The sequence below is a fragment of the Oryctolagus cuniculus genome, chromosome 1 (assembly GCF_051225735.1).
Source record: "Oryctolagus cuniculus isolate XC-2025 breed Fujian yellow rabbit chromosome 1, ASM5122573v1, whole genome shotgun sequence".
NCBI classification, from domain to species: Eukaryota; Metazoa; Chordata; class Mammalia; order Lagomorpha; family Leporidae; genus Oryctolagus; species Oryctolagus cuniculus.
The window spans coordinates 66,524,148-66,658,816 of NC_142867.1; the positions used below are offsets into that span (position 1 = coordinate 66,524,148).

General features: G+C 58.3%; 3 protein-coding genes and 2 non-coding genes across 17 annotated transcripts; 3 read left to right on the top strand and 2 right to left on the bottom strand.

Annotated features, from left to right (window-relative positions):
- The first annotated feature begins 15,029 nt into the window (after nucleotides 1-15,029).
- On the top strand, nucleotides 15,030-20,258 carry RPS3 (ribosomal protein S3). Its single transcript, XM_002708689.6, has 7 exons — nucleotides 15,030-15,089; nucleotides 16,049-16,179; nucleotides 16,456-16,549; nucleotides 17,199-17,293; nucleotides 18,980-19,167; nucleotides 19,555-19,751; nucleotides 20,188-20,258. Exons 1-6 carry the CDS (start codon nucleotides 15,060-15,062, stop codon nucleotides 19,746-19,748), a joined length of 732 nt encoding a protein of 243 aa, XP_002708735.1. The 5' UTR covers nucleotides 15,030-15,059; the 3' UTR covers nucleotides 19,749-19,751; nucleotides 20,188-20,258.
- On the top strand, nucleotides 15,773-15,919 carry LOC127485129 (small nucleolar RNA SNORD15). The gene has a single exon (XR_007912310.1). It is a non-coding gene; the product is annotated as a small nucleolar RNA SNORD15 (small nucleolar RNA).
- Nucleotides 19,323-19,468, top strand: LOC127485127 (small nucleolar RNA SNORD15). Its single transcript, XR_007912309.1, has one exon. It is a non-coding gene; the product is annotated as a small nucleolar RNA SNORD15 (small nucleolar RNA).
- A 9,974-nt stretch (nucleotides 20,259-30,232) lies between the features above and the next one.
- KLHL35 (kelch like family member 35) lies at nucleotides 30,233-42,870 on the bottom strand. 9 transcript variants are annotated; one of them, XM_089331050.1, is made up of 9 exons: nucleotides 40,751-42,080; nucleotides 39,684-40,553; nucleotides 38,651-38,835; nucleotides 37,243-37,361; nucleotides 36,490-36,678; nucleotides 35,106-35,294; nucleotides 34,025-34,209; nucleotides 33,705-33,880; nucleotides 30,233-33,217 (listed from the first exon to the last, which is right to left on the bottom strand). In XM_089331050.1, exons 2-8 carry the CDS (start codon nucleotides 40,547-40,549, stop codon nucleotides 33,754-33,756), a joined length of 1,860 nt encoding a protein of 619 aa, XP_089187176.1. In that variant the 5' UTR covers nucleotides 40,550-40,553; nucleotides 40,751-42,080; the 3' UTR covers nucleotides 30,233-33,217; nucleotides 33,705-33,753. The 9 variants fall into 9 exon arrangements, 7 of the variants coding, with proteins under 7 accessions (XP_089187176.1, XP_017200146.3, XP_069931569.2 ...); XM_017344657.4 differs by lacking the exon at nucleotides 30,233-33,217 and adding an exon at nucleotides 42,729-42,870 and having other exon boundaries at nucleotides 33,446-33,880; nucleotides 40,751-40,815; XM_070075468.2 differs by lacking the exons at nucleotides 30,233-33,217; nucleotides 40,751-42,080 and adding an exon at nucleotides 42,729-42,858 and having other exon boundaries at nucleotides 33,446-33,880.
- Nucleotides 42,871-46,248: 3,378 nt separating this feature from the next.
- GDPD5 (glycerophosphodiester phosphodiesterase domain containing 5) lies at nucleotides 46,249-120,071 on the bottom strand. Of its 5 annotated transcripts, XM_051850915.3 has the most exons (19): nucleotides 119,387-120,022; nucleotides 97,254-97,320; nucleotides 95,724-95,806; nucleotides 82,094-82,269; nucleotides 69,200-69,303; nucleotides 67,121-67,214; nucleotides 66,585-66,644; nucleotides 58,723-58,821; nucleotides 58,506-58,599; nucleotides 58,070-58,215; nucleotides 54,300-54,382; nucleotides 53,635-53,785; nucleotides 53,031-53,249; nucleotides 52,248-52,405; nucleotides 51,850-51,997; nucleotides 50,869-50,951; nucleotides 50,524-50,538; nucleotides 48,525-48,637; nucleotides 46,249-47,037 (listed from the first exon to the last, which is right to left on the bottom strand). In XM_051850915.3, exons 4-19 carry the CDS (start codon nucleotides 82,208-82,210, stop codon nucleotides 46,886-46,888), a joined length of 1,836 nt encoding a protein of 611 aa, XP_051706875.1. In that variant the 5' UTR covers nucleotides 82,211-82,269; nucleotides 95,724-95,806; nucleotides 97,254-97,320; nucleotides 119,387-120,022; the 3' UTR covers nucleotides 46,249-46,885. The 5 variants fall into 5 exon arrangements, with proteins under 5 accessions (XP_051706875.1, XP_051706879.1, XP_051706868.1 ...); XM_051850919.3 differs by lacking the exon at nucleotides 97,254-97,320 and having other exon boundaries at nucleotides 46,249-47,034; nucleotides 119,387-120,035; XM_051850908.3 differs by lacking the exon at nucleotides 97,254-97,320 and having other exon boundaries at nucleotides 119,387-120,035.
- Between the last annotated feature and the right edge of the window lie 14,598 nt (nucleotides 120,072-134,669).

Consider the following 134,669-nt stretch of genomic DNA (forward strand, 5'->3'; position numbering starts at 1 on the left):
GACCCAAGTGCTTGGGCCCCTGCACCCGCATGGGAGACCTGGATGGGATTCCCAGCTGTTGTGGCCATTAGGGAATTAAACCAGCAGATAGAAGATCTCTCTCTCTCTCTCTCTCTCTCTCTCTCTCTCTCTCTCTCTCTAACTGCCTTTCAAGTAAATAAATAAGTCTAAAACAATAAGAAGAAGACCCTGGACGGTGGCCCACCCCTCCTGTCTTCCTGGTTCATAGCGTCTCAGCTGCAGACATTGCAATTCATTTCAGCAGTTCCTAGTCTTGGACATTTTGGAGGCTTTCAATATTTTGCTACAATGACATTCTTGTGCATATGCAATTTCTATGCATGGGAATTTTTTTAAATATTTATTTACTTATTTGAAAGGCAGATTTACTGAGAGGGAGAGGCAGAGACAGAGAGAGATAAGTCTTCCACCTGCTGGTTCACTCCCTAAATGACTGTAATGGCCAGGGCTGAGCCAGACCAAAGCCAGGAACCAAGAACTCCATTAGGATCTCCCACGTGGGTGCAGGGACCCAAGCACCTGGGCCCATCCTCTGCTGCTCTCCCAGGTGCATTAACAGGGAGCTGCATCAGAAGTGGAGCAGTTAGACACCAATCAGCACCGTAGGGATGCCGGTGCTGCAGAAGGCGGCTTTACCCGCTACACCGCAGCACTGGCCCCACGGGAATGTATTTGTAACATGAGTTCCCAGAAGTGGAATTTCTGGCTCAAAGGGTAAGTGTGTTGAAAGCGGGCAAGGTTATTATCCAATTGCCTTTCCCGGCAATTTACTGATTATCTTATTTTATGATCACAAGGAAATTATGTATTTTTTTAAAATTCAGAGAAAAATACAAGGCAGTCATTGTGCTGGGTAATAAGAAGCCACCACGGATGAACTTGGAGTGTGTGGCAGGAACTCGACACACACTGCCAGCCGCACTCACACAGTCTTGGAGGACGCATGGTGAATTAAGCCTTTTGTTGAAGGCACTCACGAAGCAGGCGACAGTACCAGAATGAAGTCCCGGTTTACCAGGCTCCCGGACTTGGGCCTGGGCCTGCGCCTTGTCACCAGGCAGGGAGCCGACACCTGGTATGAGGAACTGGATTCCAGCACAGCCCATCATGTCACGTGGCCCGGCCGGGGACACAAGGCAGGGCAGGGTGGGGTGCAGACAGGCGGGAGCCTTTCCCGGGAGGCCTGAGTGCTCAAGGAAGAGATTTTGCTGGTCAGCAGGAGAGGGTACTCAGAGGCCAGTGATGACATCACCACGAGCACAGAGGCCCACGCGCCAGCTGGGACAGGGCAAGAGGTGAGCACAGAGTGGGGGTGGGGGGTCCTGCGTGTGCAGATGGGGGCGGAGGGCAGTGTAGGAGAGCGAGGTCTCAGATGGGCAGTGACTGACCTGGCAGGCTGGGCAAGGGAGTGGCCCAGGGGGGACTCAGAGCCCAGAGCCAGACCCTCGGGGTTTCAGGCTGACCCTGGTCCCTTCCCAGCTGCCCAACCTGGCTGCACAACACCGAAGCCCATCTCAGAGGTGCTTTAAGGCATCCCCGAGAAAAACCCCGACACTTTGCCAGGAGCCTTTTACTAGCAGAGAACCAAGTTGTTTTTAAAAGGGTTCTTCCAGCTGAGCAGCTTTCTCTTAATGTTAAAAAGTTGTAGATGGCAAGGGTGGCACGGGGACATAATAGGCTGGACCTCCACCTGCCGTGCCAGCATCCTATATGGGCGCTGGTTCGAGTCCTGGCTGCTCCTTTTCTGATCCAGCTCTCTGCTATGGCCTGGGAGGGCAGTGGAAAATGGGCCAAGTGCTTGGGTCCCTGCTAAATAAGCACCGACATCCAAAAATCTGCACTTTCATAGCTGCATTGCAACGCTGTTGAGGTGCCCTTGTTTGACAGCATTCATGAATCGCCTGGGCTGCGTGTTGTGACATCAGCTCCTGTCGCCATCGGCTATCCTCTAACATCTACAATTCATTTTAAAAAAATTTTTTTTAAATTTTTTATTTATTTGAGAGGTAGAATTACAACCGAGAGAAGGAGAGAGAGAGAGAGAGAGAGAGAGAGAGAAAGAGAGAGAGAGTTCTTCCATCCACTGGTTCACTCCCCAGTTGGCAACAACGGCTGGAGCTGCGCCCATCCAAAGCCAGGAATCAGGAGCTTCTTCCAGGTCTCCCATGCAGGTGCAGGGGCCCAAGGACTTGGGCCATCTTCCATTGCTTTCCCAGGTCACAGCAGAGAGCTGGAGTGGAAGTGAAGCTGCCGGGATTTATACCAGTGCCCATATAGGATGCCGTACTGTAGGGAGCAGGTAGCTTTACTTGCTACACCACAGTGCCAGCCCCCATAATAGGCATTTTTAAAGGATTTATTTATTTATTTATTTATTTGAAAGTCAGAGTTACAGAGAGAAAAGAAAACACATACACACACACACACAGAATCTTCCATCTGCTGGTTCACTCCTCAAATGGCCACATCAGCCAGGGCTGGGTCAGGCTGAAGCCAGGAGCCAGGAGCTTCATCCAGGTCTCCCTCATGAGTGGCAGGGACCCAGGGACTTGGGCCATCTTCTGCTGCTTTCCCAGGTGCATTAGCAGGGAGCTGGATTGAAAGTGGAGCAGCTGGGACTTGAACCAGCACCCATATGGGGCATTGTAGATGGCGGCTTAACCTGCTACACCACAATGCTAGTCCCATAATATGCATTTTTTCCTAAAGTTTTTGATGGTCATTTGTACACATGGATTATAAAATAGTTTGTGCAACAAAACAAATATCTTTTAACTCTCATTTTGCATAAAATGTTCTCATATCTCAATTCTCACAACAACCTGTTGGACAAGTATTATTCTTGTCCCTACTTTACAGACGAGGAAACTGAGGCTTTCAGCCGTCTCCCCAAGGTCTCGCAACCGGGGTCCACGCCAGGCGTCGCGGGTCCAGACCCTGCTGTCAACCTCTCTTTGGGTAGGACACCAGATCAAGAATCCAAGCATTGAGGGGTTTTGATTTAATTTAAGTCATGGAGTCTCGAACGTCCTGAATCCTGGTAGCTTTGGCCTCAGACCAGAGGGAAGAAGAATGGGAAACCTGTCTCCTAATCTGGGTCCCCACGGGTCGAGATGCACTTCAGAGAGCAGCCCTCAGATGGGTGGGGCAGGTGCGGGGTGGCCGGTGCTGTTGGTGGAGGGGCAGGTGGGGCCAGAAGTCCTTGTCCTAGTGAGACTCTTGACCTGCAGCAGGTGCTGCCTGGGCAGAGCTGGCTGGGGACAGCCACAGCCGTCCGAGCTGAGAAGAAAAGAGGTATCAGAGACAGAACACGTGCTGGCTGAAGAACGTTGATATCAGTTATTGTAGAACTGATAGCATTTTGGATTTATGGGCTTAAATTCAGTAAAATTCACATCGCTTGCTCTTTTTTCCTTATTTTAAAAAAAATTTTATGTATTTCTTTGAAAGGTAGAGTGACCGAGGGAGAGGTATCTTCCATCCACTGCTCGGCTTTTATGGTGTCCTGGGCAGTGTTTCAACACGCACAGCACAAATGGATCAGATCAGGGAGTTAGCAAGTCCACTTCCTCGGCTTTCATGTCTGGAGACGACTCTCTTTTTATTTGCTTTATTAAGTGGAAACTTAATAGGAAACTTGCAATTACACACCGGGCTCACGTTACATGTCCATTGGGCAACGCTGACACCCCCCCACCCCCACCCCTCCGTCCAGGCCACCGCCTCCGATCCCCAGCTCCGCGCGCACGCCTTGGCGGGCCGGGGTCGCTCCTGCTGCGGGCTCTGTCGCCCCCCAGCGGCGCCTCTTTTCGCCTTCCTCCCTCCATCCAGCGACACGCCTGTTTCTGTCTAGGGAGCCGGGTGTCCTAACGGCCCCTAACCACTAATTTTATTTATTTATTTGAGAGGTAGAGTTACAGACAGAGAGGGAGAGGCAGAGAGAGAGAGAGGTCTTCCATCTGCTAGTTCACTCCCTAAATGGCCGCAATGACCAGGGCTGAGCGGATCCGAAGCCAGGAGCCAGGAGCCAGGAGCTTCTTCCTAAGCCACAGCGCCCGCCCCTGTATTTGCTATCCTGACACTCCACCTTCTCAGCAGGTCTCTGTGGTTCCGATGTATTAGGTATCTTAACCTCTCCAGCCGTTCTGCTGAACCCTGTAATTCCCGGATGTTTATTTGCAAATTGGTTTAGGGAGATGTTTGGTCTTGGAATGCAGGTGGCAAAATGAATGGTTTAGTAGCAGGTTAAGCTGTCTGGTGAGCTCTGTTAAGGTACTGGGGATTTCTGTGTTAATGGAGTAAGGTCGCAAGCCTTAGAAGCAAACTGGCATGTACATATGCAAAGCTCAAAGGCCTGCTCCGCTGGGGCCCAGCTCTGTCCCTGGGGGCGGCCTAGGGAGTCTCATCTGCTACCCCCAGGAGGCCCTCCCCGCGGCAGGGGGTAGGCCAGAGGACAAAGGGAGGGCCCATACCCAGACACATGAAACCTCCGGTCTGAATGGGGACTGGGCTCTCTGACTCTGCTGAGCCGCCCACCGCCACCCAGCCTGCCAGGTGCACCTTCTTCACTAAGCTTTGGTACTGTGCTCACCACCGCCCCTCTCTGGCTCACGGCTGAACCCCGAGCCACTGGCCCCAGTACCATATGCGGCGCCCAAGGTGGGGCACGGGCGGGGCCCAGGGACAAGTTCTGAGGACTGCTGCATCTGGCCTTGTCTCATGGCAGCCAAAGTCCCTTCACCAATGCTTCGTGGAGGCAGACGCTCACCTGCTCTCCTGTAGCCCAGCTGCCTTGGCCACAGCCTGCTCTGCTTCTGCCAGCCACGACCTCCCTGGCCATACTCTCGGCCTGGGCACTTGCGGCCCTCCCTGGCTGGCCTGGGCCGTGCAGGGTCTGTTCCCTGCCCCTCCCCTAGTCTCACAAGGTGGGCCCCGGGCCTTGTTTCTCCGACAACATGGGTCATTGTCCACTGCTGTTGGTGACCACCGCAGAGCCCTGCAGGGTGTGCATGCCGAACCCCTCCTAAGTTTTTCCAGACCGGTAAGAGCGCCGGCCTCCTGGCCTTTCTCACCCAAAGGCTTCCCGTGCTCCTGCTTGCTGCATACGGGAGTTTCTCGGCCCACTGGTGTAAGATCCTGGTGCTCTACCGTTGGCGCCAGTGTGTGCCTCCTGAAACCTGTTAACCTCGGAGCTCTCCTGTCACCACCGCCCTCCACGGAAGGTCCTGGGGCTGTGGAGATCAAAGTCTGACCCTCGCAGGGCTTTCTAGAACGCCACAAACTGCTGAGTTACCGCGAGCATCTGTTTGAAGGGTTTTGGCCTTCAGTTGTACTTCTCTGGAAATGTTTGCAATCCCACTCAGGTAGCCGTGTCTTTTAACGAAACGTGGCTCGCTCAGCACTTACGTGCTTTGTCTTCTAGGCTTCAAGGTGCTGCTGTCACGTGCTAATCCTTTTCATCACAGCTTTTCTGTGCTGTGCCAACTCACCCAAATAATGAGGATTTTATGCGTCTCAGGGAAGGTTTTGCATTGAGTCTTCATTATCCGGGAGAACTGGGTCTTAAAGGAATTAACATTACCTGCCTTGGGCCAGCGCTGTGGCTTAGCAGGTGGAGCCTCTGCCTGCCCACATGGGATATGGGCACCAGTTCGAGTCCCGGCTGCTCCATTTCTGATCCAACTCCCTGCTGATGGACCTGAGAAAGCAGTGGATGGGTGGCCCCTGCATCCACGCGAAAGACCTGGGAGGAGCTCCTGGCTCCTGGCTTTTTCCTGGCCCAGCCTCAGGTGTTGCAGCCATTTGAGGAGTGAACCAGTGGATGGAAGATCTCTGTCTCTCTCTCTCTGTAACTCTACCTTTCAAATAAGTAAAAAGTAAATCTTTAAAAAAATTATCAGCCTATTTTTGTCGATTGCTTACCTAGACCTGGCTCACGGCTTCAGTTAAAGTGCTCAGGTGATGTGTACATCATCCGCCTATTTTTATTTTGACCAAATGCTTTGAACCTCTGAAAATGCTTTAGATTTAGAAATATTAACCAAGTCTTCTGACTTTGTGGTTTCTGATCAGATCCCTGGAACTCGCCACGAATGAAACACTCAACTTGGTGAGGTGCTGGTTACTTAAGTTACAAAAAATGCAATGTAAGGATATAAAATGACAGCAAACTTACATTGTGCTTGTATAAAATCCAAGGTTTTATGCGCTGGGGTTAGTCACTGTTAGTAGGATGCAGCTGGGGGCCAGTGCTGTAACGTAGCCGGTAAAGCCGGCATCTGCAATGCTGGTATTCCACAGGGGGTGCTGGTTCGAGTCCTGGCTGCTCCACTTCCAATCCAGCTCCCTGCTAATGTGCCTGGGAAAGCAGCAGAGGATGGCCCAAGTGCTTGGACCCCTGCACCCACGTGGGAGACCTGCAAGAAGGGTCTGGCCCAGCGCAGGTCATGGTGGCCATTTGGGGAGTGAACCAGAAGATGGAAGACCTCTCTCTCTGTGTCTCTAACTCTGCCTTTAGAATAAATCAATAAATCTTAAACAAAAAATAGATTGCAGTCTCAGCTGATCCCATCACCCCTGCCCCCCCCCCCCCGACGCAGCTGTCCTGTTAGGTGCATGAGTGGTGTCATCCCTGCCCTGGGCCACAGGCGGCTGAAACCAGGAACACAGAAGGAAAAGGGGACGTTTGTGCTACCCAAGCCCACGGGCTTGCAGGCCACATTCTGTATCTTCAAGGGGGACTGGCAGGCTCAGCGGAGCTAGCATAGAATAGCCAGGCATTGCCAGGCCACAATATGGCTGACAGGGAGGCCCAGCCACCTGGCAAAAGGAAATCACAGAAACAGCCGGGGGCTGGGGTGAGGACTCCCAGCTCTGGGCCCCTCTGCCGTGCGGGGAGCTTTTGTCGCTTATTGCAAATAAGCTCGCTTTGGCTTTTGCACCCCGTCTCCGACTTTTCATTTCTACCCTGAGCAGCAGCTCCCAGCCTGGGAGAGGCGGCATGAAGGGGCCAGTGTTACATGAATCAGGTAGCCCAGTGCCGGCTACACTGTACAGCCTTTCTCAATGGAGCTCTGAATGTGTGAAGTCGTTGTGTAGGCGAGCGGCAGTGTTTTGAGGGTGTTATTTGCATCCCAGGACCCTGGTGCAGAGCCAACAAAGGGAATGGAAAGAAACTAGATTTTAATGGGTCACAGGACTTGGAAAATACCCAGCTGGTCGGGTCAGGATCTGCCTGGAAAAGTCCCCAGTGAAGCCAGAGCGGGGTCAGCTCAGCCAACCAGGGCGAGGGGAGTAGATGTGGCAGAGGTCACGGCTCAACTCCACTGGGAACGCCAGATTTTCCAGGCTGCATGGAGACGTTCCCAGGGTTGTGGGAGCTGGAAATATAAGCTCAAGGAGAAAATGAGACAATGCAAAAAGCGGAACCGATGAAGAAAGACTTATCTGTGTGTGCTCAAGTGGTTAATTGGAGGTATCAAATCACTGTGGCATTTATATAAAGTGTTGACATTACGATAATGCTGGAAATTATGGTCTTTGTAAGTTCGTTTGAACCTAGGGTAAGAAGTTTTGCCTAGGTTAGAGTTCTATATAACTTAAAAGGCACAAAAGAACAGCACATTCCAGGCTGGCATGGTGGTGCAGCAAGGTAAGTCTGGCTTGTGACACCAAAATCTCACACCAGAGTGCCAGTTCGAGTCCCAGCTGCTCCACTTCTAATCCAGCATCCTGCTAACGTGCTAGCAGAGGATGGCTGGAATGCTTGGGTCCCTGCACCCACGTGGGTAGTGAACTAGCAGATGGAAGATCAGTTTCTCTGTCACTCTACCTCTCAAATAAATACAAATCTCTTTTTTAAAAGAGAAGCAACCGCATCCTTCAAATCCTGGCAGGGTGGCCGTGTGGAGGTCCGTGGCCCACTGAGCAGACATAGCCAGCGGCTCCCAGGGAAGCCTAGCACAGGGCAGCGGGCCCCAGGTCTCCCAGCCTGGGGAACCAGACCCCGCAGGACGCCAGCATGGTTCTCGGCTGCAATAGCGCCCTCTGCTGCCCGCACCCCTGTCCTACTCCAGGAACGCAGCAGCCCCGGTTGCTACGGCCTTGCTCTGAGCAGGGAGCTAGCTGGGCGGTTCGCAGCCCTGGCTTGGCACCCTCTCGCCCCCGTCCACTCACTCAGCGGAGTCACGGAGCAAACGCTGTTCCTTACGTGTGGATTCTGATTGCCAAAGGTGGGCATCCGGCCGGCCGGCGGCCCGCGTAACAATGAGGACTGCAAGGTGCGGGGAAAACGTCAATACAGGTTCTGTAGTTGTCCGGCATTGCCACCGGGGGGCGCAGCACGCACGCTCCAGGAGAGCCGGCTCGGGGACCGCGGCGTGGGTGCCTTGCACGTGCACCTGCCCAAGCCCTGTCTCTGTCTTCCCTCCCCGTGCTGGCCCTCCCGGGTCCAGGGCAGGCCCTCGCGCCAGCCCCTGGGGGCAGCTTGAGCGGTTGGGATCCCTGGGGCCCGCTTATTCCCACAGCTTCCCGCTGCAGGCGGTGTGTGTGCGGAGCCACGCCTCCCGGCCCCAAACACCTCCCCTCGCTCCTCGCTACCGCGGCCCACGTGTGTCGTGGGGTTCCCGCTTATGGAAACTTGTCTTCGCGCAAGAGAAGATACAGACGAGAGCGAATAGCAAAGTTTAATGAAATAGGGAAGAGAGGACAAGCAGGAGGCTGTCTCGGCAAAGAACTGAGTCTGCGTTCACTTTATTCCTTCTTTATCATTTTCAGTATTTGTGAATTTATTTCATCGTTTGAATCAGAAAGCTTTTTATAATTTGGGATGGGGGCCCCTTCCTTTGCTCCCAAGGGGCTCAGCCCAGGAACATTACTGAGTGCTAAGCACTTGGCCTCAGTTAATCTCACAAGTACCCGTTAGGATGGATTACTACTATTTCCATCCCATTTTACAGATGGGGAAACTGAGGCGCAGATAACTGCCCTGAGGTCGCATAACTACTGAAACCTAGACCAGGGATGTGAGCCCAGCTCTGTGACCTTGAACACCGTGCTATGTGGAGCAGGGGCTTGGTAACGTCTTGTTGGATGAGAATCCTAGGGCCGGGCATTTGGCCTAGTGTTGAGGGGCCTGTGTCCCAGATGGGAGTGCCAGGGTTGATACCCAGTCCCAGCTTCCTGCTAACGCAGACCATGGGGGCAAGCAGGGCTGGCTGGAGGGACTGAGTTCCGGCCACCCATGGGGGACCTGGACTGAGTTCCCTGCTCGGGCCCAGCCCTGGTGGTTGTAGGCACTTGGAAAGCAAATCAGCGGATAGCAGTTCTTTCTGTTTCTCTACTCTCAAATAAGCACTTAAAAAAAATGGTTTCCTAAGGTTTCATTCAACAAGAAAGATGTTTTGCATGGCGGCAAAGGCCATATCTCAGCCCACTCTGCAGATGAAGTGTCCACACAGCCGGCTTGTTCAGGAGAAGCTGGGTTCACCTCTCTTGGGCCTCAGTTTGTGGATGAAAAGGAGCGTGTGTGTGGACAAGGGGGGCTGTGGTGGCCTTGCTGCCCTGCTCTCACACCAACCACTGTGGTGGTCTCACTCCAGGGCTCTGGAAACAAACCTGCCTTCCCTGGGCCTGCCTCCACCAGCCTTCTCAGGCTGATGCTCTGGGCCAGGGTGGGTCCCAGGAACTCAGCTCTGAGTTTCCCAGCGCCCCAGGCAAACAGGGAAAGAAGACTAGTATTTTTGTTGTTGTTAAATATTTGTTTATTAATTTAAAAGTCAGAGTTACACAGAGAGAGAAGGAGAGGCAGAGAGAGAGAAAGGTCTTCCATCCGCTGGTGCACTCCCCAATTGGCTGCAATGGCCAGAGCTGCGCTGATCCGAAGCCAGGAGCCAGGAGCCAGGAGCTTCTTCTGGATCTCCCGCGTGGGTGCAGGGGCCCAAGGACTTGGGCCATCTTCTACTGCTTTCCCATGCCATAGCAGAGAGCTGGATCAGAAGTGGAGTAGCTGGGTCTTGAACCGGCGCACACATGGGATGCTGGTGCTTCAGGCCAGGGCGTTAACCCACTGCGCCACAGCGCCGGCCCCCATGTGGCCTTTTCTGTCTCTGTGTATTTTCATGATGGGAAACTGAGCAGCACAGTCCGTTGCTCCTTGATCCCCTTTTGCAAATGCTGCTCTAATCCCAGGCTTGGCCTAAGACACCTCCCAGCTGGGTCTGGATCTTTCTGTGCATTTACATGCATAGATGGTCTTCATTCAACTTTACTTAAATGGCTTTCTGGAGTGGTGGGAAATGCATGCATTTGCTGGGTCCTGGGGACTCTGCATTTTAGGGGCTCTGTCGAGCTGGCTAAGAAAAAGCCACCTGGGGGCAGCGCAGCAGGTTAAACTGCCGCCTGTGACATCCCATCCCATATGGGCCCTGGTTCAAGTCCCGGCTGCTCTGCTTCCAATCCAGCACCCTGCTAATGCACCTGGGAAAGCAGCAGAGGATGGCCCAAGTCCTTGGGCCCCTGCACCTATGTGGGAGACCTGGAGGAAGCTCCTGGCCTATGCAGCCATCTGGGGAGTGAATTAGTGGATGGAAGGTCTTTCTTGTGTGTGTATGTCTCTGCTTTTTTCTGCAACTCTGCCTTTCAAACAAATAAATAAACCTTAAAAAAAAAAAAGAGCTCCGAACTTAGACTCCACCCACGCGGTGTGGGCGATTGGCTTTCTCAGTGCCTTCCATATACTGGGTCTTCTTCCTGTTGCATTTAGGACGACTCAAAAGTGAGCCATCCAGCAAGGATAAAAAAGCAATAAAAATGCTGTCCAAATTTACTCTCCAGTATTCTTCCACTCGTGGAGACTGAGTCAAGGCCCGGAGTGAGTGGCAGGTCAGTTTTCATCAGATCAAGGAGAATGTGAGGATGCAGCATGGCTCACCGGGTGATAACATCCCTCCCTGCCAGCCTGGCCCTCCCTCGGGCTTGGCACAGCCCTTGTTCTTTGGCCAGACATGAGATAAAATTATTAGGTTGTTTTGGGGTCTTGCAGAAAAAAATCCCTGTCTTTGCCCTCTCAGCTCAGCCAATGCTCACCCCAGGAGGAGCACGGGGGGAAGTGGGGCTGTGGCCTGGGAGAGCAGAGGACACGGCTCTGCCCTGGCCTGCCCTGAGCCTGCAGCAGCGGGGCAGCTATGCCTGACCCGGCCCATCCGCTGCCCAGCTGAAAATCTCCATGCTTTGTGCTAAGCTCCTCCAGCTGCATTCAAGGAGTTGAAATTCCTTCTACTTCACCAGTTTGGAAATGGCTAAATTGTTCTCAGAAACTGTGGATGGAATCCATTCAACCAGGGTTTATCTCACTTTGATTTTTGTGAAAGATTGATTTTAGATATTTTATATATTTTGGGAAAGATTTATTTTATAGAGCCTCTCTCTCTCTGTCTCCCTCTCTGTCTCCCTCTCTGTCTCTGTCTGTCTGTCTCTCCCTCCCTCTCCCACTCCCTCTCCGTCTCTGTCTCTCTCTCTCTGTCTCTCTCTCTCTCTCTCTCTCTCTCTCTCTCTCTCTCTCTCACACACACACACACACACACATCTACCTCCATCCACTGGTTCACTCCCCAAATGGCTGCAACAGCCAGGTCTAGCCAGGCCAAAGCCAGGAGCCAGGAGCTTCTTCTGGGTCTCCCACATGGGTGACAGGATCCCAAGGACTTGGGCCATCGTCCACTGCTTTCCTAGGTGCATTACTAGGGAGCTGGAGTGGAAGTGGAGCAGCGAGAGCTTGAGCAGGCACTCCGACATGGGATGCTGACATCACAAGTGGCGATTAACCCACTGGGCCATGATGCTGGCTCCTGATCTGTGATTTTTTTAAAAGATTTATTTATTTATTTGCAAGTCGGAGTTACACAGAGGGAGGAGAGGCAGGGAGAGAGAGAGAGGTCTTCCATCCACTGGTTCATTCCCCAATTGGCTGCAATGGCTGGAGCTGCACGGATCTGAAGCCAGGAGCCAGAAACTTCCTGCTCTCCCACATGGGCGCAGGGGCCCAAGGACTTGGGCCATCTTCTACTGCTTTCCCAGACCGTAGCAGAGAGCTGGATCAGAAGTGGAGTAGCTGGGTCTTGAACCGGCGCACACATGGGATGCCAGTGCTTCAGGCCAGGGCTTTAGCCCACTGTGCCACAGTGCCAGCCCGACTTTTGATTTTTTTAAAGCACTTTGGGAAAGGACCTTTGTGGTGCTCAGGGGGCCCAGATGTGGCCTGAGTGTGGCCACGAAGCTGTGTGTGTCCTCGGGCAGCAAGTCTTCACACTTCTGGGACCCCGTACACTGGACCGACGGACCCTGGTTCACATTTTGGAGAGCAGGGAGATATCAAGGCTCTCCCACAGCCCCTGCTCTTCCATCAGAACTCGGGTAGTGACGATTATCTTCCGGTGTTAGCCGGGCGAGCAGATGGCTTCCCCTTCATGATAGTTTTAGATAAGACAAAGGGCATTATGACAAAGAGGAAGGCGTCCTCCATGGATTTTCTGCTGGGCCAGGGCACAATGCCCAGGCAGGCTCCAGGGCAGCAGGTGAGACACTGCAGAGCCTCAGGAGGTGGTATTTACCTCATAGAACTAGCCATGCTCTGAGCCTTAGCGCTGAGTCTCTAGGATTAGGTTTTGGGAAGATCCCGGGGAAGACACGGCATGGACTTCCCAAGTTGCATCCCACATTGGAGTGCCTGCATCCCCTCTGTGGCAAGCCCCGAATCTCCTTCCAATTCCAGCTCCCTGCTAATGTGCGCTCTGTGTGGCAGCAGACCATGGTTCGAGTACATGGGAGACCTGGCTGGCATTCCAGCTCCTAGGTTCAGTCTGGCTCAGCCCTGGCTGTTGTAGGCATTTAGAGAGTGAACCAGTGCACAGGGGATTTCTGTCTCTCAAATAAAATTATTTATTAATTTAAAATTGCAAGCAAGTTTGTGTGAAATATGCCACCAGAAGCCTAACTGAAACACAGAGTGTGTGTATGGCCATCAGACGTCCACTGAAGCTGGGAGCCTGGGCTCAGGTGGGTCCTAGGCTCTGGGTATAATGAACAAACCAGCCTTGGTTCAAGGTCTTATTATAGAGCCTGGGCCCGTCAAGAGAAACACATAAATAGATCATCCCAACCCGGTGAGACAGACACAGGACTACACTTGAGCCAGACAGAACACCAAGGGGAGGCTGACCTTGGGCAGAAACGGGCTCTTCAATTTTTTTTTTTTAAAGATTTATTTATTTTGAAACTCAGAATTACAGGGGGTGGGGGAGGAAGGGAGAAAAAGAGAGAGAGAGAGAGAGAGAGAGAGAGAGAGAGAGAGAGGAGTTTCCATCCACTGGTTTACTCCCCAGATGGCCACAATGGCCCAGGCTGGGCCAGGCTGAAGCCAGGAGCTTTATCCAGATCTCCCAGGTGGGTGCAGGGGCTCAAACACCCAGGCCATCTTCTGCTGCTTCTTCCCGGCAATCAGCAGGGAGCTGGATTGGAAGTGCAGCAGCCAGAACGCCAACTGGCACCCGTGTGGCGGCTTTACCCGCTATGCCACAATGCCAGCCGCTTCCTACGCGGGGAAGGAGGTGGGGAAGGATGGCCAGGAACATGCGGGACACAGGGAGGAGTGGGAGGGAGCAGCTCTTGCCGGTATCATTTGTATGGTCAAGGGGTGAGGCGGGGCGGGGGGACTCCTGCGAGTGGGGTTCAAGCTCTGACGCAGATCAGAGTGGACACTGGGAGGAGGAGAGGCCCACGGGGATGAGGGCGCAAAGCAGGTCATCTAGAAGGACAGGAGCCTGACTGCAGTGGGCCCCGGGGACTTTCCTCTGACCCTGCACTCACGGGCGGGTGCCCTGCTGCTTGCCCACGTCCCTAGAGAAGTCAGGCGGGGGGACTGACCAGGGCCGCGTTCAGCAGACCGTGGAGCCGATGAGGAAGAACCCTGCTCTCCAGCTCCTTGTCTCCGTGAGGGCTGTCACGATGCGGCCACCGTGGAAGCCAGAAACCAGGCGTCACCTCAATTTCCCCCCTCAACCTCAATCCGTCATCAAGACATGTCGGGGTCCCAGCTGTGTCTTTGGTTCATCCTCTTTTTCTTTATGAGTCTGTTTGTCTTTCAGAGAGAGAGAGAGAGAGACAGAGACAGAGACAGAGACAGAGAGACAGACAGACACTGAGAGGGCTCCTATCCACCAGTTCATTCTCCAAATGCCTGGGCCTGCCAAAGCCAGGAGCTGGGGACTCAATCCAGCTCTCCCAGGTGGGTGGACGGAACCAGTCATTGGAACCATGGCTGCTGCCTCCCAGAGTCTTCATCAGCAGGAACCTGGAGCCAGGTATCAAATCGAGCCACTCCCATGTGGGATGTGTACGACTTAGGGTCTAGGCTAAAATGCCTGCCCCCATCCACTTCTTTTCCCTTCCCTGGCCCTCTGCTTAGCTCCCACGGAACTCCACTTTATTATAATCTCATGATGAAAGGACCAGTCATTTGCATCAGAGTTATTTTAGTGCCGAAGTTAAATGTAGAATTGTGCGCACGTGAGCCAGAACCCTGAGTCTGCTATAGGTTGTAACAGCTTTTATGCGAGTGGTGCATAAAGAGCACAGAATAGTTCCTAGGACGTGAACACGTAGTAGGTATTATCATTGGGAAGGGAGGAAATGGACAGAGACTGGGGAGAATGGGAGCTCTCGTAGATACTCGTTAGTATCGACCTGAAAGTGTGGGAACCAGGGTTCCACGCTGCCTAAACTCTTGCTGAAACTCTGAGCCTCTCCGTCCTTTTCAAAACTAGAGAAAGGGACTCTAAGTCCCCTTGCAGTTCCTGTTTCTTACTACAGGTAACTCCTTCGCTCTTCTCGCTCCTTTGCGGCCTTTTTGCATTAAAACTACATTTCCCATGAGCGCCCGCAGGCGTCGACGTCGCGCCGCTTTTCGACGTCGCGCCGAGCCGTTTATACCCATTTCCGTCCGCGAGCCACTTCCTTTCCTTTCGGCTGCGCGCGGCGGCAAGATGGCGGTGCAGATTTCTAAGAAGAGGAAGGTGAGCATCTGGAGCCGGGATCTAGGGAACTGCGGTGCTTCGCGGGTCGGGGACTTCTCGGGTCGCCTCCGCGAGACGCCGAGCTCCATTCCCGTCCTTGGGCAGTGGCATAGAGTGCGTGGTGTGGCCGCGGGCCGCGGATGGCGGCGGATTGAATGCGAGGCCCGAGGCGGGCGGGCGCTGGGTGGCCGGCTGGAAAGAGTGCAGCGGTGAGCCTGGGACGCCCCACCTGTCCCGGGGAGCCTGTCTTGGTCAACAAATCTTGTGACTGTGTAGTAGTTTGAGGGGCGTGAGCCGTTTCTCTCGCTTCTTGACCCATGGCTTTGGGAAGGGCAGAGAGCAGCGTCGTCTTGCCCGCCGTACGGGTGCCTGGGTGCCGCCTTCCGACAGTACAGGTCTCACTTGTCCCGTTGGGGAAGGAAGCTCCCTCGGTTTAACTTCGAAGTCATGTCGTGTCAAAATCGCTAGCTTTAGGCATCCATAGTTTGCCATTCTGCGTGTGTACATCGTTGTTAAAATTCCGCAGCAGCTAGGGTCGGCAGCTCCGCTGTCTGTAAGCCCACAGGTACACAAGGTAAGGCAGGGTGCCTGGCTGGGTGCAGGTGAGACCGCTCTGACCCACGCCTGCTCCTATGACAAGGTAGAACAGTGTGCCTGCTGCGCAAAGTGGAGGATCTGAGGCCCTTCGGTGAAGAGGTGATGACGAGTCTGACCGGGGGTGCTGGCTCTCCCCGGGGGTCTTCCGCCGTGCTGCGTTCTGTGGCACCCTGGAAAGGGCCCTGGTGGAAGCAACAGCCCCAAGATGACCAAGAGGCATTTGTCTGAGAAGGGTTGCAGCATCCCTGTTGGCACAGGTACTGAGTTCTGATGAAGGATGTCTTGGCGTCTGATAGACTAGACTGGTCCAGAGGGAAGTGAGCCAGCCCCTCCTTTAATTCTGAACTTGCTTTTTTGGTTAGTTTGTTGCTGACGGCATCTTCAAAGCTGAGCTGAACGAGTTTCTCACCCGGGAGCTGGCTGAAGATGGCTACTCTGGAGTTGAGGTCCGAGTTACACCAACCAGGACAGAAATCATTATTTTAGCCACCAGGTAAAGTATCACTTGACTGGAGGGTAGTGATCTCTAGTTGTATACACTAAGGAAATCACTCTGTATAAATTTTAAGGGTACGGCCAAGTGAATCTGGCGTTAGTGAATGTGATTGTTTAAAGCAGCATTTTAAAAATTGAACAATAATTTCTGTCATGTAGAATTTGTATTTGTGTTGTGGCAGATAAGTGGGGCTTTAGTACCATGCATAATAGGCACGCTTCAAAGTTCGTATAGGATCTTGGGCGCGTCATCAGTGGTCTCTTTCTTGCCCAGGACACAGAATGTGCTCGGTGAGAAAGGCCGGCGAATTCGGGAACTGACTGCTGTCGTTCAGAAGAGGTTTGGCTTCCCAGAGGGCAGCGTAGAGGTGAGTGGTCTGGTTCATGCCAGAGGTTAAGTGGACGTCGAAATGGCTCTTTAGAATGGTGCTTCTGAAATCCCTTATTCACCATGGAGACCTGCTCAGGCTCAGTGAGTGTTATGGTGGGATTGGCATTGGTTGAGGTTCTCAGTGGGCGGTGGGTTTGGTTTTACAGCCCTGTGTGCTCATTTCTGGTGGATGATGACGTTACACACCACCTGAATGTGCAGGTGACACAAAGTGGATGCACTGTGCCATTGGTCTCCCTGGTGTAGCTGTAGGAGGAGCCAGAGGTGGGGCAGTGAGGCTTGGTCTGCTTGTGTCTGTCCTGGGTGTGGGCAGGAGTGCTTTTGGACTTGAGGGATACTATTGTGATAAAATGTAAAAGGTTCATGGAAGAATGGAATTAAGAGATACTTATTTTAATGCCCCTCCAAAATTTGAAATCTGGCTTTTTTTCATGATTCTTGTTCCTGAGCTCTTTGAAGACTTGGTCATACGTACATTGCACTGAAATAAACTTAGCTTTGAGTTCAGTTTTCCACAAACCCTTTGAGGTACCCTCTTGTGATGGTGTGGGGAAAGAAATGAGTGTGCTGACTTTGAATTGAAAACAAGGGTGAAGGTAACAGGGTGTGCTTTGCTTCCTTTAAAGCTTTACGCTGAAAAGGTGGCCACGAGGGGCCTATGTGCCATTGCCCAGGCAGAGTCTCTGCGTTACAAACTCCTAGGAGGGCTTGCTGTACGCAGGTAAGTGTCGTGCCGCCTGGTGGTCATGCCCTTCTGTGTGCATCAGAATGTAGTGTGTGCTCTTTGCTGGTTTCACAAATGAACTTGTGTTGAGTGACAGCTTCTGCTAGCCTCTGAGGGTTCCAGCAACACAGTACTGTTAATCCATGCCTTTGCTGGCTGCAGGCTAAGAAGACTGAAGAAGAAAAATGAGAAAAGGTGGACAGGTGTTCTAGGTGCTTGGGAAGAGAGCAGAAACAGGTGCTCAGGGAGGGGACCAATTCTCCTTGGTCTCTGGATGAGATTTAAGTGTCTTCTGGGAGGTGGGCAAGTCAGCCTGTTACTGGTAATTTGTGGGGTGCCCCGAAAGTCAGAACAAGATAGAAGACACTTGATCGGTTGAGATTTTCACTCTTATTGGCACTATAAACGCGAAAGCAGTCCTGATGAGAGAGCTTAAAATCCAGATACTTAATGTGGTGGGCTATGCGTAGATAGTAAGGTGACAGGTGGCACGGGGTATGAGAGGCGTGAAGTTAGGTTGCCGCCAAAGCTGGGCTTGCTGGTGAGGTTTCCGTGTAGATAAGTTTGTGAAGTGGTTGGAAAGCCTTGCCTGGCTGTTTGGAATTTAGTCAGTACTTAGCACAGAGCCCTGGGGTCAGGGTGGGGGCTGTTTGGCAGGGGAATGGAAGTTCTTAAACTAAGCAAGGTACTGAACTTCTCTGAACATTTGAAAGACATAATAACGGGGAGAGACAGATCTTCCCTCCCTTGGTTCACTTCCCAGATGGCTTCAACAGCTGGTGCTAGGCGAGAAGCCTGGAGCTCAGTCTGGGTCTCCCACGTTGGGTGATGGGCCCAAGCACTTGGGCCATCTTCTGCTCCTTTCCCAGGCACATTATTAGCAGGGAGCTGGAAAGAAGGGGAGCAGATAATATTTCACAGGCCATACATAATTACCAGCTTAAAAATCAGCCTGCTCTAGATTGACTGCAGCTGCCTTAGCAGGGCCAGATCCCATCATTGTGGGCGTCTTGGGCACCCTGGGTTACATATTAGAATAATCTGCCTGGGGCTCACCACTTGAGATTGCTGCTGTAATTGGCCTGGAGGAGGGCTATCAAGAGGTTTTTAGTTTGTTAAAAGATATATTAGGCAGAGTTACAGAGAGAGAGAGGTCTTCTATCCTCTGGTTCACTCCCCTCAGGGCTGGGCCAGACCAAAATCAGGAGCTAGGATTTTCCTCCCAGTCTGCCACGTGGGTACAGGGGCCCAAGCACTTGGGCTGTCATCCGCTACTTTCCCAGGTGCATTAGCAGGGAGCTGGATCATTAGTGGAGCAGCCGAGACTGGTGCCCACATGTGATGTGGGTGTTAAAGGCTTTACCCGCTGTGCCACAGCACTGGCCCCTGTGGGTTAAGTTTTCTGAGTTAACTGATTTGTAGTCATGGTTGGAAAGCACTCGGAATAGGAGCTTGCCTTTAATTTCCCAAGGATAAAATGTGATAGAAAGAGGCGAGAAGTGCTGTTTGAAGAGCAGATGGGACTAGAACTGGCACCCATACGGGATGCTGGTGCTTCAGGCCAGCGCTTTAACCCACTGCGCCACAACGCTGCCCTAAATCTTTGGTTTTTAACTTGGTGCAGTGGGTTGATAGGTTCCGGCTTCAGTAGTAACCCAAATATGTCTCCCTGTTCTTCCAAAGGGCCTGCTATGGTGTGCTGCGGTTCATCATGGAGAGCGGAGCTAAGGGCTGCGAGGTTGTGGTGTCTGGGAAGCTGCGAGGACAGAGGGCTAAGTCCATGAAGTTTGTGGACGGCCTGATGATCCACAGTGGGGACCCTGTTAACTACTATGTTGACACCGCTGTGCGCCATGTGCTGCTCAGACAGGGTGAGCCACTGGGAATGCGTGTAGGTGGGCGTTGGTGGGTAGGTGTCATTCCATGGGTGCCCCAGGGTTTGAGGAAATTCATTTTGGAAGTAGCTGGGATTTATTGATTTCCTGCATAGGCATTGACAGCTGATCAGGCAGATCAGTTGTGTACCCTTCGGTGATGACACGATGACGAGTCAGAAAGGTCACGTCCTGCCCTCGGGCTGTGCCAGTACCACGTTCTGTGGTGCTGTGCGTGGGTTCCTTGGGCAGAAGTGTCCTGTTCATTGATTGATTTAGAGGCATTTGTCTGAGAAGGGACCAGATCAGAGGTTCTTGGGTAACTCTTGCTGTTGTGGTAGGGGCTGGTGAACCCTACTAGGTTCTAACTCTGGGGTTTCCTAGGTGTGCTGGGCATCAAGGTGAAGATCATGCTGCCCTGGGACCCAAGTGGTAAGATTGGCCCCAAGAAGCCCCTGCCCGACCACGTGAGCATTGTGGAACCCAAAGATGAGATCCTGCCCACCACCCCCATCTCGGAGCAGAAGGGTGGGAAGCCAGAGCCGCCTGCCATGCCCCAGCCAGTCCCCACAGCGTAACAGGTATGTCTGCAGGGATCACCCAGGGCAGGAGGGGGTCCTGTTTCCTTTTTCTTCTCCCTTACTGGATGAATAATGGTTGGATTATATTTGCTTCATCTGGGAGAATATCGGTTGAAAAGCTGGGCCCATTTAGCTCGTGATTCTGTTGGGTTGTGTGTTTGCCTCTCAGAAATTTCTGTTTTGACTACTGGGTTGCTCAAGGTTTTGAAGGCATTCTTGGTATTAATTAGGTTTTCTGTCCTTTTGTAGTCCCTCTGAGTGGTAGCTCTGAGCCTCCCACGCCCAGCACATTTGGGGCTTTTGTTTGTTTTCAGTTGGTCTCTATTTTGTGACTAACCTTCGCGCAGTCCCTGGAGGGGGTGTGTGCCGACTTGGTAAATGAAAGAACCTAATACTCAGATGTAAGTTTCTCTTACTGTTCTTTATTTGGTTACAGGGTCTCCCTGGCAGCTGTATGGAGTCTGGATGTTACTTTATAAAGATCTTTAATAAAATCTTGTACAAAGATGCAAAGCCTGACTGACTGTCCATCTTCTGCCTGAGGGGTGAGGGTCTCGTTGGCCTGTGGGGGCATGCCTTACTCTGTTAGCTTTACCATTGTTTTTGCAAGAGCCAGAATGGAAGGACCCGAGCCGAGCTCGGCAGAGATAATCCTGTGGGGTGGAAAATCCCACGACAGTGAAGGCTGCTTAGCCAGCAGCATTGTGGATGTCATGTGGGTCAGGAGGATGGGTTTAGAAGAGGACTGCTTCAAGTAACTACAGTGGTATGTGTGTGTCATGTGCTCCGAGGGTCCTTTACAGATTCATGTAGTCCAGTATCTAACCATAAGGGGATTTGCTTTTGGCACTGAGCTTCAAGCTCTGCAGTAAATCTGGCCATGTGGTATAAAGCCGTTTTCAGGATCCACATTCCTAAGTCCTGCTGTTTGCCATTGTTCTGTGGAGAACAGTTTACCTGTCATGGCATTTTGAAGTTTTTGTTTTTTTTTTCTTTCATACCAGTGTCTATTTTACAAAAGATTGAGTGGTTTATTCAGGCAGAACTTCAAAGGGAACAGGTTGGTTTGAAACTCCTGTAACACTAATGATTAGCCAGATTCTGACCCCTCGCGGGGAGGGGGCTTCCCACCATTAGGATGTTGGGCGCGCTGGGTTACCTGTGCTTACACCCTGTTAACTACTGTAAGCATAAAATTCACCATCCTAGTGAGCCGCCGCCTGCAATGCTGGCATCCCATGTGGGCACCAGTTCATGTCCTGGCTGCTCCACTTCTGGTCCAGCTTTCTGCTATGGCCTGGGAAAGCAGTAGAAGATGGCCCAAGTGCTTGGGACCTTGTACCTGCATGGGAGACCAGAAGGAGGCTCCTGGGTCCAGGTGGGCATGGCTCCAGCCATTGCAGCCATCTGGGGAATGGACCCTCTGTCTCTCTCACTCTGCCTTTCAGTTAAATAATAATTCACCATCTTTGGGCCGGTGCTGTGGCGCAGTGGGTTAATTCCCTAGCTTGAAGCACCGGCATCCCATATGGGTGCCGGTTCGAACACGGCTGCTCCACTTGCAATCTGGCTCTCTGCTGTGGCCTGGGGAAACAGTAGAGGATGGCCCAGATCCTTGGGCCCCTGCACCCCGTTGGGGACCGGGAGGAGGCTCCTGGCTCCTGGCTTTGGATTGGCACAGCTCTGGCCGTTGTGGCCCAGTGGGGAGTGAACCGTCGGAAGACCTTACCGCCACTGCCCCCCTCCACTCTGTGTGACTCTGACTTGCAAATCTTTAAAAAAAGAAAATTCATCGTCCTAAGCATTTTAAATGTGCACTTTGCATAGTGTTAATAAATATGTCCACGGGCCGGCGCCGCGGCTCACTAGGCTAATCTTCCGCCTAGCGGCGCCGGCACACCGGGTTCTAGTCCCGGTCGGGGCGCAGGATTCTGTCCCGGTTGCCCCTCTTCCAGGCCAGCTCTCTGCTGTGGCCAGGGAGTGCAGTGGAGGATGGCCCAAGTGCTTGGGCCCTGCACCCCATGGGAGACCAGGAAAAGCACCTGGCTCCTGGCTCCTGCCATCGGATCAGCGCGGTGCGCCGGCCGCAGCGCGCCGGCCACGGCAGCCATTGGAGGGTGAACCAACGGCAAAGGAAGACCTTTCTCTCTGTCTCTCTCTCTCACTGTCCACTCTGCCTGTCAAAAAAATAAAAAAATAAATAAATAAATAAATAAATATGTTCACGTTATATGCGGTAGGTCTCCAGAACTTAGCGTCTTGCAGGTGGTGGTCTCCCTTCCTGAAAGGGTGCTGCTTGCCTATGATCACAACACATCCTCCATCTGCTTTATTTTTTTAGAATTTATTTAGGGGCTAGTGCTGTGGCATAGCGGGTAAAGCCGCTGCCTGCATTGCCGACATCCCATATGGGCGCTGGTTTTAGTCCAGGCTGCTCCTCTTGCAATCCGGCTCTACTATGGGAGAACCGGAAGAAGCTCTTGGCTCCTGGTTTCGAATCTGCTCAGCTCTGGTCATTGCAGCCATCTGGGGAGTGAACCAGCAGATGGAAGACCTCTTTTCTTTCTCTCTGCCTCACCTCTCTTTGTGTAACTCTGACTTTCAAGAAAATAAATAAATCTTTAAAAAATTTTATTTATTTGAAAGAGTTACACAGGGAAAGAAGGAGAGGCAGAGAAAGGTCTTCCATCCACTGGTTCACTCCCCACTTGGCCATGACAGCAGGAGCCAAGAGCTTCTTCTGGGTCTCCCACGCAGGTGCAGGGGCCCAAGGACTTGGGTCATATTCTGTTGCCTTCCCATGCCATAACAGCTGGATTGGAAGAGAAGCATATGGGTTGCTGGGGCTTTAACCCGATGTGCCACACCACCGGTCCTCTCTGCTTTAAGTAATCTTTAAGTTTACCATGCCTAATGCATGTACTAGTCATGTGACATGATTTTTTTTTTCCCCAAATATATTCAGTCAGGTTGGTGAATATGTACATACTGAGCCTATGGTTATTTGGGGCTGAGGACTACACGGACTTCTGTCTTAATCATATATATATATTTAAAAATATATATATATATGTATTTAAAGATTTATTTATTTGAAAGGCAGAGTTAGAGGGAGAGATGGAACTTCGATCTGCTGGTTCACTCCCCAAATGGCCAGTCTGAAGCCAGGAGCAGCTTCTGTGTCTCCTACACAGGTGCAAACTTCAGTATACTTGAAATTGAAAGTTGTCTATGGGACGAAGTAGTGTTATTAATATTCCACCAGGTGGTGCTGTAGCAAAGGAAATGTGCCTCACAGTAGCAGTTTGGGGAGGAAGAAACTGGTGGTGCAAAAAACTTATGTAGGTGATTGTGGTATAACTTGATGAATTATCAAAGTGAGTACTTCTGTGACCACTAAAAGCAAAGCTTTCAGATCTGAAGAAATCGGGGAGTTTGCTCTTCTAAATCCTTTCAGAAAACTGCACAGGACACATGTAGAGCTCAGGTGAGAGAGCAGCTCATTAAGAAATGCAAGCTCCCTTCAAAGCCTCTCGTGTCTGCTCCCGCAAGTGATTTTTTTTTTCTTTAAAGTATATCTTAAAGTATTTGTTGCCTGACCAAATGGTTTTACTCTTGGAGCTGGAGCTGTCACGCAGAAGCTGAGTGCTTCACCAATGGAGCTGTTGTCAGGAAGGTGGGTGGATGCATGGACATTCCTTCCTCATGGGGCCTGGCTCTAGGTGGAGCACTCAGATATTGTCAGTGAACTGCAGGCGATAAGCCTCATGTGATCCTAGACAACCCGCAGCCCATGTGCATAAGTAGCTAGAGCTGCTGGCTATAAAAGCTTCCCGTTACACGCCTGGGTAAAGCCCATCTGCAGCAGCCTTGAAAGAAGATTGTCCACTGAGGACTAGCGGCTCCCAGCCCTCACCACTCCCCCGTGTGCCTCTGCCTGCTCGCTGGTGACTGAACCTGAAGTTTGCCTTTGTGAAGCCTTCCCTGACCATGAGGAACTGAGTTCTGAGTCCCAAAATTTCTATGCTGAAGAAGGGCCTTTCAGGAGGAAATTAAGGGTGGATAAGGTTTTGAAGTTGGGGCTTTGATCAGAAAGGACGTGCGTCCTTAAGAGAAGGAGATCACACAGAAAAGACCACGGAGGGTAGCTGTTGTCAGACCAGAAGAGAGACCTCACTAGAAACCAGCGTTAGAGTTTAGAGCTTCCTGAACTGAGAGAACAGTCTGGTGTGGTGTTATGGCAGCTCACAGGCTAATACACCCACCTCCCTGGCCAACCCCTAGCAGTACACAGCCTGCCAGTGTTGCAATTCCCCCTTTAGCTTGATCTTGGGCCTTAACTGCACGGTCACTGTCAGAGAGGTGTGTTGCATGAATAAAAGTAGGTGTACAGGGGAGCAAGCTGTACCTCCTGATCCCCGAGCCACTGCTAAGCAGTTTTGTCTATTCTTGGGAGACCCAGAACTGTCTTCTGGGAGCCCACTGGCATTCTACCCTTGGCTGAGCCAGGGCCCAGCTTAAGGTGGTCAGTAAGCAGCCAGTTTTGAGTCCAGACTTGCTTGCCATCTTATAAATTGTCAGGTGTGTGGGGCATTTTGGTACCTTTAGTATGAGAGTTACCTCACTACATGCCCACCAGCTGAGTTTGGGTAAAAAGACTTCAGGGACTGCACTGCAACGTGAGGGGTTGCCAAGCTGAGGCACCTTGCCACAGGGAAGTCCAGCAGACTGGATGACTGCAGATTTGAGAAGTCTTCCCTGTGTTAGGGTTCTGTCTGTCCCTGGCTGGCATAGAACTTCACCTACATGTATTTCAGCTTTCATCGTGTGTTAGTTAAATGGGAATGTAGGTGTGCAGTGAGAATTGAAGGTGCAGGGACTAACGTGGGAAGTGTTTGAATGGTACTAGACTCGCTTGGCTCTTGGGGTCTCCCGCTTTGCCTGGAAGCACCTCTGTCTTCCGCAGCTGGCTCTTCTGCTTCCAGTGCTGGGCTTTGGAGAGGGAGAGATTTGCTCAGCTGTAGGCCTCTTGCCTGAATATTCTGTGTCTATCCCTTTCTAATTCTTTTTATCTGTGTATATACTTATGCATTTATAAGTCACAGTTACAGAGAGGGAGAGACATCTTGAATCCCCTGGTTCACTCCCCAAACTGCCACAACAGCTGGGGCTGGGCCAGGCTGAAGCCAGGAGCTTCATCCATGTCTCCCACATGGGGGGGCAGGGGCCCAAACACTTGGGCCATCTGCTGCTGCATTCCCAAGCACATTAACAGGGAGCTGGATTGAAAGTGGACCAGTCAGTACAGAAACGTGCCCATAAAGGATGCCTGTGCTATAGATGGCGGCTTAACCTCCTGCACTACAGCACATTCTAAGAAGGGTTTGTAAAACAGGGCAAGAAGATTGAGTGCAGATGAGGTACATTCTGTCTGAGGACTCCTGTGGCCTCTCCCTGCACCCTGTGCTCAGCCTGCTCCACCCTGAACCTAAAGTAATCAGATGCTCCTCTGCACAAGGGCCGGGAGTTCTGGCTAGAGGAGGAACAAAGCTGAGCTCAGGCTTACGGGAAAGCTTCAGGCCGTTGTTTTCTCTCTTGGGGTTCACATTTTAAAAGGTCTAATAACCAAACAAAAACAACATGTGTTTTTGTACTTTTATTTTGGCTTCTGAAGATCACCCTGGGCCTGTGCTGTGGTGTATCAGGTAAAGCCACTGCCTGCAGTGCCAGCATCCCATATGGGTGCCGGTTTTCATCTTGGTTGCTCTACTTCCCTTTCCAGCTCTCTGCTATAGTCTGGGAAAGCAGTAGAAGATGGCCCCTGCACCCACATGGGAGACCTGGAAGAAGCTCCAGGCTCCTGGCTTTGGATTGGCCCAGCTCCTGCTGTTGTGGCCATTTGGGGAGTGAAGACACCTCTCTGCCTCTCAAATAAATAATACATATTCACATACATGGTAAAAACTGCAGAGTACATAAAGTGTCAGCCCCCTTCCCACTGTTTGCGCCCTTCCTTTCCACCTGCAGGCGGCACTCTGGTTGTGTGACTGGTGTATTCCAGAGTAAGTGTGTACTGTGACCTTCCAGTGCTACTTGAGTCCAGTTCTGCGATACTTGGCAGCAGTCTGAATGTAGTTTGTTCAGAAGTCATTTTTAAAAGTTCAGGCCTGCTCTTGGTAACCTAACCACAACGGGATTTCAGAAGACTAGCAATGGGCCACTAGAGACCTGAGCTGGGTTTTGACAGCAAATTAGGTATTCTATCTGTGAGCAAAGGGAAAAACGGGCTGCCACGAAGTAGCATAGAGCTTTGTTTTAAGGATCCCAGGTAACTCAGAATCCACTGAGAAATCAGGAAAACTCAGTTCCGAAATGGAGTCCAGGGAAGCTGGCACCAGAAAGCACAGTCAAGGTCATGGCTGAAAACCACTGTGGCTTAGGATGACATCACCGGGCTTCAGGGATGCATTTTTTGTCCTGGTTGTGTGTATGTGTGTGTCACTGTAAGATTCCAAGTTGCAGGTGTGAACATCTGATTGACGGTGCTTGTGGTCTGGCCCAGCTGCTGAGGCTGGGGAGCATGTGGGCCTCCCTTTCAGCTTCCACAGTGGAGGTGTGACACAGTCAAGTGTCCTGGCTCAAACAGTCCCTCTGCCCCCAGCAGGCAACATGTTGGTGCTGCTGGGCAGTCCTGCTGCAGCCTTTTATGGACATGTCACCAAGAGGTTACCGACAGGCTCCGAAGGTTAGGTTCTGATTGCTAGGAGTCTTGGTAGCTGGTGACAAGGTGGCAACCACTTCTCATCAGGCTAGGAGAGAGCATCCCTTAGACATGTGAGGCGTAGGATACACGCAGAGGGCAGGTGAGAGGTTAGGGCCTGAAAGAGACAGCAGCCTCTGCTTGGAGAGCCAGGAGGTGCACAGAAACAGGTGAGGGCAGCCAAGCCTCTGCTTTGTGAAGCTGAGGACCCCAAGGTGACGTGTAATAGCCTGTGAGCCTGCTCCCCCGGCTCTGACGTGCACCCGTGAGGGTAGGTCTGAGTGATTCCAGCCACAGCCCCAGCTTGCCCCCTCCATCAGTCCTGCACGCTGTGCTGGAAATTAGGTGCAGACTATGAGGATGTGAGAGCTGCCATGGTGGCGGGAGCCTTTCTCCGCAGAGCCCTCTGCTGAGGAGACAAAGACGTCTTGGGGAGATGCTGGGCTTCACAGTCAGAGCCCTCGTCACATCACCTGTACTTCCATTTGGTCATCGGCACAGGGAGTCCTTTGCATAGCACCTGACCTGTGGCAGGTGCTCAGTGTGCTAGCTGTTGGTACTGCTACTTGGATATCATTAGTAGCTGACTTCATGATGCTGGATTCTCTCCATCCTAAATGGAAGGGCCTGACCATGGGGGCTGTGGTTTCTTCTGGGAGATGGGAGTGGCTGGGCAGGGGTCAGGAGCTCCAGACTGGTGCTGATGAATTTAGTCTTTTACTGCGCCCTATCCTGTTTCCCATCCAGTAATTGTCTCTGAGTGCTGCTGCTATTGTGTGTAAGGGTGCTGTTGTGTTTCCAAGGGGGCCTGCTAGCATCAGAGCAGGAGAGCATTCAGCTATGGAGAGTGAACGTTTTCAGCCTCAGGAATGGCTTTCCTCTGTCGTCTTACCCAGGGGCATTTTTTAAATATATTTATTTTATTTAATGAACATAAATTTCCAAAGTACAGCTTATGGATTACAATAGCTCCGCCTCCCCCCCATAACTTCCCTCCCACCCAACCAGGGGCATTTTGATATTGTTTTGTCTCCCAGACCATTCTCATTAATCAAAGCTACAATTATAAGCAGCACAGCCATGGCAAGATGATCATTGGTACGTGCCTGAGCCTGCTGTAAACATCTCATTTAATCTTCTCAATGTCCCTGTGACTGACAGGATCTATTACCCACCTTGTTTTACATGAGTTTAACCCATGCAGTACATCTTGGGGAGTGGTGTGGTTTCTCTTAGGCTTTGGGAAATGCCACACTCTCAATTCCCACTCTATTTAAGAACAAGTAGCCTGAGACCCTAGGTTGGAAGTGATGGACCAAAGTCCATCATTTTTACCAATAAGAAGATGTCACCCCAGTACCTCGGAAATTCAGAAGAAACCGGCCTCTGTTGCCCAGTTCTGTTAGATAGCTCTGCCAGGCCAGGTGCGGCTGGATTCATCCTCCCCGGACGACCAGACCACAGCCTGTGCCCCGCAGCCCTTTGTGTGGAGCCAGAAGAGCTGCACCTTTGGACTGATAGCCTAGAGGGCAGAGCACCCCCGGCCTGTAGTCAGGGTTGCTTCTTCCTTTGTGAGGGAGGGGAGGGAGAGTGTGGGGCAGCCGTAGGACCACCTTCCGTCCAGAGGGGACTGTGGGATTGGTATCTTATTTTTTAAGATTTACTTATTTGACAGAGTTACACAGAGAGAGGAGAGGCAGAGAGAGAGAGAGAGAGAGAGATCGTCTTCCATTCAAGGGTTCACTCCCCAACTGGCCGCAACTGCCAGAGCTGCGGTGATCTGAAGCCAGGAGATTCCTCCAGGTCTCCCACATGGGTGCAGGGGCCCAAACACTTGGGCCATCTTCTGCTTTCCCAGGTCATAGCAGAGAGCTGGATAAGAAGTGGAGCAGTGTCGGGGTCTCAAGTCCTAGGCTGGCCCCTGACCAGCAGGGGCTACTACAGACACTCCCCAACAAGGCGAACGGGAAGGGTAATGTCGACGGGTGATGAACACACCACAAGCACCTGTGAGTCCTGTCGAAGCAGGAACAGCTTTATTGAGGAAGTGTACAGGCTTATAAAGCTTACGAAGGACATGCACAGTAGGGGAGCCAATCCGAGAAAAGGTCATGCAGGCACGGGTGAACCACACACAGGGGCACCTTAAGTAAAGTATAGGGATCACGCACTGACAACGTGTCCTGAACTAAAGCAGACCTATCCCTGCTGGTGGTCTGATCTTACATAGCTTAACTGCGGCAGCCACAGCCACGCCCCTCAAACATCCACCAGGCGCCATATTGTAATGGAGATTTTAGGCAATGCCCAACAGAGCAACTGTGACTCTAACCGGTGACCATAGGGGATATTGGTGCTTCAGGCCAGGGCGTTAACCTGCTGAGCCACAGAATGGAGCCTGGAATTGATATCTTTTGCTTACTGGTTTCTACCTTCAACAAGCCGAGAAAGTGAATCCTCACCAAAGATTTATTTTATTTATTTGAAAGACAGAATTACAGAGAGAGGTGGAGATAGAGAGGTCTTCCATTGGTTGGTTCACTCCCCAGATGGCCGCAACGGCTGGAGCTGCTACAAACTGGAGCCAGGAGCTAGGAGCTTCTTCCAGGTCTCCCATGGGTGCAGGAGCCCAAGGACTTGGGCCATCTTCTACTGCTATCCCAGGCCATAGCAGAGAGCTGGATGGGAAGAAGAGCAGCCGGGACTAGAACCGGTGCCCATGTGTCTCTCTCTCTCTCTCTCTCTCCCTCTCCATGTAACTCTTTCAAATAAATAAATAGATCTTTAATTAAAAAAAAAAAAAAAAAAAGTTGGGGTCAGCGGTCTGGTGCAGTGGGTTAAAGCCCTGGCCTGTAGCACCTGCATCCCATATGGGTGCTGGTTCTAGTCCCGGCTGCTCCACTTCTGATCCAGCTTTCTGCTAAGGCCTGGGAAAACAGTAGGAGATGGCCCAAGTCCTTGGGCCCCTGCACCCACGTGGAAGACCTGGAAGAAGCTCCTGGCTCCTGGCTTTGGATGAGCGCAGCTCTGGCCATTGCAGCCATCTAGGGAGTGAACCAGTGGATGGAAAACCTCACTGTCTCTACCTTTCTCTGTAACTCTGTCTTTCAAATAAATAAAATACATCTTTATAAAAAAAAAGTATTCAAAAATATTCAACAAGTATTAACTGCATAGCTTTGAATGTACTAGAAACAATTGGAGCGGCCTTTCAGATGGGTGAATTTTAGACACCATAAAGGTGAAAGGATATTGCCATGCCACCTTTCAGCAAAATGGGATGATAGGGGCTTTTGTCAGAGAAGACTGATGAACTCCTTACTGAATGGCTTTGGAAATACACAGATGCCCCAGACAGTCCCTGGAGAGGCACACTCTTTCAATTCCATTCCCCTCCTGAGAGTAGCCTAAAACCCTAGGTTGGAAGTGACCAAAGTTGGGGTGACAGTTTCCTGGTGTAAGGTGGCTGACCTGGGAAAGACTTTGCCCACATGACTAGCTTTGCTGCCATCCTAAGAGCCTAATGAGGTGCTGTGAGTGTCCTCTGTCTGATTTCTTCTTAGTAGAGGCAGAAAAGGAAGAAACCAGGTTGTTGGCCAGTGTTTGCAGCCTTCTGGAAGATGGTACAGCACTGTGGAAATGCAGAAAGGACTGTGTGACGGGTACACCGTCATTCCTCCATCTGCTTATTCTCGGAATCTGTCTAGCAGAGCTGAGAATAACTGGTGAGTAATAGGAAGTAATTTTTAGGGTGATGAGATAGCAAAGTGTTTGAAGATGCAGTAGGAAAAGTAAGCCCATCAAGTCCTCAGAGTGTTTTAAATGTACGAGTGTGCAGTGGGGCTGGTGCTGTGGCGTAGCGGGTAAAGCCTGTAGTGCTGGTATCTCCATATGGGCCCCAGTGGCTGCTCCATTTCCAGTCCAGCTCTCCGCTATGGCTTGGGAAGGCAGTAGAAGATGGCCCAAGTGCTTGGACCTCTGCATCCACATGGGAGACCCAGAAGAAGCTCCTGGCTTCTGGCTTCAGATCCACCCAGCTCCAGCCATCTAAGGAACAAACCAGTGGATGGAAGACCTCTGCCTTTCAAATAAATAAATCTTTTTTTTTTTTTATTTGAAAAAGTTAGAGAGAGAGAGAGAGAGGTCTTTGATCTGCTGGTTCACTCCCCAATTGGCCACAACGGCTGGAGCTGAGTTGATCTCCATGAAGCCAGGAGCTTTTTCTGGGTCTCCAACATGGGTGCAGGGGCCCAAGGACTTGGGCCATCTTCTACTGCTTTCCCAGGCCATAGCAGAGAGGTGGATCAGAAGTGGAACAGCCGGGACTGGAACCAGCGCCCATATGGGATACTGGCACTGCATGCAGCGGCTTTGCTCACTACGCCATAGCACTGGCCCTTTTTTTTTTTTTCAAAGTGCAAGGAACGACCCCGTGTGGCAACCTCAAGATAGGATGAATTTGTCTGTTTTTTTTATGTTTTTTTTTTTTTCTTTCTTTCTTTTTTTTTTTTTTTGACAGGCAGAGTTAGTGAGAGAGAGAGAGACAGAGAGAAAGGTCTTCCTTCCTTTGGTTCACTCCCCAAGTGGTTGCTACGGCTGGTGCGCTGCCCCGATCCGAAGCCAGGAGCCAGGCGCTTCCTCCTGGTCTCCCATGTGGGTGCAGGGCCCAAGCACTTGGGCCATCCTCCACTGCCCTTCAGGGCCACAGCAGAGAGCTGGACTGGAAGAGGAGCAACTGGGACTAGAACCCGGAGTACCAGCACCACAGGTGGAGGATTAGCCTAGTGAGCCGTGGCGCCAGCTTTCAGTCTGTTTTAAGTAAATTGTGTTATCCTTTGGAAGACGACTAAAAAATAGAATGTAAAATACCAGTCCTCACAGCTAGAACTGCTCAGAGAAACCTAAAAGCTCACTCAAGGTCCAGTGGCATCTACTGTTTCACACAGCCTGAGACAAGCCTTTCTGCTCTCATGGGGAGACATGGTGGGCCTGCGTGGCTGAGGGGTTAGTGCTTACAACTTGTGGCCTGGGTAGCTGCCCCTCCCTACAGGAGGCTGCCCTGCGGGGTCTGAAATGCAGTGGTCCCTCTGCTTACACAGACACTCTTAACAGCAGTCCTGGGAGATGAGAACACGTGGATGTCACCTTTGCTTGTTTTCCTGTGATCCTCACTCATCAAGGACATGATCCATGTCTCCCTGCATCTCATAGCAGGCTGGGATTTCCCAGGGTGGGCATGACATCAGCCCTGTGCTGCTACATGCACCATGCTGTGTCAGGTTAGTGGAGCCTTAGACAGGCTGTGTAGTGGAGTGGACTTTGGAGAGCACTAGACCCGGGCTGGAATCCTGGCTATGCTGCCCCTCCCCAGCTCAGTAACTTTAGGCACCTCCCTGTGCGGCCCTTTAGTCTCCATTTCCTCATTTGTGTGGGGAAAGCAGCAGCCAGAGTCCCAACAGACAGAAAGATTCCCCAGGGCACTGTAAGCACCTGGTGTGGCTGCAGCAACACGAAGCTGCTGGGTAGGTTGGGGTGGGCTCCAAGGAGGAGAGGTGGGGAACAAAGGCACCGGAGACAGATTCTGTGAGGCTGAGCATGGAGGAGCCAGCCAGGCCCATCTGTGGGCTCTCCTTCATTTGCACATGGATTGCCTTTTGAAGAGGAGTTATCATCTGCTCCTCCCATCTTCGTCCCTTGCACAGGGTCAGCCCCACAACCCTCCCCGTCTCACAAAGCCCCAGGGCCTGGTCTGCAGGGTCTCTCCAGCTGGGGCTGGCCCATCACAGCCTGGCACAAAGGCCCGGGTCCCAGCTGAGCTCCAACCACCTGATTATCCCAGATTAGGGATGCTCTGGCCATCTGGACACAGCTGATAATGGCAGCAGGGGGAGGGGAGTGGCCTGGATGCCCTGCCCAGGGTAACGCCTCTGTCAAACGAAAGGCGGCTCCAAATTGCTTGTCTACCCAGGCCACAAGTAGGAGCAAGTTTCTTTGTGGGGACATGGGCGTCTCACCGAGACACTTCCGTGTGCCCATGTCCTTTCCTGCACTATGCCTGGGCTCACCTGATAGCCCCAGCCTGGAGTAGTCCACTCTTTCCTTCTGCCCTTTATCTGCTGCCTCTTTTCTGTCACCCAGCATAAGGCAGGCCTTCATGTGTGACAGCTCAGGTCTCCCCTGACATACCTAAAGGTTGTCCCTTAAGGCAGGAAAGGTGTCAGCTTCATTGCTGTGCCTGCGGTGCACCCAGAACAAGACCCACCACTGAATACATGAAATCAGAGCCAGGTGGCTGGGTTCTCGGAGGCCTGTGGCTCTGGCAGCCTCCACCCCGGGGCCTGCAGTTTGCTGTGAGCCTCAACTCCATGGCTGCTCAGGGTCCACCAGTTTGTTGTTGTGCTGCTTCAGCTTCTTCCATGGGGAGGGGGTCCCACCTTGGCCTGGCTTCTAGCAGGGGGCCTGGTTGGAATCCCAGAGTGAACCTGAGTTCGCATGTCAGCCTTCCGCAGTGCTGTGCGGCCCTGTCATTTCTGGCCCTTGTGTTTGCTCGTTTCTAAGCCTGTGCCTCTGTCTAGTTTTCTGGTTTAAGCCTATCTGTCATTGCCAGGTGTTTGAATTGGAGAGGACAGTTGAGAAAGAGACTGTCTTGACCAGACCAGCAGCGAATGTGGGCGGTTCTTGTCACTGTTGTAAGGCAGGTCCTCATCTGTAGAACACAGAGGAACGAGCTCATGGCAAGGGAAACAAAAAGGGCCGACCCTCCCAAAACACACACAGTGGTTATCTCTGCGAAGAGAGGGGAAGAGATGGGTGCGGAAGATGGGACCACGGAGGCATCTGTTACTACTGATTTCTTAACCTAGCTGGAAGGAGCAAAGATATTCATTCTTGAGCTGTTTCTTTCTCTTTCTGCCTAAACAGTGTTCCTGTTAAAGCCCTCTGCCATGCTGTTACTGCAGTAGCACACCAGGTGAAGTGAAGGGCGTCCCTCAGACTGAATGCTGGTGCTCGCCCTCCGAGATTCACCTGCTGGAACCTCACGCCCAGTGTGACAGTATGAAGAGGTGGGGCCCTGAGGGAAGTGAGGGTGAAGTGGTGCCCTTAGAAATGAGGTTGAAGGGTGCTGCCCTGGCCCCTCCCACCAGGTGGGGCCACAGGGAGAAAGCAGCACCTGGGGTGCAGAGAGCCCTCACCGGATGACAGATCTGCAGGCGCCTTCATATCAGACGTCCCAAGAAGCTTCTAGGACTGGGAAGTAAATTCCTGTCTGCTGCAGCAGCCCAGACAGATGGAGACAGGAAGTGCCTTGTACGGAGCAAAAACAGGCAGCAGGGCTTGGGGCTGCTTTTCCAGGCAGAACCGGTTCAAGCTAGAACACAGACTAAACCTTTGAGCGAGGTTTTATTTCTACAAAAAAGGGCACTAAGGGGCTATTTACAGGGCAGTGTCGGGAGGGGCGCAGAGTGGTGCTGCCTCTCTACCTCCCGGCTTGGGCTGTCCCGGCCTGAGTCACCTGCTCAGGCTCTGGACGATGGTGACACAGCCGTGGGAACTGGTGCAGCGCTGCAGGGCTGGCTGGGCCTCCACCTGTCCACTGCTGGGGTCAAAGGTGAAGACTCTGTCGGTGCTTTCCCCGCGATCATCCCGTCCGCCAAGGATGTGGACCTTCCCGTCACACACAGTCAGGCCACAGCTCTCCTGGGGGACAAACAAAGTCCAAACTCAGTCCCAAACCTGGGGCTCCTCCTGTCCCTCCCTGGCCAGGCCAGGTAAGAGAACCTTGATCTGCAGACTGTGAAACAGGCAGCCTGGCTGGCACAGGGGCAGGAGGCAGGACAGAACAGTTCAAGGTGTGGCTGGACCCTTCCTCAGTGAATGGCCTGAGCCCTGTCCCTTGACCTCTCTGTGTCTTGGGCTCGTCACGTGGGAGGTGAGAAGAATGGCAGTACCTTCTTCACAGGATGCCCTCCCCACTCGACGGGGTCTCACATTCTGCTGGTGCCTGAATTCCCAGAGCACACTAACAGCAGTCACCACCAGCAGCCCGGCTCTTGGACTTAGAGAAGCCAGAGGTGCCAGGCCTTACGATCACTGCAGGTCAGGGCTGGCAGGGACCCCGGTCCTTCCACGCCAGTATGCAGCCTCTCTCAAGTTTTGGGGGACAGGGACTGAAGGTGGAGGAGTTTCCAGGATGTGGGCCTCCCCTCTCTCATACCCGCTGGAGCAGGAGAATGGAGCAGCTCCATGCCTCCCCCCCCCCCCCCACCGCAACATGCAGAGTAGGCTACCAGCTGGTAGCCTTAGGGCAGTGGAGAACTCAGGATCATGGAAACGAGACCCCCCTCCCCAGTCCAGCTGACAGCACTGGGACCAGGTTTCTTGGCTCTGCCCCAACATGGCCTAAGGTGGCCATGGGCCAACCTCCTTGAGGCTTTCTCCTAATCTGTGAAATGCTAGGGTGATGATCATTGTGAGGACAAAGTTAGAGAACCCTGTAAAAGCACCCAGCAGGGAGTCGTGTGACTGGCTGTGAGGGCTTTGGGAGTGGGTTCACTCTCCTGAACGGGGCCTGTATCCCCAGAGCTTCCACTTACCACGGGGCTGGGGAGAGCTGCAGCCTCTCCCCAGGCATCGGTGCCAGGGTTGTAGGCGAAGATTTTGCTCATGAGGCCGCCCACCACATAGATGGTATCCTCCAGGGACACGGCAGCGAGGCACCGCTGTGAGAAAGGCGCTGGTGACCGCAGGCTCCACCGGTCCTCTCTGAGGTCAAAGCACTGCACCTGAGGAGTGGGGTGGGTGGCAGCAGTGAAGCCTCTGTCCCCACTACCTACTCCCTGCCCTTGTCCCCGGGACACCCATTCAGTACCACACCTGCCAGCGTCTGCCAGGCCTGAGCTGGGCTGAAGGGCAGAGGAGGTCCCGAGTGCTCTCTACACTTCTGTGCTCTGTCCCCCTCCCCCAGCCTCCCTTTGTGGGAAGCTCAGTGCCCCACCCTGGAAGCTTTCTCTGGGCTCTCCCTTCCTGCCCTCCCCACTGCAGGGCTGGTCTCGCCTTTGATGGGGAACAGTATGAGCTCATCCCAGCAGGCAGGGAGGGATACGTGTCCCAGGAGGTGGAGGGATTGCATGCATGGGTGCATGCAGGGTCCTCGCAGCAGCCCCACGGAGGTGCGTTCCTGGCTGTACACACGGTCAACCCTCCTCGGTGGTCCCGGTGCACTGAGGCTGTGACAAGGTGCCAGCTGCAGTATCTCGCAGCCCACTAACTCTGGCTGTCCACGGGGCTCAGGCCCCTGGGTGTTTTTGATGCCCAAGTAATTTGAGGATGCATAATTGTACCTAGCTGCCAACCCCCTTTGCCGCGTTCGTTTCCCTGTTTCCTAGCAGTCATAAACAAAACAGTGCTGATGGCATTTCCCCACCCCCTCATCTGGCTGCAGGCAGGACTGCTGGAGAATGGGGTCAGGGAATGAGGAGGGGGAGGGAGCCCGACTGGGGAAAGAGTCTGATCCCAGGATAACAGGCCTGGGAGGCCACAGTGGGAGGTGAGGATGACCCAGAAAGCCTCAGTATCCAGCAGTGGAGAATGAGACGAGTAGACTGTGGTGGAGCCAGCCAGTGGACTGTCCTGCATACGTTGTCAGCCAGGGCTATGAAGTGCTAGGCACATGCAGTGTGCTCATTCGTTAATCCTCACTTCATTGTCTACATCCAGGAAACCCACAGGGCACCAGCCAGGATATCTGAATCCAGGTGTGCTGCTGAGCTACCGTTTGTAACTGTGGGCTTATTTTCCAGAATTTATTTCCTTGCCTAAAACATGGGGCAACTCCAGGGCTACTGATGGGGTTAAGTGAGGGAAGGAACAAGGAACTCGCCCAGCTCTGAACCTGGCACATGGCACTACCTGGCACATGGCAGGTGCAGACTTGCTGCCGTCTCTAAGCCTTCTGTGCACCTCCAGGCCAGTGCCCACCTTGTCTGTGTTCACGCCGTCCTGCCCGGCGCCCCCGATCACGTAGAGTTGGCCCGCGCAGGGCGCCACTGCCGCAGAGCTCACGGCCTCTGGGAGGGGCGCAGCGGCTGCCCAGGTGTTGGAGAAGGGGTCATAGCGCTCTACACTGCGCAGGCGCTGCAGGCCGTCGAAGCCGCCCACCGCAAACAGCTGTGAGTGGGGACACCCGCGGGGGCACAGAGGTCAGGTCTTCAGTCTGATTGTAGAAACTGTGCCCACCCCAGCTCTGGGACCAAACCAAGCCTGCAGGGGGCATCTCAGCGCTGCCACCACCTCCTTGAGCCAGTTCCTCTGGTTGACCACAGATAAGGAGACCTTTCTCTGCGATAAGCACTGAATGCAGATTAGATCCATAAAACACCTGGTGCCACGCTACTTGGTAATAGCAGGTAGTTTATTAAGGGTTTGTCTGTTTAATAAATCCTAAGAAGCACTTTATTTGCAGTTATGAGTTTTTGATGCAGTTTGCAAATTAGAGATTTTTTTGTCTTAAGTGGCAGAGTCAAGATTCAAACCCAGACCATCTGGCCCCAGAGCTCACACCCTGGACAATGAGGCTGTACTGTCACAGTAATTGCTATTACTACCTGTGACCTTGGGAAAGTCCCTTTTCCTTTTGGGGCCCTGGAACCCTTCTTACAAAGAGGTGGCCTTAGAGGGACTTCCCCAGGGCACGCACAGATCTGTTCTGGGGCAGTGGCTGCACGTCCCTACCTGCCCCTGCACGACCGCCATCTTGTGCCTCCACCTGCCCTTGTGCAGCGAGGCTACCTTGATCCAGGTGTGCAGATGGGAGCTAAACATCCACACATCACGGCTGTTGATGTGGCCTCCTAGGGTGAGAGAAGCAGCTGTAGCCCCAGGGCCCTCTTCATGTCGCCAGCACCCCCAAAGAGGAGGGCTGGGTTAGGGCTCAGGGGAGAGGCCTGACAGTTTCAGCAAGAAGTTGCTGCTCGTGGCTGGTGCCTGCACTGGCCGGCCAGGCCCCGTGCACAGGGAAGCAGGGATGAGGGCACTGCGCTAAAGCTGGAAGTACAAAGGGTACCGTGGCAGGCTGCAGGAGTGTGCTGGGGACCCAGGGAGGCAGAGCTGCCTGCACAGGTGGGTGGAGGTGGGGATGGGTGTGCAGGGTGGCCGGGTGATGTTCCTCTGTGCGGTGCTGGCGTCATCCCCCCAGTCTCCATACGGGAAAGTCACATGAGGCTCAGCAGTCAGGACAGACAGCTGAAGACCACAAGGCCTTTGGGGAGGAATGACCAGAGCTTTGGGCCCCGCCCTATGGGCTTAGACACTGGGGTGCAGGCTTAGACTCTACCTAGGCATGCTGGGACAATGCTGATGGCACCACTCAGCTTGAGCCCCGACCCAGTGAGGAGCAGCCTCTCCTTCCTGTGTCAGGCCTCTGCCCTCTAGAGTCCTCACCCAGTGCTCACCACCGCCTGTCCAGAGCACAGTGCACCAGCCTGGGGGATGGCCTTCCTGGTGGCATTCAGCAGAGGCTGTGTCCCTCAGAGGCCACCACGGGCTAACGGGTGGTGTGGCTGGTCTCGGAGGCCTCCCACGTATTCTCCTGTTCCTCACCCTTTGCAGGCACCCACCGCTCACTGCAACCTCAAGTACAGCCTTCCCAGACCTCGAATCATGCCCCCATCCCCCAAAGAGACTTGCCTTCTCCCTAGAGCCCCGGGGCTGGGGTTCCTTCCTGCACACACCCGCCCTCCTACCTTTACCTAAGCTGCTCCCTCCACCTTTCAGGGTCGAGCCCTTCCACAAAGTCGGGCCAGGTTCCCTGATCATCTGGGGACCCCGAGAGCCTCATGGGAAAGCTAGGTCCGTCTCCCCTCCAGGGGAGCAAGCACTGTGTTTTAATTCTCCAAGTTTCTAGGGCCTGAATCTCAGGGAGGGCAGGCTCTGTTCTCCCACCTGTAGAATGTAGAATCATATAACGGGGTTGTCATGGGGACTAAAAGGCAATGAATGGGAGCTGCTCAGCCTGAGGTCCGGCAGGCTGTAGGCTGGGCCAGCAGAAGTGACGGTGAACACTAAGGTGACCCGAGGTCATCACGGCTAAGAGGGAAAAGCCAGCTGCCTGCAGCCCCACCCCCTGGAGCCACGCCCTCACCTGAGACGTAGACGTCGTTGCGGAGAGCGCAGGTGGCGAACTCGGAGCGTGCATAGCCGGGCAAGCTGGGCAGCGGCGTCCAGCGCCGGCTCTCTGGGTGGTAGGCGTCAGCGAATGGCAGCTTCAAGAGACCCTTGCGGTCACAACCGCCGACGACCACGATCACTTCGGCTAGGTCCATGAATCTGGGGCGAGGATAAGCCCAGTGCCCGCTGGCCCACGCCCACCTCGCGGCCCTGCCTCACCCTCTGTGCCACCACGCTGCTCCCGCCCCAGCCCACGATGGACTCTGACACTTGCAGCCTTCCTGCGGCCGGGCAGGGGTCACTGGTTCTCACTGCATTCTGCTGAGCGCCACGTTGCAGAAAGAGCCTTCATAGAGCCCACCCTTACCCAGGACAATCGCCCGGCCGAATCCTTATGGTGATGACCCCCTTGCCAGGTGTGCCTGACTCCAGCCCGCACTTCATCGCCATAATCAACCGCTGGCGCTGCTCGCTCCCTCCCACGGCCAGCTCCTACAGCCATCGCCATTGAATCAGAGCAGCAAGTCCCTCTCCCCTCTTACTGACGCCCTCACAACCCCTGCTAGCCACTGGTTTCCTAATGCCTCGGACTGCCACCGAGCGTCTTCTGCGTCCAGGTCCTGCGCTCGGCGTGACACACAACGCCGAGACATGGCGTCCCTGTCTTCTGTCCCAGGGGGTGCCACGCCATATTCAGGGCCACCTCTTTCATTTGCCCCATGCGCCCGCCTACTTTTGTCCCTCTCTGGTCTGTGAGCTGCAGTTGTGATGGGAGGGCAGAGCGTTTCTCCATGGCTCCCGAGTGCACACAGCATCAGGATTACGGACGGATGGGTGGGCAAGAAGAATGAGCTCCCAAGACTCCCCCCGCCACCCCGGGCCGCTGACTCCTTGAGGGCAGAATTCCCAGCACCGAGAGGTGCGACCATGTGAACGGAAGGGTGATGGAGTGATGGCTGAGACAACGCCAACGGCAAAGGGCGGGGGGCAAGGGGCAGCGGCCGTACCTGCGCGGCCGGGCCCGCAGCGAGCCTGTCTCTCGGCCCAGGATGAAGCAAGTGCGGGCCTCGAGCAGCAGCGGGCGACACTCGCCGCAGGCCTGGAGCAGCTCGTCGGCCTCCACCTTCTCCACGAAGTAGGCAGGCGCCAGCAGAGGCAGGCGCACGTGCTCCAGCAGGCGCCGCAGCTGCCCGCGGCGCGCCGGCGCGTCGTGGCGCACCCAGCGCATGGCCGCCTCGAACACCGCCTCCTCGCGCGCCACGCCCAGCGCGGGGTCCGCCAGCAGCGCCGCCACCTCATCCGGCGCCAGCTCCAGGAAGTCGGCGTGGCGCGCCACCTCCGCGAAGGCCTGGCGCAGCACGCGGCCGCAGCGCTCAGCCAGCGGCGCGAGCGAGAAGGCTGCGGCCACGCGGCGCAGCGCCAGGCTGTTGTGCGCACGCAGGCGGCCCTCGAGGAAGCGCGCGCAGACGTCGCGCAGGCCCTCCACGCCCAGCCGCTCGGCCAGCGCCAGCACGTTGGCCGCCTCGTCCTCGGCACGCAGCCGCACGCCCGCGCCGTACACGTAGTCGAGCACGACGGCCAGCGCAGCCGCCGCCCCGGCAGGCTCCGCGCCCGGCGCTTCTACGAGCACGAGGGCCAGGCCTCGCTCCGGGCGCCCGGCGGCGAACAGGCTGTGAAAGTAGGCGCTGCCCGCGCTGAGCGCGGCGCGGTGGCACGGGAAGTCGCGGCCGCCGGCACGCAGCACCACGTCGGTGAGGGTGCCGCTCCGACGGAACGCGTCGAGGGCCTGCAGCACGCGCTGCGCGTAGCAGGACGCCAGGCACGGGGCCGTGCATCCGGACGCCGACTCCTCCGGCCCGCGGGGCTCCCGCATCCTTCTGGGGAGAGAGCACAAACAGGGTCCGGAAGTCCGCCGTCCTGGGGGCTGGGGAGGGTTTTGAGACCCTGCTGGAGGCGCCCCGCGTCCACACGCATGCACGTGAGCTGCACTTCCCTCACCTGAACTTGTCGCGCCCGCCTGCCCGCCCGCCCCAGGGCCTAGCCCCCGCGGTGCCTGCCCCACGTTCTCCCTCACCTGCCCAAAGAAAGCTGCCGCAAGGTTCAGTTCTTCGCACTCGCTAAGGTTTTTCCTATCAGTATCTGCGGGGGACAGATGGCATGTGCTCAAACAGGGAGATTTGAGTAGAGTCTCCTACAGGAACGACTTACAAAAGCGTGGGCAGTATTGCGGGTCTTGAGCAGGGAGGGGGTCGGGCGGCGCTGCGGGGCTGCCCGCAGCGCCGGTGTTCGCAGGACGATCTGAAGTGGGAGGAAGGCCCTGGACGAGAGGTCGGGGGATTTGGGCTACCTTGCAGAGCCTGTGTGTGTGTGTGTGTGTGTGTGTGTGTGTGTGTGTGTGTGTCTGTATGTCTGTATGTGACGCTGTACCCTCCCCCTCCCTGCATCGTGCCTCCCTCAGGTGTCTCGCAGGTGCTTTCTGATTGCTACTGACCACACCCTCAACAGCACAGGTTCCTGTTAGGGTAGGTGCTCAGCACCTGCGCAGGGTTGAGTGAACGTGTTAGGCAAGTGTTTAAATGAGAGGCTTTTCTGTGCTAGGCAGTGAACAAGGCAGTCATGGGTCCTGCCTTCCGGGGCTCACAGCTTGGCAGGGGCCCCGTGGGGGAAGTACAGAATTTTAGGGGAGCTCTTAGAGGGGGGCAGTAAACTCAGTTGGAGGAGAGGCAGGGCAGGCGTCCCTGGGGGAGGGATCGGATTAGCCAAGCGCAGCGAGGGAGTGGGGGGAGATGTCTGGAGCAGAGAGAGCAGCCTGTGCCAAGGCCCCGAGGGAGGGGCCCGAGCTGAGCGGCAGGCTGAGGGCAGCTGGCCTTTCCCTAGCACATTCTCTGGTTCTCCTCAAGGAGGCCCCATACAGAAACGGAATGCGGACCTGAGCAGCTCACACCTCGCGCGGCCCGTCACTGAGCCCACGGGGGTGTGGCGAGTGTGTGACTGTTAAGTGAGATGGATGACCAGTGCTAGGTGCACAAAACACACCCAGAAATTAACCCCCTTCAGTCGTTGCTGTTCAAGTGAGAGGGAGCACACGCGGTGTGCTAGTAGCTTTTGTGTATGTGAATTCGTTTGACCCTCACAACCCTGAGGAGTTTTCTCTGCCCCTCCCGTCCCCCCACCCACACCTCCTTTTTTAAAGGGTTTGTCATGAGGAGTTGCACACAGAGGGAGCCTGCCCTTCCGGGCTTTGCAGCGGGGATCAAGGCGCGGTGTGGGTGGATGCACCCTGTTGGTCACGGTTTCACTGGGGCAGCCTCTGCTCGCACCCCTCCTGGATGGGAGGCGGCTTACTCCAGGGGGTTCAGCTCTGCTCCTCGCCCCTCCCTCTTTCTGATCCCAGCTGCTCTGCTGCCCCTGGGGGCCAGATCCTGCCCGGTGGGCTACCCTAGGCAGCAGCACAAGCAGTGAGACCCCGGTGGACTCAGGAGTTCAGGTGGAGGGGCTGCACTCAGCCCACCAGGCTCCAGGCTCTGCAGGCCTGGCTGCCTCTTGCTGGGGGTGGGGTGGGATGGTGTCCCTAGGAGCAGCCAGCCAGAGGCCAGCCAGGTGAGGTCAGCAGGGTCATCAGTGCATGCTGGCCGCTCCCCTCCTCTGTCCTTTGCTGGTCCTAGGGACAGCTACGGTGAGCTGAGACCAGGAGGGCAGGTGTCGGTCAGTGAAGGGGAGGACCCTCCCCACCGAGATCTCCTACAGGGAGGGAGGGAGGGAGTGTGCTCCCAGGAAGTGTGCCAGTGCTTTCTCAAGCATTCTGCTGCTATCCCAGGCACTGTGGACACAGCGGCACCAGGCCTGTGTTCCCCCGCGGGGATTCCCAGTGTGGGGGGATGCATGGCAGGTAAGGACTTGACGTAGGGCTCAATCCACAGCCTCCCGTTATGGCTAAGTCTAGGCACCTGCAGCCTAGCGTCAGGACGTAGGCTCAGCCTGTAAAAGTTAACCAGACCATCCCGCCCCCCTGTCTTAGACACACAGCCAGGACAGCCCTGCCCTGTACTTACCTGGCCACGCCCTCTCCTAGGTGCTCTGCAGCCGTTGCTCTCCCAGGGACTCCCGTCTGTGGCAGCCACACACACCCACCGGCTGCCCAGGCTCTAATGTGCCTTGCTTGGCCCAGACTCCTGCTCCAGCTCAGCTGAGGGAGGACAAAGGGGCTGGACGCCAGGGGGGAGGGGAGAGGAGAGAAGGGGGGGAGAGGAGGACGCTGGGCTTTTGTTCCACTCTTGGGCCAGCCCCAGGAGGGAGTAAGGGAGGGAGGTGGCGGGAGTGCGGGTGGGATGGACTGTGTGTGCACAACTCTGGGAGCTGATGGACCTGGGATGGGGTGACGCTGGGGTGTGACTGTGGTTGTGAGCATGCAGGGTACTACTTGTGAGGGCGGGAGAGCACGGGACAGGGCGGTGTGGAGCCCTGGGGTGGATACGAATGTGACTGCCACAGTCAGCGGTTGTGGTTTCCCCGCGTCTGCCGCCGTGAGGCTCCGCGCCGTGTCTGTGGCCCTGCTTGCCCACTGACCTGTACTGGTGCAACTTTGCATGACCCTGTGAGTGTGTGTGTGTGTGTGTGTGTGTTATGGTTCACTTCTTGTGGGGCAGGGGTGTGTGTCTGGACCCTGGGTGTCACAGTAGTTTGTGGACCCATGAACTGTGTGTGTGTGTGTATGTGTGTGTAAGATCATTTCTGTGTGGGGCTGGTGTCTGTGTCACAGTAGCATGAAATCCATGGACTCTGTGTGTGTGTGTGTGTGTGTGTGTGATGGTTCCTCTGTGTGGCACAGATCTGTGTGCCTGGACCCTGTATGTCACAGTAGTGTGAGGATCCATGGACCGTGTGAGTGTGAGAGATGGTTTCTTTCTGTGTGGGGCTGGAAGGATCTGTGTCTTTGGACTCTGTGTGTCACAGTAATGTGAGGACCCCTGGACCAAGTATCTGTGTTGTGTGTGTGTGAGATTCGATTCTGCGTGTGGCAGGGATCTTTATATCATAGTAGTGTGAAGACCCATGGACTATGTGTGTGTCTGTGTCTGTGTGATGGTTCCTTTCTGTGTGTGGCCAGGGTCCTTGCCTTTGGACCCTGTATGTCACAGTAGTGTGAGGATTCATGGACCAAGTGTGTGTGTGTCTGTGTGATGATACATTTCTGTGTCGGGCAGGTGTCTGTGTCTCTGTATCCTTGGGTGTCACAGTTGTGTGAGGACCCATGGATCCTGTGTGTGTGTGTGTGTGTGTGTGTGTGAGAGAGAGAGAGAGAGAAAGGGAGAGGGAGGAGAGAGGGAGAGGGAGAGAGAGAGGGAGGAGAGAGAGAGAGAGAGAGAGAGAGAGAGTTCCTTTTTGTGTATGGCAGGAATCTGTGTCTCAGGACCGTCACAGTAATGTGTGGCTCCATGGTCAGTGTGTGTTTGATGGTTCATATCTGTGTGGCAGGGGTCTGTGTCTTTGAATCCTGGATTTGACAGTACTGTGTGCATCCATGGACTGTGTGTGTGTGTGCGCACACGCCATTGTGGTGGTTCATTTCTCTGTGGCAAGGGTCTGTGTTTTTGGACCCTGGATGAAATGGTGTGAGGACCCATGGGTTGTGTGTGTGTGTGTGTTTGACAGGCAGAGTGGACAGTGAGAGAGAGAGAGACAGAAAGGTCTTCCTTTTGCCGTTGGTTCACCCTCCAATGGCCGCCGCGCTGCGGCCAGCACACCGCGCTGATCCGAAGCCAGGAGCTAGGTACTTCTGGTCTCCCATGGGGTGCAGGGCCCTAGCACTTGGGCCACCCTCCACTGCCTTCCCGGGCCACAGCAGAGAGCTGGCCTGGAAGAGGGGCAACTGGGAAAGAATCCGGCGCCCCGACCGGGACCAGAACCTGGTGTGCTGGTGCCACAAGGCGGAGGATTAGCCTAGTGAGCCGCGGTGCCAGCCGTGTGTGTGTTTCTGATCATTTCTGTGTGGCAGGCAGGGGTCTGCTTCTCTGGACCCCAAGTCTCACAGTAGTGTGAGGACCCATGGACAGTGTGTGTGTCTTTGTGATGATACATTTCTGTGCAGGGCAGGTGTCTGTGTTTCTGTACTCTTGGGTGTCACAGTAGTGTGAAGACCCGTGGTTCAGGGGTGTGTGTGTGTCTGTGTGATGCTTCATTTCTGTGTGTGGCAGGGGTCTGTGTTTTTTGGACTCTGGCTGAAACTGTGAGGATCCATGGATCCTATGTGTGTGTCTGTGTGTGTGTGATTGTTCATGTTGGTGTGTGGCAGGGGTCTGTGTCTCTGGACCCTGGGTGTCACAGTGTTGTGTGGATCCATGGTCGTGTGTGTGATGGCTCATTTCTGTGTGGCAGGGATCTGTGTCTTGGGCCCTGGGTATCACAGTAGTGTGAGGACCCATGGACCAAGTGTGTGTGTGAGTAATCATTTTTTTTTTTTCTGTGTGTAGCAGGGGTATTTCTCTACCCTGGTTTTCACGGTAGTGTGTGCATCCATGGGTGGTGTGTCTTTGATGGTTCATTTCTGTGTGTGGCAGGGGTCTGTGTCTCTGGACCCTGGTGTCATAGTTTACGTGACTCCATGGACCGTCTGTGTGTGGATCTGTGTTTTGTGCTGGGGGGGCCCTAAGGACTCACTGTCCTGTGCGTCAAGTGGCACAGCGATGCTGAACTGGCTGGGGGTTGTAGCAAGTGGCGTGTCTGGGCTGGTGCTGCATCACTTGAGGCCTCTGCTGACCACAGGGCCCGTGAGGGGATTTGCCTTCCTGGAAGTGGGCAGGAGCGTGGCTGGGCTGGGCTCCTGGGCCCTGGTCCTGTTGGCAGGAGAGTAGCTCCTGCGGGCTGCTGGGACATCAGGAAGTGTGTGCCATGTGGAGTGGCCTCAGCCAGAGGCTTCATAGGAGGGCAGAGCAACTCTGCGGCTCTGGATCTCACTCACCGCCCCGTGTCCAGGGAGAGGCAGGAGCTGATGGCAGCCAGGTGTTCAGCAGCAGGGGAGGGGAGCGGGGAGCCCCCCCCCCAGCCCTCAAGGTGAACGTGGGGCCCAGTGTGGGCTCCAGCACTCGGAGGCAGCTCTTCTCCCTTTCTGCAAGGCCCCGTGACTTCGTCTGTAGGTCTCACACAGCACTTGCTTAATACAGGCTGGGATGAGGGGGCAGCCCCTGCTTCTCCTCCAGGACACACCACGGGGGCTCGGCAGAGGCCCCAGCACTGAGTGAGGGGAAGGGGCACCTGTGGTCCCAGGCCTGTAGACGGCTTTCAGCTCAGGTGCCCCCATGGTGCGGGCCTCAGGGTCAGGTCCAAAGTCCTGAGATGTCAAAGGCAAACCCTGCTTAGGGGAAGTGGCATCTCTGGCTCAGGCTGCCACTGTGTGGCCACAAGGGGGCCTGCTCGTCCCACTCCCCTGCATCAGAACCAGGAGCCCGCCCCACTGCCCGGCGCTGAGGACTCCCTGGCTTCAAGGTAGGGGCCCTGCCCCCTGCCACCTCCCCAAGTGACAGGGCCCAGAGTAAACCCCAGGCCCACCCGCTGACAGTGCAGACACAACACACATCCAGACGGCAGCTTTAATGGTCTCAGCTGGCGCCCTCAGGCTCCTGCCAGCGCAGGCCTGCTGCCCGGCACGCTTTCCCTAGTGGCCCATGTGCCGTGGCCAGTCTGTGGGGTCTCTGCACCACTGGCCGTCTCCGACTGCTTCTGGGGCAGGGCCCGGCGGAGACCGGGGGAGGGGGGGGGGGAAGGACACGCATGTCTCCACCGCTGCGGCTGGCCTTCCTCCTGAACCAAACCTCCTTGTGCTTTGAGCCTGATGGGAGGGCAGAGGCACAGCCCAGGCCCTTGAGGCCGGATGTGTGAGAGGAGTCAGTCACCTGGTGGTGTGCACAGGACAGACGCACGGAGGGAGCACAGGTGCGCGTCCTCTCCTCCACTGCTACGAGGGCCTGTGGCCCGCTGAGCCAGCAGAGCGTCCAGGCTTAGGTGCAGGGAGGGAGCCCAGGCCCTGCACTTCCCAGGAGGAGCCCCAGGCCTGCCGGGGCATCTGAGAGGCAGGTCGTCTGACCAGGGGAGCCCCTGTGGGGAGAGGCCATGGCTGGAGCCGGCTCCCAGAGCACTGGGAGTCCAAACGCTTCTGCCAACTCCCCTGGGTTCCCCCAGTGTCTGTGTTTGGCTGGGACAGGCAGGTCTTCCGTTAACGCCCGCTGCGGTCCGTGAGGGTCTTGGCGCGGCTGCCCCCACCTCGGGGGCCCACAGACGTGGCAGTGCTGTCGGTGTAGATGTCGTAACTGTTGTCTGAACCCACGGAGAGCTCGTCGGAGACCTCCACGCCATCACTGATCTCTGCTGGGCCGGAGGAGCCAGACAGTGTGTGAGTGTGGGGAGGGGTCCGCGATGATGACTGACAGTGAGGGTGGGAAGGGCAGCCTACAACAACTCCCGTCATGCACTGGGAGGCCGATGAAGCCACTGGGCCTGCCATTCACAGCCCTGCTCTGTCTCTGCTGAAGCCCCTGACCTTACCTCTGTTTACTGGCCCTGGAACTCCACCTGCCAATCCCAGAAAACCATCTGCACCCTCCTGAGCTTGCCACCCACGTGTCTTCTCTCCTCAGGGCCTTTGCACATCCTGTCTACCCCCTTGGGAGTGACCTCCCTGTCTTAAAATCTGGCTTGGGGAGGCTTTTGGTGCGGAGGGCGCAGGGGTTGTTGCTGTGGCTCACTGGGTTAAGCCCCTCCCTGCAACATCAGAATCACAAATATATGAGTGCTGGTATGGGACTCCCATATTGAGTCCTGGCTGCTCCGCTTCCAATCCAGCTCCCTGCTAATGCACCTGGGGAAGCAGTGGAAGATGGTCAAATGCCTGGGCACCTGTTACCCATGTGGGAGACCTGTATGCAGTCCCTGGCTCCTAAATTCAGCCTGACCCAGCCCTGAATGTTGTGGCCACTTGGGGAGTAAACCAGCAGACAGAAGATCTGTAGATCTGTGTCTCTCCCTCTCTGTCACTCTACCTTTCAAACAAATGAAAATCTTAAAAAAAAAAAAAAGGCGGGGGGGATACTGCTTGGGCTGCCTGCATCTCAAAGCACCTGGGTTAGTCCTGGCTCCACTTCCAATTTCAGCTTCCTGCTAATCTGCAGCCTGGGAGACGGCAGATGATGGCTCAGCTACTTGGGTCCCTGCCACCCACATGGGAGATCCAGATTGAGATCCCAGCTCCTGGCCCAGGCCTGGCTGTTGTGGGCATTTGGAGGGAGAACCACAGTGCTGCCTGGGCCCCCACTGGCCAGAGTACCTTAAGGACATCCGTGTGCCCAGTGCCTGGCAGAGTGATGGGCACAGAGCAGAGGCTCGGCCCTAGGAGTGGTGCCAGGTGTCTCAGCACGCGCTGCTCCTGCCTGGAACACCCGTCCTTGCCTCTGCTCTCCCAGACCTCTACACAGGCTCCTTGTCCCCATTCTTCATTTTTCCTTCCTCACCGTCCCGGGGAGCCCCAGTGACCCTCTGTCCCCAGTCCCCTCTTCTGGGAGGCTCGGTGACATCCAGCTTTCCAGGCCTTGGTTTATACTGCCACCTCCTCCAGCACACTGGGCGTGTCTTCAAGGACTGGCAGTGAGTAGGCGAGGAAAGCAATGCTTGTGGGATGCGTGTGTGAGCCAGGCAGACGGGGTGGCTTCAGAACGGACTCCTCCCCCCATCCAGTCCTGCCCATCACCCTGCCTGACCCTGACACCACTCGGGGCTGGGATTGACAGTTGATAGCTGTGCATGTGTGCGGCCTCAGCCGGGTGGGTTTGTGCCGCCCCAGCCCCCCGTGGACCCCGCACCTGAGAAGATGAGCTTCTCCTTCATGATGCTGACGTCCCGGCTGCTCCTGTGCACCGCCGCACTCAGCATGATCTGCTCAGGGTTGTAGCTCCGGATGCCACCCAGGCGCCACCTGCAGAGATGGCCCCGTGGGCATCAGGTCCTTCCCCACCCCTTCCCTGAGCAGGGATCCTGCCTGCTCTGCTTCCAGAACCTACCTCGTCCCACTGCCGAGAGGGAGAAACTGAGACCTGGGCCCTGAGTCTCGGCCAGGGCTCTCCTGCCCCCGCCTTAGCTCCAGAACCTTAGAGCAGGAAGATGGTTTGGGGTTGGTGGGTTCTGTATCAGGTGCCCCAATTACACACTTGGCTCTCTTGGGATGGGGCAGTTTTGGGGGGTGGAGGAGCTTAGTGGACGTAACTGCCCTGGGGTACACCCCCATCTAGCAGGGGTAGCTGACATTACCTACAGCTCCACCCTCATGGCCAGGCTGAGTGAAGCCAGAGGGGAACCCTGGAGAGGAAGGGAAGAGAGCAGGTGAGGGCAGGTGGTACAGCTTTGCTCAGAACTGGTCTTCCAAGTTCATGAGGCAAGGGCGTTAGAGTGACCTGGGGTCAGGTCGTCTGCTGCTCTGGGGGGAGATGTGGGGGAATGAGTCAAGGCCGGGCTGGCATGCAGGCACAGGCCGGGGAGGACTCGGGCCCTGTGTCCAGCCTGGGGCATGGTTTGTGTGGCTGCTGCACCCCCAAATCAGCCCCACATCCCGGGCCTCTGAACTTTTCCTGGAGTCTGGGCGGAAGGCTTCATGGACCTCACCCCTCCCCCATCAAGAGCAGGTGGCAACCTACCCACCTTCTCCCAGTGGGACTGAGCCCTGCTTGAGTGGGCAGAAGGAGCCAAGACTGCCTAAGAAACCAAACTGCAGAAATGGACAGACAGATGGACAGGCAGGTAGATGGGTGGACAGGGCTGACAGATGAGGGAGACGCCTGTGCTCTGGCTGGGCCGGCCACCCCACGAGTCCTTGAGCGTGTGTCTCACTCATCGTGGGGCCCCAGCACCAACCCCAGCGCCTGCCTTACAGGCACCTGACGAGCACCAGGGAGCTTCAAAAAGTTTGTGAAAGTGTGGAATTAAAAGAAGTTCATTTTGGTGCAACAAATTTGAAATTCATGCAAAGTTTCTTTTGTAACATGTATTTTCCATGAATTTTTTAAAAACCCCCTGTATGCATGAATTTCAAAAAAAATGTAGCAAAATAAACTCCTCTTTTAATTCTATTTCCATGAACTTTTGGAAGTCCCCGCATAGCTGCTGCGTGAGCCAATGGGAGAATGAGGTCCTTCTCCCCCTGCCTGGTCCCCAGGGTTCCCTACTCCCTCAGGCTGCTCCTGCTGCCCAGGAGACGGTGACACGGGCCGGGCTGTACCTTGTGCCACAGCCAGGCAGCAGTGTGGACACCGGGAAGAAAGCAGGGCTGGCTCAGGGTCCCTTTGCTGGGCCCGTCCCACAGCCAGAGCTTGTCCTTTAGGAATCTGCCTGACCCAGGAGGGCCATATCCGGGACAGGAAGCCCGGCCACTGTGGGGCCCTCCCCAGCGGGAGGGGGAAAAGGCGGAGCAGGGGTGTGAGGCAGAAACAGAAAGTGAAGACACGTGAGAGAGATATAAACGTGTGGAGAAATAAACAGAGTGAACGAGCAGGCGAGCCTGGGGTGGGGAGAGACAGAGACTGGGCAGGGTCTGCACGAGGTGGGGGGTGGAGGCCCCGTGAGTGTGCAGGGGGTGGGGGGAGAGGCCCGGGCAGGACCCTGCCACGAGAACGCTGGTCCCCGGCTGCAGAGCCACGTGGGGAGAGGTGGGAAGAGCAGGGGACTGCGGTGCGGCTGCAGGCAGGGGAGGCGGCGGCCAGGAGAACCCAGGCAGGGCTTGAGCCCCACATGGTTTCAGACGGGACTGCAGGAGGGGGTGGCAAGAAGGGAGGAAGAGGAAGAGGAGGAGGAAGACCACACCAGAGTTACCTGATCAAGTGATAGCTGTGAGATGCCAGAGTGCAGCAGAGAGAGGGGTGGAGAGAAAGAGGAGGGACATGCGCCATCAGAGCCGGATGGGACAGAGAGTACGTCAGTCAAGAACCCATCCCCTGGCCACCCCGCCCTCTCCCGCAGCCATACCCCAGCTGCTGCGGGCCTTGGGTATGTGGGGGACAGGAGGTCCAAGCGCTGGTGGGAGCTTGGCCAGGCCATCAGAAGCCCGGGCAAAGCCCACCCGAGTCCACACAGTGAGGCAGGGCAGGGCGAGCCTGGGGCCTCCAGGAGTCCCCCCTCCCGCCTTGGGAAGGCCCAGGAAGGGTGAGAGCCACTCACTTCTGGAGCACGAAGATGCCCACGATGAGCGTGAAGGAGACCAGGTCAGCAGCCACCCACAGGAGGCAGTACTCTTCCGGCGGCTGTGGACAGAGGGCCCAGGCCAGCCCCAGTCAGCAAGGAGGACCTTGGCAGTCTGGAGACTGTGCATGTGGGTAGGTGTGCGCACGTGTACATGTGATGTAAATACATATGCTGAGTGTGTGTGCATCAGGGTAGGGGACATCTGCCCAGTGCCCCGGGAGGAGGTTCTGCGTAGGAAACCTGAGGGTCTGCTCTAGCAAGACCAGCAGAGGAAAGATGCCATGGGAGTGGGAGGGGACGCGTGTGGCACCACATGCCACCATGGGAGCACTGCAGGGTGTGGGCTCTGCCACCCAGGCCGCTGAGGCCCACAGGGGAGGGCCAGGGGACCAGGCACTTCTGTTGCTCAACTCCCTGTGTCCTCAGACCCCCATGCCCCCATCGCTGCCATGGCTCCTGAACCCAGGAGAGCTGAGGAGGGTGTCTTCAGGGCTAGCAGGGGGTCATGGTGAATCCCAGCCCCTCTTGGCTCCGCCCCCTCAGTCTGCTCCCTTTCCCAGTGCTCTCCCCTTCATTCCACGCCAGCGAGGACTCCCCCACCCCTAGTCCTCACCAGGGACCCCTGCCCCCAGCAGTCTCCCAGCTCAGGGCGGGCATGGTGACACACCACTTGGGATGCCCACATCCTGTATCGGTTTCAGAGTTCAAGTCCTGGCTCCTCTGCCTTTGATCCAGCTCCCTGCTAATGCACACCCTGGAGGAGCAGCAGGTGACGGCTCCAGTACTCGGGTCCCTGCCACCCATGGGGGAGACCTGGATGGAGTTCCAGGCTCCTGGCTTCATCCTGCCCCACCCCAGCTGGTGCAGCTGTGTGGGGAGTGAACCAGCAGAGAGAAGTATGCGCTCTACCTGCCTTTCAAATAAATCAAAAAATTTTTAAGAGCGTTCCCAACTCACCATGATCCAAAGAGGGGAAGGCACCTGGGACAGGGTGTAGGCGTTGTCAGAGGTGACGGACGGGACCCCCGCACACCACAGCAGGGAGAAGAGCCAGGGCGCGTTGACAGTGTACAGGTTCACGCTCAGGTTCCAGGCTGCGTAGTCCCTGGGGGCGGGCGACAGGCTGCTTCTGAGCCCCTGAGGAGGCCTGTGAGGCCCATGGCCCCTTCACAGCCACCCTCCTAGCTGGTGCAGGAGGAAGGAGTGTCGGCTCCCAGAGGGCCAAGCTTGGACACAAACCCAGGCCTGCTCAATGCTCCCAACTCCTCCTGTCTCCAGACCTCTGCCTGGCTGTGTGTCGGGGTGGCAGGACTGGGGGAGACTCGGTCTCGGTTCCCTGGGGGGCAGGCGGGCACCTGAGCTCCTGGCGGGACACCTGAGTGTAGCGCAAGTTCAGCCACTGGATGTGGCCTTTCCGCAAGCTGGCGACAGCCTCCTTGGAGCCTGATGCCTGCTGGAAGCCGGGAGCCAGCTTGCGCACGAGGGGCCGCTGCCTGTTTGGCAGCCACAGGACCTGCGGGCAGAGAGTGGCAGCCTCAGTTTTCCCGCCGCAGGGTGAGTGTGAGAGCTCCCTCCCCTCCCGCAGCAGCCCTCAGGGTAGCAGAGGTGGAGTGCCGGTGTCATCACTGTCATCGTCTGGGGACACTTCCAAACCGTTGTCACGACAGGACACGACCCTGCACGCGGCTACAGCATCTAGGCTGCAGTTAAGCATCGGTGTCTGGGGGCCAGCGCAGTGGTACAGAGGGTAAGCCGCCTCCCTTGCTGCTTGCATCCCGGCTGCTTCACTTTAGATCCAGCTTCCTGCAAATGTGCCTGGGAAAGCAGCGGAATGTGGCCCAAGTGCTTGGGCCCCTGCACCCACGTGGGAGACCCAGCTGAAGCTCCTGGCTTTGACCTGGCCCAGCCCTGGCTATTGAGGCCACTTGGGGAGTGAACCAGTGGGCAGAAGATCTCTGTCTCTCCCTGTCTCTAGCTCTTTCAAATAAATAAATCTTAAAAAAAAAAAAAAAAAAAAAAAAAAAAAAGAGGCTGTCCGATTCCTCTAGTCCCAAGGAATGTGCAAGGCGCCTGTGAGGTGGGCTGTTGTCCCACAAGCATGGCACTGAGTCCCGGGGAGGGGCAGGGCCGGGCCTCACCTGGTGCTGGGGGAAGCCGGAGCGCAGCACAGCCTCCAGCGTGACGTTGAGGAAGCTGCCGCGGTGCGGGTGCTCCCGGGGCGGCTCCCGCAGGTTGAGCAGCAGTGTGGCGTTGCCCTTGGCCAGCTCCAGGAGCTCTGCCAGGCTGCAGATGGACTGGTTCTGGGCCTCCCTCTGGTCAGAGGGCGACAGGGAGCTGGCCGTCCAGAAGGGGTCCGTCTGGCGGAGACAAGGACATGCACAGCCACGTCAGCAGCCCTTTCGGGGCGGGGGGGTCACCCGTGCCTTCCTGACCACCGAGCGTGGAACCCTCTGGGCTGCTGGTGCATCTGGCAGCATCCCGGAGCCCTCCTTCATGCCTCACCCCTGCTTCCCCAGGGGTCACCAGCTTGGAGGACACCGGCAGCGCCTGCCCCCCGCCTCCCCTGGCAGGCTTTTGCAGCGTTCACGACTCTAACCGTGACCGCGACCAGCAGCAGCAGCAGCAGCAGCTTTCCCCAGTGAGGGAGGCAGCCTCGGGACAGCAGTGCCAGGGCCCAGGGGCGGCTGCTGGCCAGCCTGGCTGTGTGCTCCACGCCAGGGCTGGAGCCAAGCACAAACAGACCTTCAGGAACCACTGGCCGGCGTTGAGCCGCTGCAGGATGGTCCAGTTGAGCATGGCGGCCGGCCGGCGGGCGAGCTCCGGGAACTCCTGCTCCACGTTGGTGGTGCGTCGCAGGGAGGTGTCGTGCATGAGGAAGGGCACGCCGTCCAGGCTGTGGAGAGGTGGCTGCTGGGTCACCCCCACCAGGGGTCGCCCTGCACCCTCCCACCCACTCTGCCCCTCTGGGCTGCAGGCTCCCCATCTGCATGGGGAAGACGGGGGTGGGAGGGCTGGCGGGGGACCCTGAAGGGTGAGGGTGAGCTAGGGGTGGGGACTGCAGTGAAACCTCATCCGAGAATGGGGAAACTGAGGCTAGAAGGAGGCACCTGTACCTGCTCATCTGGCTCATGAGCGGGCCTGAGTCCCACCACATGGAGCCACGTTTTTGCCTTCGAGCACATCTGTTGCTGGGCTCGTAGTCCCCAGCCCCACCCAAGGGCCTCTGTTCTTCCCTCCCTTCTATAGCCTGGGATTCGGCACAAGGTTCCCTGGCAGGAACATGGCGCCTGCCCTGCCACGGCTGAGCCAAGCTTCCCCTCCAGTGTCTGAGGCCCTGGAGCCGGGACACAGATGCTGTGCGTGGGGGAGGTTGGGGCCCAAGGTGCTGTCCCCGCCCCTACACCTACCTGATAGTGACGTCAGCCTGCAGCCCATGCAGCTTCTGCTCCAGGGCCTTCCGAAAAGACATCAGCGTGTGCTCTGGAGCCAGCTGGGGACAGAGGGCAGCGGGGGAGAGCCGGGGTTCAGCGGAGGGACCCCTGCCCAGCCAGCGGAGGGTCCTCTGTGCTCCCAGTCCCTCCGTGAAGCAGCTGTGTGATACGGGCCACCCTCAGCTCCTCTGAACTCGGATTCCTCTGCCGCATGGCGCCTTCCTCTCAGGTCACTTGGGGCAGGGGAGGCAGGGGCTGGAGCCGACACAGACAAGTGCCTGACGGTTGTGCTGCTTCAGCAGTACTGTGACCACCGCCTGTCGCTGTCACATTCCAGGCACTGAGCTAGACTTTGGGGTGTGGGGGCTGGGGGGCAGCCTTTCACAGGCTCTCCAGCAGCCTTGGACTGCATGCAGAGTTCCTCTGGTTATGCTGTGAGCCCGGTCAGGTGGAGGTCCTGGAGCATGAGAAGGGGTGGCCCCTGTCCTCATCCACATATGACAATACTGGCTCCCTCTCTGACTGTGGCATGTTATCAAAACCCCTCTCAACGTCACGTGATAATACAGAAAGTGCTTAATAAATGGTAGTGGCAACCCCATGACATCAGGAGGTTCTGGCTCCAGCCTTGGCTCTGCTGTCACTAGCCGTGTGCCCCGTCTGCAAGTCCTCCTCAGTTTCCCCATGTCCTATGGTTGGGAGAAGATCAGGGGTTCTAAGGTCCCCTTCCGGGTTCTGAGGACTTGGTCATACTTTTGTGGCCACTGGAGGGCAGCACCAGACCAAAGCTTGGGCTAGGACCCAGGGTGCCAATGGAGAACAGAGGGAGGACCCTGCAGCTCCCACCCAGGACCCGATCATTCCCGGCTCTCCCTCTGGCCACGCTGTTCCCCAACTACTCTGTGCTCCCCTTCTCTACGGGGAGCTGGTTCCAGGCTGACTGAGGAGGAGAAATGCCACTTCCCAAGGGTCTTCCCGGGGCCTCAGATTCTTTAGAAAAAAAGGGGCTGATGTGCTGAGTCTCACAAGGGAGGTAACAGGGGCTAAAGACCTGCATAGCAGGTAAAGCCACCGCCTGTAGTGCTGGCATCCCGTATGAGCACCAGTTCGAGTCCCGGCTGCTCCACTTCTGATTCAGCTCTCTGCTGTGGCCTGAGAAAGCAGTGGAAGATGGCCCAAGTCCTTGGGCCCCTGCATCCATGTGGGAGACCCAGAAGAAGCTCCTGGCTTCGGATCAGCACATCTCTGGTCATTGTGGCCATCTGGGGAGTGAACCAGTGGTGGAAGACCTCTCTGTTTTCTTTCTCTCTCTGTGTAACTCTGACTTTCAAATAAATCAATCTTAAAAAAATTAAAAAAGACTGTGGCCCGGAGCCTGGCACAGAGCTGGTCTCTATAATGCGGGGTCCTCTCTCCTCCCTCTGGGGATGGGCCTGCTGTGTTCCAGCCCAGTGAAGCCATCCACCCTGACACGGACCCAGAGAAGCTTAGAAGGGACCGTGAAGATGTCAGGGAGGGGAAGTCTTTTCTGGAAGCTTCCATACAGTGAAGGCCCCTCGGCGTTAGATACCAGCCTTCTGGGGAAAGGTGTGGGAAATCCTACCCTCCCCAGCCAGACTTGGGGCTCCAGCAGTCCCCAAGAAGCGGGCAGGGATAACGGGCTGAAGTCTGAGTCCCCACCCCAAGTTCTACCTGCTCCAGGCAAGTCCAGGTGGGGTTGTGTTGTCAGGAGGGTGTGCCTGTGGTCATCACATACAGGACGTGGTACTAAGAGTCCCAGCACTGGGCTTAGTGCCTCTCCCTATCCTGCCCCCACACATCCACACAGGGGCAGTACTTCCAGTGGGTGTGGCCTGGCCGGCCGCAGGCAGAGCCCCACAGGCAGACACGCACAGGTGTGGACACCCACACCCACGGGGGCCCTGCCTGTTCCCCCTTAAAACCACACAGCCACAAGCAGCCAGAGGCAAGGTGGGAGAAAGTCCCAGGAGCAACGGCCCAGTTTCTTCACAGACAGACGGCATGAGGGAAACAGGAGGGGGCTACTGTGGAGCCAGGGGCGCATGGGGGACCTCGCTTGGATCTGACATCAGACAACCCAACTACAAAAGCGTATCTAAGGCAGCAAAGGACAGCTGGCTATGGGTTGGACCTGGGGAACACGGGGCTGCTGTTACTGTCGGTGTAAGAGCAACGTGGTGACCTTGTTAGGAAGGACGCCTCGTGTGCTAGAGGCATCTCTGCAGGAGGGTAGCAGAGAAACTAGGGGGCGGACGGGCAAGAGCGGCAAATGGGCAAGACATCCGAGGTCGCTACGTGGAGTGCACGAAGGATACCCATCGTCCCTGCACTGCTCGCTCCCTTCCTAGCAAAGAGGACGGGGCTGGAGCCACTGGGCTCCTTCCCCACCCCTGCTCCTGTCTCTGCCTCTGCACACTGCCCTCGTCCCCTGGCCTCCAGAGCAGGTGACACGGGGAGGATGAGTCACAGAGCAGGCCCTGGAAGGGCAGCCTCACCCCCCCACCCCCGCCCGACACCCACAGCACAGCCTTGGAGGCTGGGGACAACCAGCGACCCCCTGAAACAGGCAGCAAGGAGCAAAACCGGACCCCAGATCCAGAGCCCGGCTGGCTGCCTCTGGGAGGTGAGGGGGCTGGTGGGAGAGTAGCAGGGTACCCGCCTGGGAGTCTCATCTGGAAAACAACACCCACCGACACCCACCGCGTGCAGTGGAGGAGGCCTCCAGGGTGTGGCACGACCCCGTTGTGCTCAACAGTGACTTTCGGACCGTGCCCCAGGGAGACAGTGCTCCCAGGAAGGCCCGCACGCCTCCTGGTGGTGACGGGCTGGTACTGCCCCTGTGGGTGAGGCATTCCTGGTCCCGACTTCACTCTAGCTCCTGCTTCTCACCCCACAGGGTACACGGAGAGAGAACCAGCCACAGAGAAGACACAAATGGCCCAGCTGGCTGCAGCTGACCAGGAGCCTCTCCTGCTCGGTCTGGGGCTCACCAGTGACTGCCCAGGGCCCTGACTTTGCTTCCTCTTTCTCCGACTCAGTCTGGCCCACCTGCCCACTTTAGCCCCCGGCCTGGGCCGCCCCCGGCTCTCCTGCCCTCCCCAGCCCGGCAGGTTCTCCTGCTGCCTGGGCGTAGCCCCAGGCCCCACCCCCTCTTATCTGAGTCTTCCCAACCCTAAGCTTGGTAGTGTCGGGCACAGGCCTAAAGCCTAAAGTTACATCTTTTTTAGGGGCAGGAGGCTCAGACACCGCCTGTGATGGTGTCCCACATCCGAGTGCCAGGGTTTGAGGCCCAGCTCCGAGTCCAGCTTCCTGCTAATGCGCACCCTAGGAAGCTGCAGGTGGTGGCTCAAGTACCCGGACCCCTGCCACCCATGAGGGAGACCCAGGTTGGGTTCCAGGTTCCTGGATTCAGCCTGGTCCAACCCTGACATTGCGGGCATTTGGCGAGTGGACCAGTGCATAGAAGCACGCTCTCTCTTTCAAATAAGTAAGAATTCTTAAAAAAATTTTTTTAAGTTAAATCTTTGTAGAAGACACCCTCAGGGCTCCTCAGATTTGTTCCCATCCAGGCTTTCTGGGTCTTTCACCAACCTTCTCCCATGCGCAGCTGGGGACGGGGGCTATTGCTATGCCTCCCGTATCACCTCCATTTCCCACCAAGCCCCTCCCCCAGAGTGGCAGCCGCTCCCGGCCCACCAGGTCTGAGGACCCTCGGGGGCACTCACCATGGGGGCCCCGCGGTGGCCGATGAGGGCAGGCTTGGGGCCCAGGTCCTTTTTCTCCATGATGCAGGGAGAGGAGATGGCGAGAGGGGCCAGGTAGAGCACAAAGACCACGGCGAGGAAGGCGCAGAGGATGGTGGCCTGCGAGGCTGCGGACGTGGGGCCCTGAGTGCCTGGGTGCCTGGGCAGCTGGGCGTGGGGTGCTCACAGACCCGACCCCACCTCTCACTCACACACAGGCAGGCAGGCTCCCAGGAGGAACCAGGCGGGGGGGAGGCCAAGGGGGCTGCTACCCTCCAGGCCACCTGTGGCCCTCTCTGAGTCAACCCCCACCCAGCTAAGCCCGAGCCCTGCCCCGTCCCCCCCCACCCCGCTCCCCTGGCCACCCAGGCAAAGCCCAGGTGCAGGCAGCACTGGTGGTCATGGGGGCTGTACTCACAGGAGCGCTCCGCCCGGGCGAACAGTCCTGCCACGATCCAGGAGAGGGCGGTGGTGGCGGCCAGGGCCCCCATGTGCAGAAACGGTGCTGTGCCCTGTGAGCAGCACCCTCAGTGACCTGGAGGCCCGCCCTCACCCACGGGGCAGCCACCCTGTCTCTGCCCGCCCAGCACACTGGGGCCTCCCCTCTGGGCCTTGATGGCAAGGCCCCCGCTCACCTGCAGGGAGATGAGCAGTACCTCCCACTCGTCTTTCCACAGCTGGGCCACAGCAGCCGCGGCCACCACCGTGCAGGCCAGGATGAGCACCAGCCCTATCTAGAAGGGGGAAGAGCCAGCAGTGGGGAGGGGGGATTAGAGCAGGTGTGAGGGGCCCCAGGGTAATGAGGGCGGGTGGGGGCAATGAGATGGGGAGAGCAGGAGGGGCAGAGAGGAACAGGAGGGTGGAGAGGAGGCGGGCAAGAGGCAGGACAGGCTGCCCCGAGGCTCCTCCCAGCCAGAGAGAGGGAGGGAAGGATAGAAGGAGAGGGAGACAGAGAGGGGTGGGTGCCCCAGGCCCCAGCCTCTGTACCCGCTATGTACAGAGGCACCTCAGGTGGCAGTAAGCAGAGTGAGGGCCGTGCCCAGGGGTGCCGTGCTCACAGCTTGCCCCACCCAGCTTCCCAGCACCGCCTGTGCTGGAGAGGCCGGGACCCGCTATGACAGAGGAGGACTCAGGGACACCTTCGAGGGTCAGAGGTCTCTGGGGACAGATAGGATTTGAAACCCTCAGCCTAAGCGGAACCGAGCCCAGGTTTCCGGGGCCAGTGTCCTGAAGCAGAGGGCTAAGCCGCTGCTCATGATGCCACTACATCATGTCGGATGTGGGAATGCTGGTTCCTGTCCCCACTGCTCCACTTCTGGTCCAGCTCCCTGCTAATGTGCCTGGGCCCCTGCCACCCATGGCTCCTGGCTCTGACAAAGTGCTGGTGTTGTGGCCATTTGGGGAGTGAACCAGTGCATGGAAGAGTTCTCTTTTTCTATGCCTTTCAAATACATAATTAGAAAAGGAAAGGAAAGGAAAGGAGAGGAGAGGGGAGGGGAGGGGAGGGGAGAGGAGGGGTGGGGAGGGGAGGGGGAAGAGCAAAGCAAAGCGAAGCTCAGGTTTCTGGCTACTCTGCCGCTGGTAGCTGCACACTGCCAGGCTCACCCTCCCTGATGCCCAGGCCACAGCTCTGTGCCAATGACAGTCTCCTCTGCCTTCCCCAGGAGGACATGGCCTCCCGGCCTCCCCCAGCCATTCTCCCCGCCACCTGGGTCCCCACTCCTCTTCCTTGGGCTGCAAGGCCACTGCTAGGGGCAGTGGCACCAGGAGAGCTGCCATCAAGGCGCCCCCGGCTGGAGATGGCAGGGACTGCGGGCTATCTGGCGCCTTCCCTGCCGGACACGGAGGTGGAACGCTTGTCATTCCAGCTCATTGGCCTGGAAACAAATGTTCCCCCAAAGACAGCAGGCGGGCTGAGATGGGTGAGGCCTGCCAGGGCTGTGGCGGGTGGGCTCGGACGGTGGGGGTGGGTGAGGGTCTGCGGGGCCTCCCTGGCCGACGTGTACATCTGCGGCTTGGAAGGGCAAATCTGGGCGCAGGCCCCGTGTGCCCACTTCACACTGCAGTCAGGGATGGCGAGGAGGCTCCCAGCAAGGCTGGAGAGCACCGTCGCTCGCCTCCCCGGCCGCCCGCCCGCCCCTGCTGCTGCCTCCAGCCCGGCAGCCCGGCAGCCCGGCAGCCACTGCATCTGAAGGGTCATTTCGGAGAGCACCTTATCACGAATGCTGGTTGAAACACTTGCAGTGAAGCGGGTTCCCACTTCCTAACGCAGCTCTGGGCTGGCTCCGCAGCAGTCTTAACTGTTTGCTGTCTGGGGACTTCCCCTACCTGGTGTCCGCACACCACAGGGACAGCACTGGTGACCACCAGGCCCCGTTCTGTAAACACAACCCTGGAGGGGGAGTCCCACCCTAAAAGCCCGGGGACGCCAGCGTCTGCCCCGGGACAGCAGCTGGGGTTTCTGTCCTGCTGCGGGTGTGGTTTGCAGCTGCCATTGGAGGGGCACAGGCGCACGCCTTCCTTGAGTCTGGTCTGGGGCCAGCACCCAGGGCAGTCGGAACCCTGCCTGGCGGAGGGACAAGGAGCTGGCCTCTTGGGGGTGCCTGGCCTCTGGGGTGTGCAGTCCAAACGGCAGGCAGGTGGCCCAGGCTGAAGGGCCACACTGGGGTCACACTCCCAGCCGGGAGGCCCAGCTCTCCAGGGAGGGGCTTGGTGAAGATACAGGAGAGGCTGCACGGGAAGCACTGGGCATCGCAGCTGGCTGTCACACAAAGGGATCCCTGTGGGGAGTACGTGGAACACCGGGCAGGAAGTGCCCGCACGGACAGGAAGACACCCCCCCCCCCAGAACTGTGGCCCTGGGGACACACTGACCATGCGCCCTGTGCGCACACAGTGACGAGGGTGCCCTCCTCGAGCTGCGGCTGGGCAGACAGAGGCTGCTCCCGGGCAGAGCTGTGCAGCCTGGGCCGGCTGTCAGCAGAGGGCCTGGTCTCACAGGGCACTGAAGTAACACGGCGGCTTGGCACGAGCAGCGTGGTGGGGCCGGGGCGGGGAGAGCAGGATGCCCCAGCTCGGCCCCCACGGCTCCTCTGTAGGCCTGGGGCCGGGCGGGGCAGACCCTCCCCTCCGGCCAGGCGCTGGGCCTGGGCTCTGCTGGGAGAGTGGCCGGGAGAGGTGGGAGCTGTGACCACAGCGCCCCCTGAGGCTGTTCTGGGCGAGGGCGGGACAGGCTGGAGGGCATGACGGGGGGGACCCACACAAGCCCTTCAGGCGTCTCCCTCACCTCCTGGGCCCCTGGACTTCTCCTGGGGACTTATCTCGGAGAGACTTCCAGGAAACAGGAGCTTTGGGCAGACTGGGGAGGAGGGAGGTCCCATGTGGACACCCACACCCCCCCACAGCACCCAGCCTGCCCTGCCAGCCAGTCCTGAGCACCCCGTCCTCCCCGCCTGACGGCTTGCGCACAACCAGAGACTCCTACGGGCAACAACCAGGAAGATGACAGAGCTGCAGTCCCAGGGGAGCGCATTTGGCCCAGGTTGCTGGGGATGCCCGAATTCCACGCCAGAGCGCCTGGGGCCGAGCCCTGGCTCTGCTCCCAATTCCAGCTTCCTGCTCACGTGCACCCAGGGACAGCAGGTGCTGGCTCAGGTAGTTGGCATCCTGCCACTCACGGGGGAGACCCGGATTGAACTGCAGGCCCCTGGCTTTGGCCAGGTCCAGTTCCAGCTGTTACTAGCATTTGGGGAATGAACCAGTGGATGGGAGATGCGGGCCCCTTTCCCCGTTTCCCTCCCTCCCCGCTCCCTCCCTCCTCCCTACTTCTCTCTTCCTCCTTCTCTCTCCCCTTCTGCTTGTCAAATAAAATAAAAATAAGGTGCTAGAAAGTTTGGAACCGGGGGCCAGCACCGTGTGTAGAGGTTGAGCCTCCATCTGCAGTGCCAGCATCCCGTATGGGCACTGGTTCAAGTTCTGACAGCTCCACTTCCAATCCAGTGCCCTGATAATGCACCTGGGAAAAGCATCGGAAGATAGCCCAAGTGCTTGGGGCTTTGTACTCATGTGGGAGACCGAGCTGTAGTTTCAGGCTCCTGGCTTTGACCTGGCCCAGCCCTGGCCAATGCAGCCATTCGGTGAGTGAACCAGAGATGGGAAATTAATCAATCTCTCTCTGCTTTTCAAATCAATCAATCAATCGATCGATCAATCTTTAAAACAACAAACACAAATATAGTTTTTTCTTTTTTTGGTTTTTTTTTTTTTTTTTGACAGGCAGAGTGGACAGTCAGAGAGAGAGAGAGAGAGAGAGAGAGAGAGAGAGAAAGGTTTTCCTTTTGCCATTGGTTAACTCCTTAATGGCCGCCACAGCCGGTGCACCGCGCTAATCCAAAGCCAAGAGCCAGGAGCTTCTCCTGGTCTCCCATGGGGTGCAGGGCCCAAGCACTTGGGCCATCCTCCACTGCACTCCCTGGCCACAGCAAAGAGCTGGCCTGGAAGGGGGGCAACCGGGACAGAATCTGGCGCCCCGACCAGGACTAGAACCCGGTGTGCCGGCGCCGCAGGTAGAGGATTAGCCTATTGAGCCGCGGCGCCGGCCAGAAATGTAGTTTTTAAGGCACTAAGGTACTGGTATAAGATCAGGGTGATAAACGAAAGTAAAAAGTTCAGAAATAGATCTAAAGTCGAGTCCTCACATAGGGTGAAAGTGGCCTCTGGACGAGGAAGGAAGGACTGCCCAGTCGCTGTGGAACCATTAGAACAAAGTGAGATCACACAGTCACTTAAAACCAGATTCAGATGTTTATAAAAGTGAACACTTCACCAGCAAGTCACCACACAGAGATGTGTTTTGATCTTTGAGTAGGGAAGACCTTTCTGACCATGGGGCCAGGAGCCATGAAAACAGATTACAGATTCAAATATGCTGGAATTAAAAAAAAAAATTGCTATGGCCACACAGATCAGCAAAGTCAAATGATGAACGACAAACCAGGAAGAAGCGCCTGCACCCTGAGCCGGGGCCCATTTCCCAACCCCACGAAGAGCTTCTGAAGAGGCATGAGTAGAATGCCAATCCCACAGCCAAAGAGGAGGAGGTCTGAGGGGCGGCGGGTAGAGAAGGAAACACAATTGGAAATGCCGAATTGGGGCATTAGCTGTGCAGTGGGTAATGGCATTCTTCATCAGGACAATGCACATTACAACCAGAGAGGTGCGGCTGGCACTGTGGCGCAGCCGGTACAGCCGCTGTCTACGACACCGGCTGCTCCACTTCCAATCCAGCTCTCTGCTAAGGCCTGGGAAAGCAGTAGATGATGGCCCAAGTCCTCAGGCCTCTGAACCTGCGTGGGAGACCCGGAAGAAGCTCCTGGCTCCTGCCTTCCGATTGGTGCAGCTCCGGCTGTTGTAGCCAACTGGGGAGTGAACCAGCAGAAGGAAGACCTCTCTCTCTCTCTCTTTCTGCGCCTCTCTGTGTAACTCTTTCAAATAAATAAATACATCTTTTTAAAAATTTTTTAAAAAAACCAACCAAGCAACCAGAAGAGGAGCCCTGTTTCCCATCAGATGGGCACATGTCAGCGACGGCTCTGTGGGGCACATCTCTACTTTGCAAGGACAGTGAGGAGACTTGCAACAGGTGCTTTTTTTTTTTTTTTTTTTTTAAGATTCATTTATCTATTTGAAAGGCAGAGTTAGAGAAGGAGAGAGAGAGAGAGGTCCTCCATATACTGGTTCACTCCCCAGATGGCTGCAATGGCTGGGACTGAGCCAGGCTGAAGCCAGAAGCTTATCATCCGGGTCTGCCCTGTGGGTGCAGGAGCCCAAGCATTTGGGTCATCTTCTGCTGCTTTCCCAGATGCACGAGCAGAAAGCTGGATCAGAATTGGGGCAGCTGGGACTTGAACCCGTGCCCATATGGGATGCAGGCGCTGCAGGTGGCAGCTCTACCTGCTTCACCACAGGGCCGACCCTTCTGTCTTTTGAACAAGGTATTACACAGTCAACAATGAACTGCAACACATGAGAAAGGACAAGGATTAATTGGAATCTTAGGGACAAATGACGACACTGAACAGAGGACACAGGGAGGGGGTAGTGTCCCCGCCCCCGTGGGTCAGCTCTGCCTGGGGATCCTTCCTCACACTGACATCTCCCATGAGTGACATCTCCACTGGCCTGTGGTGGAATGAGAAGGCCATATCAACATAGCCGCTGGCAAGCGAGCGTCAGTTACTCAGGAATGGCTTTGAAACCCACCTGGCAACGGAGCCTGCCTGGCAACAGGCTGTGACTGGATGGCTTTGGAAACTGCCTGGCAACAGGCTGTGATTGATTAGGGCATAAACTGCCCCTTGACCGGATTGGCTGCCTTGCAATCTAAGCTGCTGTACCAACTGAAATAAATGAGTCTGCGGGCTGCTGGCCTCTGGCCCTCTTTCACCCGACTCCCGGGGTCTGTGTGGTGACTCTGTGCCTCTTGTCCCCACCACGCTCCTCCTCTCAGAACGAATCCACAGCAACACTGGCCCCTGGGATCTGACTGCCGCATTGACCTGCCCCTTCTGGCTCACTCCCAGACTCCCGTGCACTCTGCGAGGACCAAGCAGCAGGACCTGTCCTGCTGGGAGCTAGGCCTGGCCGCAGCGTGCGCCCGCCCCTCCCACCGAGGTGCCAGTGGGTACAGTTCTAACTGTGCAGTCAGGGGAAGGAAATGCCTCACGGAGGGGACCATGGAAGCCCAGAGGCGACTCAGGAGTGAGTGTCGAGCAGCAGGGGTGTAGGAAGAGGCACAGCACTGCTGGCTGCTCCTCGTCCCCCCAAGACTCATGCCTCCTAAGCGCCGAACCGTGGGATTCACCCAGCTCTGGGGCCCCTGTGTGCCACAGCCCTTGACCCCAGCTCACCACTACCCCCTTCCCTTCCTGTACCACCACCCTCTCTGGTCAGGAAGTGCGCCCCTCCCTTCCGACTCACTGTGGCCCCGGGTCATGGGTTCTTGGCTGTTCATGGACATTTCGGCCCTTCGTGAATGGAGTGCTCACTGTGAGCTAGGCTCAGGAGCAACAGAGCCAGCCAGCACCCCCTCCATGGCCCTGGTGCTGCTGGGGGCAGCGGGCTCTGTCCTGGGCAGCTTTGTGTCCCCCCATGTTCCCTAGGACCTCCAGAGGAGCATGCACCAGAAGCCACCAGAAACCCACCTGCAGCCCTGTGTGTGCCGTGAGTGGTGCGCCCACAGGCTGGGGTCCAAGGCAATTGTGGCCTGCAAGGTGCACCCAGACGGGGGTGGGCTGGGGACGTGGTTCAGGGAATCAGATGGAAATGCACCACACAGGTGCTCAGAACCCCGCGAGAGAAGCCTGCACCCCTAGGGGAGCGGGACTAAGGAAGTGGTCCGAGACAGGGAGAGGGAGGCCAGGGGCAAGGGGCTGAATGTGGAGAGGCTGGGAGGGCCCGAGAGGTGTCACACAGAGAGGCCTAGCGTGGCTGTCCCTCACAGGAGTGGCTCATCCACGGAGCAATGGCAGCAGAAGAGAATTTAAGGTGGGAATGACATGGTAGCATTAGCGCCCTGTTCATTTAAAGGCACAGTGACAGAGAAAGAGGAAGAGAGGGGGAAGAGATCTTCCATCTGCTGGGTCACTGCCCAAATGGCCGCAACAGTCAGGGCTGGGCCAGGAACTCCACCCGCCTCTGCCATGAGGATGGTAAGGACTCGAGTATGTGGGCCACCACGTGCTCCTCCCCACGGTGCGAATAGCAGGGAGCTGGGTAGAAAGTGGAGCAGCCCGGAGCTGAATCAGTGCTCTGATATGGGAGGAGGGCGTCCCAAGTGGCCACTTCACCTGCTGTGCCACAGGGCCGGCCCCAGCATCAGGGTTTTAAAAAGAGTTCACTGGAGCCAGCCTGATGTAGTGGGTTAAGCCTTTGCTTCTGTTGCTGGCATGGGTATCAGGGCGCGTTCAAGTCCCAGCTGCTCCACTTCCAATCCAGCTTCCAGAAAGTGTGCTTGGGAAGGCAGTGGATGACGGCTCAGGGACGATGGTGGCCCCTGCACCCATCTGGGAGACTGGCATGGAGTTCCTGGTTTCAGCCTGGCTCACACTTGGCGGTCTGGGGAGTGAACCAGTGGATGGAATCCCTGTGTCTGTCTGTCTATCTCTCTCTCGCAATCTGGATCAGGGGCAGCAGAGGGCGGGGCTGTGTGCAGTGAGCTGTGCTGGGAATCACGTGGCTGCAGGGCTTCCAACCTGGACTTCCCACTTCCACACTGGGAGATCCTGGGCGAGGAACTTAACTTCTTCCTACATCACTTCTCCCATCTGCAAAATGGGATGATCACAGCACCTATATCGTAAGGATGCTGAGAGGGTTACGCGAGTTACGCAGGCCTGGCACACAGCCAGGGGAGGGCTGCCGTTGTCCGGGCCCTTTCTCTGCCCCTACGGCCCCCTGCCCCTGCCCCTGTGTCCAGCTCCATGCAGGCAGCCCTTACCTTGTGCAACCAGTGTAGGTTCATCTGCTGCCCCACAGCGATGTGACATAGTGCCAGGACCTGAGGGGGACCCAGAGGGTGATAGTCAGTCCCCCTCCAAAGCCTCCCCCATCTCTTCTCCCCACTGCTGCCCTGTACCCAGCACAGAGTGGAGCCAGCCTCCTCCTCCATGCAGGCTGCCCAACTGAACGCCTCAAATGCTTGGGGAGCTCCAGGTCCCAGGATTCTGAAAGACTTGAGCCCTGGCCCTCGGGGGCCCCAAACGGCATGGGGACCGGCCTGAGCGTCGGTGAGTGGAACGCTGTGGGGAGGGAGCCAAAGCCGAGGCTCCCAGGAAAGACTGTCCGCAGTGGCCCTGATGGCCAGGATGGCTCTGCTGGGTCACAGGAAGCGGTGGGCAACTGGCCAAAGCAAAAGGACCTCCCGACCCAGGTTTCCGAGTGCAGAAGCCCAAACAGCTCTCTTCAGACCAGCCCAGGCCAAGTCCCCTCCCACCTCAGGAGCAAGCCAGCCCTCCCTGAGACCACCCCACGTACCAGGAGGCCTGCGACGTACGTGAAGGCGGCGGCTGTAGTTACGAGGATGGGCACGGACCAGTCGCTCCAGTAGCCCATGCGGTTGTAGAGGTACCTGTGGGGAGAAGAGGCAGAGCTCAGACCTCCCCGGGCCACTGCCTGGCCCAGGAACCAGGATGGCCTCAGCCAGGCCCTGCCCAGGCATCAGTCATGCCTGCTCACGGCGACACCCAGGGACCAAGAAGCATAAACGAGAAAACCGCCTGGAACTCTGCTGCCCAGAGGATAGGTGACCAGGGCTGTAGGGAGCCCACTACTGGCCTGCTATACCCCCAGGCATACACCCCCCGCCCCTGCTGAGCACCTGGTGCTCCCATGTCCTCTGCCAAGGAGTCGCCCCTGGAGACTCTCCTGAGTCCCCCAGAAACTGGGTGGCAGCTGACGGGCTGCAGTCCCAGCCTCCCCAGCGGGCGGGCACCCCTCCTCTGTGGATCCTTCCAGCGAAGGCAGCACGTCTGAGCAGAGGGCAAGGCTCCGTGGACGACATGGTGCAGTGGGTCAGGCTCGGGTCCCTGTCCCAGATGTGTCTGCCTCTTGCTGTGTGACCTTAGGAAGACTACACGACTTAACTTCTCTGTGCCCGTCTCCCCAGGCCGTCAGTCTGTGTGTCTGGCACTAACTGGTCCTGTGGCCGGGACTCAATTCCCCCTTGTTCATGATGAGGGCCGACCCCATGAGTTTCCAGTCCAGCAGAACTGTCAGAGGTCTGCCACGAGCGCCAGCAGGGAGCGCCCCACTCACTCTCAATGGCGCCCGTGCCTCGGACGCCTGCGAAGATGAATAATTGACGTGTGGCATTTGATAAAGGCCAGAGGCCAGCCCTGGGACTCAGCCGGGGCGCCGGCTCATCTTTCCAGGGCGGGGGTGGGGCACATGTCCTTTGTCATACTCCTTGACCACAGGGCTCAGCCAGACACCCCCTGGCTCCAGGCACGGAGTCGCTGGGTCACCACCGAATCCCAGAACTGCGGCCACCAAGCCCAGAGGCCCAGGAGTCCCAGTTTCTCATGTCACAGCTGCCTCCGGCTGCAGAGGCAGTCTCCCGGGCAGCAGCCCTCATGCTGGGGGGCACTCTGAGCCCCCTCATGTCCACCATCTCATTTTGTCCTCAGGGAGACCCGACAAGGTCAGAGCTCCCGCATCTTACAGAGGAAGACAGACAGCCACAGGGGCCTGCTGCTGGCCGCACTGACCGGTGCTTCCGAGCCAAAGCCCTGGGTGCGGGGTGAGGAGGGGGCTTCCCAGCCCCAGCTCTGCCTGCAGCTGGCTGTGTGACCTCGGGCCTCAGTTTCCTTCCCTGTCACGGGGCTTCCCTCTTCCTACTGTTCTATAGAAGGCAGGCGGCGGGAAGAAGCAGGTGTCTCTCCTGTGCCTCGGGACCCGCCTCAGGCAGTCCTGCCCCAGGCCCTGAGCAGCCCGCAGGGGACCCTGCCCCACAGCTGCCACACCTGCCAGCCCTGCCCAGGGCCCAGCTGGGGGAGCTGGGAGGCCTGGGTCTGGAGCTGCCTCCTCTGCTGATGCCTGGGTCTCTGGGACTCGGGGTGCTTGTGGACAGAAGGGGCGAGCCCCAGGCTGAGGCCGCCCCATCTCACGTGCTCCCCTCCAGGACTTGGCTCTGGGAAGGAGCGCCCTGCCTCTCCCACACTGGCCTCATCTCCTGTCAGTGTCACCTGTCAGTGTCGCCATGCACACACCAAGGGGCCACCTGGGCCACCAAAGGAAGCACCGAGGGGGTCCCTTCCCAGCCAGCCTTTAAGGCCAAGGCTCCACGTTGCCTCTTCCAGGAAGTCCTCCGAGCCCTCAGTGGGGACCCAGTCAGGGCACAGATCTCTATTCTGTTCTTCGTTTCCCTGCCAGCCTGTGATGCCCCTCCCTGCCTGCACCCGCAGTCTCACGCCAGCCTCCAAAGTCCTGGAGGGTAGGATGGAGGCAGAGGGCCACGTGGCGAGCAGGTAGCGGAGTCCCGGGGAGACAGGCTCCAACCTGAAGCCCCAGGCCCTGGCCCCAGCCCCCCAGACACAGGGCCCCTCCCACACTCACCAGTTGAACTCGTCATAGTCGTTACGGACTTCCCACCAGAAGTAGAGCCAGGTGAGTGTGAGGCCGAAGGTGAAGGTGAGGAGCAGGAACCACAGGCGCTCCCACTGGAGGGGGAGGGAGAGAACGAGGAGAGGGTCAGGTGGGCCCGGGCCACCCCCTCCAGTCGCCTCCCACAGCAGGTCCCCTCCTGTCTTCCTTGGCCAAACCTGCTGGGTGGGATTCCTGCCCCTCTGGCACTGGTGGGAAACCAAAGCTCACTGGGGAAGTGGCCTGGCCAGCATTAGAGACCCCAAAGTCACACAGAATAGGGAGCTGGGAGCTGGGCGCACTCTGCTGGAGCCCGAGGCCCCCCAGGCTCCCAGCGGCCCCTGAGGCAGAGTTCACTTCCACCCTAAGCTCTGTCCTGGCTCCTCAGCCCTCACTTGTTCCACCCTCCCGCCTGCCCGCATAGCAGGTGCCATTCTCCCCACCCCCACCGCCGATATAGATGCCAAGTTAGCAGAGGATTCAGGAGCAGCTGCCCAGTCCTAGGACCGGAAGAAGCGCCAGGTTCTGCTCCCACCAGGGGATACCTGACCTCAGGGCCAGGCCAGGTCACGCCCTCCGTGTCCAGCTAGGGCGGGAGGGACGCTGTCCCCACTGCTGCGGCTCCATGAGCGCTTCCGCCTGAGCCCTCCCGTGTGAATCCCCTTATCTCAGAAGCACAGCGCCACATCCTGCATCCTGGGAAAGTGCTGAGGTCATCAGAACAGATCAACAGCCTTGGGGGGAGGCCCGTGTGTGCAGAGAATCAGGACCACTCTGTCCTGAACGCCTGCCGGAAGGTCGGCCCCCACTCTGCCACAGAGCAGAGCTCCCACTGCCCAGCTGGGCTAAGGGCTAACCCGTCCCAGGTCAACCTCCTCATGGCTCCTCACTGCCTAGCCAAGCAGCAAGGCCCCCCCGCGCAGCTGTGGCCCCCTGTTCTCTCCAGCTCCATTCTCCCTCCCCCAGCTCCACCCACCTGCAAGGGCCACCGCCAATATTCCCGTTCATCTTTGTCAAATGTCACCTCCCCAGGGAAGCCTTTCTGGATTTCACCTGCCACCCTCGTGCCCTCCTCTGAGCCGTGCAGTAGCCGTGTCCCCATCATTAAACTCATACTCTGTGCACTGCGACCTAGTCACGCGACTGTGCCCCCCCAAACCAGAGTGAGTTCCTAAGGGAGGACACTGGGCTGGCCTCCCATCCACGGTGTGCAATGCCAGCTAGCAGGGGCGAGTGGGAAGAGGAGGAAGCCTCCCACTGCCCAGAACACCTCCATCCCACAGCACAGGGCTTAGAGGGGTGTCTGGAGCCAGACGGCCGGGAACTCCACACCCCAGCCTGCCACACACAAGCTGTACTGCCCAGGCGGGGTCCTCGCCTGGAACTGAACATGGGAGTAGCGCCGACGGCGCCTGTGTTGCGGTGCAGGGGTAGGGCTGCCACTTGGGACGTCCGCATCTGATACTGGAGTGATTGGGATGGAGTCCTGCTTCCTCTTCCCATCCACCCCTGCTGGTGCACACCTTGGGAGGCAGCAGCCCAAGTACTTGGCTTCCTGCTACCCATGCGGGAGAGCAGCATGGAGTTCTAGACTTCTGGCTTCTGCCTGGCCCAGCCGGCTGTGGTGGGCATGTGGGGTGTAAACCAGCAGATGGAAGTGCTCTCTCTCCCACCCCCACCCCTCTCTCTCTCCCCCTCTGACTCTGCCTTTCAAATAAACAAATACAACAAATCTTTAACAAAACACATCAGCACTTGCACCACACCGTAGCTGTGAGGATTCAATGAGATAAAGCAGGTGGGCAGAACCAGGCCTGGCCAGCAGCAGGTGCACCATCTGCCCCTCTCCAGCACATGGGCAGTGGTCTGAGCGCCTCTCCTGCCCAGGAGGGACACTGGGTGCAGGCGACCTGTGCTTGGGGCAGCAGCTGTCACCACTCACAGTCAGGTGCAGAGCCAGGCTGCCTTACTTAGCCCCACTCCACACACACACACAGAAAGGCAAGGAAATGTGGTCCTCCCAGCAGCAGTGGATAGGGGCTGGGGGCTGGCTGCTTGGCCCGCCTGGACACCGACTGGCAGGGCCCCAAGTCCAGGGGTGGAGGAACCCTGATTAGGAGCAAGGTGGGCTGTGTGCCTTCCTGGGGAGCCAGCAGCCAGAGAACAGTCAGGCACATCTTGGGGTGCAGCTAGGCCAAGGCGGGCTCGCACTGCCACATCAGAGCCCACACCCTCACCCCAACATCTCGCCCTCGCCAGCCAGCACCCCGGGTCCAGTCCTTCTAGAAGACCCTCTCTCTGCCCTGTGTTCTCCTTTGCTCCTTGCAGTACCTGCTTCCTGCAGGGCGCCGCTGGTGGGTCATAGGCCACCTTGGACACCTGGGTCTCCCACAGGGTGGGCCATGTGTCCAGTCTGACTGCCCTCTGGTCACGTCATACCCTGGCCGGAGAATCTTTCTGGCCAGACGCCAGAGCACGCACGCCCCGCCCCATCCTCTGCCCCTGGAGCCATCACACCCGCACTCTGCCAGGCACTGAATTTCCCGTCCTGCCCCAAGCAAGCTCTTTCTTTTCTTTCTTTCTTTCTTTCTTTCTTTCTTTTTTTTTTTTTTTGACAGGCAGAGTGGACAGTGAGAGAGAGAGACAGAGAGAAAGATCTTCCTTTTGCCGTTGGTTCACCCTCCAATAGCCGCTGCGGCCGGCGCACCGCGCTGATCCGAAGGCAGGAACCAGGTGCTTCTCCTGGTCTCCCATAGGGTGCAGGGCCCAAGCACTTGGGCCATCCTCCACTGCACTCCCTAGCCACAGCAGAGAGCTGGCCTGGAAGAGGGGCAACCGGGACAGAATCCGGCACCCTGACCGGGACTAGAACCCCGTGTGCCGGCGCCGCTAGGTGGAGGATTAGCCTATTGAGCCATGGCGCCGGCCCCAAGCAAGCTCTTTCAAGCCACACCCCCACTGGCAAAGCAGCCCTTCACCCTGCAGCCTCTGTGTTGGCGGACGCCTGCCCCTCAGCGCCCCCTCAGCCCTGGCACCCATCTCGGTCACCGCAGACCCCACAGTTCTGCAGCTGTCCCTCTCTCTGTGGCTCCCCTCTCCGCAGTCAGCGCTGAGGAGGACTTGATAAGGAAATGCAAGAGGAGGACCCCTCCTCCCTGCTGCGGGTTAGCAGGCCCACCCAGGAGAGAGCTCCCTGAGGGCCGAGCACCCCCGCCCCACCCAGGAGCCCTGGGTCTCCCGTGCATGGGCCAGTGGGGCTGGTGGCCATCTGCCTACCTCCACAGGTCCCCAGGGGCCTGCGATTTGAGAGGGTAGGGAACCTGCTGTGACAGGTGTGATGCAGGACCAGGGCAGCACTGACAGGGACCAAGGGAGAATGAACACTGAACCCTGGAGCCAGGCCCTGGGGGTGGGGCGTGAGCAGCCAGGTGTCGGCTGGGCCTAAACCACAGGGATCTCGGGGTCCAACTACCTGGCCCCGGGCATGGGTTGGGGCTGGGGGGCCCCAGGGATAGGGGCCCCAGGGATAAGAGCCCCGTGGGCTAGTAGTCTGATGGGGGTGGGAAGAGGCCCCAACTGCAGGGGCAGGAGCCTGTGGGGTCACTCGAAAACAATCAGAGGAAAAACCTGAATGGCAGGGGCTGGAAGCTGGGGGAAGGGGAGTTGGCAGAGGAAGTGGCCTGTGGAGCCGGCCAGGCTGATAAAGAGGCCCCAGATGGTGCCCAGGCCCAGTGCAGAGAGAGAGGCAGGTGCCCCCACCCCCACCCCGTCCGCTGTCCCCGCCAAGACCACGCCGAAAGGGATCAGGGATGAGACCCTCGGGCCTGCCCTCCTGTCTCTCTCACTTAGGGTCTTTGTCCCCATTATACAGAGGCTAGAGAAGGGCCACCCCGCACCCAGCAGGCCAAGCCCTGCCCCACATGAGGAAGCCCCTCCCACAGTGGGTCCCGGGTTGCAGCTGGGTGCAGAGCTGGGGGAGGTGCCTGGCTGCCTGGGCGAGTGCAGGTGAGTCAGCAGGGTCCCAAGGAGCAGAGTGGGGACGGGATTGAGCCCCAGGGTCCTTCCCAGGGTCTGCCACCCCAGTGGCACAGGCCCAGTCTGGGTCTCTCTTCTCTCTCCCTGGGGCCGGGGCCAGGCCCAGGCCGGGCCTCCCACTCCTTCAGGAAGCCTCCCTCCCTTGCAGGCCCCCACAGGTTCTTCCCACCGACCCCGGCGCCCATCAACACTGCAGGGAAGGCAAGGGCATGGGCCCTGCACACCTGGCTCTGCCCTTTGGTCCTCGGAGCCTTGGTTTGCACACCTGTGAAATGGGCATAATAACCCCTGATAATGACTCCATAATACATGAGCAGATAAACATCAGGTAGCATGCAGTAGGGCTAGCATAAAGCACGGTTTGCTGAGCCGTGGACTCTGCCAAGGTGGGGATGGCTGGGGCATCTCTGCCTCCCCTGGGCCAGCATCACGCTGGGACCTGGGGGTGGTTCTTAGATACAGAGTGAGGAACAGAAGGAAAAACTGGGAGACTGTGGGAGGCCTTGTGACCTGTGGCTGGGGCCATCGTCCAAGCCCCACACCTGTCCTGAGGCTCCCCCTCGGGGGTGCCTGTGAACCAGAGGAAGGAGCTCCCAGGATACCCAGGCCTCCTTCCTGTCAGAACCCTGGCAGCTGCTGGGGGCCAGACTGAGGCTGGGTGAGGCTGGGGTCAGGCAGTCCCTGGGCTCGCCCAGGCCCCAGCAGGAGTGTGCAGGAGGCTGCCTGGACAAGGGCCAGACAGGAAGAGAGCGGCCAGGGAGAGGCATGGGCCCGAGGCCCCAGCCCTGCTCCTAGGGCACAGAGGCCTAGCTCTGGGGGCTGCGTGCATTCAGCCCCACAGCCCTACCCCTCCCCACCTCTGGGAAGATGAGACCCTGCATGCAGACCCCTCAGGGTGTGTCAGGCCCCTCCTCACCCTCTGCATGCACGTGGGAGGGGGCATATGAGTGAGTAGTGGGCTCGGACGGTCACGGAGCAGGCTGCAGGGGCGGGGACGGCCCTGCTGCCGCCATCTGCCCTGCCCTGCAGGCCCAGGCCAGAAAGCACACAGCTTCCCCTGCCACCACTGGGGACCCTGTGGGGTTGGGAGCAGCCCCCAGGACCCCCCAACAGGACTGGAGCCTGAACCTCACGGCCAGGACTCCCAGGTGGGAGCTGCCAGCCCACTCTGGAAGCCTCAGCGACATCCAGGCCCACTCCCGTCCCCCTGCCCCCCAGCCTGGTGCAGGGACCCCAACGGTGGGCACTGCCTGCTGTCTTTGGGACCAGCAGCCGGCGGGGAGCCTGGATCTGGCAGTGGAGCAGCACCGCCTGTGAATCCCAGATGGCCACTGCTGAGTGACAGTGACCTTGGGGAAGACATTGAAGCTCTGGGAGCCCCAGCTTCCTGCTCGTGACACAGGCCCGCAGACCAGGGCCCTCACATGCCAAGTGCCTGGCTGTGGCCGGGCAGGAGGAATCACTTCCCTTCCGCAGCCCCTCCCCGGGGCTGGAGCAGAGGTTGGCTTCCCCCACCGCCGCCCGGCCCGGCAGCCGGCTCACACAGACCTCACGGAGCAAGTCCCACGAAAGTGCATGAAAAACCGCAGGGTCAGGTGACCAGGGGCTGCTGGGAGAGGCTGAAAAGCTGGGTTTTAATCCCGGCCCTTGTGCCCACAGGCTGCTCGGCAGCGGGCTAGGCACCCAGCCCCTCACACCTCTGCTTCCTCCTCTGTTCACGGGGGTGACATCAGCCCGGCTCACGGGAGGCCTGCCAGGCCCTGGTGCGATCACAGATGCACACTACGTCGCCAAACCCACCTCGCTTCTGTAATTATCGCTCGGCGTCTGACAGCCCTTTAATTACGCGACGACAGCAAGCGAGACTCCCCCGCCCCCGGCTTCGCACCAAACTGTGCTTCTGCTGCTGAGGGCTGCCAGCCCGATCGCCCGGCCCCTGCCCGTAGTGAGCGCCGCCGTCAGCCCCACGCTCAGGTCAGGCCTGGCCCTGAGGCCGGCCCAGCGGGAAAGCGGCTCAGGAATCCAGCCACCCGTGACCCTCCAAGCAGGCTCTTCAGGACACTAGGGGACGGGGTTCTCCATTTCCTGGCCTCATCGAGTCCATCCCCTACCCCAGTGCTGCAAAGCAGGTGGCATCGAGGAAATTGAGGCAGAGTGGCGTGGTAACTGGCAGAATTCACACCTAAATCTGGGGCCTCCAGCGTCCCCTGCTGTCTGAAGGTAACGAAAACGAAAAACACGCTGTGTGATTATCCTCGCCTGACCGCGGAGGAGCCAGGTTCAGAGGGGCGGGGCCTCATCTAGGGTCACACCGCCAGTCACCACGGCCCACCTCCTCCCCTAAGGTGCAAGGGAGAACTGCACTCAGAGTAGCAGGGCCTGAAGGTACAGACACAGGACCAGGACGGGAGGGTGCAACAGACATCTGGACCTCACGTGCTGAAAAGCATCCCCCTAATCCTGCGACACTCTACACCCCCAACCAACCCCAGGGCCGCCCCCCATGACCTCACTGCCGCCCTCTCCTGGTCACTCCACACCCATGCACAGAGCCCTTCTCTGGGCCTGGGGTCCCTTGAACAGGTGACTTCAGACCTGGGAGTGAGTGTGGGGGTGGTGCAGGCAGGGGCTGCCTAGGCGCTCGGAGTCCAGATCCCCGATACTGCCAGTTTCGGGGAGGGGGTGGCAGCCTGGAAGGCTTCCTGGAGGAGAAGACACTTGCAGCAAAGTGGAGGGAAAGGGCTCGCTGGGAACTGCCAACCAGGTGGCAGGGGTGGGGGAGGCCAGGGGACAAAGGTGCAGAGCCACAAAGCGAGGCGAGTTTCATTTTAGGGAATTGACTTCTCTTCCTGTGGGCTTATAAAAGCTTTCTCTGCACACCCTTCACGCGTTCTAATTTCACGTAGTCACAGCCACACCTCTCCTCCACAGGCCACGTTTGAGGAAGGAGGCCCAAAAGCAGGGACATGAGCCACATTCTGCACTGGGGACTTCTTAGCTTCGTCGGTTGCCCTGAAACCTGAGGTCCCCTCTCCCTCCGTAGCTGTCCGTGGGCGGCCGTGCGAGGACACAGCTTTGAAAACCTTGTCCCCAAAGCACGAAGACTCAACTTCCTTTGCTTTTACATCTTTCCGAGCCGTTTAAATTTTCTCGACAAACGTGTGCTTTCTAAATGGGAAAAAAAATTAAAAATAGGAAACGATGCATTTGATCCGTCTGGAATTTATTTTGGTGTGAAGTAAGAGGCAGGCATCTAATTTTACCCTCACCACATGGAAGCGTCAGCTGTCCCTAGGCCGGCTGTGATACTTGCACTAGCCCGGGGCCAGCTCAGCACACGGTTAGGTTCCCGCATGCACGTGCACTTGTTTTCAGCTCTCCTGGCTGTCCAGAGGCAGTCCTTCAGCTCGGTGCTGCTCCAGGGCCTGCCCTCTGGGCCTGAGGGCCAGGGCCCGAGGGGATGCAGAGGTTGGCGGGGAGAGAGGCAGGGGTGCCCCGCCTGCAGGCCACACCTCAGGCCTGCACCCCGCCAAGTTCCAAATGGGGGGAAGGTCTAGGAAAGGGCAGTGGAGAGGGAAGGGTGAGGGGAGCTCCAGCAGGGAGAGGTGGGCAGGCCCCGGCAGGATTACCCTGGCCCTGACCCAGGAGATTTGCGGGGGAGGGCAGCGTGGGGAGGCTTGCAGCAGGAGGCAGCCCTGGGGCCCCTAGCGGAGAGGGATTAGAATCCCCGCCCCCAGCCAGCTCCTGCCAGCCTGAGAGGCTGGAGTGATGTTGCAGGGCTGCAGGGGCAGTGAGGGTGGCTGCTGGGGTGCAGCCCCGGTGCCTCATTAGGCACAAGGAGAAAGTCAGGCATCCTGGAAGCTCCCTGTTGCTCCCCGCCCAACCCTGGGGTGCATCCACCCCCAGGGACACAGAGAAGGGCTGAGGGACCTGCAGATGGCCACGGCCAGGTGGGGCTGCACAGCCCCCTGGGGGATGCCCCATCCCCTCTCCCTGCATTTGTGGAGTATCCTCCAAGAGTACCAAGCCACTCTCCGGGCAGGGTGGTGTGGCCCCGACAGGTGCCCTCCACGCTGTCCTGAGAGGCACGAGGCAGGATTCAGGGGGCGCAGTGGCTTCATTGCCCGAGAAAAACCACAGCCGGCCGGGGCTCCGCGGGGCTCTGCGGGCCTCCGCTCTCCTGCGGATTGGATGAGATCATCTCCTGCTTTCCTGTCCTCATGGCAACCCTACGAGAGGTGTTTTCATCTCCATGCTTGAAATGGGACAAACAGCTCAGAGCGCTCCTCTCCTGCAAGGCCCCCCAGAGGAGAACACCTGCAAGTCCCGGAGCTCGGGGCAGGGGTCCCCTGCTGTGGCAGGAAGTACCCCCATCTGCAGCCATGGGGCAAGGGGAGCCTCAGGAGGGCCAGTCGCAGCTCCCTGTACCCCACAAGCAAGCAGCGGCTCAGAAGGCTCGGGCCTGGCCTGAGGCCACACCCCCAGGCACAGAGCCAGGCTGGGCAGGGTTGCCTCGCTGTGTCTGGCTGGAGCCAAACACACCCTGGAGCCCATTTCAGAAAGGCTGCTTCACCCAGGAAGCACACCGTGATTCCCAGTGGGGCTCCATTTGCCCTGCCCTATAAACCCAGATGGTTAACAGAGGTGGAGCACCGGCTGGAAACTCCCCGCCTGCCTCCTGCAGAGCCCATTCCCAGCTCCAGCAGCTGAGTCGGCACCTTCCCCAGCAACCACAACCAGGGGCCCAGGCAGCAGCGCCAAGAACGCAGCACGCACCAGTCCATACATTTGTGCCACCTTCTCCAGCCCCCCGAACACCCCATAGCTCGGCAGGGGTCCTGCCCCCAACCGTGGGCAGCAGGCAGGCACATTCTCCAGGTGGCTCCTCGCTCGCTGTCACATGCATCACTCGGTTATCCCCCACATCGTGCCCGCGGCAACCCTTGCCCGCCACCTGAGGACCTCTAGGCCAGGCCCCTGAGGTCCTGCAGCCCGGGCCCTGCCCTCAGCACTTTCGAGTCCAGTGGGAGATGCAGAACATCGTGATCTGGGGCGGGGGGCTAGCCCAGACCCAGGGTGGGCGGGAGGCCTAGGGAGAGGGCAAAGGAGCAAGAGCGGATGTTGGGGGCATTTGCAATGTCTTACCAGAGGCAGAGAGGAGAGAGTGAGTGTGTGTTCCAGGCAGAGGAATGGCAGGAGCAGAGGCAAGGAGCCGTGAAGGGCAAGGTTATTTGGGAAGGGTCAGCAGCTTGCGAGCTGGCATGGAGGGGATGGGTCTCCTGACAGCAGGTGTCTTCCTGCCCTGGTCCATCACAGCCCATGATAGTAGGGAGGCGACTGGAGTGGGGAAGACTTTCACCCCCACCCCCACCTGTGCCATTCCCAGCTCCTGTCACCCCTCCTGCAGCACGGCATGGCTTCCCATTTCCAAGGATGCCCCCTGTCCACGTGGCTGGAATCAGGGATGGTGGCCTCGTCCTCAGAGGCTCCCTCAGCCCCCACCACAGCCCGTGTGCTGACTACACAGTCTAGGCATCTGTGGACCCCTCGGTTCCCCGCCATCTACCCACAGGGGTCCTTGTGCAGCCCAGGATGAAGTCCAGGCTCCTGGGCACAGCCTTGTGGGGCCGCGCCCTGTGCCCCCTGCCCCTCTGCACGCCTGGGCCACGCGGGGCTGAGCGACTTTCGGTTCCCAAGCATAGGGCGCACTGTGCAGAGTTCCCCTTGCCTGAAACATTTCCCTGCTGTGGTGAGACGGGGTTCACCCTCCCAGAGCCAGCTCAGACACGCTTGCCCTGCCGCTGGCGTCCCTGGGCCCTGGGTGGTCTGGCTGCGTCAGTTCCCGTCTGCCCCCCGATCCTGGGAGCCCTTCGAGGCAGGGGAGAGCAGGTGTGAGGCCCGTGGCCCTGGCAAGGACTCAGAGCCGGCACTGGCTTGCCAAACGAAGCAATAACCCATGCTTCTGGGCCAAGACTGGTGTGCGGGGGACAGGGGAGAGGGCACAGGTCTGGGGCGGGGCAGGCAGTGCGGGCCTGAGGAACACACTGATGTCTTATTCTGTCAGGTGCAGGGCAGCCATTAAGATGATAACAGCCTTCCCAAGGCTGACTGCTGCAGAAATGCAGGGCAGCTGATTACCGCAGTCTGCCTCCCTGAGAATCTGGCTGGGAAGTTCCTCTGGAAGTCTGACTTACATCCCTCTGGCTTCAGGGTGCTGGCTTTGACATGGTCTTCAGTGGGGACGGCTCCTGTCCTACCAAGGCCTTTGTGGGCAGCATCAGAGTCATGAGTCACAGTCAACAACCAATCAATCAGCCCCAGTTATAAAAAGCTCTTCTCTGCCTGCCTCCTGCCGCAGGTTCCTCCCCTCCCATAGGCCGGGGCAGCAGAAGAGGTCCAGTCCCTGTCAGGGACCCAGCTTCCTGTGTCCTGGGGGAGGGGGCGGTGTGAGCAGAGGCCTGGAGGATTGGGGGGTGGGGAGCCTGTGGCTGGTGGGCAGGCAGGAGGCGGCCAGCTGGATGGAGAAGGAGACGGGCTCCTTCCCGTGCACCCCGGGCCCCTCAGCTCCACAGGGCGGTCCTAACCAGGCCGATGCTGAGGTTCCCAGCCCAGCACGCGGGGACGCTCCCTGGTGCTCCTGCTCCAGTGCCCTTCCTCCTCCACAGGGAGCTGCCTAAGCACTCCTCCCTGTCCAGGGCACACCCCCACCCCCCTTTCAACACACACATTCAGAGTGCACCTGCTCTCCCCTCCACCTCCTTCCTCCTGAGGCTTGTGCTGCAAATCTGACTCCCTGATTGATGGCCCCCAGCCTTGATTTCTCCTTCCATAAAATGGGCACACAATCCATCCTGGCCCATAGGGGTGTTTGAGCAATGAATGGGATGATGCATGTCAGCCATTGGCTCCTGGGTACCCCAGGTACTCAATGAATGCAGACTTTCCCCTTCACGTCCCAGCCCGAGGACAAGAAGGCAGCGTCTCTGTGACTCAGCCACCCGCCAGGTGCCCCGTGTCACAGATAAGGCCCAGAGAGGCCGGTGTCTGAGTCGGGAGAGGCAGGAGGGGGAAGGTGGTGGTGAGGAGAAGCCATATCCCCTCGCCTTGGCCGCTCCTCCGCCCCAAGCCCAGGCAGTGCTCCCCTCAGGCAGTGCTCCCCTCTCGGTCAGCAAAAACATCATGCAGCCCTACTGGGCACCGGCCCTGTCTGAGACACCAGCCCAGCTGTGGTGGCAGGTGGGGGCTGGGAGAGGACCTAAGAGAGAAAGGGTGAGGGCGGAACCCGGGAAGTGGGAGGAACGTGTCCTCGGCTGTGAGTCCCCGGGCACCTGAGCCAGGCTCGGCGCCGCTGCACAGCCCTCTCCCCACCAGCCAGCCTGCTTCCTGGCCTCTTGCTGCCCCTTCAGCCCAGGGCCCTTCCCTGGCGCTGCAGATCCGGGCATTTGCAGGCCTGGCACAGCCCCGGTTCCCAGCTCCCCACAGTTCCCGCTTCCTCCACCCCGGGCCCTGAGCTGCCACAGCCGACTATCAGTTCCTGGCCCCTGGCCCACAGTAGGCTGGCTGGGGCCCACCGAGGAGCACGAGATGTCCTGGGGGACATGCCTTCCTCCAGGGTCTGCCTGATGGCAAAGGGGCTTCTGGCTTGGGCCCTACACCCACCAGGGCCACATCTGGGCTCTGCCCCTGCCCCTCGCCCACGACCATCCCTGCCTTCTGTCTCCCCACTGGGAGCTGGTGGGCTTGTCCTGATGCCCAGTCCTGCTGGCGCCTCCCATCTTCCCCCTCCCCTCGCCCTCAGGTCTGAGGCCCCTGTTCCTGGACAAGGGCGCGCTGTCCCCTGCAGCTGACAGGTGGAGGAGCTGCTAGGTGGCCAGGCACCAGGGGAAGAGGCACCAGGCGAACGCTGGCTCACCTGACTCCAGCCCCAGGCCTGCCTGCTGTGGGGAGATCCCGCGCCCACGTCAAAGGAGAAGGTGCAGTCCCCAGAGGGCTTCTGGGAGCTGCTCTCTGCGGCCTTGGGCAGGCCCTGCCTCTCCCTGCTCCGGGTCTGGCCATGTTGCCTCCTCTGAGCTGGGCACAAGGATGAGCCTGGTGCCCCCCCCCCCAACCCTGACTCTGCTCCCCTGGGCCAGCACAGCCGGAGCCGGGCAGGCGGGCGGAAGCTTCCTCCACCTCCCCATCCCCCCCACCCAGCTCGGCCTCCGGGTGCTGGCTGAATGGGGAGGCCAGGGAGGCTGCCTCTTTGTTCAGACAAGCAGGAGGGAGGAGCAGGCCTTCAGCAGCAAAGCCCTCAGATAAACACCACAGAGGAGTTGGGTTCCTTCAGAGAAGAAACCAGATCCGCGCGCGGACAGCGCCCTGGGCACAGCCACCTCTGAACACTGAAGGAGGCTTTCTCATCCGGCTCAGCACCTCCTGCCAGATCCTGCAGGCCCAGGGCTCAGGTGACCGGCCCCGGGGGCCAGGCCACAGCCACGCCAGTGCCAGGCTCCAGGTCGGCGGGGCTCACTGGCGCAGCCTCTCCTGCACCACGCAGGCTGCCTGCCCGGCTGCGCGTGTGCACCATGGAGCAGCCTGTCCCCCGTGCTGGCAGAGGAGAGCCAGCAACAAGTGCCATCCCGACACGGAAAGCTCCCACCTTGCCCACCTGGTCAGGTAGATCCAGGAATTAATAACCATGGGCCCATTTCCCAGAGGGGTAAACAAACACGCAGAAGGGTGGTCTGCCCAGAGCCGCACAGGGGGCAGACAGAGCAGAGCCCCTCCCCCCTCCCCTGTCCCCCCTCGGATTGGTGGGGCCCCCTGGGTCCCTCTGACGGCCAGGCGGCTCACCGGCGTGGTGTCATCGTGGGAGCGCTGGTAGCGCTTCCAGCGGCAGCCGTAGATGCCCGTGAGGCAGGAGAGGCACAGCTGAGGCTCGTAGTACTGCAGGGGCTGGTGTCTCACCATGCTCGTGCCCGCGGCCCTGGCGCCGGGCCCTCAGGCGCCCATGGAGGCCCCCGCTGGTCCTGTGGGAGGAAGCACAGGGCTGTGAGGCCAGGGAAGGCAGACGGGTGAGGTCTGATACGGCCGAAGTCCTTGCCGCCTGGGCAGGACAGTCAGTCCCTGCTCTCGCTGACACCCAGGGATCAGACCCGTCCCCTGCCACCAGCCCTGCCCCTGCGGCCATCCCCAGCTCCTTGGCGGCCCCAACATCAGCCTAGCACGCTGCTGTTCCGGAATGCTCTCCCCTCTCCCTCTCCTCTGAGGCCGCCCCACACCCCACAGCTCCCTCCCCGGCCTCAGCTTCCTTCCCTCAATCCTACTCTCGATTTGCTTATTTTCTTTCTTGTCTGCCTACCCCACAATCATGTAAATTTCACGACCGCAAGGAGTTACCTCTGTCTGATTCTCTGTGTATCCCCAGGAATGAGAACACAGCCTAGTGCCCGGACTGTCCAGAGCACACCCTAAAATAAATGATCTTAAAAGCCGGAGTGACCGGGCACTTAAAATACACCAGGCGTCATGTGAACACTTTGCCTCCACTGTTCCAGCTCACAGCTTACCTGAAGTGTCAAGTGCTTCACCTAAACCCATTCAACTGTTGAACAAAACTGAGGTTCAGAGAGAGAAAGGCACAGTTCCTGGCTTGTGGTCACACAGCTGGGTGTGGCCATTCTGGAGCTCTGTTCCAGTGGCCCAAAGTGTTCACTGCTCCAGGCAAGAGGGCCCCAGGCCTGCCGGGAGGACACTGGCATCTTGAGGGTTGAAGTGCTGTCATCAGGAGCCAGCGCCCCAACCCTCCTTGGTGCCCCGGAGATACAGGAGGGGCTCAGCCCTGGGGCCAGTGTCGGTCAAGCATGTGCAGGTGGCAATGGACATGGGGCAGCTCCTGCCCTGGGCCAGGTGCTCTCTGACCCTCTGCACCCCTGGGAGACGTCACTCTGGCGGTGATGTCACCTCGCAGATGAGGACCTCAGGGCAGCTGAGTGACCTGTCAGAAGGTGCACGGCCTTGCGGAGCTGCAAGGACTCAGCCCCTGGCCTGTGGGCCTTCAAACTTGAAGTTCCCGTGTTCTGTCCTAAGCCCTAGTGACAACAGGGTCAGGACACAGTGGCCTCCCAGGGCCCTTCTGGGACAGCGATGGGTATGGCCAGGTGCTGCTCCAAGTGCTTTCTATACATTGACACAGAAGCCCCAGGAAGGACATGGTACCATTAAGTTCTTATTGAGATAGAATTCACATTAAAAGGTTTTGAAAGGCTGATGTGTGGCACAGCAGTTAAAGCTGCTGCTTGTGACACCCCCGTCTAATATCAGGTGCTGGTTCGAGTCCCAGCTGCTCTGCTTCCCACCCAGTTCTTTGCTACTGTGCCTGGGAAAGCGAGTGATGATGGCCCAAGTGCTTGGGCCCCTGCCACCCATGTGGGAGACCTGGACAAAGTTCTTGGCTCCTTAGCCCCGGCCATTGCAGGCATCTGGGGAGTGACCCAGTGGAAGGCAGCTCTCTTTCTCTCTGTGTCTCTACTTCTCTGTCACTCTGCCTTTCAAATAAATCTTTTAGAAACTTTGAGATAATTTATCCTTTTAAAACATGCTGTTTAGTATTTAGTATATTTAATTTCTTTAAGATTGATTTTAGTTATTTGAAAGGCAGTTACAGAGAGGGAAGGAGGGAGAAGCAGAGGGGAGGTGAGAGAGAGGGAGAAAGAAAGGGAGAGAGAGACCTTCCATTCGCTGGTTCACTCTCCAAATGGCTGCAGTGGTGTGGGCTGGGCCAGGCTGAAGCCAGAGCCTGGAACTCCATCAGGATCTCCCACATGGGTGGCAGGGACCCGAGTACTTGGGCTGTCTTCTGCTGTGTTCCGAGGTGCATTAGCAAGGGTAGAAGTGGAGCAGCTGGGACTTGATCCGGTGCCCATACAGGATGCCAGCAGCACAGGTGCTGACTTACCCCGCTGTGCCACAACGCCAGCCCCAGATACTTAACTTTTAGGATATTCCAAAAGTTGTCCTATTCTCACCTCTATATAACTCCAAAACACTTTCATCGTCCCAACAAAATCCCCAGAGCCATTAGCAGTCACTCCCCACTCACCCTCAGCCCCGAGCCCACTGTCTCTGGACTTGCCTGGCCTGCAGACTGCACAGAAATGAAACCACACCTTGTGTGTCTGGCTGCTCTCAGCTCGACCCCTCCAGCTCCTCCATGCTGTGCCACACATCAGGCCTCACTCCTTTCATTTTCATGCATTTATCTGAGAGATCAAGACAGAGAGCTCCTATCCATCTGTTCACTCCCCAAATGCCCACAACAGTTTAGGGCTGAAGTTGGGAACTCAACCCAGGTCTCCCACGTGGGTGGCAGGGACACAGACACTTGAGCCATCCCTGATGCCTGATCAGAGTGTGCTTAGCAGGAAGCTAAGGACTGGAAGCCACACACTTGGACATGGAGGTGGACGCCATAACTAGCAGCCAGGCTGCCTGTCCACCTCTGCACTCCTTTTCTTTCCTTTTTTTTTTTTTTTTTGTTTTTTTTTTTAAGATTTATTTATTTGAAAGGCAGAGTTAGAGGGAGAGAGAGAGAGAGTGAGCAAGAGAGGTCTTCCATTTGCTGGTTCATTCACCAAATGGCCGCAACAGCCAGAGCTGAGCACATCCAGAGCCAGGAGCCAGGAACTTCATCTGGGTCCCCCATGTGGGTGCAGGGGCTCAAGCACTTGGGCCATTCTCTGCTGCTTTCCCAGGTGCATTAGCAGGGAGCTGGATTGGAAGTGGAGTAGCTGGGACTTGACTGGTACCCATGTGGGATGCCAGCATTGCAGGCAGCAGCTTTACCCGCTACGCCACTGTGCCGACCCTCTGCGTTCCTTTTCAGGGCACAGGTGGAACACATTTTGCTTATCCACTCTTCAGCTGACAGGCATTTGAGTCATGCCCTCCGTCTGCTTGTTTAGGACTGATGCTGCTGTGAGGGAGTTGTTAAGTGAACTTCAGTTTTCATTTCTCTTGGGAATGCGGGTCACGTGGTAACGCTCATGCTGAACCTTCTGGGGGAACCACCCAACCAGGGTCTGCAGTGGCTGCGCCATTCTGCGCTCACTGGGTGTGACCGGGGTCACGCCCATTTCACAGAAGCACAGAAGGCTGGGCCACTGGCCAGAGGCCACACAGCGGAGCCAGACTTCACACCCAGGCACGGCAGCTCCAGGGGCCTCGCTTCAAACTCCAACCTGCAGTCCTGCCAAATCCCACCTGCTGCCAGCGTTCATGTATCTCCAAGCTAAGAACAGTTTTCCGAATGTTTCTGAATGGTTGGGGGACAAACTCCAAACATGGTTACCTTGTGATACACAAAAACTATAGGCAAGCCAGAACTCGGCATCCGTAAATCAAGTTTTGGATGCAGGCACACTCTTCACTTAGGGACCGTCTGTGACTGCTGTAACTACAGCCGCAGAGTGGAGCAGCTGCCACGGAGACCATATGGCCTGCACTGCCCACAACTTGTACCGCCTGGCCCCTAGGGGTGGGGGCCAGGGAACACGTGCAGACCCCTGCAGGCAGGGGCTCTCAGGCTCCTGGGGCCCTGGCCGGGCTGAGCCAGTACTGGGAGGGCTGCAGGCACCGACCATGGTGCAGGGTGCTTCCTGGAGGCAGTGCTGAGCTGAGGTCTGGAAGGTGAGCCTCCAGGGTGCTGCTAGGTGCCCAGGGGCTGCTCCAGAGGGGCACGGTGGGCCTCAGGCCCGCTCACCACTTCTGCCCCCAGGGCCACTCGGGGCCTTTGCCTGCCCACTGCGCCCCCACCCCCACCCCAATGCTAACCCCAGCATGGGGATTCCAGCCCCAAGGCTGAGGGAAAGGCGTGCTGGGGTTTGTTGGGAATACTGAACAGCAGCTCTGAGCCTCTTCATTGCTGGGAACTGCTGTAGCCTCAGCCCCAGCCCCCGCAGCTCCCAGAGTGCCCTGGGGACTCCTGAACCACCAGGGGGGCCCCCAGAACCAAGCTGGGTCAGGGGCCTGGGGGACGGCCATGGGGTGCAGGGTGGGGGCACTGCTGCCCTTGGCTTAGCTCCTGTGGGGCTAGGAAGGCTGGGTGAGGGCTGAGAGGGGCGTGTGTGTGTGTGTGTGTATGATGCTCTCAGCTTAACTGTACTCCAGACTCGAGGAGCTTCTGTGTATACTCCACGTATGCACCCCCCCATTCACAGCCTTCCAGAAGGGGTGGAGGGGCAGAGTCCACAGCCAGGGGGTGCGATCTCACCCTGTGCACGCTGTGCACCTGGCAGACAAGGGTCTGAACTCTGCCCCCTCCCCTCACTGACCCCGCCTGGGCCACCGACTTGCTCCGTGGCTGAGGCCTCTCAGGGCTCCTTCTGGCCCATCGCCTCTGAGACCGTGGAAGGGGTCAGGGCTTTGTGTTGCTTCTCAGGTGTTGAGCAGCCAGGCCCAGGAGAGCAGCGGGTGGCCACGCTGTGCAAGGAGCCTAGCCCAGGCTCCCCTTCCTTCCCCAGGACTCCCTGACCCTGGGACAGTCCCCACGTGCCTCAGCCCACCCCCTCCACCCACAGGTCCCACAACGGAGCGTCCCTACCAACCCTGGAATGGAAATCCCACTCCCCAGGTAGGAGAGCGGGAGGCAGAGCTGTGCCCCTGGCCCTCCCCAGGTGAATTTTCATCCTGCTCTTAACCGGAGGAGCATCTCAGGAGCCAGACCGCCTCTCCTCTGCACCTTCTCCTGGCTGGGCCACGTTGCCCATTGCCGCGGCTCCAGTTACCCGGTGCTGCCAGGGCGTCTCTGCCTCTGCTGGAGAAAGCTCCCGGCTGTCTCCAGGGGCGGTCACCCAAGCCCTGAGACACAGCTGGGCCACGCTGACCGCGACTGCTCCTAACGCCCCTCGAGGCCCCTCCCATACCACCCCTTGGGCCACTCATCTGGTCCAGGTCTCATCTCTTTCCTGTTTCCCTGCAGTCAGACCCCTCCAACCCCAGCTCTCACCTGCAGTCCACAGTGAGCTGCACAAGAGGCGAATGGCTCAGAGCCGGTTCCTATAGAACTTGCTGCCCCTCACCTGGTTAACACAGATGCTCCCTACTCGAGGCAGCCTGCCTGAGCCCAGGTTTGGTTCAAGGTCTCCCTGGCCTCCCAGAGCCCTCCATGCCCCCTCACTCTTCCTTGGACACACTGTGTGAGCCCTGCTGATGTGCCTGTCTCCCCATGGAAGACCTGTGTTGTCCCCATGTCCCCAGCACAGACAGCAAGGAGGGGGAGAGGGGTAGGGACGCCTGCCTTCACTTCAGAGATGGGCCAGATGCTTTCGGAGCTGTGTATGGTACACATACAGACAAGCTTCCCAAGACCCAGCTTCCCCGCATCAGCCCAGCGCTCTGCTCCTGCCAGGCTAACGGCATCAGTTAGCGTTGACTGAGCTCTCCAAACCAGTTCCCAGGAAATCCCCTACCAAGAGCCCTGTTGGCTCCAGCCCAAACACCATCTCCTGTCTGAATCCTCAGCCCCAGCTCTGAGCATAAACAGCCTCCTATTTGCACAGGGAAAGGACTTCCAAGAGCCCACACCTGCCAGGGAGTTTGTACCCCCTGTGGAGTGGGGGCGGGAGGCCTGGGGACAGCCCCACACCGCCAGGGTTCTTCCTCATCCGATATCCTGCAATTCACCTGACTCACCACCCTGCCCCTCCTCCTTCCTGTGACCACCAGGCTGCTTGGCCCGAACAGACCTCTCTCTCTCCTGAGTGTGGCAAGTCTCAGGTCAGGTGGCAGTGCCAGGGTTCCAGCCTGGTCTCCCCAGCTGACTGGCTTGTGCCTTTGGACAGGTCTCTCTAACTCTCTGACGATATCACTGGAGAAGTGAGGGCTGGATGGGAGAGCATGAGAAAGTGACCATGTCTGCAGCCAAAAGGAATCACACATTGCATGCTGCAATACGAACAAAACTGCAAACACAGGATGCTAAGCGAAAGCAGTAGGTACAAAAGGCCACAGAGCGGATAGTTCCATTGATCAACAATGTGCGCAACAGGCAGGTGCTGGGCCAGAAAGCAGATTCGTGAGTGCCAGGGGCTGGGAGCCTGGGGGAAGGGGAGTGGCTGCTTATGGGTGCAGGGTTTCTTGGTGGTGGTGAGGAATATGTTCCAGAATTAGCAGTGCTGGTTGCACAACTCTGCGGATAAAGTCCACTGAATTGCACACCTTTAATGGAAGGATTGTGTGGTATGTGAGTTTTATCTCAGTAAAGCTCTTTTTTCCTAAGTGCCCGGGTCTGGAAGTCACAGGAGATGAAGTGCACTGGTTGGAGGTGCTAAGGCAGCGGCAGCTGTCCCAGGGAGCACAGTGGCCTGGGGACCCTGGCTGTACCTGAGTCCCCTCCATTCCTACTCAGGTAGGGTCTCCAGGGCCCTCAGGTACTGCAGTTTACCCCCACTCTCTTCCCAGGAACTCCTCTGCTCCAACTAACCTGAACTATGTCTGTCACCAAAAGTCTTGACCAGTGGAAAGGCCGTCACTGTGTTCCCAGTTCTTGGAAGGTTGTAAGCACTCAAGAAATGTGTTCAAGAGATGCCAGAACTAACATGGGTGCCACATTGCTACTCCTAGTCACAATGGTTACTGTCTGTTGTGCTGTCAGCTGCAGGGGCACCTGTGGGTGGCATGGGGGCTTAGCTGGGTACCATGCTGAGTCCTGGACAGATATGACCTCCTGGTGACAACCTTCCAGAGTAGAGGCCAACAGTCTTTACAGGTTTAAAATAGGGGTTGGCATGGGGCTGGCACTGTGGCGTAACAGGTAAAGCTGCTGCATGCAGTGCAGGCATTCCACATGGGCGCCGGTTCATGTCCTGGCTGCTCCACTTCCCATTGAGCTCCCTGTTAATGGCCTGGGCAAAGCAGCAGAGGATGGCCCAAGTGCCTGGGCCTCTGGTACCCATGTGGGAGACCTGGAAGATGCTCCAGGCTCCTGACTTTGGCCTGGCCCATCCCCGGCAGGTATAGCCATCTGAGGAGTAAACCAGTGGATGGAAGATTTCTCTTTCAACGTCAACCTACCTTTCAAATAAATAAATTTCTTTTTTTAAAAAAGGGGGTGGTGGTGGCTGTGGGTGAATGGGAAAACAAGTGGCGGGATACTCATATGCCTGAATATTATTCTACAACAAAAAGATATGGGCAATCCAGCTCCCAAAAGCCATGGAGACTCCTTGGAAGCATTTTTGTAAGGAACAGAGCCAATCTGAGGTGACACACTGCATACTTCTTTTTTTTTTTTTTTTTTTTTTTTTTTTTATTTTTTGACAGGCAGAGTGGACAGTGAGAGAGAGAGAGACAGAGAGAAAGGTCTTCCTTTTGCCGTTGGTTCACCCTCCAATGGCCGCCGCGGCCGGCGCGCTGCGGCCGGCGCACCGCGCTGATCCGATGGCAGGAGCCAGGAGCCAGGTGCTTTTCCTGGTCTCCCATGGGGTGCAGGGCCCAAGCACCTGGGCCATCCTCCACTGCACTCCCTGGCCACAGCAGAGGGCTGGCCTGGAAGAGGGGCAACCGGGACAGAATCCGGCGCCCCGACCGGGACTAGAACCCGGTGTGCCGGCGCCGCTAGGCGGAGGATTAGCCTAGTGAGCCGCGGCGCCGGCCCACACTGCATACTTCTAACTGCCTGACTTTCTAGAAAACTCAAAACCACAGTGGCAGTAAGATGAGTGGGTGCCAGGGGCTCAGGGGAGGGGGAGAAGGCAAACCAGTGGGGCCCAGGGGGCTTGTAGGACAGAAAACTTACTCTGTATGACCCAGGACTGGCGCGCACCTGTCATTACACACCTGGCACACCTCACAGAACGCATAACACAATGAGTAAGCTCCACCATAAACTATGAGCTTTAGGTGATTACAATGTATTAGTCTGGGTTCATCAATGTAACAAATGTATTTTGTTAGGCAAAATGTAAAGAACTGGGAGACTGGGGTGGGGGAAGGATGGCGACAATGCTCTGGGTTCTACAATCAGTTTTTCTGTTAGCCCAAGACTGCCCTCTTCTTTAAAAAAAAAAAAAAAGTAATTTATTTTCATTTTATTTGAAAGGCAGAGAGACACAGATGGAGAGAAATCTTCCATCTGCTGTTTCACTTCTCAAATGTCTCCAACAACCAGGACTGGGCCAGGCCTAAACCAGAATTCAATCCAGGTCTCCCCCATGGGTGTCATTGTCTGCTGCCTCCCAGGGTGTGCATCAGCAGGAAGCTGACATGGAGGCACAGCGGCCAGGACTTGAACCTTAGACACTGCAGGAGACGCAGGCACCCCAAGCAGCAACTTAACTACTGCACTAGTGCCCGCCTCTCTTGAAAAGTCAGATATATTCATATCTGTATCTAAGAGGCTAAGTGATTGCCCAGGGCCAAACAGCTCCTCACACAGCAAAGCAGCCGAGACCCCGAGGCTGCTGACTTGGCAGCCTGGACTCTGCATGGCACCAGCCCCACCGCACTTCCGTTCCCTTCAATTCCCGCTCCAGCCACCGTGGAGCCGCAAGCTGCACCTCAAAGGGTGGACATCAATATTTGGGTTGGCACCAGCGCAGGCCCAGAGTGAGGCCAGGTGCCCGGGGGAGCAAAAGGTACCACGGTAGGAGCAGCAGAGGCCTGACCTTCTCCAGGGGCTGCCAGGAAACTCCCCCCTCCCTGGGAAGAGGAAATATTCCCTTTCCCCGTGGTCACGGCTTCCCTGGCTGATGGCCCGAGGCTGGGCTCCACCGGAAGCAGGCTGAGCGGCCTCCACCAGCCCCTGGCCTCAGCCTTGCCATCCTGGGAGAATCTGAACCCTCTGACGATCTCCGCAGGCCCCTCCAGCACTCAGCTCTGATGGGCTGTGAGGCACCTGCTCTCTCCTCAGCCCCAGGAACCGTTCAGCTGCTCAGGGAGAAGGGAAGGCCGTGCCCTGGTCCCTCCCGGGGCAGACTGGGGGGCCCTCCATTCCCAAGGCTGATAGCGGAGTGTCCTGACAGCTCAGCACCCTCCAGAGGAATGTGCGAGTTGCTCGCCAGCACCAGCCCCCCACAGCCAGCTTTTGGGGAGCACCTGCATATATAAGGTATTGCCTGCTGCACAGCCTCATTTGATGGCTTGAACGAGAGACCTGGGCCACCATCATCCTGCTGTGTGGCTGTGGGCAGACCAGTCCTCTCTGGGCCTCAGAGGGGGCCCTAGGTTACAGCAGCGTGGGCAGAGAAGGTAGCCAGGCCCAGGGCAGGAAGGAGGTTTAAGTCCCAGGGGCAGCTGCCAGCTGGGGAGAGAGCCATGGCGGTAAGATGACGACGGAGTGGGCAGCACCGCCCAGGCCCCCGTCACACCCGCTTGTCCTTAGGGAAAAGTTACTGAGGCTGAGCTCAGCCTGAGTGCTCCAAGACTCAATCACACCATAATTAAGGTCATTATTAATCTCTTTCCACCATGATGCTGGAGCCTCGTGTTTACTCACACTTCTGTCCCAAGAGACCTCTGATCGCTCTTCCTCCTGGGAGGAGGCTGGCGGGGCCTGGAGGCCAAGGCGGACCTGGTCTTCCGCCGCAGCCTGCTGTACCCGAGGCGGTGGGCTCTGTCGTGAGCTCCCGGCTGCCTTCCTACAGGAAGCGCTCCCTGCTTCTCCTGGGGGGAAGGGCTGATTTCCCACCTTGGAACTGGGGCCTCCCGGTACCATCTGCCCCATGGCTCTCCAGCTCATTCGCTACATGTTTGCTGGTCTTTAACTTTTTTAAAAGAATTTATTTGAAAGGCAGAGAGACAGAAAGATGGAGAGAGATCTTCCATCTACAGTTTCACTCCTCTAAATGTTCACCACAGCTAGGGCTGGGGCAGGCTGAGGCCAGGAGCCCAGAACCCCAGGTGGGGTGTCTCATGTGGGTGGCAGGGGCTCAAGTATGTGATCTGTTATCTGCTGTCTCCAGGGTGTGCATCAGCAAGAAGTTAGATTAGAAGCAGAGTAGGGGGACTCGAACCAGGAACTCTGAAATGAGATGTGGGGGTCCCAAGCAGTCACAACCACTGTGCCAAGTGCCTGCCTCTCAGTACATTTTTTAAAAAAGATTTACCTATTCATTTGAAAGGCAGAGTTAAAGACAGTGAAAGATAGACATAGACACACACACACACACACACACACACAGAGCAAGAGCGAGAGCAAGCATGTGTATGCTATCTTCCATCAGCTGGTTCCCTACCCAAATGAATGGCCAGGTTGAAGCCAGGAGCCTGGTACTCTACCAAGGTCTCCCATGTGGGTGGCGGGGGCCCAAGCACTTGAGCCATCTTCTGCTGCCTTCCCGGGCACATTAGTGTTGTAGCCAGGACTCAAATTCGTGTTCATAGGGGATGCCCGCATCACAGGCAGCAGCTTAGCTTGTTGGCCACCCCACCGGCCCCATCAGCACACAGTTAAGAAGCCTCCACTGGGCCTGCACCTCGGCCACGGCCTGCAATTCTGGCATTCCATATCAGAGCGCCAGTGTGAGTCCTGGCTGTTCTGCTTCCTATCTGTCTTCCTGCTTATGAACCTGGGAAAGCAGCAGAAGATGGCCCAAGTACGTGGCCCCTGCCACCCATGTGGGAGACCTGGATGGAGTTCCAGGCTCCTGGCTTCAGCCTGGCCCAGCCGTGGCTGCTATGGACATTTAGGGATTGAACCAATGGATGGAAGATCTAGTGCACGTGTGCACTGGCTCGTGCGCGCATGCTCTCTCTCTGCCTATCAAATAAACAAACAAACCTTAAAAAAAATTAAAGTTGCCTCCATCCTGTGCCCAGCACTAGAGCTGGGAAGGACTCGCAGTGTCAGAGGTGCCCTTCCTTTCAAGGACACAGCCCCACTGTGGCACCTGCACGGTGCTTGAAGTTCACATGCATGCACGCACGGCCTCTCCTGGAAGCATTGCCCAAGAGCCGCAGGTTGGAACCAACATCCCCAGTCTTTTATTTTTATTTATTTATTTATTTTTTATTTTTGACAGGCAGAGTGGACAGTGAGAGAGAGAGACAGAGAGAAAGATCTCCCTTTGCCGTTGGTTCACCCTCCAATGGCCGCCGTGGCTGGCGCACCACACTGATCCGATGGCAGGAGCCAGGTACTTCTCCTGGTCTCCCATGGGGTGCAGGGCCCAAGGACTTGGACCATCCTCCACTGCACTCCCTGGCCACAGCAGAGAGCTGGCCTGGAAGAGGGGCAACTGGGACAGAATCCGGTGCCCCGACCGGGACTAGAACCCGGTGTGCCAGTGCCACAAGGTGGATTAGCCTAGTGAGCCGGGGCGCCGGCCAACATCCCCAGTCTTACAGAGGAGCCAGCCAAGGCTGGTGTCTGGTGGGACACTGAGCCTCTCCCTCAGCTAAGGCCTCAGGGGACAGAGCTGCACATTTCAGAGCACAGACCGGACAGGAGCCAGGCTCAGGGCCTTGGGTCCTCATGGCCCAGAAAGGACATCTTTCTCAGTGCAGGGCTGCAAGTACTCACCGAGAGGGGCCTGGCCTGGCCAGAGGGCAGAGCTCAGCTCCTCGGGACTCAACATCTCAGGCTGCAAGTGCGCCAAACCAGAGCTTCAGAAGGGCCTTGCCCAGGACTCATATAATCACAGAATCCTGGAGCAATGCCACTGGGATCTTGGAACCAGCGCGGGGAGACCTGCCCCCCACCCCGCCCCGGCCTCTCTGCCTGTGCAGCTCCCAAGTGGCGGCCAACCACCCGAGTCTGCAGTTGCATACTCCCGGCCATGGGCCCCTTTGTCCCTGGACAGCGGGCAGTTCCCTGTAGGGCACCAGGACGTGGCAAGTCCAGCCCAGACGGAGATCTTGCCTCCGTGGCACTGACAGAGGCAGCGAACATCCCCAGGCCTCCGGCAGTGCCCTGAGAGACCTTCGCCATCTCCTCCCCATCAGGTTGTCACCCCGGCCCCTCCCAGAAGCCCGGTGACTCAGGCACAGCAGCCAGGCTGGCTTTTTCGGATGCCTCATCTGGGCCCCAGGGGAGGGGGGGCACCTGAACGCGAGTGGGGTGGGGGTGGAGGAGGAAGTGGAGACTGGCAGAGACTTGCACCAGTTTTTGTCCCTTGAAGGAACTGGGGCGCCATGGCTTGCTTTGTTTATTTACAGTAGATAGCAGAGTTGTTCTACAAACAGGACCTGGGGCTGGGAAGCGAAGCCTCCTGGGTGCCTCCTCCCAGACACCCACCTCCTTGGCGCTACCTGCCCGGCCCTCGCCAACTGCTGCACTCCAGGGTCACCACCACTCCCAGCCTTGCCACCTCTGTGCCTTTGCCGCCAGGAGAGCCTTTCCATGCCCCAACCCAGACCCCCTCCAGCTTAACAAACGGATCCTGAGCAGAACTGGGTCTGATGCCCACCCCACTCCCCAGAAGCGCCCTGCCTCCTCCCTGTGGGCTCACGTGGCCCGGTAGAGCCCCTGAGAGTGATCACAGGCCTCCACGCTGGGTAATTATCGCTTCTGCCTCGCCCACCAGATGAAGAGCTTCCCCAGGCTGAGATCTGGGTCTGCCTGGTCAAGCTTTCCTGCAGACCACAGCGTCTGCGGCCCTGCGCAAGGTGACGGGGGCACAGGATACCCCCGGCCTTGGCCCTGCTGGAGGGCTCCCTGTGCTCCTGCCCTGGGCTCAGTGTGTGTCAGAGAAGCTGGCTCAGTGCTCCAAGGAAGGAGAGAGGGAAGCAGCGCAGAGCCCCTTGTGAGCCCGAGCTCTGCCTCTGAATAATAATTAGCCTCTTCCCAATTTCCAAGAAGAAATTAAGTTCCAAAAAGAAAGCCTCAATTAGCTGCTGTCTCCCACACACTTTTCTTAACCCTCCGACATCTGTCTGCACATTTCTGTATAAGAGCCGGTGTAAGTCGGCCTCAGATGTAGCCCAGAGAACCAGCGTCAGCACTGTTAACATCTTTTCAGTCCCTATGCTTCCAGGCACCTCTGAGAATCTGGGGCCTTGAACTTTTCTTCCCAGAGAAAACCAGCCTCGTTCAAATGCCGAGGAGGACAGTCCAGGAGTCAGCTGGTCCACCTTAAAGGCGCATGCCAATCCGTGGTGCAAGGCCTCCAGTTCCACCATTTGCCATGCATTTCTTTGGCTGAAGCATCACTCTCTAGGATTCTCCCTTAAAATACAAACCTTTGGCAGGGAGCAGTTAGAATGCCAGATGAAATGCTTGTGCCCCATATCCCAGGGCCTGGGTTCAACACCTGGCTCCAGCTCCTCACTCTGGCTTCCTGTCAGTGCAGACCCTGGGAGGCAGCTGGGCATGGCTCACCCATACACGAGACCTGTTCTGACCCCCTCATACACCAACATGCTGCTGTTTCGTCATAAACGGCAGGGCGCCTCCCCCATGTGAGGTTACCCCTGACTTCCAGCCAGCCTGTCTCTCATTCCTCCCTCCCACCTTTCTTTCTTTTCTTTTTTTTTTTTTTTTTTTTACCTGGAAGAAGGTAGTGGTAGCAGTGGGCTGGACTCCTGGGGGTTTCTGTCTACGGAGGCAGTGATGTCACGTCACTGGCAGAGCTGAGGAGACAAGGGGACAAACCCAGTGAGACTCTACATCTCCGCACCCAGCCCTAGGCGAGTCCTGCCCTGTGCCCACCATGTGCTAGACATGAGGCCCCGGGGTGGGTCACAGCTAGTCTCAGCCCCGAGACACCAGGGCTGTGCAACCCGCACCCACCATCCTCCATGCATGCATGCTGCCCCCAGTTGCACCCAAACCCTGAACCCAGGACCACTCCTGCAAACAGGAGCCAAGCCCAGCCACCCCGAAGGCAGAGCCCCTTTCCCGCTGTCCAGGGAAGAACCTGCTTCTCCGAGGCAGCCAACAAGCCAGCTGCTCTTCTAAAGCAGCCACCGAGGGAGGGCCACTGGGCCGGAGGCGGGATCCGGGGCCTGGTTAATTATGGGCCCGAGTTCTGACTCATGCACCATCCCCCAACCCCAGCTCCTGTAGCCAGCAGGGCAGCCCCCAGCCCAGGAACAGGGAGGAGGGAAGGGGCCGACCAGCCGTGGGGGAGGAGGAGACGTAAGGGGGCTGTCCCCGTCTGGCCTGCTAGAGGACAGGAGGCTGGCAGGGCCGGGGCCTGCCTGTGTCACCCACAGAGGCAGAGAGGGGCCAAGGCTAAGATCCGGGTCCACACTAGCACAAGAGCTCTCCCCTACACAGCGGGACCCTGCAGCCCTGCACCAACAAGAAACACATTGCAGAGACGGCGTCAGGCCACAGGTGGACAGAGCTGGGCTCAGAGACAGCGGAGGAATGACCTCAGTTACTGAGACACAGACACCAGGGGAACCCAGGCCAGCATCTCTGCACAGTCCCCGGCTCCTGTGTCCCCAGTGCCTGGCACGTCACGGTTTCAGAAACACACTATTTCCTCATCTCCTGTGGTGATCCCGAGGTCTCAGGGGCGACGGATGCAAACAGACCAGGGCTCAGCCTGCTGCACGCACACACCTGGGGGTCTTGCTAAAATGCATCCGACCGGTTAGGTCTCCACTGGGCCTGAGCTGCTTCCAAGTGACACGGACGCCGCAGGGCCAGTAGCCTCCATGCAGGCAGTGAGAACAGACTGGGTAAGAGGCAGTGGCTGGGATAAAACTACCCAGGGTGGAATTTTGGCTCATCCCGTGTGACCTTGGGGAAGTCAGGTGACTTCTCTGTGTTTCAATGGTAAAACCCACTCCACAGGGTTGACATGGAGAGGCGCACTGCAAGGATTACAATTCTAGATTTCTGAGGGGTGTCCACACCTGTCAGGGCAGCGGAGTCAGAACCCAAAGCCAATCTCATAATGGGATCCCCGCTACACCAAGCTGCACAGGTCACGGCCATCGACCCTCCCCCCATGGGGCGGACTTGAACGTGGAGGCCCAGAGAACGGCAGGGAACTGACAGTCACCAGGCAGCTGGTGTCAGAAATCCAAGTTTGTGACTCCATGCCCAGTGCCCTTTCCACTGTACCTCAGGTCTTGTCAGGAAGAGAAGTGCCAAGGTCCTCCCTGGGGATCCACCTGGGCCAGTCGCTAGCCTAGAAACGAGATGTGGGAGTGGCTGGATGTCCCAATCCTGGCTCCAGGCCACCTTGGCTTCCAGCACCAGCCCAGGGCCAGTGGGCGCTGTCAGTTACTTGGAGCCAGTGCTCACGCCCATGGCAGGAAGTGGCTCTTCTAGACAGGACACCTGCAAAAGGAGGCTGACAGGGATAGAGCTGTACCTATTGGGATTTTCCATGAAACTCAACGGACAAACGTGTATATGAATGAATGAAATGAGTGAGTAGATTAAGCTGCCTAGATTTAACCTCCAGCTACAGCGAAAGCTCTGTTGTTCGCTCATGGTGAACTATATGGTAGAGAGTATCTCACTGGCAAGAAGATCCACTCCAAAACCACCCTGTGGGCAAAGGGTCACCAGCATGAGCCCCACAGGCCATGCAAACACATCGGAGCGCAGACGGGAGCCTGGCGCCCACGGCACCCGGGAGCCCTGTGGGCCCGAGCACCGGCTTCCCCGAGCACCGGCTTCCCCCAGCGCCCCCGCTCGGGCCCCAGGCAGCCGCCTCCCCGTTCCTTGAACATGAAGAACACAAGGTGATTCTGTCCAGAAGCCCTGACGAGGGGGAGTTCGTGGTGGGGGAGGGGCTCACACGTGGGAGGGCGGACGCTCGGACCTGCCGAGGCTTCTGCCGGCACAGGCCACGCGCAGCGGCTCCATGCAAGACCAAGCTTCCGTCTCCGGGATTGCGGAGCGTCCTCCAGCACGTCCTCCTGTTCTCCTCTGTGGCTCTAAAGCACTCGTGAATCAGGGTGGGAGTCACAGAAAACGTACGAGGCGGCTGAGGAACAATCTACGATACGTAACGATTCATACCGCACTAAGGTAATGTGAAGAGTGAAACTCATTCTTTAACTTGGCAGCTGATGGACACTGGACACTAGAATTGTAGTTTCTTTTTGTAAAAGTGTCAAAACCTGGGTTAATGCTTCATCTCTGCTTAATTTATTTTAAAATCAGATACTATGGTGTCTTATTTTAATAGGTCATTTCATAAAATCAGGTTCTGAAAATGTTTTCCTTTGTTAATTTTCATTATTGATGAACATATTTCAAATTCTATTATACTTTCAATATAATTGCATTTTATTTTTCATCTTTTGGATCAGAACACAAATGATATGAAAATCTTGATTATAACAAGCTGACCAGTGATCTCGCTGAAGTACAGCAAAGGAGGCAGGAGCCAAGGCGAGGGCTGAGGGCTGAGGGCTGAGGGCTGAGGGCTTGGTGCATGGATCAAAGCTGTCTCCCAGCCCACCCTGGCCAGTGCACAGCTGGACCCATCACAGGCAGCAACCAACACCTGGGAGTAGACAAGCTTGTCCCTGACACCTGCAGGCACCTGTCACCCCAGCACAGCCACGCCCCACTGCTTGTGGGACAAAGAGGGCTTCCAGCCCCACCCCCGCCCCATCACTGCCCTATGTCCACCCTCACCCCTGGGGTCTGCAGGTTCCCAGCCCCACAGTCATGAAATCTGGCGACACTGGGACTGTGCCCTCGGGGCACAGAACTGCTCACACAGCACAGCAGGTACTCAGTAAACAGTGAGCAGGTGAGAACAGAGCAGTGACTGACCACTCAGTTCATCCTGTCCACAGGAGCTCAGTTCAGGTTTTCAACCACAGAGGGGCTGGGGCCACTTCCTTACCCAGCTGCAGGGCTGGGGGCAGGGCCTGGCCCTCCCACCTCCACCCTTGTGCTGTGTGATCATCTGCAAGTCACTCCACCTCTGAGGGCATCAGCTGTACCCCAGAGGGGTGAGCACCATGCTGAAGTCACCTGGTGTTAAACAAGGGCCGAGACTCAGAGAGGGGAGGGGGTGTGGCCAAGGTCACACAGCAGATAACAGAATCTGGACTGGAGCCCAGGGCTGTCACCATCTACAGGGCTGCACTTCAGAAGCCTCCATGGGGAAGGCGGATCCTGGTGACAGTTTTCGTGATATCACTGGGGACAGGCGAGAGGTTTGGGGGGGGGGTGCCATCAGGACCACCCCCGGCTGACATCACCAGTTATAGGCAAAGAGCCGGAGCCCAGGATTAGTAGGACAGCTTCTGCTGTTCCTCCCTGGGACACGCTGCCCAGCTGAGTCCCCCAGCTAAGCCCTGAGTACCTTCTGTGCAAAAGCCTGGGAAAAGACATGGAGGGGTAGGCCAGGAAGAGCCAAGTCCAGCTGAGGCGGGGACGGGCCAGCAGGGCCTCCATGGAGCTGACCGAACTTCTACCCATAAGCCCCGTCACATCCTGCTCCTCTCCTACTCTGTGGGCTGGTGAGGGGACTCCCTGAGGCCCAGTCACCTGGAAGAATGGTGGGGGCTGGGACCAGCTCAGCCTCTAGAAGCCGAGAAAGAAGACCTGGGGCTCAGGGAAGCTCCCAGAAGGGACTGCCCCTTGCTGATCACTCAATCCGGGGGCTCCCCCTTCTGCACACGCCTTTCTAATAATCGTCACTTATTGTGCCAGGCTCTGGGCAGTCAGCACCTCACATGCTTTAAAGATTTACTCATTTATCTGGAAGGCAGAATGACAGAGAGAGGGATACACACACACACACACACACACACACACACACACACAGAGAGAGAGAGAGAGAGAGAGAGAGAGAGAGAGAGAGAGAGAGAGAGAGAGAGTTCTGCTGGTTTGCTACCCAAATGCCCACAATGGATAGGGCTGGGCCAGGCTGAAGCCAAGAGCGCAGAACTTCAGTGACTCTCCCATGTGGGTGGCAGGGGTCCTAGCCCTTGAGCCATCCTCTGCTGCCCCCCAGGGTGCACGAGCAGGAAGCTGGATCAGAGGTAGAGCAACAGGCATCCAGGCAGTGGCTTAGCCTACTGCACCACAATGCCTGTCCCCTTACACGCTTTGTAAAACCACGTTTAAAATGTATGTGAGACATACACAGAGAGAGAGAGAGAGAGAGAGTGAGTGCACGCGAGAGCGAGCGCACTCCCATCCTTGGCTCACTCAATAAATGCCTCATTGACCAGACCTGGGCTGGGCCAAAGCTGAGAGCTGTGAACCCAATCCCAGTCTCCCTCATAGGTGGCAGGATCCCAATTACACACGCCATGAACCGCTGCCTCCCCGGGTCTGCATTAGTAGGAAGGCAGAGTCAGGAGCCGGAGCCAGGAGTGGGACCCGGGCATCTCAACTGCCAGGCCAAACACCTGCCTCGCACCCTCCATGTGTGACCCCCACATGAGTCCTCCAGAGCAGATGCTGTCGTGCTCCGCCCACATCCCCCGGAAGCCCGCTGCCATTTAGGGCATACCAGCTAGTTGTGTGGGGACAGGCTGCTTTCAGACTGCTGGAACCCCTTTCCCTAGCGGCATGCTGTCCCCAGCACAGCCCTGCAGCAGTGACCAAGCAGGCAGAGGTGTAACCTCTCCTGCAGCCTTGCCCCGGGAGGGCCACCTGGGACCTGCCTGTCCCCGGAGCTCCCGCCCAGGGAATGCTTGCAGTGACCTCTTGCCTCTCCTCTCTTTCTGCTCCCTCTGTCCACTCCCTGTGCAAGTTTTCTCTGGAAAACTTCCCAATACATAGCTTTTACGGGGTCCTGTGTCAGGGTCTGTGGTGCCCAGCCATCAGCTGTCAGGAAGGTGCCTCGAGCTCTCGGATTTCAGAGGTGGGGACATTGAAGCTCAGCGACTTCAGAGAGTTTAAAGGGGGGTCTGTGGGGTGCAAGGCCCACCCCGCCACACCCTGCCTGCAGCTTCTGAGCCTGTTTATGGCCCCAGCAGCCACTGTCCCCTCCTGGTCATCAGGCTAATGTTCCTCCTTCTCCTCCTCTCTCACTGGCAGGAATGGGGGAGACTGTGTGGACGATCCAAGGAGGATGAGTAAGTCCTCGCGTTGCTCTCCTTGGCACAGACCCTGTTTTGGTCAATCTCGTGGATCAGGGCGGGTCTGACATTCAGGGAATGCAGGCTGACTTCAAACCAACTCCAGGAAAACAAGTTGTAAAAACACTGGCCGCTGCCACTCAGCGCCAACACAGGCGATGGGCCTGGCTCCCACGGAGCAGGGCTGACCACACCGCAGGGGGCACTTGGGCTGGCCCCAAAGGGAGACCCTCCACCCCAATCCTGCCAGCCACTGGAGGCTGGGCCCAGGGAGGGGCTGGCAGGGGCCTCTCCTGACCTTCCCAGGGCTCTGGTTTGAAGCTCTGTCAAGCTACCTCCCAGGGGGCCAACTCCACCCAGCCCTAGGCTTCAGCTCCTGACCCGGAACCAGGTTTACGAGGCTGTGCTGCGTCTGCGGGGCTTCTGCCTCCGAGGAGCCTTCCCACGGCCCTGTGGCTGCTGAAGATGCAGGGCAGGGTCCTGGCAGCCCTAAGGGCCGCCCACACGGCCCCAGCTCCGCCCCTGCTATGCAGGTGGCCCCGGCACAGAGCAGGGGTTCCCCTTCCTCCTCCTGCCTCTCCCCTGGCTCCCTCTGGGCAGCAGCAAACGGGCCTGCATGCCCCCTGTCCACCAGCTAGGGGCCTTTCTTCCTTCTCATCCCGAATTCCGTCTCCATGAGCGCTGAACCCACTGCACTCTGCTCAACTGTGCCTCTCCATGCAGAAATGCCCAGACACGGCTCAGTCCCCAGCGACGCCTGCGCACCGCGCCCTCCTGGGAGCATTCTCCCGGCTTCCCAAGGACCGCCCCCCTCCCTGTGCCTCCCCACCCCAGTGTGTGGGGCTGCCCACTTTCTGCTCAGGCCTGGGATCTGCTCTATGCCATCCCTCCTCCCTTGCTTCACCCTGCACCCTCTCCCGGATAATATCATCCCCTCCCATGGCTTCCATTCCCCCCAGCTCTGCTTGGACTGTGCTGAGGACCACATAGCCCGCGACTCTCTGGCCATCCCCAGGGTACCTCACACCCACAGGGGCCGAGTGGGAGCTCCTCCCCGTTTTAGCTCAGCTTGGGCACCTGCATTCTCCAGAGCCAGGAGGTGAGAAGCAGGCACCTACCTCCCTCTTCCTCGGATTCACCTGACACCAGGCCCTACTCCATCTCCATCATTTCCCATAAACCTCCCTGGCCTCAGCTCAGACTCCTCCTGCAGGAAGCCTTCCTGACTGCTTGCAGGTATGGGCACACCGCCACCTGCTTTCCTGTGCCCTGTGTCGCCTGGGCAGTACCCACACTAGTGCCCCCCCAGTACATCTCACGACCAGGGCTGGCTTGGGAGCAAGGGCAGTGTTTGATCTGACTGCGGTCCCTGGCACCCAAGCTCAGTGGCAGTGGCCCCCACAAGAGGTTTCTCAAACCTGGAACTTGTATTTCAGCCAAACTTGCCCCATGGGCTATGTCTGCATCTCCCCAGGGTGAGGACTGCCCCTGCTCTGCCCCTTCTCACACATGGCCCCTTTCACAGACCCCTAACCTGCACGCCACTCACAAGGAGCTGGCACAGGGGCCTGGGGAGAGCCGGAAGGGCTGGCCTCACTCTGGACAACCACACAGACCCCCATGGGGCAGACATGCTGACGGCCACAGAGTGCACCCTCGCAGACACACAAGAGGCCACGACATGCCTTGCAGGCACAGCCCTGGGAAAACAGGTCACAGGGACATGAGCGGCTTAGAAACAGCTTGGGCTCGAGCCCACACCTCCAGTAGTGAGGCCAGGCCGGCTCCTGAGGCTGTGGCCCACTGGACAGCCCAGAACATTCTGTTTGGGCCCTGAGGCTACAGTCAGAGTGGGAAGGAGTGCTGGAGGAGGAGAGGCTGAGGGAGGGATGCCCGGTCATTCTCAAAGATGGAGCTGGGACGAGAAAGGGGCCCCTGGGTCTCCTCCGGCTCTATCAGCTGCACTGGAGGGGATGGGAGGGGGGAGGGGTGGGGGGCAGGGGCTGCCAGGCTCCTCCAGACCCCTCTGCCAAGGCAGTTACCCCACCGCACTCTTACTCTCCCCTACAGGAGCACCAGTCTGAGCAGAGAAATGCCACACGCCCACCAAGGGACAAGCCAGAGTGACAGGGAAGCCCGCGGGGTGGGCGTGCCCGGCGCACTCCCACTGACGCAAACACCCATCAGCCTGATGGCTCCCTTCACCCCCAGTGCAGCGCCTCCCCAAATCCTGCTGGTTCTGCCTCGGAAGGAGCCTCCCCCATATTTCTGCCTGAGACACAGCTAAGCACTCCCTGTGGCCTCTGGGAGTCAAACCCATGTTCCTCAACATGGCCTCAGCTCACCTTCCCAGTCTCCTCCTCTCCTCAGGAGAGCCCTGCGCACCCCCAGCCCCACCCCAGCAACTCTGCTCTCCAGCTCCATACCCACGCACAGGAAAGCCCTTCTGCATGGAAGGCTTCCCACCTGCCCCTGCCTGGTTGAACTCCTACAGATCCCTCAGTACCCACACTGGAGACGCTGTTCTCCAGGGGGCTGCCTTCAGCTGGACAGTCAGGTCCTCCGGTTGGCACATTAGAAGTAAAATGCGGGGCCGGCACTGTGGCATGGGGGTTAAGCCTCCGCCTGCGACGCTGGAATCACATATGGGCACCTATTCAAGACCCAGCTGCTCCACTTCTAATCCCACTCCCTGCTAATGCACCTGGGAAAGCAGTGGAAGATGGCTCAAGTCCCTGGGCCCCTGCACTCATGTGGGAGACCCAGAAGCAGCTCCTGGTTCCTGGCTTCAACCTGGCCCAACTCTGGCCATTGAGGCCATTCAGGAAGTGAACCAGCTGATGGAAGACCTCTCTCTTTCCCTGTGACTCTGGCTTTCAAATTAAAAAGAAAAAAAAATCACATAATAAATTGCAAATGGTCAAAATCGCCCCTGGCTCTGTCTGGCTGCCACCTCCACACATGGCCCAGGCACTGATGTAGACCTTTTCCTGTGTTGGACCCCACCAGCCCTCACTGCTGGGGCGAATGTACCCCCAGAGACACCTGCAGCAGCACTGCCCGTCTGTGTGTCTGTCTCCCAGTGGGACCCCCACACCCTCGCTGCCCAGAGGGCCCAGGGGGACGCCCAAGGCCAGGTGGTCAGACACAATGATGCAGCTTCTGCCTCATTTGTTGGGCTACTCCTGCTCCAGCCCTGAGCCTCCACGCAGACACAGCCTGCTCGGAGGCCGCCATACTGTGGGAGAGCTCAATGAGCCACAGAGACAGGGAGCCTGAGACACAGCAAGCTCCAGCCTCCCTGGCTGCTCTCTCACTTGTCGAGCCCCCGTCTGGCTGTAACACGTGACACCCTGACCCAGAGCCGCCGCGGGGCCAAGCTCATCCTCAATTCCTGACCCAGAGAAACCATGAAGGGTGGGCACTGCAGGGCAGAGGGTCAAGCCACTGCTCTGGACACTTGTGTCCCATACCGGGGGGCCCGGCCTTGAGTCCCACCTCCAATTCCAAATCAGTGCCCTGCTAATGCACATCCTGGGGGGCGGCAGGCAGCGGCTCAAGTACTTGGGCCCCTGCCACCCACATGGGAGACCTGGATGAGGGTCCCGCTCCCAGCTTCTGCCTGGCCCAGCCCTGGCTGTACAGGCATTGCGGGAGGGGAGGGGGTTGAACACAGATGGAAGACCTCTCTCTGTGTCACTCTGCTTTTCAAATTAATAATAAATGAACTTTTTTAAAAAAAGGAACTGTGAGAATAAAATGATCGAAGTTTTGAGGGTGATTTCTAATGTAACAATAGTAACTAGAACACCCATTGTAGGCAGGAACTATCGTTCTCCCCACTTTGGGGAAGAATCTAAGACAGACACAGAGAGGTTAAGCAACTTGCCCGAGATCACACAGGTGGCAGCTGTTAGAGTCAGGGACTGAACCCAAGCTACACTGTCCCCTGCTGTGCATTCAGCCCCCGCCTCCCTCCTAGCACGCAGCTGACTCCATCCTCAGGGCCCTGAGCCCTCCAGAGCTCCACCCAAAAGCTGGGCCCCAGAAGTGAGCAGGCGCCGGCCTGAAAGGAAGAGGCAGAGCCCGAGCACCCACCAGCGCCCCCAGCGCCACCTCCCGTATGTCTCTGTCCTCTGGGGCCTCCATCTTCCCGTCTGCACGTGCAGAGGATGAGCCTGGATTCCTGGGTGGCCTCCCAGCACCCGTGCTAGGAAGACTCGCTATAGGGGGGCGAAGCGGGGAGAGAGGCAGCGGGGAGCTGCACAGGAGGACCAGGGTACTCCCTGGTCAAAGCACCAAGAATCACCGCCTTGCGGTCTTGCTCCGAGCAGTCTCTGCCCACTTCACAGAAGGCAAATCTGAGGCCCAAGCAGATCTGGCTGAATTAAAACAACAGACAGAGCCCCGCCCCTTCCGTGTTGTGTTGGGGTTGGGGCACAACATGGCTCGTCCTGAGCCATGCGGCCCAGAGCGGGACTCTAACACAGGGCTACGCATGCGCATGCACGGCTCACCACAGCCAGGGGGCCCAGACCCCAGTGCCCAGACTCCCTCCAAGAATCCTCACTCTCCCCTCCTCCCCCCGCCCTCAGGAATCCCCAGGTTCCTCCCCAGAAGGAAGAGACAGCCAGCCCTTGCTCCTGTCCCAGCTCCCTCCTCTGCGTCCCCAGGACACGGACGCCTCCATCACTGCCCCTTGTGAGGGTTGGATGAGGCCAGGGCACACAATAGGCACACAACATGCGGTCACCACTGTGGGTTCTCTCTCTTCTCATCGATCTGTTTGTTCCTCTGGAAGGAAGGCCAGTGTGTTTGTCTGAATGCTTCCTGGAAGACAGGATCCCCCCCAGGAACCCGGTGGCGGGGTGCTGCTCTGCAGAGGGGGAAGGGAGGGGCAGAGCCTCGCCTCATGCGTAAAGGAAAAGTCACCATCACCTGGAAAGGAGAGAGCCAGCCGGGGAAGCCTGGCACCTGCCCAGCACCCCCCCTCCCACCCCCGCCAGGAGGACCCAGGGCAGCCTCGAGCCTGCTCGCTAAGCTCCCAGGCCGGCTGGGAGGCTGCTACTTAGATGGCACAAAGCCTCCTATTCTTAGCTGAGCGGGGGGCCTGCTTCCTTCCCAGCTGCCCCTAAGCACTCACCAGCCCCTGGCGTGCCACTCACAGGGCTGGGGGGCAGCCCCGTGACCCGACTGAGGCCTGAGGGCCCCTGGAGGGTCACCTACTGGGTGCTCAGGGAGCCTGCAGAGGGACAGCCTGGCTGGCTGGAGGTCAGGGCCAACATTTGAAGGTCTCATGAGCCAGTGCTTCCTAGATTGGGTCCAGGAGGCTGACAAAGACCTGACGTAGGCTCTGGGGTGCACACCTCACTTTCCCCAAGCGGCCCCTGAGGGGCAGAGGCTGGCCAGTACAGCCCAGGGACTCAGTGCTGAGGTTTACCCCCAGCCTAGCGAGGAACTCCTGGGCCTTGCGGGAGAAATGCAGAGGAAGAGGGAAGGGCCAGAGCTGCCAGACGCTGCAGGGCAAGGCGGCCACCAGCAGGGCCAGCACAGCCCACCAACAGCCCTGAGAGGCGCGGCAGCCGCTGGCAAGTGCAGGAGCCTGCGGGCGGGAGTGCCCACGCCCAGGCCGCCTCACTGTGGCCACGGCTTCCCAGAACTTCCTCTCCCAACATCCTCTCTCATGTGGGAAAATCAAGGCCGAGAGAAAAGGGCGTGTTCTCAAGGTCACACAGGGAATAGGGGGCCGAGTGCCCCCCACCCTTCTTTCCACCTGAGACCAGGGCTCCAGGGGCTCAGCTGTCTCCTGCTCCCATGGTCCCCCAACACAGTGGCTGCTCCACCAGGTCATCTGAGGGACAAGCCGAGACCCAGGGGACAAGACACAGCCTCACGGCCAAGGCTGCCCAGCTGAGCACACACATGGCCTGGCAAGGGCTGCCCCTGGCACGTGCGGGGAGCACGCAGCGGCTAATTAACCAGCTGTCCTATTCCGGATGCTCCACTCGGCCTGACATCACGGAGCCTGTCCATCTCCAAGACAGGAACCCAGCCTTGGCCCCTGAGCCTTTGGCCAGCACCACCATCCAGCAAGGCTGTAGGGACTCTTGCTCTTGGGTGCCTCCCAGCAGCCCCGAGAGCCAGGCTCATAGGGATAAATAGGCCTAGGCACTCGCCCAGGCACCTGCTCTGGACCCGCCCCAGGCTGCCTGGCTCCACAGCGAAGGTCAACAGATGCCTGGGTGACCCGGGCCCCTCTGACCTGATGGAAACATCCTCTTTCCTGCTTGGAGCCCACAGGTTGTGTATCGAAAACCTGCCTGCTCCTTGGCTCTGACCCGGAAGTGTACCTCCCCTACGAATCAGTGCACACCAGGCGTCACAGGTTGGCCTCACGGGCAGGTCTTCCCCGGAGGGCCAGTGGAGGCTGGGGGAGGCCAAGACAGAGGCAGGGCTGGGACAGGAGCCCAGGGACATGCCTGCTCAGCCTTTTGAGCCCAGGAGATGGGAGGGAAGGGGGAGCGGCGAGTCAGGTTCCTGCTCACGGTGCTCTTTCTCAAGGCCCTGCTTGTGGCATGTCACTAGCCCTGTCTGCCACCCCCCCCCCCCCCACCACCAGCAGCCTGCCCAAGCACAGGGAGCATCTGTGGGGCCTCGGGGACCCGGCCTTGCCAGCTGTCTGCCCCCACCCCGACCCTGCTGGGGCCAGGACACCAGCTGGGAGCTGCCCAGGAACTGGGGCATGGGTAGGACCCCCAGAACCCTAGGAGAAGATGCTGCCCCTCGGTGGGCTGTGGGCCCCCACAGGAGGTGCCCTGGGCCCTGACTCATGCCTCCTGGTCCCTGTGGGGCAGTGGAAGGAGTACAGGAATTAGCATCATGCTCTGCCCTGCAGGCCCTGTGCCTAGTGGCCCCAACTGCCCACTCCCTCACCAGCCACCCAAAGACACAGGCTCCTCATTCCTCCCCAGGAACCGACAGCCAGCTCTGTGGTTCTCTGGGTTGCAGCCGGGCTGTGTGTGCAACTTGTGCATAATTCACCACCAGCTCCGCTCGCTCGCTGTGGCCTGGATAATCGGCGCCCAGCAGGAGAAGCCTGCAGCCACGCCCGCTCCACCCCCGGAGCAGTTCCAGAGAACGGTGAGTGGACAGGGGCCTGCAGATGCATAGAAAATGGACAAGGATCATCGATGACCAGAACTGCGTGCTTGTGTCAGCCGAGAGTCCTTTGTGTTCACATACAGAAGAGGAAACTGAGACCCGGAGGCTGAGGAACCTGCCCGTGTCGCCCAGCAGAGGTCCTGATGCTGGGCCACGCTGTGGCATGCACACGACCCCCAACCCCAGCCGTGCCCTCCTGCCCCCACACCACTGTCTGAGGCCTTGGAAGAGCCTTCAGCAAGGGAGCCCTGCACTGTCTGGGCTTGGCGGGCGACTGCAGGAGAGAGAATGCACAGCACCCTCTGGTCCCGGCTGGGGCGCCGGGTGGGGAGGAGTGACCGGGCCTTCAGGAGCACACACCCAGAACTCCGGAGATGCAGGGTGACCTTGCCCACCCCGCAGTGTGAGGGGCCTGAGACCAGAGAGGGAAAGGACTCGTCTGAGGTCCCACCGTGGCAGAGTCCTGTCGTTCTGCAAACCCTGCCAGGCACCAGGGACACTGCGCTGCATGTGACAGGGTCCCAGCCTCGTGGTGCTCTTAGATGGCGTCCACCCAGCCAGCTTTCGGACCCTCAGGGTCTGCCCTGCAGCTTCCCCATCCCCTAGCCCACCCCTCACTCCCAAGACCCACGGGTTGCCCCTCTCCCCAGGCTCTGGCTGCTACTCTTCCAGGACCACCCTGCCCAGCTGGCCAGGGCCTCACTCGGGTCCTCCCTCAACCAAGTCCCAGCTGATGGATCTCAGGAGGACAACGTGCCCCTCCCTCCCACACTCTTGACCTCCCATATACCTGCTCACTGGGAGGACCTGGCTCCTGGCTTGGTGCAGCTCCACTTCATTGGGCAAAAGTGCCACCGACCCACCCACCCCAACGACCCAGAGCAATGAAAAATCACTTCTTGGGGCTGGTGTTGTGGTGTAGCGGGTAAAGCTGCTGCTTGCAATGCCGGCATCCCATATGGGCGCTGGCTCATGTTCAGGCTGCTCCACTTCCGATCCAGCTCTCTGCTAATGGCCTGGGAAGAGCAGTGGAAGATGGCCCAAGTGCTTGGGCCCCTGAACCCACGTGGAAGACCCAGATGAAGGTCCTGGCATGTGGCCTTCTGCGGAGTGAACCAGCAGATGGAAGATTCTCATTCTCTCTTCCTCCTCCTCCCTCCCCCTCCCTCCCTCTTTCCCTCCCTCTTTGTAATTCTTTCAAATAAACAAGTAAATCTTTTTTTTTTTTAAAGTCACTTCTTTTTAAGACTTAGACTTTTCTTTCTTTAAAAACCCTCAGTGGGCCTGGGGAGGGGAATGGAAGGTTCTCAGTCAGACCTGACTTGGCATTGGCAGCACTGGCTCTGCGCCTGGCACAAAGCAGATGCCCGAGATACGCACGTCTGTAGGATGAAAGAATAGAAATACCCGCTCCTTCCGCTTGCCCCTGCTGCCTGAAGTTCTGCCATTGTTACCAAGTCCTTCCCAGGGCCACACAGCATTCCGGGATGCTTTCTCAACAAGCAATCGATCCTGGACAGAGAAAACTGGCTCCCAGCTGGAGCTTCCCCGGGGCGAGACAGCCGAGGGAGGACCAGCTCTCCCTGGAGCCCCCTCCCCAGCTCCAGCCCGGCAGCTGCAAGTCCACACAAGCTTGGGGAGGCAGTGTGCGGCCTGCCGGAGATCCCTAATTCCCATCAACGCACAAAAGGCCCTGCGAAGGCCGCTCTCCTTTACCCACCCCAGCGTTTCCTGAGTTCGTGTGCCCATGCATCCTAAGCCTGCTACTGCGCCCTGGAACTGGGGTTCCTCGGAGTCCAGTTTGGGAAGTGTGTGCTGGATGTGGCCCTGCCTGGCCACTGTGGGACAGGGTAGTGCCCTGCAGGGCGTTTGGGGCTGGCACCAAGCCAAGGCCGGCCTGCAGGAGGTCTGCGATCAGCCGCGCAACACGCCTTTGTGACCGAAGCAGAAAGGGACTGCGGCATCGCACAGCCTGCATGGAAGCGAGGGAGGGAGGGAGGGAGGGAGGAGGTCACGGGCCAGGGGGAGACCCGCTGCGGCGGGGACCTTATCCTGCTCTGCTTCGCTTTCATCATCCACAAAATGGGGACAACGCTGTTCTCGAGCTGTTGGGAAGCCTCGGTGTGGTAACGCGAGCCGCGGCGGATTAAAAACTGCAGAGCCCTCTTCCGGCGCTTGCCACGTGCGTCCTAATTTCCCTGCATGGACTGCCAGGGCGGTGTGGTCACGTCCTGGTTGATCACAAGCCACCGCAGTGGACCTTGATCAGGACAGACCGACGGATGGGTGGGACGGACGGACGGCTGGAATTCCCAGGAAGCAATGCTCACTGGTGGCCATGAGTCAATGAACTAATTCTAGGAAGGTCAGCTGTCCCACTTCTCAGCCCCCAGCTGAGAGGATCAGCACACCAGGAGGGCATACGCACATGCACACTTGTGCACAGACCAGGGGAGGAGAGAGCGGCGCCGGGCTGCTGAAGGCCGGTGTGTGGGCAGCAGGCTGAGGGCACGGGGTAGGAAGAGCCAGAACAGAGTTGAGCAATGCAGCCCCCGAGGGTCCATGGGTGTAGGGACTGAGGGGTCTCGGCACACCAGCACAGCAAGGTGAGCCGCGTGGGCCTGTGCAGGCAAAGGGGGCAACCCGCCCTTTTCACAGAGGCTTCCCACCAGAGCCCTTATAGTTGTTTATGAAGGTATCAGGAGCAGACAGAAACCCGCAGGGCCTGACACACGCCTCAGCTGCCTGGGAACATGCTTCTTACATTTTACACCAGCTCCTCGACACACACATGCACGGGACAAACCACTGAAACAGCCTCTGTGTGCCAGGCAAGGGGACGCAGGCCGATGGCAGACGGCAGACTGCAGGGAAGATTCTGGATAAGTGAGGTACCAGGTCACTTGAGGACGGAGAGGGAGGTGCTGCAGAAAAAAATGCCACAGCCAGCCAGTCGGAGGAGCAAGCAAAATCACTGTGTGACCTCAGGCAAGTTGCCTTCCTTCTCTGAGCCTCCATCTTCTCATTTGGAAAGTGGGGCTGATAAATCACAAACGCGACACGGCACCAGGCACAGAACCAGTGTTCCAGACATCCTCACGGCCGACACCATAGCAAGCAAGACAGGTGTCGCCTCCAACTTGTTGTTAGCTAGATTGTCCCTTTCACAGATGGGCAAACTGAGGCTCTGCTGGGTACTAACCTGCCTGAAGTCAGAGAGTTGGTGGGAGTGGGATGTGGACCCAGGAGTGTCTGCTTCCAGAACCCACCTGCTCTGCCCTCCCAAGCAAGTCCTAGGCCTCCTCCCCAGAGCCTGCCCCGAGGATTCGGTGACACTTGCAGACACCAAAGTGCTTGGCAGCATTAAGCTCTTAGGTGTCCAAAGGCAACAAGAGTGAAGTCTTGGTTTGTCTGTGAACCCAAGTACTGAAGTCCACGGGGGCACTGGGAACTGACCGCAGCCCATGGCTCCTGCTCCTGGGAGAGGCCCCATGGTTCCAGGAGCCCCAGCTTTCCTCTTCTGGACCACAGAGCAGGGTGCTCCACCTGCCTCATGCCCTGCTGCTAACCCACGGGGCACGGCCTGGCCCTGCAGGGTCCTCGGCACTCCCCAGCGAGGGGTCCTGGGCCCTCAGCCAGGCCTCGAACCCCTCTGAGCCGCAGGTTCCCCTCTCAAAATAAGCTGAAAGCAGGTCTCCTCCCAGGCCGGCGGCTGGGCCATCGTGAGTGACCTCAGTCAGATGACTCCAGCTGGGAGCCTGGGAGGAGGAGCTCCAGGCTCTCGGAATTCCTGGCCAGAGGAGGGTGTGCTACCCCCATCCCCCACCCCACCCCAGAACCCTCCATCTAACCCTGAATTCAAGGCTGGCCTTTGGAAGCCCAGGTCTGGGAAGTGAACTCAGCTCCTGCCACCGGCAGGTCCCTGATCTGCTGGCTTCCCAGGCTGGCTGCGGGCTGAGCAGGGGAGAGGAAGGGAAGGGGTCTTCAGACATCCCCAGAAGCCCACTGTGACCCAGGGTGGGTTCCCCGGCTCCAGGCCATGACCCAGGCCTGCCAGGCCCAGCACAGGGTCCCCCTGCACGGCCCCCGAGTCTCCCTCCTGGAGCACTGCTCAAGCAGAGAGGAAGAGTGTGAACACCCCCACTGCTGTGCTGCCTCTAAATACACACGCGACAAACACTTCCAGAGCAATGCTTTGCAGGGAGGCACTAGGATTGAGCGTGCAGGCCTCTGGCTCTGCTGAGCCTGGCCAAGACCACTGCGGCAGGTGAGGGCCGGGAACAAGGAAGTGGCCTGTGTGGCAGGCAGGGGGTGGGGGACACAGCTCTCCAGGGAGTGTGCTCGCGGACGGTTTTGAGCACTGACTCCACGGCACGCACCGAGCACTCCACACTCGGCTTGCTTTGGAGACATACAGCACTGTACGCATCGTACCAGAGAGAAAGCTGGGGCACAGAGCGATAAAATGCCTGGCCCGGGTCACATCGCCAGCAAGTGACGACACAAATTTTCCTGCTTCCAAAACCCTCGCTGGTCTGAAATAGCTGTATTGGACTTGCTCAGCCGGGTCAGCTACAAGGGGGACACCCTCCCCCAGGTGAACAGGAAACGAATCCCTGCTGTCATCCCTCAGCTCCCCCAGGTGGGGCAGGGGCCCCCGCGGGCAGGGCGGTTGGGTGGAAATACAAGCGGCTTCAGACAAAGCTTCATTGTGAAGGAGTCCGGCACCGACCATTACAACCGAGCCAGATGCTCGCTGCCCGCTCACTGCCTGTCTCTGCCACTGGGAACAGGGGGTCAGTGGGAAGGGTCCCGGGACTCGGGGTGGTTCCCTCCCCCCGCCAGCCACAACCTCAGAGGCCAGGACTCAGGTGGCTGGGGAGGGGTCCAGCCTGGCCCTGCCGCCACACACCCGCGCCGTGTCAGGCACCGCGTTCTCCGTGTACGGCCTTGTTTCACGCGGAGCTGATCACGAGTCCCGTTTCTCAGAGGCGGCGACCAAGGCTCAGGGACAACACCCAAGCAGGGAGCAGAGGCGCGCTGGAGCCCGGGCTGCCTGGGCTGCGAGGCTCTTCCCTCTCTGCAGGCAGGGAGGGGGGTCCGCAGAGGAATGAGCTCCTGGTCCTTAACAGTGTGTGCGGGGCAAAGCTGAACCAGGCACGCCCTGGGAAGCTGGCACAACTGCTGATGCCTGGAGCCGGCCACAGAGGTTGTAGGTGGGGCCTGGACAGGACTTCTGAGTTTCCCAGGCGATGGCAGTGCACAGCCGGGGCAAAAGCTGTGGCCTGGGTGCCCCCTACACCCCCGCCGCTGCCCTTCCTGCCTCTTGGGGACAGGCAGGCATTTATGTCCCTGACACCACCTTATAACCGCAGCGGGATGCAGGCAAAATACGAGGGTGCCCTGCAGGCCCCACAGCTGGCCACAAAGAGGACCCCTGCCTTCAGAAGGCCTCTGGAGTGCGCCCTTTAAGATCCTGGGGGGGTCCTGGCTCCCTCCGTGGGAGAGGACTTTCTCTTTGAGCCTCCCGGGTGAGAGGGTGTGATGAATTCTTCAAAGGCGGAACAGCTGCAGGATTAGTGCTGAAGACCCCCTGTGCCTCCTGGCCCGCCTCACACGCAGCAGGCCTGTTTACTCTTTTCTCCAGACTGGCTCCCAGGCCTGGGAAGAGCTGGGCCTCTTGGACCAGCAGCCCACGCTCCCTGCCCGCCTGCCTCGGTGCCTCTCGTGCCCTCCGAGCAGAACCTCACGCACAGGGAGGCCCGAGGAGTCCGGCAGTCCTGGGGCGGCCCCAGCGCCTCCCTTGCTGGCTATGCTCCGAGTTCATTTCTCATGCTGACCCCAGTGGGCCCGACCCAGGGGACTCACGCTGTTGCAGTGCCCAGCTCCAGGAAGCCCCCCCTGACCCCCTGCCCACCCTGGCTCTCCTTGTGGCATGCTGTGTTGTCCTCTGTCCCTACCAGGCTGTTCGCTCATTCAATCCACAAAGCAGCCGCCCTTGGCCAGGGATTCGTTCCAAACGCCCTGCCTGAGCACCTGGTCTCTCCCTGCTCCTCTGCAAAGCGCTGGATGTGCGGACGAGAACAGCCAACGTTCCTCATGTGCGGGTACCGTTCCAAGTGCTTGAACCTCACCACAGCCCCGTGCAGCAGGTGCTATAGTCATCCCCACTTTACAGATGGGGTAACTGAGACCCAGAGAGGTCAGATCAAGTCACTTGAGCCTTACCCTATGCCATTTAGCCACAGATGCCACTGGGACTGGCCAGTTTCCACAATCTGGAAGTTTTGTATCTGTGTGTTCACCCCGCAGACCAGGACTGCCAATCAGGTCACATCTCGTGCGCGTGCCCCAGAGGTGGGGCTAGGAGCAGATGAATGCGCCTCTGTGGAAGGAAGGGCTCACACTTCTCTGCCCAGCAACCTGCTGGCTGGGTCCCACCTGCTGTGGGGCCGGAGAAGAAAAAGCAGGGCTCTGGACACCCACGTCCTGCTGCCTGCCGCCAATCTAAGCCAGGCTGCGGCCAGGCCTCAGCTGCACGCTCACCCCCTGCAGCTCAGCGGAAGGCAGTGGGAACCGCAGCCCCGCCCAGCCCAGGGGACGCCCTCCCGGCCTCCCTCAGTCGCTAGACTGAGTCACCCATTCACGAGGTCAGCGAGGGGACGGGAGGGAGACTCGCACAGTTGGTGTGTCCCCGAGCGCCCGCTCCCTTCATCTCATCAAAGCGTTACAACAACCCCGTTTTGCAGGAAGGAAAACCACAGGGCCAGCATCGAGCCCTTGCCAAGGGGCAGCTGGCACAGGGGGCTGCCATCTTGTGCCGGGCACGCTACTAGGCACTCGAGGAAGAGGTGGCGTGGGGGCCACAGCGTCCAGTGCCCACAAGGCAGCCAGACCACGAGCCCTGGATTCTGTCTGCTTCGGGGGAAGTCCTGGGAGCTCCTAGGAGGCGGCGGCTTGGGGCCTGGTAGCCACCAGCAGGAGAAAGGGCATGCCTTGACTACAAAGTGTGTGCCCGCCACTGCCCTGGAGGTGGCAGAGGGAGGAGAAGCCGGGTGCCCTGCCAGCTGCCCTGCCGATGACCCCCGCTGTGGCTGGGCCAGCCTGCCTCCAGTCCTGCTAAGTTGGGCTGGCCCAGCCAGTGCCCAATCACAGGGTTGCCTCTGCCTTGCTAATGACCATGCTGCCTGCAGCCCAGGCCGCCACCCCTCTTCTGGTGCCCACAGCGCCTGCTGGCCCAGACGGCAGCCCAGGCCAAAAATCACAGCAGCCTGTCACACCACATCCTCTGCCCCTGCTGCTGTGGTCTCCTCCGCCTCCTCCCGGGGTCACAGAGGACACCGCAGAAAGCTCGAGGCCCCGGGGCACGCAGGCACTCAGACACCAGCCCAGGGCCTCCGGGACCACAGACAGGAGGCCACGGCTCCAGGCCACACAGCCAGCCAGCCAGCCAGCCAGCGCCCCCGCCCCGGGCCCCTCGCTCAACCCAGCACTGCCCTTCCTCAGCCTCCAGAAGACGGCTCACAGGCCAGGCGTGCTGGGGTCAAGTGGAAGAGACAGGGTGTCGCCTACAAGCTGTCTGGCTGTCTGGGCAGTCCTAGACAGAAGCACAGGCTTCAATCTGCTTCCAGGTCTTCTGAAACAGGCACGCGCTGGACTCCCTGTCACGGTCCCCGCAGTCTGGCTGTGTGATTTTCAGCGAGATGCTGCACCTCTCTGAGCCCCAGTTTGGGGGGAGGCGGGGAAGCAGTGTGATGTGCCTGGCCTATAGTCTGGCTCAGCTATTGCTGACGTCATCCCGGTGGGCATTCCACAGAGTACCAAGGGCCCGGTGCAGACCGGACTTGTTACTGCTGTGTGTTAGAGCTGCAGAGGGGCACGACTGGATTGGTGGGTGACCTAGGAATGTTGCTGGGGAAATCTATGGCCCGAGCTGGTCCTTGACGGCTGGGAAGCGAGTGGACAAGAGGCAGGGATGGGCAGGAACCCGCCACAAAGGGGCAGCAGGGAGCCCCACTGCGTCCAGGGGACAGTGCTGGCCCATGCAGTGGGCACGGCCTTGAATGCCAGCACGAGGGGCCTGGTCTTCATCTCACAGGCAACAAGGAGACGTGGAGGGTTCTAACGGGGGTTCCCTGGTGTGTCCCGAAACGTGAGTTCCGTCTGCCCATTAAGGCCCTTTCCCCATCCGGTCACTCACCGCTCACCATCCCCGCAAACCCAGCATCCTCCACGCGCTCTGCCGGCCTCGGCCTCCCAAGGTGCACTGCTAGCCCACTCCACGGCTCAGCTTCCCAGTGAGGCAGCCCCTTAGGGAGGACCCATCCTGCTGCGTTAACACGCATGACCTCCCGGCCACCAGTAGCAACCCTGAGAAGCGGGTTTTATGATGGGCATTTCACTGAGGAAGACACGGGGGCTCGGCAGGGCTAGTGCCTTGCCTGGCCTCCCCACCGATGAGCCAGGATCCAACACTGGAACAGGTGTCAGGAGCCCTGCTCCACAGCAAGCGGCTGCAGCTCCAGCCAGACCCTCCCTCTACCAGGGAACCCTTCGGCTTCCACGGTCCCCAAGAGTCCTGCATCCTCCTCCTCCCCTCTTTGGCTCACAACAGGAGTCCAGCTGGGCTGGCCTGGTTCCCATTGTTGCCTGCAGGTTCACCAACAGGGGAGGGCCAGGGGGTGATGACAGGTCGCTCTCCCTGTGGGTCCACCCTCCCCCCACACATACACTAACAGCACAGACAGGAGCCACTTGCTCATCTCCATCCCCGGTGGGTTCAGAGCTCAGCAGGCCACAGAGCTACTCCCCCAGTCTCCCAGCCAGGGGAGCAATAAATTATTCACTGCTCCTTTGTGCTTACACAGGCCAACAATGGGCCAGCTTCCCCCACCTCAGCCCCCCAGCAGGAAGCCAGCAGGGTAAGTGGTAGGTGTCAGAATGTGAAGCCCCTTGCCAATGGCTCCAGGCAGATTCTAGAAGGCTAGGAGACAGGAGTCTGCCTCCCCAGGAGACTGAGCTGCACAGATTCACATCTCTGAGATGCAACCTTAGCGTGCATTCTAATCTAAGGCAAGTCTGAATGCTTCCCCAGACTTCCTGGTCAAAATTCAGGCTTCCTTTTCTTCAGAAGAGGGAAATAGGTATTGGCCAGGCACTGTGTATCTGTATCTCATTTAATCCTCACTGACCTGGGAAAGGAAGTATTCTAACTTTAGAGAAGCAACAGGAGCTCAAGGAGAGCGCTGCACTGAGCTGGCGGGGGAGGGGGCAGACTCACGCCCACCTGGTGTGACTTAGCATTGCCTTCACCTGTTAGGCGAGCTCCAGGCTGCTGCTTAGCCCACAAGGTAACTGCCAGGTCACCTGGTATGCGGTTGGCACTCAAACCACTCCCGAAGCAAATTTGAAGGCCCTGGGCAGGTGGTTTCACCTTGCCAAGCCTCAGTTTCCCACCCAAGATTAGCCAGTACTAACAAGGCCAAACACAACAAGCTCCTAGCCCTTGGCAGTCTGCTACAGGCAGCCACCCCATTAGCTGAGCTTGCCCTGACCACATTTTACAGGTGCGACTTGGGGCCACAGAGACGCCACTGAGAGGTCCCAGGCCTGCTCTGCCTCGCTCCCACTTCCAGGCTCTTCCCACCACACCATGAAATGAGATCACAGGTGGGAAGCTATTTCATCAAAGAGGAGCTTTGTTCAGATGCAGGATTATTATGAGGATTTAACCTCAGACAGGGCGGGGGGAGGGGGAGCCCCAAGCCCCTTAGTCCTCTCTGGTGACTCCCCTAGCCCATGCCCCCGCCCCCACACCGGAGCCCCCAGCCTTCAGCTGACCTCTCACCACTCTGCTCCACCTCCCAGGGGCTTTCCAGGGTGGCTTCCCCTTGACCCCAGGGGTTAACTAGTCCCAGCCAAGGCCACAGGGCCCAGACCAAGGCCACATTCCCATGCCTCCCTACCCAGAACAAGAGCCTACCAAGTCCATGCCAAGGGCTCTCTCACAACACTCCTCTGCCTGCACAGCCCCTGAGGGCAGTGGCAGGAGCCCCTGCCTGGTAATCAAGACACCAGGAACTGTGCCCCCAGACTTGAGACCTGAGCAAGACCACCTGCTCCTGGGCCAGGGAAGTCTTGCAGGTTCCCTGCCCAGGAGGGACTGAGGTCAGACCTGCCATCTGGGTCATAGGCTCTGAGGCAGCCCACATGTCTCAGGCCCAAGCACCAACCACGCAGACTCTCAGAGCAGCCTCACGCAGGGCCACCCCAATGTCACATCAGGGTGGGACAGATGCCAGCCACTCACCCAGAAGAAGCTAACTGGGGGGTGGGGGGTGTCTGAGACAGTTTCTGGCCCAACCACTCACTGGCTTTAGGACCTGTGGCAACTGGCACCCCTGCTTGCATGAGCCTCAGGGTCCCCATGAGCAAAGTGAACCCCATCTCCCCCAACTCTGCTGGGCTCTGCAGGGAGTGTCCCCACAGAGGTCCAGAGACTGGGAGCATGGCACTCAGGAGCCAGGAGCAGCTGCTCTCCTTCCTGGACACACAGAGACAAGTGTCCCACCTCTGCCCTCAACTCTGGGTGGCCTTTCCTGGGAGCTGATTGGCCAGGGAAAGCCAAGGTCTCGATGCCGGGTGGCCCGGCCTCATGCTTGCTACCCAGCCCTCTCACTTCTCCCCTCCCCCTTGGTTTCCTTTCCTCTCTCTCCTCCCCAGATTTCTTCCCCCTGCCCCCCACCCCGAGTGAAGAAAGCAGGGTCGCTCAGTCAGCCGAGCCTCAATTTCCCCCATCTGTCAGTGCCCACACGACAATGCACAGCACCTCTCCAGCTGGGATAGCAATGAGGCGCATAGGGCGGGGCTCGGACCTGCACACAATGGGCGCTCAATAAGTGCCCGTTTTCTCCCTCCCCCTCTGAGCAGGTTCCAGCCTCTGCCCGTGCCCCCCGCCCACGCCCTCAGCCGCGCCCGGTGCTGCGGCCATGAGGTCGGAGACTGCTCCTGCCCCACATCAGGGATTCTCACCTGCAGCCTCGGCTCTGGCCGGGACGGAACGAGCCGGTGCTCTCCTCCGGGCGAGCGCTGAATCCCGAGCCCCAGCCCAGGGCGGGAGGGAGGCAGCGACTACAGCTCGCAGCACCAGTCCGGGGGTTCAGTCCGACTGTCCTGCCCGCCGGGACCCCACCTGGGGCGCTGGACGCGGCCCGGGGCTTCTCGGGCGCTCCAAGTCCGAAGCGCTTGATTCGAGGCAGCTGAAGGGTCGGGTCTTTGGCGTCCCGAGATTGGGGGCGTCCGGGTTCCTCTGCGCCCAGGTCCGGAGGCTGGGGCCACCCAAGCGCTAATCTCGGGGCGGAGGGCTAGGGGCTCCGACCCACAGTGGTAGGAAGGCTGCCAACCAACCCGCAGGCGTGGAGCCGTACGGCGGAGCCAGGAGCGTCCCGCCCGGGCGTCGCGGCCACAAGCACGGACCGCGGGCAAAGGAGCGTCCGGGCGCGGAACCCGGGGCTGGGCAGGGCAGGCGCCGGCGGGGAAGTCTCCCCAGCTCCGCGCTCCACGCGCCAGCTGACTCCGGAGCTCGGGCCGAGGCTCCACTTCCTCTTCCCCGCTCGCTCAGCCGCGCGCCGCAGCCGCCGCCACAGCCGCTGTCATCCCCGCCGCCCACCCCCACCGGCGCGGCAGCCCGAGCCGGGCCGAGGAGAGCCGAGGCGGCCCCGCCCCGCCTCCGAGCACTGGCGAGCGCGGCTCCGCCCGGACAGGGCGGAGTCCCACGAGGTCCCACCCCCGGCGGGGCCACGGGCGAGGACGCGGCGCGCGCCGGCTCCCCTGCCCGGGCCCCGCGCGGCCCGGCAGCAGGGGCCAATCAGAGAGTGGGAAAAGGGCGGAGCTCTGTGGGATGAGAACGCCGCCTCGGAGGGCGGAGCGGACGACGGAGAGGCGCGGTCGCCGGGAGAACAATGGCGGGGCTGGGGATCCTGGAAGAACCGAGCTGGGGAGGGGGCGACCTGGGGACACCAGGATGGAGCGGGGGCGAATGGGGCTGGCCTGTCTGGGATCTGAGCAGGGGACTGCCGCGTGGAGGGGTGGGAGCGGGGGCCGGGGGAGGAGGAGGGCTGCCCGGGACATGGGCCCCGGGTGGGGGTCCCCGCGTAGTGGGGGCGGCAGGACCCGCCCTCACCCTGCGGCTCCGCAGCCGCTAGCGCTCGGCGCGCAGAGGTGAGACATGACGGCTGTGAAATGTTCCGATCTCGGGGAGCGATGAAAAATAAGTTTTGGAAATAACTCGCGGGTCTCTCGTAGCTCTGCCCCTCCTGCAAGAGAAGCGTTGTGTCGGTTGTTTCAGCAGTGCTGCCGGGGCGGAGGAGCGCCAGGACCTCATTCACCTCCAGGGCGGGCGTGATGCACCTGCGGTGGCCTCGCGCCCGGCACGGGCCCGCACGCCGCCCGCGCCGCGAGGGTTGACTGCGGGACTGCGTGTTGAATGTGCCGCGGAGGCGACATGCGCCACACCGATTGGGCTGGGGAGCGAAGGGACGGAGGCGGTGTGGCACAGCCTGGCCGTGAGCCGGAGGCGGCAGCTACCTCCTGTAGCTGACGGGGATCCGCCAAAGGAGAGGCCGCGGGAGAGTCCCACGATCCTATCCACCCATCGCTGTTGCAGTCTAGGGCAAAGCTGTGTGGCCCTGAACAGGTTATTCCGCCTCTCTAGCCCCGGGAGCCTCACCCGCAGAAGAGGGCTTAGGACTTTGGGGCAGGTGCTTGGCACAGCCTTAAGGGCCACTTGGGACCCCCGCATCCACACTAGAGTGTCTGAGTTGGAGGTCCAGCTTTGCTTCAGATCCCAGGTTCCGAGATGTGCACCTTGGGAGGCAGCAAGTAATGGCTCAAGTCCTTGGGTCCCCAGCACTCACGTGGGAGACCTGGATTGAATTTCTGGCTCCTGACAGCACCCTGGCCCAGCCCCGCTGCTGGGTACATTTGGGGAGTGAGCCAGTCAGCCCCAGATCTCTCTGTGTCTGTGCCTGTTTCTCTGTCTCTCTTGCTCAGCCTTTCAAATGATTAGAGAGAGAGAGAGAGAGAGAGATACTGCTACTTGGCAGGGAAAAAGGAGGGACTGGGTGGGCCCCAGGGCTCAGAGGATGGGGGGGGCATTCTTGGTGGAGGGAACAGCATGTGTAAAGGCACAGAGTCTGAAAAAAGCCCTAGGATAGGAGTTAGGTTAAGAGGAGCCCTTTACTGGCGTTGTGGCATATTGGGTAAAGCTGCCGCCTGTGATGCTGGCATCCTCTATGGGCACCAGTTTGTATTCTGGCTGCTCCACTTCCAATGCTGCTCCCCACCTAATGGCCTGGGGAAAGCAGCGGAAAATGGCCCAAGTGTTTGGGTCCATGCCATCCATGTGGGAGACCCGGATGAAGCTCCTGGCTCCTGGCTTTGGACTGGTCCAGCTCCAGCTGTTGCAGCCATCTGGGGAGTGAACCAGCAGATGGAAGACTCACTCTCTCTCTCTTTCTCTCTTTCTGTATTTCCCTCTCTGTAACTCTGACTTCTGAACTGGGTCAATCAGAAGCCAGTAGCTAGGAAACCAGGAGCTTCTTCTGGGTCCCCCACATGAGTGTAGGCACCCAAAGACTTGGGCCATCTTCTGCTGCTTTTCCAGGCCATAGCAGAGAGCTGGATTGGAAGAGGAGCATCCCATATGGGATGCCAGCACTGCAGGCGGCAGCTTTACCCACTACACCACAGTGCCAGACCCTTTGGCTTTTAAGGGTCCCAAACACTGTTGGAGCCTTGCCTTGATCCTGCTGTGGAGCCAGCAGGTAAGTTGAGGCTGGCACCTGGGGGAGCCCCAGGATTGTCACACAGAGAGCCCTGGCCAGTTGTTAAAGCAGACACGAGTTCTGTAGGGAAACTAGGTGGCACTGAGAGCCCCAAGAAATAGCACTGGGGTCTGCCCAGGGGGGCTTCCAGTCCCATGGAGGCCTGGGCCCGGAGACTCCTCCTGGAGTGCTCAGCCTTCATGGAGCTGGGGGTCCGGCTGGAAGAACAAGGAGGCAGTGAGCTGCTTGCTGAAGTCTAGACTGGGGTTCGGGTGCCTCCTCTGCCAGGCCCTCCAGGTCCCAGGTAGGGGGGAGATTGGTTCCAGGAAGCTCCGACAGTGTTGCCGGGGCCTGGGAACCACTGGTTCCACACATTTGCTTATGGCAGTGAACTTGATCGTGGTGCTAAGAAACCTCGTGCCGCCCCCATCTGTTCAGAACCTTCCGTAGCTCAAGCTGACAGCACGATAAAGCCTGAAATCCTTGCCTGGTGGTCCAGCCCCTCTGATAGTGCTCTCTGCCAACGCCGCGGGCCTCCTCTCCCCGCCTCTTCCCTCTGCCCTCACTCCATCAACAAGCAGGATACATTCTGTCTCCATGCAGGGGTGGCTCCTGCTGGTCCCCTTCCAGCTTCCCTGTGGGGCCAAAGGGAAAAACCCTGGGGTCCAGTGACCATCTGTGTGGACGCTGCTGTATTCTCAGAGCCTGGCACATAGCAGGTGCTCAGTAAATAAGTGTTGACTGCTCCGTCTCCCGTATCAAATGTCACCTCTTCTATGAAGCCTTCCTGAACACCCCCAGGCAGCCTGCCTGTGGTCTGGTTCCCTCAGCTTGAAGGTTCTACAATTATCTATGTCCGTGCCTCATTCCCTGCCTCCCCCCAGTCCAGGGCCCAGCAGTGGGATCTCAGCCTCGGGGAGGTGAATGAATGGGGTTGTCAGAGCGGCTCTCTGGCTGCCCTTGCTGGGAGAGCCTCCCCGGGATGAAAGACAGCTTTCAGAGCAGACCCCCTGTGACCCCTGAGGCCCAGCAGAGGAGTGCCCAAGGTCACCAGGAAGTGACAGCAAAGAGGTCACAAACGCCCACATCTGCTCTCTGGCCCCGTCCTGAACTGGGAAATCTGGCCTTTTCCTGGCTGGGGTGGTCCACCTGCCGTGACAGGGGCATGGTCAGGTGGCAGTCTGGGAGGGGATGGGGGCCTCAGAGGCCTGTGTACCCAGGCCCGGAGCTGGGCAGGAAGCACGGGCCTTTTCCGCCCTGGGTGTCGCCTCTGCTTCTACCAGGGCGGATCAGCAGCACCCTCCCCGCCATCTGCCTGCTCCTGAGCCTTCAGAGCAGGGGTGCAGGCTAACCTCCTCTGCCCCAGCGCTGTGCCTCGCTCACCTTCATTAACCAAAGTGTCCTGGGGCCAGCAACAGCCACTGGGCAACCCAGGGGGTGGGGGTGGGGACACAATCAGGACAACCCACCCTGGACCACCCCGAGTCCCCAGGCCCAGGGCCTGTGCATGGAGTAGAGGCTGATAGGAGGCTGCCCAGGGCAGCCTGGGGAGGGTGACCTTGGGCAGGGCATCTAGGTATGAGCAGGAAGGAGTGTGGAGTGCAAAGGCAACGAAGTGGGGACCCGAGTGAGCGCCATGGACCCCAGACCTCTCTGATTGAACCTGGGCTTCTCAGTACCCTCCCCACCGGGAGCCAGGTGCATAGGGCTGGGGGGAGTGAGAAACAGGCTGCACAGCCCAGCGGTGAGCACCCAGACGCTGGAGCCACGTGGCCTGGGTTCCAAAGCCAGCCTTGCCATGCAGTAGCTCTGGCGTCGCTCTGTGCCTCGGCTTCCATCCATAAACCAGGAGAATGCGAGTGCTCAGCTCCTAGGACATGGTGTTGATCTGTGAGGTGGAGCTGGCGGGCAGGGGGAGGCCATGGTAGGTGAGTTTGACCCTGGATTTTATCCTGAGGGCACAGACACGCTGAGGCAGGGGAGGGGGCTCCTCCTCCCCACGCACGCATGTCCAGGGCTCCTGGCCGCTTGCCTACCACCCCGACTTCCTGCACCCCCCTGCCCTGCAGTCTTAGTTCCTGAACGGTGGGGCTGCAGGAGCTGCGTCACCCCCACCCCAGCACACGCAGAGGAGACTTCATGGCTGAACTTCTTGCCCATGGAGGTCAAGGAGGGGCCCCAGGGGTCTGAACACCCAGGCAGGCTGAGGTTGTGTGCACTGGCCCAGCTTCCATGCGGGGGGGGGGGGGGGGGGCGTGTGTGCAGAGGGGCCAGGGGTGGCTGAGTCCCGTGCCCAGCTGGAGAACAGAGCGGGTTGGCAGAGGACACCGTGTGATGCTGTGGCCCACTTCCTCCCAGTCACAGGTAGTGGCCCTGAGGCCGTGGTGACGAGTGGGACACCATCACCCAGGGAGGTGGAGGGAGCTGGGGCTGGGCCGTGGTTGGGGATGTGGCTTCTGTGCTAGGGGCAGGGGAGCCACACAGCAGGCTTGGGAGTAGCAAGGTCAGATCCGCTCCTCAGAGCTGCCTTGGCCACTGTTTGGAGAGGAAACTGAGGCAGGGACACAGCCTGGGACTTGCGTAAGAGTGCAGCTAACAGGGAGAGGGGAGGGTCCGACCCGTGACCTGGCTGTGGCCCAGGAGGGTAGGGGTACAGGGACATTCCGCGGGGGAGCGCAAGCCCCATTGATGGTGGCCAGGTTGGGCATGGAGAAGGAGGTGCTGGGGTGACTGCAGAGCTCAGCTGGGAACCTGGTGGGTGGCAGTGCTGCCTCCTGGGGTGCAGAGCCTTGAGCTGCAGGTGCGGCTGGGGGCAGGGTAAGTTGGGAGTGTCTGGGAACTCTTGGGGCTGTGCTGGAGATCCAGAGAGGGGCCAAGGCTCAAGGCCCTGGCCTGGAGTGGCGCTTCTGGGACAAGACGGTGAGCGGCCACCAGGGAAGCAGTGGGAAGGGTGGGTGGGGTTGGGGCCCCTGCCAGAGCAGTGTGGAGGAGGTGAGGGCGGCGCTGGGAGGAACAGCTCAAGAGGGACAGGGGCGGGGCTGGAATGACAGCAGTGTGGTGGAGGGGGAGGCAGGGGCCAGAGAGCCCTCGGGGATGGGAGGCAGGGGTGGGGTGAGGTGGGGGTGGGGGTGGGGGCGGCCCTTTGGGCGGCAGCTGGAGGAGGAGGAGGTGGGCTTTGCTGGTCTGAGCACTGAGAGCTGGACGCTGAGTGAGGCCCAGAGGTAGCTGTGTCTGAGGAGAGGTGGGGACCAGAGTGGGCTCAGAGGCAGTTGCGGAGATCCACTGTGGCCTCTTCTCACATTTGGAGAAATGTCTGTGTCAGTTATTAAAAAAAAAAAAAAAGATGTATTTATTTATTTGAAAGGCAGAGTTACAGAGAAAGATCTTCCATCTGCTGGTTTACCCTCCAGATGGCTACAATGGCCAGGGCTGGCCAGGCTGAAGCCAGGAGCCAGGAGCTTCATCCGGATCTCCCACCTGGGGGCAGGTGTCCAAGCTCTTGGGCCATCTTCCACTGCCTTCCCAGGTGCATAGCCAGACTCACAGAACAGGCGCCCATGTGGGATAACCCGTTGCATCACAACACTGGCATCTGTGCCAAGTTAATTTAAAAGTGAGCTGCCCCCTCCTCGTTCTCCTGGCTTCAGTCTTTGAAGGCTGGGGGCTTCGCCTTCCTTTCTGACCTGGGATCCTGGGGGCTTCCTCTCCAGGGCATGCCACCAGCCACTGGGGACACAGTGTGCATGACTCCTGGTTTGCCCTTTAACTGCTCTGTTACCAACAATGTCAACTGCCAGGGTCTGTTGTCCCCTGAACCATGAAGTCCTTGTCAGATTCCGTTGCGTCCCCAGCACAGGGTGGGGGTCACTCCCATAGGCAGTCAATACCTCGAGACTGCAAAGAGGCAAAAGGGAGGCCTTCATTTGGTTGCCTCTGCTGCCCTCTGCTGCCTGACACTGGCTAGTGCAGAATAATAATGCAAAGCGTGTTCCAGAACTGGGGTTCCCAGAGGCTACCATTCTTTACCTGCGGCCTCCCAACGGCGGCTTTAGCAGGAAGCTGGAGTCAGGAACCCATGCTGAGTGGTGCTGAAACTGCTAGATTAAATGCCTGCAGGCCGAACAGATCTTTTGCCTGACCTGATATTGTCACGTGTGTTTGCCCAGTGAATGGCACATGTGCACCAAGTTAAGTAGATCTTCCAAATACTGACGGTTTTTAGTACTCAGTACTTAAACAGTCACATGTGTGAGATCACCAGAGAGGATTGTAAATACTGGGGATGCTATCAGGCTCACTGTGGCAATCACAAGTTTTCCAAAATTCCAATTTTCTCCTGAAAGCTTGAATGTTATCATTAGCAATAAAATCTATGAGCTTGCCCTGAAATGACAAACTCGTTGCTTCCATTTCTGAGTAGCTGTCAGATACCCAAGCCCGCACCACAGTAATTTACCTGTCAGTGTTTCACGTAAACGTGGTGTTTCATGGGAAGAGTGGCCGTTCAGCTCACAGTCTGATCCAGGGCACAGGTGCTGTCGATGGAGACAGCCGTCACTGTTCGTCCTGTGTGCCACAGGAGCTTCAGGGTGCTTCCCGTGTGTCCCCAGAATAGAACACGCACAGTCGAGGGGCACTGTACAAGGAAGAGCTCGGATAGTTTTGTCACAGGCTTTGCTGGGTGCGGCTGGCAGGGCGTCTCTGCCAGGTGGCTTCTGGAACAGGCGGGTGCCCTGCTCTGATCCGGGCTGGGGCACGCGTGGTTTCCCCACCTTAGTTTTTGCACAATCCGGGGAATGTCAGCCCCTGAAAAGGGCTAGTGATGCCTTTTTGTCATTGTGGAAAGAGCCTTGACCTTGTGGGGCCCGAGTGGTCTGGTGTCTTTTCCAGGGCGTGTGTTATCTACTAGGCAGTGGGCCAAGTCTTTGAATTTCTTTTTAAAGCTTTATTTCATTTATTTTGAGAGAGAGGGGGGAGGGGGGATCTTCCATTTGCTGGTTCACTCCCCAGATGGCTGCAATAGCTGGAACTGGGCCAGGTTGAAGCCAGGAGCCAGAAGCCTCTTCCAGGTCTCCCACGTGGGTGCAGGGGCCCAAGCACCTGGCCCATCTTCCACTGCTTTCTCAGGATCAGCAGAGGAGCAGCTGGGACTCGAACCAGCACTCTTACAGTATGCCAGCGCCACAGGTGGTGACTTCACCTGCTATGCCACAGTGCTGGTCCCAAGAACCTGCCTCCTTTTTCAGGCAGAATAATCGTCCAGTGTTTGATAGACCACATTTGTGTATTCACTCATGTCGATGGACAAATAAAGTCATGAACTATGCTTCCTCAGCTGTAAACCTCGATGCTGTCAGTGGTTGCTGGCTCGTGGGTGCTAGCTCGCGGCTTCCCTTGCTCGCCTTGTCCGGCCCACACCTCTCCTGAGTCCACACCCACTCTCCACATCCTCCCCAGTGGGCCACAGGCCTTCTAAGCTCTCCACACCCAAAACTCAGCTCACTGCTTTCCTGCCAGGGCTGCTCAGAAGCCAGGAGCCAGGAACTTCCTCCGGGTCTCCCATGTGGGTGCAGGGGCCCAAGCACTTGGGCCATCTTCTGCTGCTTTCCCAGGCCATTAGCAGAGAGCAGCCGGGACTTGAACTGGCACCCAAATGGGATGCCGGTGCTGCAGGTGGAGACTTAACCTACTATGCCACAGTGCTGGCCCCAGATGTATTTATTTATATTCATTTCGTGTGAAAGTCAGAGAGACAGATGAAGTGAGATCTTCCTCTACCGGTTCACTCCCCAGATGCTCACCAGCTGGGCCAGGTGAAGTCAGGAGCCAGGAACTCCAAGCAGGTCTCCCACATGGGTGGCAGGGACCCCGGTACTTGACCATCATGGCTGCCTCCCAGGGTGCGCGTTAGCAGGAAGCTGGTCAGAAGCAGAGGTGGGGCTCAGTCCTAGGTACTCCGATATGGGGTGCAGGCATTCCTAAACAGCAACTCATGCTGCGCCACAACACCTACCCCTAACTCCAGGGCTCCCATCGCAACATCTCAGCCTTTTTCTATCCACCTCTGACCCTGTGGCTCCCAAAACCACCTGCCTAGTCCGGGCCCTGCCCTCTCAGCCTCCTCACTACTCTCCCTGCCTCCTCGCTGGCCCCCTCCCACCCCCTCCCCCTCTGACTCAGCTGACCACACCATCCCCCTGGTTAGCACTCTTTGGTGGCTCCCATTCCTGAACCCTCTCTATGGAGACCACTCCAGTGTCTCCTCCTCCAGGAAGCCTCCCGGTGACTGAGGTGGCTCCACCATCTATGAGAGCAGGGAGGGAGGGACTGAGTGCGGAGAGCCTGGGGCAGTTCCTCCAGGGAGGCCGGGAGCACACAGTGATGTGAGAGGAGATGCCCATTAGGGAGAGAGGACTCCTAGCTGCCCAAGGAGACCCCAGGGGCTGAGGCTGGAGGCTGTGCCAAGTCTTCACCTGCTCCACAGGCGCTCTTCACGGACAACACCAGCGGCCCTGAGGTCTCCGGTCACAAGGCACTTGCAAGAGGCTCCGGGCCAGCTGCTGGCGTGTTTCCCAGGCGAGGACACTTTGAGGTCTGGTGAGAGGAAGTGACCTGCCCAGAGTGACCCAGCGGGTAAAGCCATATGCAAACCCTGGGTGGTTCTGATGCCCGCCATCTGTTCGCTTCTCTCTCACAGACACACAGTCCCAGGAGAGGGGAGGGAGTGACAAGTGACAAGGCAGGGCTTAAAGGCAGGGCTCAGGTGCCAGCTCCTCCCAGGAGTTCTCTGTGGGGCTCCCACGGGCCCCACGATGCTTCTGTCCACCCACGTGGCGGCTGGTTCGCTGAGTGTCAGCTTCTGTGTCCGCTTCCTCCAGGCCACACCCCCAGTGCTCAGCATGGAGCCTGGGGCTTCGCGGCACCCTCGACAGTGGTCCTCGTCACCTCCCAGTTCTACTGAGCTGTCCGGGCAGCCCGGCGGTCAGGGTGGGAGGAGCAATGCATCCACCTCGCTGTTGCTTTTTCTTTGGTTTCCAGCACATTTTCATGGAGTGACCACGATGTGTCTGGTGTCCTTGCAGTGCAGGGGATAGGGCAGCAAAATCCCTGCCCTCAGGACATTTGCTTTCTAGTAGAGGCAGGTAGACAAGAAGCAAAATAAATCAAGTGGTGCGTTCCATGCGAGATGGCTATGGACAAAAGAAAGAGCAGCGTAGACAGAAGAGAACGGGGTGCCAGCGAGGGTACTTGCTGGTTAAATAGAGTAGTCGGGGCCGGCGCCGCGGCTCACTAGGCTAATCCTCCACCTTGTGGCACCGGCACACCGGGTTCTAGTCCCGGTCGGGGCACCAGATTCTGTCCCGGTTGCCCCTCTTCCAGGCCAGCTCTCTGCTGTGGCCAGGGAGTGCAGTGGAGGATGGCCCAGGTGCTTGGGCCCTGCACTCCATGGGAGACCAGGAAAAGCACCTGGCTCCTGGCTCCTGCCATCGGATCAGCGCGGTGCGCCAGCCGCAGCGTGCCGGCCACAGTGGCCATTGGAGGGTGAACCAATGGCAAAAGGAAGACCTTTCTCTCTGTCTCTCTCTCACTGTCCACTCTGCCTGTCAAAAATAAAATAAAATAAAATAAATAAATAAATAAATAAATAAATAGAGTAGTCAGGGAAAGTGACCTTAGAGCAAAACCTGAAGCAGATGACAGGTGCAAAGGCCCTGAGTGGGCAGGGCCAGGAGGCTGCTGTGGCTGGGATGCAGGGAGTGGTTGGTGAGTGGAGGGAGGGCACAGCAATCAGAGCACGGGGGCCTGGAGCCCGCACAGGAATTGGACTTGTGGCCCGGTTGTGATGGGAAGGCATTGCAGTGCCAAGCAGCGGGGGGGAGTGCAAGCTTTGTAGCAATCTGAGCAGAGGTGACAGTGGCTCAGGTCTGGGTGACAGCAGGAGCCGTGTGACAGGGTGCTGGCCCCAGGATGTCTTTTGGAGGCAGAACCCCAGAACTTCCCGATGAATTAAATGTGAAGTGTGAGAGAAAGAGGGGAGTCGAGCATGGCCCCAGGTTTTCTCCCCTGTCGAAATTCCTGGGGGGAGCATTTGGTGCCACGCACTGTAGCAGCGCGCTGGGCTCAGGTCTGCCTCTGCTCCCGACTTGAGCTTCCGGCTGATGCACACTCCGGGGAGCAGTAGCTAAGTACCCGGGCCCTGCCTCCCAGGGGAGACCTACATTCAGTCTCTCTCTCTTTTTTTTTTTTTTTTTGACAGGCAGAGTGGACAGTGAGAGAGAGAGACAGAGAGAAAGGGCCGGCGCACCGCGCTGATCCGATGGCAGGAGCCAGGTGCTTATCCTGGTCTCCCATGGGGTGCAGGGCCCAAGCACTTGGGCCATCCTCCACTGCACTCCCTGGCCACAGCAGAGAGCTGGCCTGGAAGAGGGGCAACTGGGACAGAATCCGGCGCCCCGACTGGGACTAGAACCCGGTGTGCCAACGCCGCAAGGCGGAGGATTAGCCTAGTGAGCTGCGGCGCCGGCCCATTCAGTCTCTAAGTCTCTGGTTCCTGGCTGCAGCCCAGACTGGTCGTTGTAGGCATTTGGGGAATGAACCAGTGGACTGGATCTCTCTCTCTCTCCCTTTCAAAATGAATTATATGAAGAAATAGGCCAGCGCCACGGCTCACTAGGCTAATCCTCCGCCTTGCAGTGCCGGCACACCGGGTTCTAGTCCCGGTTGGGGCGCCGGATTCTGTCCCGGTTGCCCCTCTTCCAGGCCAGCTCTCTGCTGTGGCCAGGGAGTGCAGTGGAGGATGGCCCAAGTGCTTGGGCCCTGCACCCCACGGGAGACCAGGAGAAGCACCTGGCTCCTGCCATCGGATCAGCACGGTGTGCCGGACGCAGCGGCCATTGGAGGGTGAACCAACGGCAAAGGAAGACCTTTCTCTCTGTCTCTCTCTCTCTCACTGTCCACTCTGCCTGTCAAATAAATAAATAAAATAAAATAATGAATTATATTAAGAAATAAGAAAGGAAGATGATTTTTTTTCAGAAGAAGAAATTCCCTCTGCCTGTGGCCCCTGAGTCCCTGGAGCTCTGCCAGGGACTGGGCTGCACACCCATCCGCGTGTCTCACTCCTCTGCCCACGTGTCTGAGGGGCAAGCTCGTGCGCCGTCCACCAGGCACTGCCCTGGGCTTAGGTCCCTCGCGTGGGCAGAGGCCGCTTTTCCTGGGTTACCCTGAGCATCCTTCACTGGCCTCTGGAACAGAAGAGGACAAGCTCAACTCCGCTGTCTTCCTCCAGATGGTCCTCACCTGGGCTCTATCCAGGTGCCCCGCCCAGCACGGCCGGCTCTGAAGCCCCGCCCCCGCACGCAGCTGGGCTGGGCTGCCCTGCGTGGGCGTGGCCGCGCCTGTTTCCCAGCCTGGATCGCCTCTGGCTCCTAGCTGCTGCCCTGGCTCCTGGAATCTCGCAAAGCCCCCAGATCTACTGGCCTGGGGCAGCATGGGGCAGCACATGCTGAGCCTTGCAGCGACTAGCTGCGTAGGCCCACCCAGCTCCCTCCTGCTTCCTCCCTCCCGGCCAGTCCAGCTAAGCCTCCCGCTCAGGGTGTCTGGGATGGAACCCGCCTCTCAGCAAGTGGTGGAGGGAGGCACTCGGTCAACACTTCTGCTAGTTCCCCAATACCATCCTTCCCTGGCCCCAGCACTCCTGAAGACCCCCTGGGCTCGCGATCCCTCGAAATAAAGGGTGCGATTCACAGACTCCCTCACCGCCCCCCGCGGCCCTGAGACGGAAGTTGTGACCTATGGCGCCCAGCCAGGGGCAGCCCGGGTCAGGGGACTCCCCGAAAGGAGCTCCTAGCAGAGGGTGACACAAGAGTTTACCTTCGCAAGGTTCCTGCGTGGAAAGCAGAACCGAAGGGATGAGAACTGAGCAGCGAGACCGCGCGCGAGGAGACAGAACCGCGTCTGCGCAGAAGGACGAAGGCTTGGCGGGCCTGGGACGGGAGCTCCGGGTCGGGCCAGGGGCTGCTGGGCAGAGCGGGGCCCTGCCCACTGCTGCACCTCCAGCCCCTGCTGCCTCTGCGCTCGGGTCCTGCAGGTTCCTGGCCGGGCTCTGGAAGGCTCCTTCCCAGGGCCAGCTACGTTTTTATGGGACTTAGTGCAAAATGAAAACGCGGGGCTCCTGGTTAAAAACGGTTATGGAGGGTTCGACGCTGTGGCACAGGTAACTCGGCCTGTGGCGCCGGCATCCCACATGGGCGCCAGTTTGTGTCCCAGCCGCTCCACATTTCCAATCCAGCTCCCTGCTCATGTGCCTGGGAAAGCAGCAGAAGATGGCTCAAGTGTTTGGGCCCCTGTACCCACGTGAGAGACCTGGAAGAAGCTCCTGGCTCCTGACTTTGGCCTGGCCCAGCTCCGGCTGTTGCAGCCATCTGGGGAGTGAACCAGCAGATGGAAGTCCTCTCTTTTGTCTCTCCCTCTCTCTGTAACTCTGCCTCTCAGATAAACAAATATTTTTTTAAAGGTTAAGGAGTCCCCAACAGTGACATCAGAGTGTTAGACTGAGAGCTGGGGACTTTGCTCAGTGTTTCCAAATTTAGAAAGAAAAGCAGTGGACAGCTGCTGGAAGTTGAATTTCAGGTACACAACAAACTGCCTTGTTAGTTTGAGTGTCTTGGGCAATATGACCTTTTGGCTGCTTATCTGAAGTTCAGCCTTTGCGGCACATCCTGTCTGCTCTGTGGCGACCCTAAGGTGCGCTTGTCTCGTCCATTAGTGGGGACCCCTGGGGCTGGCTCAGGCTCGAGGTCTTTGGGAAAATGGGTCTCAAACGACAGCCTGCGTCAGAATGTCCCAGAAGGCTTGTAAAAACTTGCTGGATGCAGTCCTAGAGCCCGAGAATGTTCATCTCCAGCAAGCTCCAAGGTGCCGCTATGCCCTTGGCCATCTGAGATTCACTGTGGAAGGGTTCATAGTCCCCATGAGCCTGTGAGATGCAGAAAAGCATCGTGACCCAGAATGGCCAGCAGAGGGCAGAAGCAGCAGTACTTGGACCTCAGGACTGGTCCACTGTCTTGGTTAGCTCTGCGCCTGACCGTGTCCCGTGTCCCGGCCCTGCGAATGACAAAGACATGAGTCAGACTCAGTTCCTGGTCTGCAATGGCTCAGGCTACGGAGAGGGAGACAGAGGTGTTGCTGGGGATTGCAGCTGGTGCCGGGACGAGGGAAGTCCTGGGCCGTGGAAGCTGGAGGAGGCCGTGGGTAGTTTGGGTGGGCTTCCTGGAAGAACTGGCCACCTGAACCACTGGTAGGTGTCATCCCCGTGGCAGAGAAGAGGAGAAAGGGCATTCTGAGTGTGGGAATACACAATTACAAGGGCACACCGGCTGGAAAATGCCAGGTGTGCACAAGGAGCGGTGGAGGGCTGGAGGAGGGCATGGGCCAGTCTCGGGGGCACAGCCTGGCAGGGTGCCGACACCAGGCTGTGCGCCTGGCTGGGTCTCAGACCCCAGGAGGATTTTAGCCCATGGCGTGTTAGAATGCCCCCCTGGCCGCAGTGTGGAGGAGGAGAGTCCAGAGGCCGGGAGGCTGCTGGGCAGACAGGACCATGGTCAAGAACAAGGTGACTGAGTGAAGCAAGAGAGATGGCAGTGACTTCTTCATCCGATCAGTTACTCATCACATGCGTCTATGGACGGCTTTCCTGAGCCAGGCCCGGTGCTGGATGATCAGAAGACACAGCCCCCGGCTTCCTCAAGACTACCATCCAACACCCACCAACAGCACAAGGAGCTAGCCAGCTACAGCGGTGGGCCCTGAGGGATGGGGAAAAGAGAAGCCCACAGAGCTAATGGCAGGGTCTACACAGAGCTGGAGGTAGAGGGAGGAGGTGGGAGGCGTCTCCCGGGAGAGCCTCTGACCTGGGCATCCTGACCTGGCGTACACAGACGGCTCATTCAGCAGCCCCTGGCGCCCTCCCCACCACAGCTCAGGGCTAACAATATGGCCATTGAAGGCTCCTGCCAGGGCCCGAGGCCCAGCTTTCCTGCCACCCCCTCCCTTGACCACACACCCCTGGCTGCAGGGGGAAGAAAGGGCAGGATCATGCCCGGGGCCCCTGGCAGGGCCCTCTCCCCCTCCAGTCAGCCTCAGCCCAGGGCCTGGGGGCGCCCAAGCGGGCGCCTCCTTCAACTTCCAGGGCTCTCGCTGTGAGCGTGTGAAAGGCCTGCTGCTGGAAGCAGGGGGAAGGAGATTGTCTTCAAGGCCAAGGGCCTGCCCTATAGGGGTTGGCCTGGGACCTCAGGGTCTCTGGGGCACAGCACAGCCATCTGCAGAGGTGGAATTGGTCACACTGATGAAGTTGATTAAAAATGAAGTGAACTAGACCATGACTCTCTCTCTCTCTCTCTCTCTTTTTTTTTTTACAGGCAGAGTGGACAGTGAGAGAGAGAGAGACAGAGAGAAAGGTCTTCCTTTGCCGTTGGTTCACCCTCCAATGG

Coding starts and splice junctions, on each gene's coding strand:
- KLHL35 (XM_089331050.1), bottom strand. CDS start 40,549: ATGCGGGAGCCCCGCGGGCCGGAGGAGTCGGCGTCCGGATGCACGGCC. Junction 37,362..38,650: donor CAACGACGTCTACGTCTCAG/GTGAGGGCGTGG, acceptor CTCTCACCCTAG/GAGGCCACATCAACAGCCGT. Junction 36,679..37,242: donor TGGCGGTCGTGCAGGGGCAG/GTAGGGACGTGC, acceptor CCCCACTCACAG/CTGTTTGCGGTGGGCGGCTT.
- RPS3 (XM_002708689.6), top strand. CDS start 15,060: ATGGCGGTGCAGATTTCTAAGAAGAGGAAG. Junction 16,180..16,455: donor ATCATTATTTTAGCCACCAG/GTAAAGTATCAC, acceptor TTTCTTGCCCAG/GACACAGAATGTGCTCGGTG. Junction 19,168..19,554: donor CCATGTGCTGCTCAGACAGG/GTGAGCCACTGG, acceptor GGGGTTTCCTAG/GTGTGCTGGGCATCAAGGTG.
- GDPD5 (XM_051850908.3), bottom strand. CDS start 82,210: ATGGTGAGACACCAGCCCCTGCAGTACTACGAGCCTCAGCTGTGCCTC. Junction 58,822..66,584: donor ACCTACACTGGTTGCACAAG/GTAAGGGCTGCC, acceptor TCCCCCTTCTAG/ATAGGGCTGGTGCTCATCCT. Junction 47,038..48,524: donor GGAGAAGCTCATCTTCTCAG/GTGCGGGGTCCA, acceptor CCTCCGGCCCAG/CAGAGATCAGTGATGGCGTG.